The sequence below is a fragment of the Anolis sagrei genome, chromosome 1 (assembly GCF_037176765.1).
Source record: "Anolis sagrei isolate rAnoSag1 chromosome 1, rAnoSag1.mat, whole genome shotgun sequence".
Classification (NCBI taxonomy): Eukaryota; Metazoa; Chordata; class Lepidosauria; order Squamata; family Dactyloidae; genus Anolis; species Anolis sagrei.
Window position 1 is genome coordinate 109,422,239 of NC_090021.1, and position 144,179 is coordinate 109,566,417.

The window sequence follows — 144,179 nt, forward strand, 5'->3', positions numbered from 1 at the left end:
TATAGAAACAGTTTGGAAAGTTTACTGGAGTTTAAAGTATTGAGTTGTGGCAGCAGCAAAAATGATTTTAAGTGCAGACGGAATAGAAAGGGGATGGGAGAAAAGACTGATGAAAACTCCCTAGCAGTTGAAGTCCATCATTTTGTATAACTGCAAGAGAAAATATAAACTGTTAAAGGTTTAATACCATTGAATTTTGCTAATATTTCTACTTGCAATTTGGTCTTACTTTGCATGTCTCATTTTACATTCTTACATTTGGATTTGCGGGATAGGCCTGGTATAATTTCCCACACCTGACAAAGTATCTCCACTCTAGGTATTTTGTAGGTCCCCGAGCATGATTCCATGGTTTTCTTGAGCCAGATGTCCTTCATTTCAAGACGGTCCACTATCACTCACCGTTTTGCACATTCACTGTGTATGTATACCATTTGTGATTAATAGTGATTTGCAGATCAGGCTATTCCAGACGGAAGGGGAAATTAAACACATACTTTTTCTTTTACAGTTTAGTAAGGGGAACGTACTGCACTTTGTCAAACTTTACTTCTGCTCTGTATATCGTGTATGATTAATTACCATTGATATCCTACAATACTGATACTTCCCTCTCATTGATCTTTGTATAGCTGAAGGAATATCACAAGGAGTTTGTATATTAATAATTTCTCAATACTGGAACTGTTTAATAACATTTTAATTCAATTTACTTACAAACAGAAAATGTTATCTCTGCTGGTATGTTTTTGACTTAACAGAAATTAAAGGTGATTCTTATTCCATAATAAATCAATGTACCTTACATTAAGGTTTGATACGTACTCCCCATGCACACTGAGAAAAAATTATTACTGAACTCATATTGTGAGCTTATTTCTAAATAATCATATTTATAACTGCAGGCAAGTCTCATTGATATGCCATCCAGTTAAAGAATCACTAGCCAAACTTAAATAACAGATTTATGTAATTCAATTAAAAAGGAAATACTGCTCCCCACTTTGTAAGGGCTATGTCTTGACAGTAAAATTTGTATTCTTCTGTAAAATTGGGTTGCTCTCCAACTAAAATGGAAAGAAACATTAAAACAGAGAGAGTTCATTGTTAATAGTGCAGCATGTCACTACAATAGTGATTATGTCACTAAGACAGTGACAGAAGCATTTTCAGAATATCTTTGTGGGATGGAGTTGACAAGTTAGTTAGAAATTAGTTAGATGAGTAGAGAATGAAGAGGGGAGTAACTGCAACTATCAGGATAGAAACAAAGTGGACAAAGTAAGGAGTACAAGGACTGTGCACATAAAAAGAGAGTTAACTGAGGAAAGAAAACTGGTTATCAATTCAGGCATGGACTTTTATGTTGCAATATGTACATTTACTGTTTTCTGCAATGGAAAGCCTCAATAAGATTATGTTCTGCAAGTTTTATGTAATCGATCGTCAGAGATTTTATCAAGAATGTAATGTCACAGATGAACTGCTAAGTTTTCTCATAATACTGAAAAAGATTGTTTTACAAAGGTTGCATTCCTGTCTTTACATCATTTAAGAATGGGTGTCTGTTTGGCTTCCCTGGGCCACACTGGAAAAATTGTCTTGTGTCACACACAAAATACATTAACACTAATGAAAACTGATATCATGGCAACCCCCCCCCCCCTTTAACGAGCTAAAAAAGAAAAAAGCAAGAAAAAAAGCCCTCAAATTAAAAAAAATTATGTGCCACCCCATTCGGCGGGTCTTTTTAAAATTGTCAAGCAGGTCTTTGGGCCAAAAGGTTTGCAATTATGATGCATATTACATATAATATTCCAATATCTGTAGGCGTGACAAACTCTGAACATTCAGTACCATTCAGTTGTTGTCTACAAAGCTTGTGTTTGAGAACAACACAACTAAGTTACATTTTAAAAAAATGTTTTAAGTACATTTATGATTTTGTGTTGAGCTACATTCATAGAGGACACAGGTTGGACAAGCCTGTTTTAGAAAAAATCCTCGCCCATGTTTTCACAGTAGTAGACTTCTGCATTTGGACAACTTTTAGGACCGATATATTACACTGAATTTTAGCACTGACAACCCAATCCCAAATGTAAGTGTGGCAGGCTGTGTTAGAAGGTATGGCTACAGCACCATGAAATAATACAGTGGAACAGTTTGCCAATCACATGATGTGTCTAAGTATTTACTACTGTTATTTCTCACATTCACATATGTATATATAGAGGGAAAGAGAACTGATGCTGCAGCAGGATCTGTGATTTAAATGCCCTTGTGACGCTGAATTTAGACAGTGTATGGCCCTTACTTACGCTCACTCTCATTATTTTTCACCAAATGCACCACAGTACATCTGATGGTGCCATAGCAGCCCAGGCACATGCTGGTGTGATATCATCAGGCAGCATGGGACAAACATTTCATGCAGATTATCCCTTTTCAAACCTAACTATATATCTGCCAGTGAAGTGTCTTTTGGCACCTCCAGCAAGACATAATGGATAGTCCTTTCACCAACCCGACGTTTGCCCTCTAAAACAGATAATTCTAAAATGGCATTTTGCCTTAAAATAATGCTGTATTTCAGACTGTACTAGGTCTATATGAGAAAAAGACTGATTATACTTTTACCTTTAACAGTAACCACAGACGAAAAGGCACGCTCAGCAGGTTTCTTTACATTAAGTACATTCTGGACAGAAACCTGCAGTGCAGCTTGAAGAAACCCCATTAAAACATAATTTCAGCACTGATTTGAAGGCTCTCAACTTGGAAAACAGGACTTTCAAAACTGGATTATTTTACTCAGCAAGTGCTGAAATACAAAATGTTGGACAAGGATGGACACCTAAATTCAAATCCTAGTACAACAGTTAAGCAACCTGAATTAGCCAGTTTCTCTGTCTAATGCACCAAACTGGGCTGTTACAAAGATAAACATGGTGAGAAGGATTGTATACACCACCTTGAGCCCCTTGGCGAAAAGATAGGGCATAAATGGAAGAAATAAATGAAGTCTATAGCTAGGTATAAGTGAATGAGCTGCTCATCAAAATTAACCAATACTCCAACTAGTTCTTGAAAAAAAGAATCATGCAAGTATTTGTAATGTATTTTTTAAAGAGTACCTGTACCACTATTCTCTGGCACTCTTCTACAGGTGTGTGCAAAACAGAATCAAAGACTGTGAAAGTAGTGTAAACACAGCAATGGGTTGGCTGCAGACAGCCATCCTCCAAATCACTGGTATTTTAGTCATGACTAATTGAAGTCCTATTGATTTGGATGGGTCAACTGCCATACATTGACAGGCAACTGAAGGCACACACACACTGCAATTATGATCAAGCTGGATGAAACCCACAATGCAGTTTTCTTTAGTTGTAAATGTTCAGTGTTTGTTAGAGGGAGAAAGGAACACTTCTGAAACAATAGGGTGATAGCATTATACACAGAAAGGGCCAATTTATTTGATGGTAATTCCAAACATGATTGGATTAGCATGTAAATAAACATGAATATGGTGGCACTTATTTTCACATCTATAAATGCAGTATGTTTGATGACAATGGCTTGTATCTAGTGGGTTTTTTTTTATCATGTCAGAAACAACTTGAGAAACTGCAAGTTGTTTCTGGTGTGAGAGAATTGGCTGTTTGCAGAAACGTTGCCCAGGGGATGCCCGGATGTGTTACTATCCTGTGGGGCGCTTCTTTCATGTCCCCAAATGGGAAGCTGGAGCTGACAGATGGAAGCTTACCCCGTCTTGCACATTCGAACTGCCAGCCTTTGGGTCAGCACTTCAGCCGGCAGAAGGGTTTAACCCACTGCACCACTGCGGCTCCTATCTACTGGTGACTTGGCCTTTGCTGAAAGTGTTTCTACAGGTCAGGGCAAACAGCCTGACTTCAGAAACTGAGACCTCCATGCCACCTCCCATCCTGTTTTAGAGAGCCCTAATCTATAAATACTGTACCCCAAAGGCATCAGATCACATCTAATCTTGGAAGCTAAGCAGTTGGCCCTGGATAATACTTGGATGGGAGATTACCAATGAATATCAGGTGCTGTAAGCTATATTTCAAAGGAAGAAACTGGCAAAATCACCTCTAAGGATGATTTGCCTCAGAAAAGTCTATGAAATCCACGGGCTCACCAAAAGTTGATAATTGATTTGAAGGCTCATACACACAACCTCTCAAAGACTGCGGTTGATATTCCAAGTAAGGGTAAAGTGGGTGCAAAGGATCCACCCTTAATTGGGTAGTCTACATGCATAGGCCCCACTACATTCCGCTACAGAAAAACACCTGTGGATATAATCTGGAACAATCTGGCACATCATATAAATATTAAAAAATCATAAATACAAGCACTTATCTTAGAATCAAAATGAGATGTTTAAAACTACCAAATAGGTTTTTAGTTTAGATTCAGAACCATTCACTCATGGATACTTCATACATTAAATTTGTTATTGCCTATAACTGCTTATGGGATATGAAAGGTGAAGTGGTCAGTTAAGATGTTTGTCACATGGAACCATCTTAATATTTAAAATGGCCACTATTGAATTCAAAACTTGATTACTTTATTTTACTCAAACAACACTGTGAGACTAGTTGCTGTATGCTAGTTTGTCATTAAAACATTTGTGTTTGTTTTAATTACCATCACTTAAATACCTGGCAAATAAATATGCTAAAGCTTTAAGATTCATGTCCATGGAAATGTTAAACCTTGATGCTGTTAGAGACAGTTTTTTTTAAAAAAAACTTATTTTGATTATACTATATAGCAGTAGAGAAAGAAAAGGAAAATATTAAAATAATCTAAAATGGGGCCGTTTTCTTTAATATTAAACTATAAATTCTCAAATTGACTTAAATAATTCAATGGCCTCGGAGGCTGGTTTGGTTAATTAAATTCAGATTTAGTTAAAATTATTTGTTAAGAAGTCAGGTGACTGAACTGACAAAAAGCCCTTAATCAGCAGACAACCACTTATAATTCATTCTCTAAGAAAAACAGTTCAACAGCTGCAAGAGCTAAGTCACTAGAGACAAGAGAGTGAAATATGACAAAAGATTGTTCTGAGTGATACAAATAATGGATCCTTTTGCCATATTTTACTGTGAAAATGTACTGTTTGTCCAATTTGGTTTTTACATGTGTATTATACATTATACATATGACAGCAGGCATTTTGAAACAAACTGTATATGAATACATATTCTTTATATCAGAGAATGAGGACTTAATCAGTACATGATCTAAAGGCTTTCAGTTATTGGGGGATTTTTAATAAGCATGTCAGTTTCAGTTCATTTTAGTTCTATACAAATCTGATTCAGTATCAAATCTAAACAGCCAGAAAGAAAATCCAGACGGGAGTAGTTTTTCACTCTCCATTTCACTTGTATCTGAAATGTCATTTTCTTTGCATGTTTATGACTCAAGCTGCCTGTGATGCTCCAATGGAAGAATTGCTGATGTTGTAGTCACAATTCACATTTGCCAATGGAGACCCCTTTCCCAACCAGTCCTTCTCTCTACCCAATTTCTGGGTTTCCATTTTAGTTCAAGTGTGAGGAAAAACAGAGGGTGGAAGGAAATTAAAATACAACATCAAAATTGAAATTAAGAGTGGTCAATATGTAAAAATCACAGCTACTGGTGAGCAGAGGCTCCTTCTTTTGAAGCTTTCAAACAGAGGCTGGATGGCCATCTGTCAGGAATGAATGCAATTTTCCTGCTTCTCGGCAGTGGATTGGACTGGATGGCCCATAAGGTCTCTTCCAACTCTATGATTCTAAGTGTATAGCATATAGGTAACCATGGTTAGCAATCTTTGGAAAGGACCTCCAGGAAAAAAAAGTCCCAAAATGCCATTCCAGGATTGCAAATTTGCAGAGTGCCACATGGTGTGGAAGCCAACAATTCCAATAGTAGTGTGTAAGACCTGTATACATATATTTTCCCTGAAATCATTAAGTTAACATAATCACAAATGGAGAAGAAACCAAGTGAAATAAGCTTTCAGAAATCAAATTTGTCAATCTTAAAAGCATATTCTGTTCACTCCATATTATAATACATGGTGTTTTTATTTATTTTTTGCCCATACTTCTAATTAAGCTGCTTCCTAGAGATGTGACACTTCACAAAACAATCTTTTCACATCAGCCAGGGGAGATTCGTATGAGTCTATGTGTGTCTTTCTTGGTTTATGCATCTACATGTTAATTACAGCTTATGGTCTGAAAAGAGTGGCAGCTTTTTATTATGTTTCTGTCAACATATGTACATATAATTGGGAAATATACACAATTAGGACCCTCTAGCTTATTGTCAGTTAACAAAACATAGGCCAGAAACAGAATGCAGCATGCAAATGATAATACGAAGGCAGGAATTCTCATCTTCATAAACCACATTTTAGAATAGGAAGCAGGGCCAGGCCTGATCAGTGCTTGAATGGAAAACCATCAATACCAGGTGCTGCAGGTTGTATTTCAGAGGAAGGAACTAGCCAAACTACCTCTGAATATTTCTTTCCTAAAGAAAGCCCTATGAAATTCATGGGGTGGCCATAAGTACAACAGACAATCTGAAAACACATGCACACGGTTATGGGAAAGACATATATTGAAACATTGAAAGTCTGCATGCTGCTGTTCTGATCCACAGATCCCTCAATCTGTGGTGGAAGTTGCTTCCCGTGAGTGTTTTCCCAGGTAGATGGGAAACTATATATAGACATCAATGACTTCAAGAATTCAATTCTCCCAGACAAAATGCAGATCTTGCATGAGAGGAGTGTTTTAAAGAAGTCGAGAATGAGTTGTAGATCCCCAATTCAAAGACCCAGTTGGTGAGATTTTAATCTTTTCCTAAGAGCTTTCCAGACATATCTTTAATTTGATGCATTTTTAATTCTTAGAGATGGATATCAATTCTTAGCATTTGATCTCTTTGATGCTGCATTCTTGACCTCTTATAATCTTGAGGCAAGTTTAGGATGATACCAGAAATTTAAGATCTGGATTAAATTATAAGACTCTTTCTGGTGTCCCAGATTCTATTACTCTGGGAAAAAAATGTCTTTAGCTGTTGCCAAAAAAGTTATAATTTAACTAATTTTGCCCCCAGTTACCTGTACTTGTGAGTTAAAACCTTCTCTTCTAGAATAAAAAAAACATGGACTACTCAGTCTTCATTTTAGAAACATCCATGAGGAACTTGCCATAATAAATAAAAAATTCAGACAACTTCCTTTCCATATCCAAACCATGGAAAGATAGCACTCTGATGCCACATTGACTACCATGGTTCAATTCTGTGGAATCATAGGGTATAAAATACTATCCAAATGATAAAATGGTGTACTGTGGCTATAACCATACATAATACACCTATTTATAGTGTTATGACTTCATAGTGACAGACATGCTTCTTTTCTCAAAAACTGTTGTAAAGTTGGACAGACAAGTAATAGATAATTAACAGCTTAGTAACAAAACACAATTGAAAAGGTAACCTGAATGAAACAGGCTTTCCACAGCTATAACATGATTACTGTTTGTCCCCCCAATCTATAGATAATACTCTGGGTCATTCTCAAGCCTACATACTACAGTTCTGCAGATCACCAGTTTTCAGGAATGGAACAGCATGGAGCAAGTAAGAATAAATGTGCAAGTATATTACCAAATCATGCAGATTTCTGTAATCAGTTCTTCAGTTCTATAAGGTTATGTAAAAACCTTATAGATGACTTATCATGTAAAACACTGTAAGGGAACAAAATCTGGAGGTGAAATGAAAAATAACTGGGAAAGGCTATCTGCTTAAATATAAAGTTTTGTATTTGAAAAAACCCTCCCAATTACAGACTGTTATTTTTCTATTTCAGCATTTCAAGGATTTCTAACAATCTTCACTGAATAGAGTTTGTGCTGGTAAAAACTGATAAAATAAATTGATAATAACAACAACAACAACAACAACAACAACAACAACTTTATTTTTGTACCCCGCCTCCATTGCCCCGAAGGGACTCGGGGCAGCTTACATATGGCACTATGTGCCTAAAACAATGCGTAAAATAAACACACAATATAATACAAGATAAAACCAAAAGCATATAAAACATCATTTAAGCTCAAAACAGTGCTCAATAACTTATGAGAACCGCTGTAAAGCATGGCCAACTGTAACTATAATAGATGGAATTAGTATTGTTAACACTTGGCTATACAATGATTTTTACTAAAGAACCTTAATATCTTTAGCAATATACTGTTACTGAGATAAATTTATATTTCTAGTTTAAAAGAAATACTTGCTCCTTATCATATTTCTCTGTTGTGTATACTCCTTGCAAAACCACGTGTAAAAGCCACCTTCCTGTTTTTCTTTAATTCTCACTGCAGAAATCAGACATCCCAAGAAGAGAGTTCCATTCAGGGAAAGGAAACTCACACCTTTCCTAAGTAGAAGAAGATAGGTGTGCTTTCCCTAAAAATCTATTTATTAAGAAAGCTCAAATTAGAATTTTCCTCATTGGGAAGACCACTCTGGGATAAAGGTGGCATACAAATGCAACAAATAAAATAACAATGGCTGGTAACCAAATAGTTCTGTACGAACTTCCAACAAAGGCAACAGTTAGGGCTTACTTTGCAAAAAGGAACCTATTAAACCAGTAGCTTAGATTCCCAAACTACATTACATGTTGAAATGAAACATGCCTCCCAACCACTGCCAAAATCATGAATCTTGTATAGCATACTATAATCCACTTCCAGGTTCCTGATTCCATGAAACTTACAAAGAGTTCATAAAAGAACATTAAACAAGAGGACCTATTCTATTCATTTTTTGAATCTAACCCCTTGGAGCAATATTGATAATTTTCCAATTTATTTCAGCAACCAATAGTATATACTGTAGCTAATTATATCTCCTATTTCAAATAGACCATAAATATTAGTGAAAATTTATCTAAGTATAGCACATGTTATTGTTATAAGTGAATAACATTTCCAAAGAAGAAAGTTCTGAAAAGGACTACCAAACTCAATTTATCTGTAAAATATGCTGTTACATCAACCTTAGGACAGGAGAAAAATCTTTGTAAGTTTTATCGAACTCAACAGCTATACTTACATATATATATGTTTGTGTGTCAAACACTGGTCTTCAGGATGCCAGATTAAAATGGGGTGGGAGAAGCTAATTTTTGTAATACTGTACAACATGGTTTTATACAAGACCATAATGGTTTATATTTTGATCAGCCATTTTAATCTGAAAGGAAGGCATTTCATTTGTGTCAAGTAAGCCTCACTGTAACAGAAGCAGTTCACAAAGAACCATCACATGATAACGACACATCGAACTAAATTAAGGCTAATCTAAATTGACCAAATATAGACATTTCAAAATATATTTGTAAAGACTATGTAATTTTTAAAAAAATGTCCTTCTAGCATACAAACCAAGAATATCTTAAAGCTAAAATATCCCTGAAAATAAGACAATGGAACAATTAAATAAACCATACAACCCCAAATACTCTCAGTTCTAAATGTTTAATACTCAAATAATTCTATGCAGTCTGGAGGAGACAAAGCAACTTGAATGCAAAATGAAGCCAATGACCTTCTTGCAGAGCAGTAAATTTAAATGGAAAGGAATGATTCTTTTGCTTGTACAGTGGCTTCTGTATCTGATAACAAAAATGAAAGTGTCTGCATATGAATCTAATCAACAAAATTATGGTAATAGATATGAAACAACAAAGAGAAAGCCATTATATTCACAATAGGCTTTCTTCCAAGCAAAAACTTTTAATCTTTTCATAAAAAATTGAATTCTACATAAATATAGTGCCATAACTCGTAAGAAAATCCTTATCTATTGTATACACATATGGAATTGTAAAACCAGTTAAGATAAACTTGCAGACTTTATTAACATTGCTTACTAGGGTCATGTTCTGCATCTTAAAGAAAAAGGCTTCAGTGTAATTTAAAAGAGAGAATGCTTTATTTAAAAGATCAATGAGATTTAAATCTTTATACAGATATATCACATATAAATATTACAATATCAGGAAAACAATACAGTAGTGATCAATACAGCAAGGCTGAGCAAAAAAAAAAAATGTAAAAGAGAAACATAACATTCAAATTTGGATTGCTTAAGCCAGCTCTGTACTAATTTGTAAACCAGAGGTAGCACAGATGTTTTCAATTAAAGAATCCTTCTCTTTACTGATATAATCCATACTGATTGGCTAGTAGCAGACATTGTTTAATTTTCCAGAGAAAATTTGTGGTAAAAAAATGTGAAAACGATTGCTTACTAATACTCTTACTATATAAAACCTCTTCAGCTAAAATGCATTCGCACAGTCTTTTTTTCCTTTTGTGGTCCACGGCCAGGAAAAATTCTTCATACTGAACTATAACTTCATACTTAAAACAGTATAATCACCATTTGGATTTATGGTTTCAAAGAAGCAGTCTGGGCCATTCCAGACAGGCCCTATATCCCAGGATCTGATCACAGGTTTCCTGTTTATCCCAGATTATCCAGTAGTATGGACTCATATAATCCAGTATAAAACAGAAAACCTGGGATCAGATCCTGGGATATAGGGCCTGCCTAGAAGGGCCCTCAGTTACCTCAATTTAATGAAAGACAGCAGTATTTCTCACCAGAAAAGAAATCATTTTTACTTAGGTTCGTCATTGTTGAAAATCGATGAATGTGATTTTCCTGCTTCTTGGCAGGGGGTTGGACTGGATGGTCCATGAGATCTCTTCCAAATCTATGATTCTAACTATGAAATACAGGATTTTACTTCCTATCATTTTTATTAGAGAAACAGCATGTTTATTAATGTCTTACTTTCAAATCCAAAACATGGATACACTACAGAACTAAGACTTACCCTAGCAGAATACAAATAAAGTGCAATTACACCTTTCTTACAAGAAGGCAGCACAGGTCACCTTTAGGCAGCTGAACCCTGCTCATTCCCCACAATCAGCAGGAAAAGCAAAATGCAAATATCACCATTAATCGTGGTTTTGCTGGTCACCCTTCTGTCCCTCATCGATCCAGCTATAAATTACCTCCATTTCCATCATGTCTGCTTTGGCGTTTCCAGGTTTTTATAAAATCTATAGAATAAAACCTACCAATTGTGACAATCAACTCCATCCAGAAATAAGGCAGATTTTTTTAAAATAAAAAAAAATATTCCTACTGAGACAGTAACAAAGGAGAAAATTACATAGTCAGGGGGGGGGGGAGGGGGGATTATTTCTCTCACACATAGACATCCTTATATCCTGATCAGGCTGTAGCAGGGGTGGTGGTGGTGGTTTTTTCAGGTTACAAAAACGTGGTTTACTCATGAATTTTAACTGGTTAACCAAATCCCCATGCTAAGACTATGAGAAGCAAAAATTAAATTGATTTAATTAAGTCTACATAAAATATAGAATGAACCATACTATTTAAATTATTTTGTGTTATGGAACTACTTTTCATGATTCTCCAAAAGAAAGAAAAGAAAAGAAATTCAACCCCCCCCCCCCCACTACCCCTGATTTTTTTTTTGGCTACAATGCTGCTCCTAATGAATACAATGTCATGGTGGGAGGAAGGAAATGGTTATTTCTCTCTCCCACACAGGTGATTCTACGAATAACAGAGGAATCTCACTGAGAAGACTGAGGGCCCTTCCAAACAGCCATATAATCCAGAATATCAAGGCAGAAAATCCCACCATGTCTGATTTGAATTGAATTATCTGAGTCTACACTTTGAACTGCCATACAGCCCAGTTCAAAGGAGAAAATGTGGCATTTTTTCCAGCTGTGTGGATGGGGCCTAAGGGTCCTATATCCCTGGATCTGATCCCTGATTTTCTGTTTATCCCAGATTATCTGGCAGTGTAGACTGATATAATTCAGTTTGAAGTAGAAAACCTGGGATCAGATCCTGGGATAGAGGGCCTGCCTGGAAGGGCCCTTAGGAGGCATATTTATTTCCCTCACACTCCTTGGCTTCTCTTCCACTCCTAATGAGGAAAAAAGAAAAGAATGAGCACCCCTTCTTTCTCTCACACAGACACTCTTCTTTCTATCCATACTTATGAGAGAGGGGGAAAAACAAACCATGTAAACTTACAAGAAGATGGGAATCGGGAGCATTGAGGAGAGACATGGAAAGGAGAGACAGAGGGGGAAAGGAAGAAGGAAAGGAAGGAAGGACGGGGGAGGCAGCCTGCCTGCCTGCCTGGAGGCGGCTCCTTCCCGGCCTGCCTCTTTGCCTGGGGCCCTGCGCGGCCTCGCTCTCTCCCGCCGCCTCGCCTTGCCTCGCCCAGCGGGGGCCACCATCCCCGGGGGGCCTCCTCGGCCTCCTTCCTCTTTCGCCCACATTGAAACTCAGCCACCAACAGCGCCGTCGTTGTCTTCTTCTTCTTCTTCGCCGCCGCCACAGGGCCTTCTTCTCTTGCCTCCTCACCACCCCTCCTCCTCCTCCTCCCCCTCCTGTTCCTCTTCCTTTATGGTATCCCTCCGCCGAGGCCTGCTCTGGGAGTGAGTGAAGAGAGAGATTCCTCATCCAGCCCTGATACCCGCCCACCCCGGCGCCTTATTCCTCTTCTTTGTGTGTGTGTGTGTTTTCCACATTTTCAATATTTGAGGGCGAATCTGAAACCAGGCCTTCACAGGAGGGGTGCGCGCGCGCTTGTGTATGTGTGTGTGCGCGCGCACACCCGGGGGTGGGGGAAGGCAAGGAGGCGGAGGAGGGCCGGGACTCTTTGTCTCGGCGGAGGGATCTCGCGCGCGCTCCCTCGCTCTCTCTCTCTCGCGCTCTCGCTCTGGCTCGCGCCGAGGCTGTGGCTGAAGGAGCAGCAGCAGCGGCTGAGGCGAGTTGTTGTTCCTCCTCCTCGCATGGTGTCTCGCGGGCGGCGGTGACAAGCCTTTGCCGAGGCCTCCGCCCGGCCTCTCTCTCTCTCCCTCTCCTTCTTTTCAGCCATGGCTGGGGAAGGAGGCGGACAACACTCGGCGGAGCTGCGAGCGGGTGAGTCAGTGGGTCGGATTGTGGGCGAAGGGAAGGGAGGCCTCGTTCTCTTCTTCTTCCTTAGCCTGATTCCTCCTCCTTCTCCCCACAGAGCTCTATTTCCTCATCGCGCGCTTTCTGGAGAGCGGACCCTGCCAGGAAGCGGCTCAGGTGAGGCCGGGCCTATTCCGGCGCGTGCGCGTGCGTTGGGGAGGGCCCGCTCTGTCCCCCCCTGGTAACCCCTTCTCTATGATTCCAGGTCCTGATCCGAGAAGTGGCCGAGCGGGAGGTGAGTGCAGCCTCGGCGGGCGGAGGCGCCTTTCCCTCAGCCCCGGCGGAGGCCTCGCCCCTCCCTCTCCCTTCTCGGCGGGAGGGGAGGGGGCTCTTCCAGGGAGGGGGCGCCCCGACTCACGCGTCTCCCCTCTTCTTCCCCCCCCAAACCCTTCCTCCCTTCCCTCTCTCAGCTCCTGCCTAGGCGCACCGACTGGACCGGGAAGGAGCACCCGCGCAGCTACCAGAGCCTCGTAAGTCAGCCAAGGAGCGAGCAGGCCTTTCTGTGAGGCAAAGTTTGAGAGCAGCCCTTTACAAAATTGAATTTCCCGCAATTTTTTTGTAGCAGCTAAAGGGGGAAAGAAGGGAAAAAAATCTTTTGGGATCTCCCCTCTTTCTTTCCCATTTGAATAAGGTTAGGAAAGAGCCCACGCTTTCCCCCAAACTCCTTTCTGGTGAGACCCTGGAGTTGGGAGGAGATAATAATAACAATACTAATAACCATTCCTGCTAATGCGAGAGCCCGAGAGTGGCTGGGCTAGAAATAAAGGTACGTCATGGATGTTGTGCAGGCAGAGCAGGAGGGAGGAGCCAAGCCAGGCAAAGCAAGGCTGCTGGAGAGAGAGGCGGGCTTGGGAGGAGGAGGAGGAGGTGGGGGCGCTCTCGCCTCGCCACAAACACAATGGGCAGAAGCAGAGCCATCCGCGGCTAAACCCAGCCGCCTTTGAGACCCCCCCCCCCCAAACGGACCACTTCCTGAAATCTGTGCGGGCCCACCTCCCCATTCAAAACAAGACAGAAGGTAAAAGCTGGCCTCGATGGTAGACAGACTTTTTTGTTTTTGTTTTTTCAATTCTGGTAGAGTTTCAGAGAAGAACCTTAGGATGAGAACTTTGTGCTGTCTTTTGGAATAAGAATTATATATTTATATGTAGATTTCTTTAGTGCAGACCCCTCCTCCCCCTTTTCCTGTCCTTTACATGAGGATTCACCTTGTCAGTTGGTGGTCTTTGTATTTGATGGTTTTGTATTCTTTACAAGGATTTTGTTTGAAATGCCATATATACAGTAGACCGTAAGGACCCTTCCACACAGCCATATAACCCAGAATATCAAGGCAGAAAATCCCACAATATCTGCTTTGGACTGGGTTATCTGAGGGCCCTTCCACACAGCCTTATACCTCAGAATATCAAGGCAGAAAATCCCACAATATTTGCTTTGAACTCGGTTATCTGAGTCCATACTCAGATAATGTGGGATTTTCTGCCTTGATATTCTGGGATATAGGGCTGTGTGAAAGGGCCCTGAGTCTACACTGCCTTATATCCCAGTTCAAAGCAGATAATGTGGGATTTTATTCAGGGACCTAAGTCTACTGATTTTGGATTATGTGGTTCTTGTTGATAATTGGTTTTAATGTTTTTATGCTTTTTCACCTTATGTTTTAATGTAGCGTTATTTTATTATATGTGTTATGTTTTATGGCATTGAATTGTTGCCCCCAGTCTATTTGCCCCCAAGGAACTGGAGTACCAATGCTTCTGTTCAATGTTTGATGTTTTGTCTTTTGTCTTAATATAACAGGCTGCGGTTTTTTAGTTGTTAAGGCATAATTCGTTTGTATATGTTTGGTTGTCAATTTCTGTTATGGGTGTATTGTTGTGTTCGGGCATTGAATGATTGCGTTTTATGTTTGGAATCTGCCCTTAGTCCATCTGGGGAGATAGGGTGGAACATAAATAAAGTATGATGATGAAGATTATTATTATTATTATTATTATTATTATTATTACCACTTGTAAGAATGCTGAGTCTCCTTCGGGGTGATAAGGGTGGTATATAAATACAGTAAATAAATAATAAGTCAGGCATGGGCAAACTTTGGCTCTCCAGGTGTTTTGGATTTCAACTCCCACAATTCCTAACACAATTAGAAATTGTGGGAATTGAAGTCCAAAACATCTGCGAGGCCAAAGTTTGCCCATGCATGCTCGAAGTTAACCGGCACCCATGGGGATTGGTAGATGACAGTTACATTATTATTATTATTATTATTATTATTATTATTTATATGCTGCCTTTTCTCTTGTAACAGAGACTCAATGTGGCAGTGTATTTTTCTGGTTACTTGAGAGTTACTATTAAAAATATGTCTTAACACTATTATACCCCTTACTGTACAATACTATACACCAGGCATGGGCAAACTTCATCTCTGCAGGTGTTTTGGACTTCAACTCCCATAATTCCTAACACGGTTAGGCACCATGGGGATTGGTAGATTCCAGTTACATTATTATTATTATTATTATTATTATTGATATGCTTCCCTTTCTCTCTTAACAGACTCAAAGTGGCATTGTATTTTCCTGGTTGCTTGAGAATTACTATTAAAAATATGCGTTAACACTATCATACCCCATACTATATGATACTATAAATTCAGTATTGCCTTGATATTCGTATTGGAAGTACTATACAGGCAGTCCCCAAGAAGTGACTTGAGAATATATTGCTTCTGGTGTGAGAGAAATAGCTGTCTGCAAGGATGTTGCCCAGGGGATGCCCGGATGTGTTACCAGCCTGTGGGAGGCTTCTCTCATGCCATGCATGGGAAGCTGGAGCTGGCAGATGGGAGCTCACCCCATCTTGCAATGACCTTTGGGTCTTCAGGACAGCAGTTTAGCCAGCACAAGGGTTTAACCCATTGTGCGACTGCAGCTCCTAGTCCCTAAGTTGTAAACATCTGACTTCAAAACAGCTCACAGTTAAGAACGGGGAGAGACAACAAGAAGTGAGAGAAATCCATCTCCAGGATGGGAAATTCACTTTATCACGGGGGAAAAAGTGTCTCTGCTGGAGATTTATCACCAATCCTTGTCTTCACAACAAGCCAACTTTTTCAAAATCCAATTATCACAGGGACAGAAGGTGAGGTGAAATCTTTTGAACCAGAGCTACAGACAGCAAAACAAACACCATAGATGATTTAAGCCCTTCCCTATGCCATCCAAAGTTTGTGTGTGTGTGTATGACGAGTTGCACTTTAAAATGTACCAGTTCTGATTTACATACAAATTCAACTTAAAAAGCATACCTACAGAACCAATCTTCTCGTAAATTGAGGACTGTCTGTAATTAAAAGTGTAACAGGTTTGCGAATGCAGTATGCAATTTTAGTTAAATGGCAGCCAATACACTTGCTGGTTGTTTGAGAGTTTTGGTTAATAGTGTACTATGTATTGGAAATAAATTTATGTGTGAAAAATGAAATCTCATAGATGGCTTCCAAGACTGTCAAATCATAATAAGTGTTTTTGGGACCCTTTTGTGAGTTTTGGCCCACTCTGTATATGGCCATGGCTGCAGGTGTCCTGCATATGTGTGTCTATATGATTCACCTTGGTAGTTTTTATATTTTATTGTTCATATGTTTTACAATACTGTATATACTTGTGCTTAAGTCGAAGGTGGCTTTTGGGGCCAAAATTATGGGGCCCATAGATAAGTTTGTCAGTGAGGGGAAAGTGACAGTGTTGCCTCAGTGGCGACTGCTTATCCAGGGATTCCAAAAGTTCAGAAGCAGCACTGAGGCAGAATATAGAAGGAGGTCAGTGCATTTAAGTTCTCCTGGGATGGACTAACCTTTTAATGCTCTACCCAGAGATGGTTCCTTTTTTGATGAGAGTTAAGCTGTAGTGCTTCTACTGATAAATCCACCAAGTTTTTTTATTATTTGACTGTGATTTCTAGACTTATACATGAGTACATATAGTGTTTGGGAGACTGAAGATGAGACCATCTTTCATTTATGTGTACTTCAGCACTCAACTACCTATACATATTTTGTAGAACACAGGCCAAGAAATAGAGATTGAGAGGAATTTATATTACTCAGCACAAGGCAAGAGTTAAATGTATTCTTCTCCCCAGTAAGAGAAAAAGATCCAGTTCCTCCACTATCCTTAGGACTAACCAGGTTTCTGAAACAGGTTTTTATGGTTCAGAGTTGATAGGAAGGACAGAAAGGCAAATAAGCATTTTGCTCCCCTGTTTTGGCAGTGGAAAATTTCTCTGGCTCAAAAGCTTCCAGGCTTTTGCTATAAACTGATTTGTGTGTGTGTGTGTGTTGTTTTGTGGAGGGTTTTTTTTGAGTCCGTAATCTGCCTTTCCTCTTCAGTGGAAGAAAGTGGGCTCAGTGCAGTGACTCACACAGAGACAGCGAGCTGCCACCACTGAGGACAGATCTGTGTTTCTTTTTATTTCACATCCAGTCTGTACATGCATCAAAACTACTTTCTGAAAATGGGACTACTTAGTGAAGGCAGATTGCTGGAAAACTAGAGCAGTGAATCATGCAGAAATATGTTAGTCTCTGAGGACATACTTTTAATTTAGTGACACAGTAGTTAGTATTTGTGCCCAGATTGCATATTGTTGATCCTGAATATCTTTAGTGTGGTAATGGTAGAAATCTGTATCCCATATTTGGAGCTGTTTGTATATTATTTATTTCTACTCAAAGTGCTGATTGGTGGATGGTCTGCAAGTTATTGGCTATCACTCCTATTTTTATAGTCAATAGGGAAAACAGCCAGTCCCTATTTTTAGGAAAAGAAGTGCTGTGTTAACTTACAGTGATTTAAGTATATATCCAAGGGCATCTATGTTGACCCAGTAACAAAATACACAATACATATTTAGATTATACTGATATTAGGCTAACCAAACGGTGTAATATACATTATGCAAGCTTCCAAAGCTTGCAGGCTTCTTCATTAGGTGGAGATGTTAAAATCATTTTAATGGGCACAGGAGAGTTACCTAGCTGCGTCTTTCTTGGGATGTTGAAGATGCAGTTAAAGGTGCTCTCAGCTTTTGGTGCAGATATAGACCACACCCCTTGTTGGTCATGAAACAGCTAGGGACACAAACAGCCTGAGCAAAGAAATAATGTCCAGTGGTAGAAACAAGGAGACTTCCTTTGAGATCTGAGGTATAATTTGAATTTTCATATCCTTAGCACACTTTAACTTTTAGAGCAATTAAAACTTTTTTCACCTGTGTCAGTATTGAGGCTTCTTGAGATACTCATGTTTTGCTTTCAGAGTGACTTGCACAGAACAGGTATAGTCTAGATCTCAAAGAACGTTTCTTTATTTCTACCTCTGAAAATACTATTTTATCCCAATTGAAATCTTGGGTGTATAATTTTTCTATAGCATGTGAGTAATTTACGAGGCAAGTCAGCTCTCAAGTACTTCTGTTCATTTATGTAACACATTAAGTGAGTTAGAAAGTCATAAGGAAGGCATGGAAGAGCTAAAACTGTACAATTCTTTTAGGGATTTTAATATTTTGATGTAACTGCATTTTTACTGTGCTGTCAAAGGCTTTCATGGCCAGAATAACTAGGTTGTTGTGAATTTTTCAGGCTGTATGGCCTCTGATCAAACCTCTGAGGATTCCTGCCATTGATGCAAGCGAAATGTCAGGAAATAATGCTACTGGAATATGGCCATACAGCTCAAAAAACTCACAAAAGCCAACTGCATTTTTTACTTCTTTTTTATTTTACTTCTTTTTTCAGATGTTTCTTGTGTTGCTAGTTACCAGTACAGTAATAATCAAATCATTGATGTCATGTTGATATGGTTTAATAAATTAATAAAGACATCTCAAGTTTTCTCTGGAAGATAGATTCTTTTTGCGAAATACATTTACTACTGGATTGCTTGCTCCTGTGAACATTACTAAGATGGGACTTCCTTCCCTTTGGGGTGTGTGTGTCAGTTTTGTGACAAGATTAGTTTATCTTAAGCAGAGGAAAATTACAATATTCTTGCTAAGCCTCGGCTGATAAGAATTTTTGGAAATAATGGTTCAGAATATAGTTTATGTATATAAAATTATGAAAGTATTCAAAAAATTGCGCATATCTTCTCAGTATTCTTTATAGTGCCACTTTTATTTAGACAGTTGGTATATTTGTCTATATGTGTGTTCATACAGATATATATGCTTTTTAAAAAATTATGCATCCACGAAGTGAATTCATCCTGCAGTCATGTGTATAGTTTGCTGTGGGCTCAATAAGCCTCTGATTCTGATGCCTCCTTAGAACTGCAAGAAATAAGCTTTTAAAATACTTTTTAGTTTACATGCAAGGCTGAAAGTGTGCATTCTGATTGACATATACAGTGACATTTGTTGATACATTCCATGGGTTAGATCAAGTTCATGGGTGACTTGTCCTGTCTGTTTCAGTAGTCTTACTCTTAAATATAGTTTAGGCTGTAATCCTCTGGATGTTTTACGAATTCACAAGGTCCCCTGCATTTGTGGTTAGGTATTTTTGTACATTATGGAATATCAGCGTTTAGTTCAAAAGGCTGCTCAGGCAGTTCCTTTGTGTGGTAGCTTTGATTGTGTAATAAGGATCCTAGGATGTTGTCTTCAGCTGTGACCTTTCCCAGGGCTAGTGTCTTAGTTCAGTTGCTCAGAGCTGCATAGCACAGTGATATTCAAAGTCATCCCTGACTATTTGCAACTGCCCCCTGAAGAACTTATAGAAAACAAATGATTGTAGGCTGTTGGCACAAATATGACATTGATCTATTGGCATGTTGCGGGGTGGATTGCTGGTTCTCACATTAGATACGTAAAGAAGTACTCATATAGTACAATTAATATATAATTCTGCATGTGGATATTTATGCTATGCATCCCAAGTCCTGTTGGATAATAGCAGTCATGATTTAGGATGTGTCATAATCCATTAAAAATACAATATTTCAGCAATGTAGAAACAAGTAGAAGAGATAAAGGATCAGGACATGGAGTATTGAAAAAAAATGAAGAAAGCAAAGCTGATGTTGCTAGGTCTCAAGTATTATATGGACACTATTGTATCCATAACATTGTACCCATAATATTGTACTTTGATAGACATCTTAGTAGTTTGTGTTTATTTTTGTTTACTTGCGTGCTTGTATTTACTAATTATTTAGTGTTGTAGTAGGGGCTCAAAATAACAAATTCTTACTACAAATGCTTGCATACATATGCCCATGAAAGAGATTCTTATTTTCAACTGACAGGCAAATCTTGGACTAAAGGAAATCAGTTCAATTGAAAGTAGCATTCCAAGTCCAGTCTCGCATTTGAAGATCTGCCAAATTGATCAATGGGTTGCACAAGCAGCAGATATATTCACTGGATGACATCTTTAACCTCATGTTAGACCCAAAGTGTGATGTGACATTTCTTTTCCTCCTTTACTCTAAGCAAATTCCTGGGCCCATGAATCTTTTTGCATGTTCAGTTTCAATCCATAGCTTAGTGAGTAGAGTGCATGTAACCACTTCATGAGATGTTTACCCGTTTTTGTTGTAATTATGTATTTTATCATTTGGTTTAACCACTTTTAATTTGTCTACTTTAGACTTTTAAAATTCTTTCATATTCTTTTAAAATCACCCGTTTGTTCTTTTAGGTTTAAGCTTTATTCCATGTCAAACTAAGATCTTTAGACAGAGGGCAGATTATATTGTAAGCATTTTAATAAATAAATGAATAGAATTGCCAAGGGTGTCATGACTTTTGACTATCTGCTCATGTAGATTTTTATCCCTTTTTGGTTGATTTTTCTTCAGTTGATAAGAGCGCTTGGCTCCTTTTTGAGGTACTTAAAGATCAGTACTGGCTTTGGGTAGAAAAATTGTTATTCTGATTGTTGCTTTTATTTCCAATTGGAAGTTTTTCTGGTGTTTATATTAATTTTTCTTTATGAAACAATTTTAGCTTTTTATATTTACTTATAATGCAGTCATCTCTGTGTTTGCTGTGGGTAAGGGTGCAGGACTCCCCTGAGAGTGCAAACACTGGGAATAGACACTGTTGTTACCTGAGAATCTAAAGGTCCACTGGTGTGACTCTATGGTCAACTTCTGCTGGAGGTTGAGGACTTTGAAATACCTAGGGAAATTACACTAACTAAAGCTGTTAAAGTTAAATCAAATGTAGAGGGATAGTTTTTCTTGTCTCATAGCGGTAATTGTTTATATAGCCGTATCAGGTTGTATTTGTAGAGTTGCGTACCTGTTAGCTATAGATGCAGTTTAGCATTGTCCGTGGCTGCAAGATCAAAGGGTAGAACAAAACACTGGTCAAATCCCAACCAGTTTGTCTTCCATCCAACCAGTGTTTCTTGACTAGAACTCAGATATGGCTGTATATTGTTGACTTTATGTGCCTCCCAAGTAATTTCTAACTTACAGCAGCTCTAATGCCACACTATCACAGGGTTTTGCCCATACCTTCCACTGAGGTTGAGAGTATGACTCAGTGCGGATGCCTGTCCCACCAGGGATTTGAATTCTAGTCTGTCAGAGTCTTATTCCAACACTCAAACCACAACACCACACTGGTTCTCAGAACTGGCAAAATACCTTTGATTATTTCTTGCCTAATAAAAGTATATGAAGTTTGTGTGTTGTTATAAGTTGACAGGCACACAGATAGTATTACAGCCTGCTGCCGGCACTAGGATTTGGTTATGTTTTAGCATATGAGTAATTGTAATACTATATGTTTTCAGAGCAGAAGTTTTATAAGTTGCCTGTGATTCTTCATTTCAACTAGTAGTGGAGTTATACTTGAGCCTCATGTAGATTCTGTTATTAAACAAATAGTTCTGGTACTTCCCATTCATTTCAGTGGAGAACACATCTAATTATACAGTTTTTGGGGGCAATATCATTTGTTCTTTAAAAGTAAGGTTTCACTCGTGCAGTGGAGGTCCTATAAATAATTACTAGACTGGAAACTAATTTTTATGACTGCCAATTATCACAAAGAGCATGCTAGATTTTGGATCACCGATCAGAACGTCCAGAGACATGTACAGTTTTCTTTCTCTATTATATAGGAAATAATCAACTGCCTAAAATAGATAGTTTAGATGTATTGATTTAAGCTAGAGCTACATTGTGTCACGTGTTTTTGCCTATATGTTTTTAGTTTTAAAACAAAGGAATCCTGCAGCACTTTAGAAATTTAAATTGGGAAAGGGTCATTTTTAGCATAACGTTTTCTGGACACTGTTTATGGAAATTTGACCAGGTCTTCTTTCCAGTTAGTGTGAAAGATATTCCTAACTGTCTTTGAATAGTAGTGGATACTTTAATGTCTTTGATTGTGATTGGGACTTGTTACATTTTAGTATGTAGCACTGTTCCGCTTCCTATAAATAACTCACACAATCTTTAATGGTGTGAATAGTCAGGGAAATAAGCGTGAGAATACTTCTATTTTTTCTACTGAAGGCAAGAAAACAATGTTATACTTAGTTTCTCTTGCTGATGTGTCATAGTGGAGTGAGAGATGCTCCCTAAACGTTCTTCAAAAAGTATATATTTAGAAATGTTTAGATAGGATAAAATTCAGATATTTTATCAGTCAGCAGTGGTATATGATTATATTCTGATGTGGTCCTGGGTTCCATGTAAGATGCTGATACTGACTTTTGAAGTTGAGTTCAAATTGGAAAATGTACAGCCCTTTCCCTATGGCAATCTTCTTGCCCTCCTTGTTTGTCAAAACAGGTTCGCTTGCAATATCAATTACATCATACCTGTTCATTTATTATGAGCATCTCTTCCTAGAGGTAGCACATTTCTGTTTTATCCTTCCTCTTCTGGGGACATCCTTTCTTTGAAACTAAGGAATGTTTTCTTTTTCCTTGCAATCTGGAAGAGCTGTAGAATGGAACAATTGTAGAATTACAAGTTAGACTACTAACATAATGTTGCAGTGTGTAGTACCTATGTTGAGGGTTTCAGAAGCTCAGTTTCATGTTTTTTCCCAACCCGGCCAATTTTCTGGGTTTCCCCCATCCATCAGTAAACCAGCATTCTCTGCCTACTCAGTAAGGTCAGAACTAATTGGAATTGGGTTGTGTTTTTGTTCTTTACCCCCATTCAACTCTCTCTTTCAAATTGTATTGTACTTTATCAAAACATGGTGTTTCCTTGGCAGCTTGATACTTCCTTGTGCACTAGTGTAACCATTTTCACAACAAAAGGATTGTCCCTTGGAGAACTGAGATTGTTTGATATATATTATGATTCCCCAGAAGGGAGAAAACCAGGGATCCCAGTTTTGGGTTTATAGTCTTTCATTATTGTAGTAATGAACTTGAGGTTTCATTAAAATAACTGAAGAAATACTTTATTTACTGCGTATATATAGTTAATTAATACTTTGATTCTTTGTTACTTATTGCCTTTGCTTTAGTAGCGGCTTCCTTGTGATTGCTTTCAGATTTCAACATAGTTCTTAGCTTGTACTGCTTTTATTGCTTTCCATGGTTATGTTAAGAGATCGTAATAAATTATGGTATACTTCATTATTGGCATGGGTTATGAAGCTGGCTTGTTTCAACAAAGCATTATTTAGCATTTTAATATTATGTTTGCGGGGATGACAGCTTTCTTCAAATCACAGTCCTTGTGCTGCATGCAAAACTGCTTCCAAACCTTGCAAGATCCAGGAAATGGCAACTGTGGAAATCCTGGTGTAGGATCAGGACTATTGAAGAACATGCATTGGGATCTATGGACATTATTTGCTACTATATCACATCTCCTAGAAGTGTTTGATCTTTGAAGTGAACCTTGATTGAGAAACCCAGAATTAAAATAATCAGCTGTTTTTGTCTGAAAATCCATTGTAGTTTTTTTTATCAGTTGCAGTCATTCTATCATTTGTAATGTAATTTCTTATCTTGGAGAGATAATATCTAACTGGAATCTTAGGGAAGGAGTATAAATCCCAGAATGCTTTTGGTAACTGCTACAACCTGTCTTGTATGGGGTCTTTCTAGAAACCACATTGCCTCTCTAGAATTCCTTTCTTATTGTGTGAACACTTGACTACTGAGCTCCTCCTAAAGCAAACTAAATTTATGTTTCAAAAGAGGTTTTAGATAAATAAGGCATTTTGCATTTAGTTGTAATGTAATAACAATTCTGTTTGCAAGACTTAAATAAACGGTCAAAATACAGTTGTGTGACAATGTCACACTTTCACATCAAGTCTCTGTAGTTGTAGATTGAAGGTCTAGGAACACAGTTATTTTAAAAAATCCCTTTGAACCAGAAAAAATTGTGGTGGTTTTAGAGGAGGTATTGCCGAATATATATTCTTTTATAATGATTAATAATAATGATTTATAATAATTAATAATAAATTATTTAACACAAGGTGCTTATTTAACTAATCCACCAAAATTATTTCTAAAAAACTATTGGGAAAGCTTCTATGTACAGTGGTTTACTGCAATATCAGATCATTGCAGTTATAGCTGTTACTTTCCTTTCCTTAGGCTATGTATTAAAGTAGGAAAATAGTAAGAGAAGGATGTTAAGGTAGAGAAAAACAGTAATCAGTTGTTTAGAAAGCGAACATGTGTCAAAAAGCTAAAAAATATTTTGAAGATTGTGTGGTAGGTGCAGGGAAAAATACTTCATCGTCAAACTCATTGAGAATCTTTCATTGCTTCTAAAGCTGGGCAAAGAAAACACCTCTGTTCTCTTGGCTCCAGTGGCTGCTTTTTTATGGAGAGACATGGTGGGTAACCCACACATTTGTTTTAGGTAAACATCAGGAGAGTAGCATGAAGGATAACGCTATAACACCATTGTTGCAGCTTATCACAGTTTCTTAGCGATGAGGCTGCATTTCTTTTATGGAACAGATTACCTAAAAAAGTGAAATGACCTGGGTCTTTCTGGAAGACATACTGTCTTACTTTTATATCATTTTTCTGTACTGGGTACATGTGAAAATTGTTATTATTCATTAAGAGGGAGAATCCAAAACATTTCTATAGACTTCTATCCAAATCTCTACTGAACCATGAAAATCATAAAGTAGGAATACCAAGTGTCCCTGAAGCTGCTGCTTATTGTCAGGCTGGTAAATGAAAAAACAAAAAAACAAACAAAAACGAAACAAAACCAGCAATGATCCAGGGCCTGAGCATACTAGCCTGACATGTATTACAGAGGCTGTCTGAATGAAGTTTCTGCTGTGAAGGGCAGGCGGGGGAGTTGCACTGCTCTATCTTCATGAATTGTCTAAGTTATTCTCAATTTTAGTGTTGGAATTCCCCTGGATGATTAAATACTCTTTATCTCTCCGGGGGGACTCATAGTGGATTACAGTACACATATAAGGCAAACCTTCAATGCTTATTTACACGAACAATGATGTACAATATACAGATAAGGTAAAAAGGCCTTCTCCTTTTTTCCATCTCTGGCATCTGGAGGCGATGCTCAACTTCTGGCCATGGGCAGGTGCTGTTGTTCCATTTTCCATGCTGAAGGAGCCTTGCTGTCTGTAGACATCTTCAACCTTTTTGCCGGGATGTTGGGGTACGCTTTTACCTTCCCAGCGAACGGTATCTATTGAGCTACTCGCATTTCATGCTTTCGAATTGCTAGGTTGACAGAAGCTAGGACTGACAATCAGGAGCTCACTCTGACTCGCGGCTTTGAACTGTTGACCTTCTGGTCAGCAGCCTTTCCTGCAGCTGGCTGCTTTAACCACTTTGCTACTGTGGCTCTAGTTGTCTTGGGAGTCCCATTAACTTCTTGTACTAGCAGAGTTTATCATTCATTCTGTGGCTGTTCTTTTAGGATTGAATCAGGATTTCATGTCCTCTATGATAACTTTGTATCTGTCCCAAGTAGTATATGATGCCAGAGGACTCATTGAGTTAGTTTTCTGTGTTGGCAACATGATGGCAGTAGAATGTTTCATTGTTCTAGTTTTGTGGGCAGATCACTAAATGGCACACTTATACTTAGAACCTCTGAAGGGATGTGGGTACTTTTAAATATGTTGTCTGTCCCAGGAAATCTGTGAACCTGGATAAATTCCTTATGCCTCTTGGAAGAATTTCTTCTTGTCTTGGCAGCTGATTATCTTGAAATCCTTTTTTTCTGAATTAGGGAAATGGTTAGGAAGCGGAACACAAATTATTCCTGAGTGTCTATTCCTAGTTTGCAAGGAATCTGGCAGCAGTGCAGTTAATGGAATGGAGATTAGAGCATTGATGATGGAAAATGTGGAGCAGGTACAACTGCATACAAATTCTTTAAACTCAGCAGTTTATGTCAGCAAGTTCCTCTCAAATAAGCTGGAGCAAGTAGAAGAGCTGGCAGAAAAAAAGGCTGTACTCCAGGGGGAGGGGGGATCTTTGTTATCCTTTGGGGTTTGTTTTTCATACATATCATACAGATCCTTTAAAGATGCCAACCACACATGCAGGCAAAATGTCAGGAGAAAATGCTGCTAGAACACGGTCATACAGCCTGGAAACCACATATCACCTCAGTCATTCATGTTGTGAAAGCCTTCAACAAGACATCTTTTATGGGGGACAATCCATATTAAAATAATATGATTACAATTGATTTTGTGTTTATAAGCATTTGGTGTTTTTGTAATTGGGTTTCTAAACATTTGATAGCTGGGAAGAAAAACTGCAAAATTTCTCTTCTTACCAAGATGTTATAAAGAACTAGCGGTCCCCTGCCACGTGTTGCTGTGGCCCAGTCTGGTGATCTGGAAAATAAAGTAATGAGAAAGTGTTGGTTTCTAATATATGTAATGTCTTTATGCTTGTGGGTAAACAGTATTTCTTGCTGTTTCTTTGTCAGTGTTGATGTCTGGTTTGCCTACTCTGGAACATGCAACATATTGTCCTTCTTTAGGGGTCCCTTTCAGATCTTTGATACTGCATCTGTCATATACATATGTGTGTGTGTGTGTGTGTGAATGGCTGGATAGCCCTTTGTCAGGAGGTCTTTGATTATGTTTTCTTGCTTTGGTGAAGGGAATTGGACTGGGTGGCCTTAAAGCAGCATTTCTCAACCTGGGGTTTGGGACCCCTGAGGGGGTTGTGAGGAGGTGTCAGAACGGTTGCTAAAGACCACAAAGAACACAGTATTTCTGTTGGTCATGAGGGTTCTGTGTGGGAAGTTTGCCCCAATTCTGTCATTGGTGAGCTTCAGAATGTTCCTTGATTGTAGATGAACTATAAATCCCAGTAACTACAACTCCCAAATGTCAAGGTCTATTTCCCCCAAACTCCATATGTGTTTATATTTGGGCATATTGAGTATTCCTGCCAAGTTTGGTCCAGATCCATCATTGAGTCCACAGTGCTCTCTAGATGTAGGTGAATTACAACTCCAAAACTGAAGGTCAATGCCCACCAAACCCTTCTAGTGTTTTCTGTTGGTCAGGGGAGTCCTGTGTGCCAAGTTTGGTTCAATTCCATCGTTGCTGGAGTCCAGAATGCTCTTTGATTATAGGTGAACTATAAATCCTAGCAATTACAACTCCCAAATGACAAAATCTTTTTTTTTTTTTAGTGATGGTCACTCCTTGTGTTGTGAGACGTTTTGTTGCCAAATTTGGTGTGATTTCGTTCATTGGTTCTTTTGTTTTTAGGGTACTCATTACGCACAGAGCATTTATATATATATAGATACAGAACAGTTTCTGTACAACTAAATTTGAATGGATTGCCATTCTTACACGCTTGCAGCTCTTAGAGCCACAGGCAAACTAATTTTTGTGGGATTTTCTCAAATGGAAGACATAATTTTCCAGAAGTATGCAAGGCAGAAACAGTAAAGGAGAGAGATCCCTTCCTGCTTCTTTTGTTTTGTTAGATAAAGTCCAATGCTGGATACTACCCAAGGTTTCTAATGCTGTTACATAATGCTGAAATCTAAATAGGATCTTTTCTGACAGTAAAAGTTGCATTTTTGGGAGCTTAGTTTTTGCAACTTAACATACATAAAATATAGGAGCAAATTAATACCTGAGGTTGAAAAATAACTACTTCTGCATGAATGCTTAGACCAGTGGTTCTCAACCTGGGGTCCCCAGATGTTTTTGGCCTACAACTCCCAGAAATCCCAGCCAGTTTTCCAGCTGTTAGGATTTCTGGGAGTTGAAGGCCAAAAACATCTGGGGACCCCAGGTTGAGAACCACTGGCTTAGACAGATGTTTGTTGGAATTACATAGTGTTGTAAAGCTCATGGCAACTCTATGCATTTACTTATATGAGAATAGTGGATTGGCTTTAGGTTTAAGCATAATTTAAGCAGACCCACTGAAATCAGTGGGACAAGTTAATCATTTCTAATGTTTTCATCATTTCCACATTTTCCTGTAAGCTCATAATTTTACAGTTTTAAAAATATCTAAATGATAGAATCTATCATTCTTACAATAGATTAGAACCTTCACAAGGATAACAGAATGGGAACAGTTCAAGTGCTTGTGATCAGTTTCTACACCTTGCATCATATGCATGCACAACATTTTCAATTTAAATTTATGCATGAGGCCAACTTATACATAAATATATAAGTTATGTAGAAAGCTAGCTTACTGCTATTTGGAGATTAGTTTACAGGAAGCAGAGCACTTATTTTGACTTTGTGTCTGCTTTGAACTCACTAGGTTGCTGCCTTAGCTTGGGATCCTTATCTGTGATATGAACCTATCTGGCAGAGTTGTTAGATGAATTACTGAGAAAATGAATAGGAAAAAAATGGACATTTTAGAACACCCAAGTAATAAGACTTCTCAATATTAATACTGAATTATTTTAGTCAGTTTGGATTCAAATATTGACATGTTTAGGAATTACCAAATGTTGAATCATGATTTTTGTTGGCCATGGTTTGTTGCTTAAGCCACAGATTTCATGGTACTTAGCCAAATGACCCATAGCTTGTCTGCTCCACTTCTGGTTTGTTTTTCTCTCTCGAATTGTCAATTGCTGTTTCCGAATAGGTAGCATGCCATGAGTGTTCTTAAAGAAACAGTAAACTAAGGATTAGATATAATTTATGACTGTCTAGCATCCATATCTTGTTAGCAGAGACAGATTCAAATAACACAAAAAGCCAAATGCCAATAAAGTATGCACTGAATTTGCCATAACATTTGAATGCTTTCACATTGGTTTTGATTCTCTTACTATTCAAATTATAATTTTTGTTACGTTGAGGCAGGGTTAAAATATTGTGTTATGGTTCTTTGGAGTGAAGGTGGAACTATCATTCTGAATTCCCCTCCCCCCATGTGTAAAATGTTGCTAACTTTCTCAAAGTTGTTTTAATTGATTTTTCTTTAAAAATCATGGTTAAACATTGAATATTTCCCTTTTCATTTTTCAATAGGTAAAATATTATAGACATTTGGCACCTGATCACCTATTCCAGATATGCCATCGACTAGGACCACTTCTAGAACAAGAAATTCCACAGAGTGTTCCAGGAGTCCAAACATTGTTAGGAGCTGGAAGACAGTCTTTGCTTCGCACAAGCAAAAGTATGCCCATTATACAAAATGACTTGTATGTGAACTACATATATTTAGTTATCAAATATGTCTATACTTATATTTTTGTTTGATAATAAAACAGGCTGCAAGCATGTGGTGTGGAAAGGATCTGCTCTTGCTGCGTTGCACTGTGGAAGACCTCCAGAGTTGCCAATAAACTATGGCAATCCTGCTAGTATAGGTAAGAATATTATTACAGAAATGTGGATCATAGCATTTGTTCATAAATCTGTATTTAAAACCTGGATACTTCTATGAGTATTCGTAAGGTTCTTCCCCAGTGTCTTTGAAATAGCAGTACTGTTGTGTGAAAACTGCAAGAATTGTCCCCTTCCCACCATGGAATAGAAGATGTGAAAGAATTGGGATGATGGTGGTGGTGGTGGTGGTTTCTTGAATGCGTAAAAAGAGTCTAGAAAATAATTTGGCCATATACTAGCCTCCCTCCTCACTTTAACTATACTCCCTCCCTCCCTGATACCTTACTTATTATACCAGTTGGAAGAAGGTACCAGAACTTGATAACTTCTATGAGCACCTTGGACTTGATAAGTATATTTGTAGTATAGTAAATAGAGACCCCCCTTTCTGCCCTCTCACTTCCTTTTTCCTTTTAAAATTGTTATTAAATGGTTTATTGTTTTGTTTCCACTGAAGGGCAACAGCAGAGGATATGTATGGTTCTGGTACTCTAAATACATGTAGCTTTCTTTGAGCAGATTGTTCACATGAGCTTTCTGTGAAGACTTCTGCTGTTACCTTTCCAATCTTTTAAAACCTCTTTATATTTTTTTATTTACTTTATTTACTTATTTCAATAACATTTGTTCTTTTAAATTTCCCCTTCAACAAAATCACTGGAAATACGAATCTTTTGAAACAGAGACATTGTGTTTCCAGGTTGTATTCAACTGAAGTCCTAGACCTACATGGCAAGCTCTCCTGTCAGTTCTGTTTGGAAATTAGGTGTGTGTAGTGTGTGGCAAGGGGAAATTAGCATGGAAAAATTATTTATCTCTGCAGACTTATACTATGGATTTGAACTCCATGTTATGGGCTACTTATAAAGCTCTAAATAACTTAGTATTTTAAGAATTGCCTGTTCCATTCAGTACGAGGATCTTGGGAGCAGCTTCTTTAGAATCCAAGCTTTGTTAATGAATGTGGCTTAATATACATTGTTGTTTCAGCAAATTTAGTCATGGCTTTCCAAGTCTCCAGGCATTCTGAAATAAAATTCATGGAACACAAATAGGAATATGTGTATTGGTTGTGCCATCTTCCCTCTTTCTCCCAGATATTTCTAGAAATCTTCTAAGTTCAGCTTTGCCGAACTGCAGAACACAAAATGCCTTTTATTCTTCGTGTCCTCCGTAAAATGCGCACCTATGGGTTTTCCTGTGTGCCTGCGCAGCAATCTGGACATTCTAGAGATTTAATGAATATTTAAATGATTTTTTAAATGCAATATAGGCTCCGCCCATCCCCCGCCCCTTCTCTCTTGCGTTACTGGACTTTGGACTTGTTATTTCGGCTACCTACCTTCTCCAATCCTGACCACGGACCGACTGACGATTCTTCCAGACAGGCTAGAATGTCTTCCCTCTATTTTAAAAATTGCTCAGCTTGCGGAGTTAACCTCCCAGAAGCTGATAGGCATTCTAGATGCCTTCTTTTCTTAGGAGAGTCTCATAACTTGCAAACCTGTGAAATATGCCTGAGCTTCACCACCAGAGCTCGAAAAGGCAGAGAAGCGAGACTAAAAGCCCTCTTATACGAGCGCGCTTTAGCTCCCCAGCAGGTTCCCGCCCCCAAACAATCCTCCCCTTTACAACTCTCCTCTCAGCCTCCCTCCCCACGTGCTGGGGATAGGCGTAACTCCCCCTCGGTGAGCACTTCCCCAGCGGAGCCGCCGAAAAAGAAACAAAAAACTTCCAAACAGACCGCGAGGTCTAAATCTAAAGAAAAGCCAAATAAACAAAAAAAGGGACGGCAACTCACTGGCGATGAGCCCTTGAGCCCTCCCACGCTGGAACCGGCTCTCCAAATTCACGACTCCACGCTCCAACTTCAGGAGCCGCTGCCTTCCCTGCTTGAGATGGAGGATCCCCCTCACCTCCCCCCGCTTGAGCTCCTGGATCCACATAGTATGCTGGAACCGCGCTCCGCAGTTGATCCCTCAGTCTCTCCTCCTCCTCTTCCTCCCTCTCAGTCCCCCCCACCTCCTTCCCCGGAACCGCCGGAATCTCCGGTACCGCGGGAGACTCCGCCTCCCGCGCAACCCAGGCCTCTGACGCAGCCCGCCCGGCAGTGCCCCCGCTCTCCTTCTACTCAGCCAGAAGACTATCCAACTCCCTCCCCCCACCCTAAAAGGACCCGCTCCTTTTCCCCAGACCAATACTACCCTTACCAAGACTTCCCTTACTATCTATACCCTCCTCCTCCACCTTACCCTATGTACCCTTATTTCTACCCTCCTCCTCCTGAACATGCTAGAGGATTCAATGCCCCCCACCCACCCGATCCCAGGTACCCGCAACCACCGCGTGCACCACCCACTGCTACACTCTCTCAGCCTCCTCAACAACATATTGATCCAAATCCCCAACCATCCCCCTTGGATCCAACTCCTCTGCCTCAAACAGACTCAGAAACCATTGACCTAGAATCTACTGATGATACTCCTATTCCTCAGGACCCCCATCCAGACCCTGACCCCTCTCCTCAACAATTAGAGGACTTCAAAAAATTCTCAGCCCTCTTAATTCGACTCTCCAGAGCTCTGAATCTCTCTACTCCTGAGCCAACAGATACAGTTTCAGACCCCTGTTTTACATCAGTTGAACAACAAGTACCAGCATCCACTGTGTTGCCAACCCTACCATACTTAAGATCCTTAAAAATACAGGAGTGGCCCCAGCTATGGTTCCAGCAACTCCTAAAAGGGCAGAAAACTTGTACCGTATTGATCTTTCAACAGCTTCATGGCTTTCCAAAATGCCAAAAGCAAACTCTGTAGTAACTGATGCTCAACCTAAACCGGTGCAAAGAAACCAATCTTCCCCCTCTGACAAAGAAGGGAGAAAATTGGACGCCATGGCAAGAAAATTTTATTCCTCAGCGTGCCTTTTCGCACGGATGGCTCATTATGGAGTTTACATGAGTGTCTATCAGATGTTCTTATGGGACAAAATTTCCCCTTACTTGGATCTCTTGCCTCCATCAGACCAACCTTTGGCTAAAGCATTTAAACAAGAAGCTTTGCTCCTATCACGTCTCCAAAAAGACGTGGCAAAAAAATACAGCTGACGCCTCAGGCAAGCTTATTGCAGGCTCAGTAGCTTTACGCAGGCATGCGTGGCTCAGGGCTGCCATCCTTTCACAGTCCCAGAGAACCCTTATCGAGGACCTCCCTATGGATGAAGCAGGATTGTTTAATCCTGAAACGGACTCACAACTTGAACACTCTCACAAGATGAAACAAACAGTCTATAAGTATGACCAACAACCTTATACTTACCAGCGTCAACGTTGGGGCCCTTACTACTATCGCCCCCAGTACTACAATAGACCCTTCAACACCTCCTACTATAGAGGACGACAGAGACCATATGCTTCTTCTACAACTCCAAGACGCCCCCAACTTTCCTCTAGAGGTCAGTACCGTGGTACCAGACCCTCAAACAACAACAAACGCCGTTTTTAGCACGACCTCCCCTTCCATCCCCCCCCCTCTCACCACCACCCAACATCTCACTTATTTAGACAGACTTCATCACTTTCTGCCAGCTTGGGAATCTATCACTACAGACACCTGGGTGCTAGATATCATCGACAGGGAATACGCAATAGAATTTGACACCTACCCCCCAGTAGGACATGTCCTCCTCACTGAGCCCTCCCACACCATCTGGGAAGAAGTAAACTCTCTACTCCACAAGGGAGCTATTTCTCCCACCCCCTGCCAAGAAGCTAACTCCTGCTTCTTCTCCCGCTACTTTTTGATAGACAAAAGGGATGGGGGCCTACGCCCCATTCTCGATCTCCGTAAACTCAACACTTTCATCACTCCACGCAAATTCCGCATGGTCACTCTCCCTAACATACTCCCTTTCATCCCAAAGGGAGCATGGCTGGCAACGGTGGACTTGAGGGATGCCTACTTCCACATCTCAATTAGACAGTCACATCGTAGATTCCTCACCTTTGCAATACAACACAAATTCTTCTCGTTTACTTCCCTCCCTTTTGGCCTATCCACAGCCCCAAGGGTGTTTACAAAATGTATGGCGGTCATAGCCGCACATCTCCGCCAACAAGGCATAATGGTCTTTCCGTACCTGGATGACTGGTTATTGTGTTCTTCTTCCAAATCCCAGTTGAATAACGACACTCATTACACCTTATCTCTTTTACAGGACCTCGGTCTGGTCATAAACCAGGAAAAAAATCTCCTTCAACCCACACAGCGGATCCAGTTCATAGGAGCTATCATAGACTCTACGCTCCAGAGAGCCTTCCTTCCAGAAGACCGGTTCCTAAACCTCCAGCGAGCCATCTTCAACCTCCAACGGTCCCAACAAGCCTCAGCCTGGGCTATCCAATCTATCCTTGGCCACATCTCAAACGTCACACCTCACGCCCGTCTCAAGATGAGACCCCTCCAAAACTGGTTCATCAAGTCTTTCGATCCCCTCCACGACCCTCAGTCGCGGATCCTATACCCACCTCCCGATGTCCTTCAATCCCTCTCATGGTGGACAAATCGACACAATGTTCAATTGGGAATGCCATTCCATCAACCCCGTCCCTCCATGTCCCTAACGACAGTTGCCTCCAACACGGGTTGGGGCGCACACCTCAAGGGCTTCAGAGTCAGCGGCCATTGGTCCCATCAGGACCGCCGTTTTCACATCAATGCCTTCAAATTAATGGCAGTAGAGAAAGCCCTCCGGGCCTTTGTCTGCATCATATCCAACTGCATGATTCAAATTGTGACAGACAACACAGCAGTCAAATTTTACATCAACAAACAAGAGGGAACACGCTCACAAACACTCCTCACAATTTCAATGCGCATATGGGAGTGGTGCATTCAGAGGAATATTCTCCTCTCAGCCATACACCTCCCAGGACAAGACAACATTCTAGCCAACTCCCTCAGCAGGACGGCAAAAAACAACCACGAGTGGCACCTCCACTCAAACCAATTCAACTTCATCATATGCAAATGGGGCACGCCCAGAATAGACCTCTTTGCGTCACCTCTAAACAACCAGTGCCCACTCTATTGCACGAGACTCCACCCTCACGCATCCCAAGGTTGTTTCGGAGACGCGTTCCTTTTCCAGTGGTCCCCAGGTCTCCTATACATCTTCCCACCCCTTCCACTAATCTCCCCAGTCATAGCCAAAATAATTCAGGACAAGTCAGATTGTATCCTGATCACACCTTGGTGGCCCAGACAACACTGGTTTGCCTCTCTGCTTCAAATCTCCAACAAGGAGTTCCTCCATCTCAAGCAGACCCCAGACCTCCTCACTATAGAGAACGGTCTAGTGCTCCATCCAGACCTCCAATCCCTTCGCCTGACGGCATGGAGGATCAGACCACATTAAATCTATCTGAAGAGGTATCTCGTATACTTCTGGCAGCCCACAAACTGGCTACCAAAAAATCCTATGCCTATAAATGGTCCCTGTTTAAGTCATTTACTGAATCAGCTGGATGCGATCCATATTCAGCCCCTGTACCGGTGATACTGGACTTCCTGGTACACCTCTCCAACAAATGCTCTTCCCTGTCTTCGGTTAAATGTTACTTAGCAGCACTCTCCTCATACAGGAGATAACGGGGCTTGCCGTCCCTTTTTCAGAACTACTTTATTCAGTTGTTTCTTAAGGGTTATAAAAATACCCACCCCCCTTCCTCCCTCCCCTCCCCCCAGTGGAGCCTGGAGTTAGTGCTATCTCAATTTGAACCCATGGCCTCTAATGATATCTCCCACCTCTCGTGGAAGACGGCCTTCTTGGTGGCTGTCACTTCTGCTAGAAGAGTCAGTGAGCTCACGGCCCTTCGGTCGGACCCACCTTATATCAGATTCCATGATGATAAAGTTGTCCTCCGGACAGACGTTACTATAAAGAATTAAAGACTTATCGTGGCAGGGTGGACACCACAGATCCCACCTCTACCCTTAGAATTAGCGTGGAACAAAAGGCTGAGCCTGAGTGACCGATGCACTTGATAGTAGTAGCCGCCACCACCTCAGTAATATGGCCTGAGGAACCAAACAGGGTGTGAATGTATGCGAGGTAAATTTGGCTTAAGTATATTATAACTATGATGAGAGAATTAATTCTAAAAGAGGCGAAAGGATTGAGGTCCACTCTAATTAGCGATGGAACAATTAAGAGTTTATTTTGTATTAAAAATGAACAACTACTCGATGTAATGAGTGGTACAGTATCTTGTAGTAATCATAAAACTTTGGTTGCTGGAATCAAACACTTCACTCTGACATAAAAACTTTTATATCTGAGAATCTCTTTAAACCACTGTTCTACTATTAGACACAGTATTCCCTGGGATACAGACCCAAGACAAAAATGGCAATAAGGTATCTGTGAAACCTTTACAAGGCTCACTAAGGCACAGCCTTCCTTTACTAGTTCTTCTAACTCAGTAAAGCCCTGGCTTCATGCCTTCCCCTTATTCCAAAACCTTAGAGATTCCCTAAATGTTCTCTCACTTCTGTCAGCCCCTGCAGTAACTTCCACTTTCTAAAAATCCAACTCTCTCTCTCTAACTCTCAGACTCTTCTCCTCTCTGTCAGATAAGACAGTTCCTTTCCCTCCTTTCAGCTGACTCCACCCCTGATTGTTGCACCCAATCAGGAGTCAGGCTGACTCCTCCTCCTTCTCTATTCAACAACAAGGAGGCCAGCCACTGCCATGAAGGCTTCGGCCTAGCCAGCTAAAAGGTAGTTTTATTACAGTTACCTTCCTACCTAAGGTAGTTTCTCACTTCCATATGTCTCAAGACATCATTCTCCCGGCCTTTTTTCCTAACCCAACGTCTCAGTTGGAAATCACTCTCCACTCCCTGGATGTTAAAAGGGCCCTCTCCTTTTATCTACATAGGACTACTTCCTATAGGAAATCGCCCAAGCTCTTTTTAAAATATAGGAAAGACGTTCTGGGCCACCCTGTCACTTCTCAGGGGCTTGCCTCATGGATTGTCTCGGCGATCCACCTTGCTTACCAGTTGGCGGGAAAACAACCTCCGCCTCATCTGGTGGCTCATTCGACTCGCTCAGTTTCCACCTCCCAAGCCTTCTTACGAGGGGTGTCTTTGGAACAGATCTGCAGAGCAGCAACATGGTCCACGCCATTGACGTTTGCATCTCACTACAAGCTGGACATACTGTCAAAGCAAGATGCCGCTTTTGGCAGAGCTGTTCTTTTCTCCTGTGTGGCATGACCCACCTCCAGGTCAGTAGCTTGCTATTCACCCATAGGTGCGCATTTTACGGAGGACACGAAGAATAAATAAAGGTTGCTTACCTGTAACCGTATTTCTTCGAGTGTCCATCTGTAAAATTCGCACAACCCGCCCGTCCGCCCCACAGTCATGCCCCATATAGCTGCTATTTAGCGCTCGGGAACTACCGGCCAAGCCACGCCTCCGGCCCTTTATACCAGGGGGGCAGGGGATGGGCGGAGCCTATACTGCATTTAAAAATCATTTAAATATTCATTAAATCTCTAGAATGTCCGGATTGCTGTGCAGGTGCACAGGAAAACCCATAGGTGCGAATTTTACGGATGGACACTCGAAGAAATACGGTTACAGGTAAGCAACCTTTATTTCTTGTGGGGTCATCATCTTACCAATTTCTGATGCTAGGGGTTATTTGTGTGCAGGGAGAGGCATCTAAAGATAATAATTTGAAACTCTGCCCCATCTTTTCAGGTGCCAAGAGTTTCATTCGTGGGCGGTACATGGTTGTAGAGATATAGTGATTTCAAATAGGGTCCATCTTTTTGAAAAATCCTATATTTCACTCAGGTATGGAAAGAGTTGAATTTAGTAGGCCGGAGCACATAAACAGGCAAATTCCATTCAAAAAGTGTCAAAAATTGATTAAGCAATTAATTATAATATCGTTTTGTTATGACCTGAGTGTCATGCTAAGATACTAACAGTGTAGAGCTATGGGGTTTTTATATTTTACTTATTTATTTGTCAAAATACAAATACCAAATTTCCATCTTGCTTTCGCTGCTCAGTGTATTACAGTTTTTCCTTTTTTGAGACAGAAGGATAAACAATGATGTAATTACTTTTGATGTAGGCTATTTTTTTTAAAAAAAGTGGTACACTAGTTGGTAGGTATAGTATGTTAGTTTGCATAATGTTGAGAAGCAGGTATTTCAATAAAGCATAATTTGTCAAAAATGTGTAAGGTCTTGTTTTGACCTCTGATGAAAAGGCAATAGCAATTTAACATTACTATAAAACAAGGTGGGTAAAATAAAGGCCTCATGACACCCCCAGATTCTTGATATCTGGATCAAATTTAGCATACTACGATTAAGGTGCAAGTACTGGCATACTGTGCTTAGGATGACTAATATTCCCCTACAGCTTTTCAAAGGCTTTAAAGACATTGACTGAGATCCTGCATTGTCATACATAACTATGATGATGGAGATCTATCATTGTTATGTCTGACAATGTTGCCTTCTTAAAACCTGTGTCTTTCATGATGTCAGTGAGTCACTCAGATGGGTTTTGCACCAATTCTGTAGCCCATTCAGAACAACCTAAAGTTGAGCAGCTTTTGAGTAGTCTCCTTCCTCCAGTCTCTTACATGTGTGGCTTGGTGTGCTGCATTATTATCCTCAATTTCTTTTTGTCTGCTGCATAAGCAGCAGCATTCAGGACATTATACATGTTAGCTTTCACTTTGTCCTCGTGTAGCTTTTTCCTTTTTGGCTTCTGGATTATCTTTTTACTGTTCTTTATATGTTCCTTCTGTCTTTGGCCCCTAACAATTATGCTGCTTGTGAAGATAAAATAACTTGGTTAAACAGTTATCCCAAGTGTTTTTTCTGTCTCCAAACAAGTTCCAGGTCTCTTCCAGCTATTAAAAAATCCCCAAAACAGAGCTTGAAGAATAGAATTCCTTACTTCAGATTACATCCTTGGGATTCAACTTTGAATTAGCCAACAGTTTAGCATAGAACAAGACACTGGATATATCTTTGTAATTCTCCTCCATTGTCTTCGCATTGACATCATCCATCATCTTTGGCTATGACATCAAATTCTAACTTCGATTTCTAAGTCATTGTTATTATTACCAGGCCAATCAGTAGCAATAATATCTTCTTTGGTGTCTATACCAGGTGTGGGCAAACTTTTTATCTTGGATTGCCTTGTGGGCTAGGCTGGAAGGAGAGGTGGATGCTGGAAGGGGAGGGGCTGGAAGGGCTGAGGTGGGAGAGGGCGGGGCATGGTGTGGCCTAGGGGTGGGTGGGAAGAGACACACAGCATAGGCAAGAGCGTACTCACAACTACCAGGCTTCTCCCCTAGTTCTCGAGGTCTAGGGAAGGTGGGCCACCTTCCCAAGGCTCAGAGGAGAAGAAGAAACACACCGCTGGCAAGAGGGCCCTCACCAATGGTGTGTTCCCCCCCCCCCCAGCCCTCCCAGACTGGGGACACGGTGGGCCTCTTTGTCCACATGCTGAGAGGCAGTCCGAGGCAGGTGTGTGTGTGTGGGGGGGGGGGGGGGGAGTGGAGGTAAGAGGCCAAAGGACTGCATTTGGCTTGTGGGTCTAGGTTTGCCCATGCATGGTCTATACCAATAGAATCATAAATGTTGACACTGTTTTCCTTGACGTTGTATCCCCCAAGCAACACCTACTCCTGATCAATCAAATTTTCCTCAGTCAATAAAGGGCCATAAACACTCTTAAGTGCCAACCCTCAGAATTTTATATCATTCCAGAGAGGTTGTTGTCCAAGTTGTGTTTCCCTTCTTCTCTGAATGTACATCAAATGTCATTGCAATCAGTTTCCATAGAAGTTTCCTGTACCTTTATTCTGAGGGCTATCTTGCAACCTGGGTTTCTCATTGCCCTTGAGTTTCTTACTTTACTATCAATGGACCAATGAGCCCTAACTCCTATTTTGGAGAGAGTGGGGACTTACTTTGATCAAATGGGGTTCTTAGCATTGGTTCCTTTTATGAATATTAAATTTTAGAATAGACTGCCCACTCTCCCACCATGCACTTCATATGAAGGTACTAGATGGTCATGGCCTTGCCTTGCACTGCTCATCCAGTGACTGCTCCATTAATATCTTTCACCGGTTCTCCAGATTTGGTCACTACATGTCTCCGCCAATATTAGCCATATGCTCGGTTTCTGTGGTTGCTCATGGTTTGTTATTTTTTTGGGGGGGTGGGCCGGTGGGCATTCAGCTTTTGTGTTCCATTTGTCTTGAATATACTTGCTTTGGTGTTCCTTCACTATATGATTCATATAGTGAACAGCATGGTAAAAATTCCTTTTACCATTCTGTCCACTACTGTACCATTTTGCTCTATTAGTGTGCTACATTTGATTGCCTCTTCAGTACTGTTGTCAGTGTCAGGACCATTCGTGACACTTAGCATTTTATCTATTACAAATGTATCTGTTACACAGTATGCATCATCTTGCATGGGATTATGTCATATGTCTTCAGGGAATGACTGTGACTCATATTCAACATAGCCAGAGTTTCTAGCCCCCTTCTGATGTTGTCACCCAATTAGGAGGTGTTGATACCACCCTGTTGTCTCTAGCTAAAAACATTAGCCCATGTACAGATCAAAAGCTCCATATGACAAAGTTGTTCCATCACAACTTGAAGATATCTCCACAACCTATGTCAGAATGGTCTTCTAGCAAGGTGACACTAGGCAATTTATTATGCTTCTTTGAGGCCTTGTGGGATCTTGTTAGGAAATTGTGGAACAAACAAACATTTGTTCATATTGTGTATATCTAGCTAAATAGTGAATCTCTATCAAATTCGAGAGGAAGATGCACTTTCTTTTTTTCAACAACTTTCAAACATGACAGTAGTGGAGGTATCCAGACCCAGGAGGGGAGAAGACTTGATATTGTGAGCCATTGTATGCATTATTTTGTAGATTTGGCTGCAAGTATTAGTAACTATGAAGCATGTCTTTCTGCAGATCAGCAGCTGTTACGGGAGAAGTTAGTTCCCTGCCTTCCATACCTGCTAGAAGAATATAGAAAATTTTGCCGTATTGTTCCAATCTGAAATATACATGGTAGTTCAAGCATGGGCAAACTTATTAGGGCTGGGCTGGGAGGCGAGGAAGCTTACCGGGGTGACAAGTGGGTAGGGGAGGCTGTTATTTGGTGGAGTTTAACGTTAGAGCAGTATATTGCCTGAAACAAAACCTAAGCTTTGTCTGTGGTTCCTGAACTGTCTTCAGTGGAATCTTCACTTTACCTCAGGATAGTAAAAGAACCTTAGGGCTTTTTTGCAAAGGAAACTGTTAACATTGTACTGCCTCCTTCTCATTTCATTAAGAGTGTTAGACCTGTGTGGCTTTCACTTTTCAACATGAAATCTATTTAGTTGCTCACTACTGCTTCTCAGAATTAACTTTTGACTAGTGTGAATTATAGCTCTAATATATAGGTTTCTGAGAGGGTTTGTTATCTTTTGTGTTATGTGAACGCAACTGTTGTAGTTCGAATATGGTATTTTGTTGCCTTTAAGAGAATTTGGGAAGCTGAAATGTTTTCTTAGATTATGATGATGTGGTGTGTGTGTGTGTAAGAGAGTGAGTGAGTGCTTTGTAACTGTACATTGTGTGTTTATGCATGGCAGTGGGTTGGACTGGATGGCTCTTGTGGTCTTTTATGATTCTATGAAGAAAGATATTGCTCCAAGTTTTGTACAGAATTTTTTTGTATCCTTGCTAATAACTGATTTTTAAATTCTGTAGATCTATTTATAGACACAAATCTTCATGCAACATTAAATATATTTTTTCTTCCCATAGCTGAAACTCTCTTTTCAAGAAAAGTAAATGGAAAATACAGACTTGAACACTTAGTTCCAACCGCTGTTTATCAACATATGAAAATGCACAAGCGGATCCTGGGACACTTGTCTTCAGTATATTGCGTAACATTTGATCGAACAGGCAGACGAATATTCACTGTAAGTTCAAATTCATGAAAATGTTCAGTTATACCTTTGTATTATTAAAGAATATGTACTGCATAATTATGGCACTAAGAATATTGCAAGAGCTTAAACTGGCAGTGGTCCACCTAATTAAACACTCAAACATGTGTCTCATCATCTGCATTCTTTTTTTGGTGGGTCTGAAACTGTGGTTGTTAAATTCATGTGGGATCTCTGCAGCTGTGTTTCTAGAAAGAATTGTAATACATTCAGTTGTGGTACAGATCAGTCTCAGAGACTCTACTCCTTGGCAAGGAGAGGACAGGAAATACTCATATAGACACTTTTTCTGGCTATAAGTGGGGGGGGGGGATATCAGAATCAAGAAGTTTCATTCCTCTCTTATGAAATTCACCTAAGAAAGGGGGCTTCTTACTTTCATGCTATTGCTGCTTGCTCATACCTACATTGTTTTTACACTCTTATTTGTGCTTTTTTCTGCTAAGATAGAGGGACATTATGTATTTTTTGTTTGAGACTTTAGTTGTTTTTTCTTCTTCGGGGAGACTTTACTCAACGACTTTTGCCCATGGGAAAGCCTTTCTGCTATACTCTACAATGACATCTTTGAATTTGGCTTGCAGTTTCATTGCCTAGAAATGGCAATTCCTGGAGACTAATGAAAGGGAATGTTATGACCTTTATGGTTTTCTTCAGCTATATAGCTGTGTCCTTCGATATTTAATACAGCGATAACTGTTCAGATTCCTACTGGCGTGATTTCTGTGATATGTATTTGGGTTGCAGTCAGTTTAGTCTTCCAAAATAAAGAGGCTCTTTACATTTGGAGTAGGAAGAAAGTTGATCAGGGTCTATTGAGTGATAAATTATCAGATGGAGATTGGGAAACATTTCTGACTGCCACTTATTCAGTGAACAGGAAATAGAAGTACCTGTGTGTGTGTGTGCACACCTCTATGGTTCCCGTTGACTTATTTACTTAGGCAAAGAATTTTCAAAGGTACATAAATTATGTAGCTGAAAACAAAGTTTATTGAGGAAGAGTAGAGTTTTATTTTTCTTGAAGATATTCTAACAAAGCTTATTCCCATTCTGCAGATTTACAGTTCTCTGCTTGGATTGGTTGTTTGGATCTAATGGTTATAGTAAACAATAATATATAAAATGTTTAAAAAGAACACCCAAGAAATCTAAAGTCTGTCCACTCCTGCTTCGCATTACCAGATGACTTATTGCTGTTGTTTGCCTTCATATTGTTTCCAAATTATGGTGACCCTCAAGCTACTCTATCACGGGGTTCTTTGCAAGATTTGTTTTCAGGACTTTGCCTTTGCCTTCTTATTGTGACTTCCTCAAGATTACCCAGTGGGCTTCCATGGATGAGTGCAGATCAACACCACAGTCTCGAGAGCAATAGCCCATTGCTGAAACCACTACACCACGCTGGTTCTGTAGAGTCCTGAAAATAAGAAGTGTTTCATGGCCTGCTAAAACACTTCTTATTTTCTGAAGGACAGCAGCTAAAATAACTCCTTTTGCAGAAATAAGCATTTGCTTCTGTCTGACTTGTTGGCATCTATCTGCCTTTACTGACCCATGAAATTATCCATTTGAAACAGTTATGAGTTCTACCACTGTGGGAACTGAAACCTGCTATCTACATGAGAGGATCTAGGGAAAGAGCACAACTCATTCTATTCTTATAAACTTTCACAAAAAGAGAAGGCACATTCATCTGGCTTCTCTTCTTCTAAGTAACAGATAATAGTTTGGGAATTATACTTGTGCGATTTAGCAGTACTGGGTAAGAAAAAAAAACAGTTTATACGATTGAGAAGCACTGCATGTTTTATTCTATACTTATGGTCAGAATAATATATATATATATATATATATATATATATCACACACACACACACACACACACACAGCCATTTTCTGTAGTGTTATGTGGATTGCCTTGGATGTGCATTAATGATAGAACTCTAAAGTAGAGTTAAAGCAGAGGGATTGAAATTCTGATGTGCAGATTCTCTTGTGCTTGTTGAGAGAGAGAGATATGAAGCAATTCGAGGTATAATGCTTTGCTTTACTCAGATTAGTTTTAAGGCTATAGAGTGAAAAACTAAGTTACTGTAAGCCTGTCGCCACGAGTGGATGCCTGCCTGGATGGAATTTTTTACATCTATACCAGGGGCCCTCAAACTTTTAAACAGAGGGCCAGATCACAATCCCTCAAACTGTTGGAGGCCGGATTATAATTTGAAAAAAGCATGAATGACTTCCTATGCACACTGAACATATCTTATTTGTAGTGCATAAAAAAAAACACTTAAAAACAATACAATAATTAAAATTAAGAACAATTTTAACAAATATAAATTTATTCGTATTTCAGTGGGAAGTGTGGGCTGATGAGATAGGATTGCTGTTGTTGTTGTGTGCTTTCAAGTCATTTCAGGTTTTGGTTGACCCTGAGCGAGGGTCAGGTAAATGACCTTGGAGAGCAGTATCTGGCCCCCGGGCCTTAGTTTGAGAACCTGTGATATATACAGTAGGATGGCAAATTGCCTCAGGCCTGGGAAGCCATGATCCTGTAGGACCTGGGAGGATCACATTGTACCTAACCCCCCAATTTTTGGAAAAAAATAAGTAATTCAGAAAAGCTTTTCTGTTGTTCTTTCCAGGGGCTATGATTGTGTATTTCATTATGCTTTCAAGGCTGTCTGGCCTGTTTTAGGACCAACAGTGGCTTTAAGTTTTCTTTAGTGATGGCGGGGGGGGGGGGGGGGGCACATTCAATTTAAAGGTGCCTCAGCCCCATGTAGTGAAATTTCTCCCAATATCCTTGAACACACTAAGGTGGTTTGCCAGAACTATCTTGTTTCATTACATTTTACAGAGACCAGTATCTCACCCTTGGAGTTGTTGGTCCATAGAGAAGCTACCTGTCTATGCCCACATTCCTTCTGCAGTAGTGAAGTTTCTTTCAGAGCTAGTTGATTTTTATCACAGATTGGGGGAAGGAGTTGTGGGATATATTGAGTTCGGATTACTAAAAATAGTTTACTAATTTATTCCAATTAATTAAATTATGAATTAAGTTGAGAATTTGCCAATAAAAGGGGCAGTTTAATTAAATTCATTTTTATCTTACTTGATTTGAGCTAGATATTCAGCATTAATGTTTCTCGGATTTTCTCAAGATCTGATATATTTGAGCCCCAGTGAGAAAGATCCAATAAGTATTATGTCATCCAGTTAGTTCTTTATCCAAACTCTACTGCTAGTTGATTTCTGCTCTAGACTGACCCCACAGTAAGTAGCCAGTGTAGATGAATGCTCAGTCACGAGTCATCAGGGCAGTTTGAAATCAGGTGGCTCTCTTAGCATTTCTGTATATAAGTTCTGCATTGAGAACTGCAGAGAGGCTCAGAGAAAGAAAGAATGAACTAGACGAAGTAGAATAATAAGGAAGTTAGAAGAGAAGGAAAAAGGTAAAGCAAGACAAGGATTTCTAATGGTTTGTGTGAGAAATTGATTTTTCAAAAAAGTATGAAGCTCCTTACTTCAAAATCACAGAAAAGCGGTGAGGGATAATATTATGGTTGGATTTTCCAGCTTTGTTCAGATAAGGCTTTTAGTGCAATCATGCAATGACAGTTAAGGTACAAATTTAAAATGTACTTAATTGATAAAAATGTTCTTCCTTTGAATATAATGCCATTGGATTTATTTTTGAAGGTTATTTAGTTAGTGTGTATTTACATTTCCCATTCAACATTGATTTCTAATGAGGCATCTGATGGTGGAAATGATTCCACCAGCAGAAGGAGGCACACATTGCTTTCCCCACTGTAATCCCTTAGAGAGAAGCTAGGAAACCATCAGGAGCTGATTTTTGGAAGCTGCTGAAAGGTTCAGAGGTTTTGGATGGAAGGGGGAATGTGAGAGAGACTTTAAGCTGCAGCAAAAGCATGAGGAATACTGGTAATTGCAATGGAATGTGCTTGTTTTCCTCTCTGATGAATAAAAGCAAGTGCTTAAAGTTGCTTTATTATATGTTTCACCAGTAGGGATAAAGCTACTTTTTCCTTGGTAGAATACTATTTGTACTTATCTTCATACCTCTGATATATTCAGTTATAAACTGCTTTCTATTACCTGCTTGTCAAACACTAAAAATAATCTTATTTGCACAAGGATGATGTTAGCTATATGCCTTTCATAGACTCCTTTAAGTGCAGTTGATTTTAATTGGGCAATTCTTTTGATTTGTTTTTAGGGTTCTGATGATTGTCTTGTGAAAATCTGGGCAACGGATGATGGAAGGTTGCTTGCTACTTTAAGAGGACATGCAGCTGAAATATCGGACATGGCTGTTAATTTTGAAAACACAATGATTGCTGCTGGGAGTTGTGACAAAATGATAAGAGTATGGTGTCTCCGAACATGTGCTCCTTTGGCTGTTTTGCAAGGCCACAGTGCATCCATAACGTCGCTACAGGTAATGTTTTCTTCTGCAGTGGGATGGGATTTGTGTCACTCTCCAGATGTTTTGACCTGCAACTCTAACCATTCTTGATTGGAGGTTATGCTGTCTGAGGCTCTTGGGAGTTGAAGCTCAGAATCAGGAGAGTCCCCCAATTCCCACTCCTGCTCTGTAACATTACCCAGTGGGGTTGTTTTGTTATAGAACATTATGGAAAATTGATTGAGTGAACATTTTGAAGAGAAACTCTTTAAGAGAATGAATGGCTTGTGTTCTGTTTTCATTTTCAATAGAGTTACAGACAATGATAGGGCAATGTGACCTTGCCCTGGGAAGTTTGGGAGAGAGGTAAGTGATGGTGAAGATAGTTCCCTTCTCCTGCCAAAGGGTACGAGCTGCAGTGGGTATAAACAATTGGTAAACAAAATTTTAATTCCCTTTGAGAGAATGCATTTAATGAAGGCATGGTGCCATCGGACTAGTGAGAAGACTGCACTTTTCAGTGTGTCAGTTCTCTCATTGACCATGTGCACACAAAAGCAAAGGCTGATTGGTTCAGCTCATTGCTAATCAAATTGAAACAATCAAAAACTACTATTTAAAATGTTGTTGTGCAGGACTGCAGTCTTGAACTGCTGAAATGCTGCAGTAGCTTTCTTTGGCAGGAGAAATGCTTGCTACCACACAACAACAAAAAAGTGGCAGGAGAGGTTGGTTGGATGTGAGTGGATGCTTTGGAGAGTATCTTGTTCAGATCCATCAGTTTGGGAAGCACTTATGAAAGCTATAAGTAGCTGTAATTCATGATTGACAGGAAATGTATCATTTAGCTATTGATAAATTAATGTATAAATTATTTCTTGAATGTTTTCTTGTGTGAATCCCCTTCCCCCAAATTATATATACATAAAGGAAACGGTAGAAAAAGAAGGGAGAATGGTTTTGCTTCTATAAGAGTGATATTGAGTGGTTTGTGCCAGGGAGAATTAATTTGTGTCTGCCGCAAAAAACGTTTTGGTAGGCTTCTGCATGTTACTGATTAAGTGGTTTTAAAGAAATTGTAATTATGATAGAAATGTCTATTTTTCTGAACCCTTTGGATCATTGATTTCTACTGTTTGCTAAAGATCAAAGATTTATAAATAATTTTGTTTGTTTTGCAGTTTTCTCCACTATGCAGTGGTTCAAAAAGATACCTGTCTTCAACAGGGGCTGATGGAACAATATGCTTTTGGTTGTGGGATGCTGGAACCCTTAAAATAAAGTTAGTTTCTGTTTCATGATTGTAACCTCACATTCATATTTGGAGACATTGCAATTGCTTTGTGGGTGGTTTTAGAAATTAGTTGTTGATTTAGGTTTCTGTTTTTGTTGTTTTTGGTTTCCAATTAACCTTGATTTAAAAAATTTAATTAGATTTTGACACAAACAGTCTCATTTAGTCAAAGTCATATGCAGTCTAAATAAACACAAGAAAAAGAGAGGAGAAAAAGCATGTAGACCTCGATAATCTATCAACAGACTGTAATTTGAAAAAAGAGGGAAATATTCTTCCATGATAGATCCAAATAAATAATCCTCCTAAAATTATTAATAATACCCACAGATTGTTACCTCATTAGATTTCTTATTGCTTAAAAATGTACTCAGGAGTCAATCTAAGTTAATTTGATGAGATTTATTACCAGATAACAGGATATAAAATTAAACTTTATCAAACGCCTTCTCAGTGGATATTTATTGGGTTGTCTTATAAGTCTCTCCAGGGGACAGTCTCAGCACACATAATACTGTTTTGAGCCAGAATCTTTGTCTTTAAGTGATTTTGCTAAATGTCCTTATCAGTGAGCATAAACTAGTAAAGAGATATCATTCTTTCAAAAATTTATTATCCTAAATGTCTACAGTTTTTCTGGTGCAAAAGCAATGCCATAAGTTTTAGCTTGTTCTTTTAGGCAGTAGAAATAACCAATCTAATACATTTGAATCTTTTCAAAAATTATACATTAGTATTCATTCTTGTTCAGAAAATAAATGAATTTTGAAATAACTAAACCGCTAATTAAACCAAATACCATATTTTCTGCCATATAAGACTACTTTTAATCCCAACAAAATCTTCTCAAAAGTCAGGGGTCATCTTATACACAGGAATCATCTTATACGCTGGAGTAGCCTTATGCATGGGGGTCGTCTTATATGCGGCAGTAGTCTTATACGCTGGGAGTCGTCTTATAGAGCGGGTGCTGAAACTTCCTGTCCGGATTGGAGAATCTGTGGTTGCTGCATATTGTGAGGGGAACTCAAAAATGGCAGTGGCTGTATGAAAGCATTAAGGGCGACTGTGTACAAGTTCAATAGAAGAAAATCCATTCATCAGGATTCGTGGACTTAATGCGGTCCCGATGGTGAGGTGAAAGGGCGCCTCACTGGGAAGGTGTAAGTGAAGGGCGGAGGAAGCTGCAGGCGCCCAGCGTATGGAAAAAAGATATAGAGTGGCTCTGGGCCCAGAAAAACACACCTCTTTTACCTGTCTGGCCCGCCCTTGTATCCTATTACCATACCTCCTCCTCTGCCTCTCAGTTCTCGCTCCTGAAGACTGTAGTGAAGTGGTGCAGGTGTGCATCTGTGAGATCTGAGAGGCAGAAAAGGAGGTACAGTAATAGGAAAATTACTATATTGAAATCAAATCTAATGCTTTTAAATTTTTTATTTGGTGTGTGTTGGAAAAGGGGTAGTCTTATACGGCGAGTATATTATTATTATTATTATTATTAACTTTATTTGTACCCCGCTAGCATCTCCCAAACTATATTTTAACTGGAAAAGTTGGGGGTCTTATATGCTCAGTTGTCTTATATGCTGGAATATATGGTACTTTGTCAGTATTTCTCACATTTTTGGGAACCACCTCCAAGGTTGTTTACAGGATAATATTTAAAGACATTAAATAGTGAATTACAGCAACACTGAAAGCAAACACAACAATGAAATGTTTATAGTTATCTTTTTGAAAAAATCAAAAGCAGACTGAAACAAATAGTCATGAAATACTGAAAGACATATGAAAAGAAGTAAAGTAGTATATTTCTGTATGCTTAAGACTCAACACATGGCTTTTCCCCATTCCCATAAAGGAAGTTAGATATGATAATCATGAAATCATCTAATGCTTATGTAGTAGACCCTCCAGGTCAATGGATTTTAGATCTGTGATTTCCACTGACCCTGAATCATCATGCCCCATTATTAAATGGTGGTCACATAAATGTGCGCCCAATGAAGTGTGTGCATACACATTGCCCCTTTTTAATTATATAGGCCACAGCCATTCGTGTATCTGTATCTGAACTGAACCATCATAAATATGGCAGGCCCAGTGTATTTTACTTTTCTGTTATAGTGTATGTTGTAGTATTCTAAATTTCAGTGTAGAATATTATTCAGGGAATGTAACATGTATCTACAATATAAAATTAATGCAGTTGATACCACTTTAACAGTCATGGCTGAATGCTATAGAATCATGGGAGCTGTAGGGTCTTTAGCGTTCTCATTTGTTTTTGTGCCTTCTAGGCTACATTCTGGTCCCTATGCAATCTCCTCACAAAAAGCCAGTCAGTGAATCCAAGGAAATGGGTGATTCTTTACCAGTTCTGTCACAACAGATATGTTTTATTCTTATTTAGTGCTGTTGGAATATGCCCCAACTCATTTAGAGAACATTTGGCTCTTTCCAGTATAGAAAACTGTATTGTGACCTCTTTACTCCAACAAATGGATACTCCTATTGTACTCTTCCTATTTTGAAATGACTTTTGATCTGTGGGATTATATTAAACTATCTTGTAAATAAGTTTATTTCTTCATGTCTAATTTTTGGTTGGTTTGGTTGGCAACTTAAGTTACTTAAGTCAACAATGTAACTCTGTGCTGTGTATTTTAATCTTGCAGTCCAAGGCCAACAAAGTTTACAGAACGTCCGAGACCTGGAGTGCAAATGATCTGTTCTTCTTTTAGTGCTGGTAAAGTGTGCTTTCACTACAAAATCTGTACACACCAATAGTTATAGCATTTTTGAAATATAGTGAAAAATAGTGCTAGCAACTTAACTTATATATAATTTCATCTGAGTTACAATATTATTCTGACTCAGAGTCCTAGAAAACTTAATTGTATATAATAAGGGGAGGATTTCTTGAAGGGCATATTATAATGAAATCAGGGGCAGTGAAATTTTGTATTGACTGGTAGTGTTTCCAACTGATTCAACAGCAGCATACCTATATCTGTTGTCTTATAATTGCTAAAACATGTAGTTAAAATGTTTTATAGAAATTATAGATCTAAAGAGCTGTAAAATTATTAAAATATAATGTCCTAATATTAACAGTGAACATGGCATGTTGTTGGAAAAGATGATGGAAAGTTAGGTGTCAGATTGTCACATTTCTAAGCAAGCCACTGCCCTGGTGACATTGATTTTTTTTTTTTAGGTGGAATGTTTCTGGCCACTGGAAGTACAGATCACATCATTAGGGTTTATTTCTTTGGATCAGGTCAGCCAGAGAAGATATCAGAGTTGGAGTTTCATACTGTAAATACCTCCTCAAAATTTCTTAGATATTTGTTTAAAATAAATTAACATCTAGTAGTTATATTGTTAATTTTTTTTCTTGTTCACACAGGATAAAGTGGACAGCATTCAGTTTTCTAACACTAGCAGTCGGTAAGCAAGTTAACAGTTGGTGTTCAACTTACCATTTTTCTCCACTGTATTTGCATAAAACCCATCAGATTTTATTTTAGTTGACAGGTGAAGACTTTTGTATTGGGTGGTGTCTAATTATATCTGCATCTCTTCACACAGTTCCTTGTGTGCCTTCTCCAATTCCTCTTTAAAACTGTTAGTTTTGTTATCTGAAAGCATAAGGATATTACACCATGGGTGTTACTAGATTCCTGTTTTAGCTTTAGCATATTCTGTAGCACAAGCTTTCATGAGGAAATATCCTGCTTGTGAAGGATTTTAAAGAGCATTCCCTCCCCCTAGATTTGTAAGTGGGAGTCGTGATGGAACAGCACGCATTTGGATGTACAAGAAAAAGGAATGGAAGAGCATTTTGTTAGATATGGCTACTCGTCCTGCAGGGTAAGTTTGTATATTTCCCTCTACAACCAATTTTAAAAACCTTGGTCTTACTGATACTGAGTTGCAACTCTTCTCTGGGAAGTGACAGAGCCAGTGCTTTGCATAAGGGTGCCACGTTCTGTATCTAGTTTCTCCAGTAGGAAAATGTAGTTTTTGATGGTGGAAGAGGCTAAAGCTGAGACTTTTCAGCCAGTTGAGCACCTAAAATAGTCTTGTATATATCTTCTTCCTGTGCAATAGACATGCATTTGCTTTGTAACATTTTTAATGTTACAAAACAATTGATCTGGAAATGATTCCTAAGGTCTTCTGGATTCAGGTATTGGGCAGAAATATGTTGATGGTCCATGAGAACCGATTGGAGTTGGAGTTAAAAGTTGTGGCTTTTCTTTTGCATTGGGCCTCTGCGAGTTATAATTAAGAGGTGGCACCGAAAATAAAGAAACCAGAACTGTTTAAACAGTCTTAGTGGTTCAATGCACTCCTGGTGCTTTCTTATAGCTCTTGAACTGTGTTCTGACCATGTGATTTCTATTCATTAATTATAGTCAAAACGCACAAGGAGTAGAAGACAAAATCACAAAACTGAAAGTTACTATGGTAGCATGGGATCGCCACGACAATTCAGTTATCACTGCTGTTAATAACATGACCTTGAAGGTTTGGGACTCTTTTACTGGACAACTTATTCATGTCCTCATGGTAAGGAAACAGTATTAATGATACATCTTTATTATAGTCTTTCTCCAACACCATAATATTTAGTTAGGAAAATAATATTCTTTAATAGTCGTTCAAAGCACTTTTAAATACTGATAATCCTGATGCCCCTGAGAACCATTTTTAAATAAAGGACAGAATGTTGCTAAGGATCACTTTAGCCTAAAGAAAAATCCAATTTGTTTTTTTTTATCCACCAACCTTAAATCACATTTGCTAAATTGCACTTCTTATGGATAAACTTGTAGGATCAAAACTATGTCATACTTATTAATAAAGTAATTTTGATGTTCTTTACCTATTGAAGTTACAGCTGTAGAACTAAAGAATCCCCCACCCAAATCAATTTACAGGTATTTTCGTATAGCTGAAATTTCATTACAGTACATTGATTTTCTTGAAACAGTTTCTACAGCCAAAGAAACAAGTCACTAGTGAATGGAGCAGTACCTTTTTGTTTTGGAGTTGACAGGGATGCAGCTAAAATAGCTAACAAACATTGAGTGTTGGTCCATTTCCTACCATGTGCTTTATGCTTTCTTTTGTCCCTGCTCCAAGTGATGTTGCCTCATGTTCAGACCCATTAACCTATGTTTTGAAATATTTCAGGGCCATGAAGATGAAGTATTTGTACTTGAAAGTCACCCTTTTGACCCTAGAGTGCTCTTCTCTGCTGGCCATGATGGAAATGTAATCGTATGGGATTTAGCAAAAGGAGTAAAAATCAGATCTTATTTCAATATGGTAAATATCTTAGATTATTATATGAGAAAGTGATTTACTTTACATGTATTAATCTGAAACAATGTGATAGATTTTTATGTGTGTGGGTGTTTAAACCCTTGTATGATGTTTGTACTTAATACATATTTTATGCCAGTATTAATGTAATAAATTAAAAATTAATTTGTATATAATTATATAAATTCTGAGCCCCAAAATAAAATCACGTAAAATGTAATTCTAGTGCAGATGTAGTGTATTCATTTTACACTCTGCAAAATGGTATCTAGTCTAGAGGTCTGACTTAATGAATATATCTGATTATTATTTGAGATATTTCTTTAACTGATTTTGTTTCATGATGATGTGACAATCTATATTATATCTAATTAATCTTGAGACTGTCCAGTTTTGGTTCATGCCCTAGAACAAACGTGGACAAGGTTAAGCAGTGTGTCCAGAACAACCTCCTCTCACCCAAAGTCTTTGAAGCTGTTTCGACTTAGAAATATTGTTGCATTTTCTTTTTGAGTTTTGGATTAATATAATTTTTATTCTTACACTAAGGAACTGTTGATAAAATTCTAGGATGTGTGCTGTCACTGCTTTGAGATACCAGTTTAGTATAGATATAATGTTAATTCAATAAATAATATTTGTGCACAGATTTTCAAAATTACCAGCAAAGTATTTCATTTTTATGCTGGAATGCCCTATTTCCCAGAAGATAAGGGGATAACATCTGCTGTGTTTGGATTGGTCCCCTAATTCACTCCTATAGGCAAGAATTTATAAAAACAAAGGACCTTCCTGGCTTCTATGTGGGAGGATCCAACCCTCTAAAGACTAGTCTTGTTCCTGGTTTGTTTAGAACACAGTTTCCTGGTTAACTAAACAATCAGTTTTCCAGAAATTGAGGTAAGACTCAGAAGAGGAGAATAGAGCTTTCAGGTATTGAAGCTTTCCCCACCTTACTTTTCCAATAACTTTTCTTACAGACAATTGACTCTAATCTTGTAATTGAAAACCCATTTTACATGGAGATAATGTTGAAATGAGTTGATCAGTATACAGTGTTAGGTAATAAGTCCACAAAATTAGCTAGCCCTCAAAATGTTTCCTATCTTACCTAACTACATACAACAGCCTGAAAGAAAAAAATCCAGTGCTAATTTGGATATTGTATTGCAGAGTATTAAAATGAAATATGATTATAATCAGCCCCCACCTCTTTGCAGTCTATCTGAATGCACTGTTGATAAAACTGGTTAACTAAACTTCTTGGTTTAACTATTACTTGTGTAAAGGCTACATGCACAAGCAAAATGCTAATTGGTATGATATTAAGTGAAGTTTTGGTCATCCCAACAGAGTCACCATCTTGTCTGGAGCTATTACTGTTTGCTATATCAGCAAAACTGTCATTTAGAGACAATGGCATTATTTTAACTTTTGTGAAGTGCACATAAATAATTTGTATGCAATTGTTTGTGTGAATATATCATTAAAGGAACAGTGCTAATATTGAGGTTATCTATTTGAAAAAGCTACCTTTAAAAGGATGTATCAGTTGTATTGAAATGTTATATTCAAATTATTTGTGCCATGACTCTTCTGGAGAGGAAGATACTGTTTACTAATTCAGAACAAATGGGTTCTTGTAAAATTTGTTAATCAAGCAGAGGTTAAAGTTTACAATATTTATGATTATTCTGATTTTGTACTCTTTAAAAAAAGAGATTTTCTTCATTGTCTCCTGTTGGAAGATAGTGCTATAGAAAAGGGAGGAAAGGCAAAACCTCAAATGTTGTTTTTTGTGGTTTTTAAAAATCATAATATGGATCTATTAGGATATACAAGGGGAGGAACACAGCAAAATATTCTGGTAAATGTACTACAATAGCAAATTATGTATACATTTTTCATTATGGGTAGGTTAATCTAGAATTTAAACATTTTGTTGAATCCTGTACAGCACATTTGGCATATGGTTTAGCACCCTCTTTGTGGCTTTTATAATCTTAAACCACATCCTTTTAGATTGCTCTTAGAAGAAATCCTGTGTAATTTATAGTAGGGTGGAAAAGAATACCACAGTTAAAGAGAGATATTGACAAGCTAGAATGTGTCCAGAGGAGGACAACTAAAATGATCAAGGGTCTAGAGAACAAGCCCTATGAGGAGCGGCTTAAAGAGCTGGGCATGTTTAGCCTAAAGAAGAGAAGGCTGAGAGGAGATATGATAGCCATGTATAAATACGTGAGAGGAAGTCATAGGGAGGAGGAGCAAGCTTGTTTTCTGCTGCCCTGGAGACTAGGATACGGAACAATGACTTCAAACTACAAGAAAGGAGATTCCATCTGAACATTAGGAAGAACTTCCTGACTGTGAGAGCTGTTCAGCAGTGGAACTCTGGCCTGGAGTGTGGTGGAGGCTCCTCCTTTAGAGACTTTTTAAACAGGCTGGATGGCATCTGTCGGGGGTGCTTTGAATGCGATTTTCCTGCTTCTTGGCAGGGGTTTGGACTGGATGGCCCATGAGGTCTCTTCCAACTCTATGCTTCTATGATTCTAAGTGCATGTTACAAATAATAATGATGGTGATGATAATAATAATAATAATAATAATGTTTATAATTACAATTATATCTTTATTCTTATACCTTGTCACAATCTCCCTGAAGTGACTCAGGGCAGCTTAAATATGGGTCAACATGCCCATAAGACATAAAAGCAAAATACTCCATTAAAGCAAAAACACAATTAAAATAAGAAAATAGTAAAATGTAACAATTCAGATAAAAACACAATTAAATAAAACATAAGAATATAAAACAACAGCATCGAAGCTCAAAACAATGCTCAATAAAACCAGAGTAGTATTCATAGAGTTGGAAGAGACCACAAGGGCCATCATGTCCAACCCCCAGCAATGCAAGAATACACAAATCACTCCTGATAGATGGCCATCAGGTTTCTGTTTTAAAAACTTGAAAGAAGGATTCTTCACCAGACTTGGTGGCAGCATATTCCACTGTCAAATAGCTTTTACTGTCAGGAAGTTCTTAAAGTTTAAGTGGAATCTTTTTTCTTGCCCTTTCAAAAGCCTTGGTGGGAAAATGGCATGGGCAGCAGCCAGGGACAATTGGCCCCTGATATAGCATTGGTCTTTTCCCCTCCCTGTAGATAAAGCCATAATTTTGATCCCCAAAGCCACCCTCGACTTATACATGAGCAGCATGTATGGCCTAGGTATTGATACACAGTAATATGAGTACTTGGTGTCCACTATAGTTTGATTTCAGGATCCCTTATGGATATCAAAACCCATGGATGTTTAAGTTCCATTATATACCATGGTCTCCAAGTTTTGCTGCTTTTGGATTTTTAGAAAATACTTTCAAGTTACAGATTTATGAATCTGTGGATGCAGAATCTGTGCACATGGAGGGCTGACTGTCTGTTCTTAATTTCCTTTTCTTACCTCCAAAATCTTATTTCTGCCAAACATCAAATTGACAAAACATGTCAAAATAATTATGTTCCTGCTTTTTCACATATAGCAGATCTAAAGCTGTTTGAGGTTTCTGAAACAAATTATTTAAAGTAGCAAACTCGGTGGTTGTTATTCAGATAGAGCTGCCTAAGCTGTTTCCAGATTAGAGGTAGCTGTCATATTGCCTAAGGAGCTGTGTGAGAAAGCATGTCTAACCTTAGGAGCAATGTTTAGGAGGACAGGAGATGATCCAAGGAAAACTTTAAAAACAAAAATAAAACAATGTCATACTAGTGTTGGTCTACTATGGTCTTTAGGTTGCAATTTGTATTTTTTCTATAGATGTTTTGATGTAGTTTTATTTTTCTGGACACTGAGTTGGATTATATTATAATGCATATTATTTGGCAGTCATAAGTTGATGCAAAATATTAAGTAGCAGAATTTAACAAATGCAGTAGGCCTTCTATGTTCATTGGAGCTAAGCATAGAATCTGTTATACACCTTCTGAGGCAGAAATAGGACTACGTATCACTCTGTTTCCAAGGATTTTAATGTTTTGTTGCTTGGATTATTTGTGGAACATTTATTCCCTTACATACATATCTGCTTCATAGACTTAGTGTAGCCAGGAGGAAGGAAACGTTTTTTTTGTTTAGGTCTTCCAGAAAATATTTTGCAACCAGGAATATTGGTAGAGAACTTAGGGTATGAAAGTTCAGAGTGGTGATTGGTCACCTATGCTTGATTGACAGGTTACAGGGAAAAACAAAAACCCATTTGTTCTGGATTAATGGAAGTGGAAAACAGAAAATGAGTATCAGGTAAAATTATTTTTAAAACATTTGCGTTCCTTAGATGAGTTGCAGGCAGGCTAATATAGTGCTTGGCTTTTGCTCAGCATCTTTCTATGGGATCTATGTAGTTTATTTCTTGCCATAGCAAATGAATGCGACACCATTAGAGTAAACTGGAAAGGCCCAAGAACTATTATTAACTGGAATTTGTATGTATATTATTGTCTATGAGGAGAAACTAAATGTTACTGAGGAGAGACTAGAGGAAAGTGTCCTGCTGATATTTGGTGGAGTATTAATTTGCTTAAAATTTGAATTTTGACAGTTCAATTAATAGACCTACACATGTCTACTCATATATAAGTCAGTGAGACATGTTTCTTCGACAAACATCTTCAGAGTTACAATTAGTACCAAAAGTATAGTCGAGGGAAAATATTCTTAAACATAGTATAAACCTAATGGAATTACTTTTGAAAGGTCATGAGATAAAAAATGTAGCATGAATCCATGAACAATTTAACCGATGTTTTTTAAATGACATGAAAAAAATGACATGCTTTGCGAAAATCATTCCTATATAACGGTGTATTTCTTTTCTTAAAAATAGGTTCATTATGGACATGAAATTAATACTGCAGATCACTAGTATTCTGTTAATTTGTTTGCTGCTGTATTTCAGATTGAAGGACAAGGACATGGGGCAGTGTTTGACTGCAAGTGCTCTCCTGACGGCCAGCATTTTGCTTGTACAGACTCACATGGTCATCTTTTGATCTTTGGCTTTGGTTCCAGCAGTAAATATGATAAGGTATCTAAATTGGTTTAACTGGTAGTTTCTGAACCATGTTGAAGTCATGTTGGAATATTAGATTTTGGTTTTTTTTTTCTTTACAGTTTGCATCTAAAGCACCTGAGAGATATTTCTGTAGTTCATGGTTGCTTAATGCCTTCTCTAAAGTGGACACTTAAGAGATAAATACTATGAAAACAAAATGCTAAAGTAACAAAGCATACACATAAGTCTATTTTTTCTTTGTCCACCATAATAAAGTTTAATTGAAAAAAAATTGGGGATACTGTCACTCTTGGGGGAGTTTTGGAAGCTCATTATGTATGTGGAAACTGATTGCTGTCTGGATATCAGCGAATTACAGTCAGCCCTCTGCATTGTCTGAGATTACAGGTACAAGACTCTTCCAAAAGAAGAAAAACTGCCCAAAAAATCACTTTTTTACCTGAAATAACATCTTTCTAGGAATCCCTAGGTTCTCCAGTACCACTGTGTAGTCAGCCTTTGTTGGAAGATGACCAGAGGAGTCACACTGGAGGATCTAGGAATCCTTAGGGAGAACATATTAATTAAATTAGTGAATAATCAAATCCGCAAAAGTAATACCCACATATATGGAATGCCAACTATACTACTCTTATTACCAGCTGCTTTGGTTGGAATTGATAGCAAATGAAATTCCACACCACTTGGGAACTAATATTATTACATGGGAGATAAATAGTAAATATGATAATTGATGGGGATCCTTTGGCAACTAGAGATGTTTATGACTAACCACTTCATCTTTGTTAGTTTTAACCATTAAAGATAATTTCAGTTTTATAGTAAATAAATTGCTAACTGAAATTATATGCAGATGACACCCAACTCTACTATACTTTCCACCTAATGCCAAGGAAGCTGTTCTGACTCTAAATCAGTGCCTGCCATCAGTAATAGACTGGAAAAGGGCAAACAAATTGAAACATGACAGACTTGCTCCTGGTCAGTTGTAAGGCAGATCAAGGAATAGGGGTCCTTCTGGACTCAGCACTGAACCTGGAGGCCTAGCTATTGGCGGTGGCCAGGAGGGCCTCTACACATTAAAAACTTGTGAGTCAATTGCACCTGATCCTTGAAAAATCCATATCAGGCCACGGTGATAAATTCATCCCGTCTGGATTACGGTAATGCGTGGGGCTGCCTCTGAAGAGTGCTTGGAAACATCAGCTGGTCCAAAGAGCTGCAGCCAGGTTGCTCACTGGAGCTGACTACAGGGAGTGGGCAACCCCCTGTTGTAGCTGCTCCACTGGCTGCCAGTCTGTTTCTGGACACAATTCAAAGTGCTGTTTATGATCTTAAAGCCATAGACGGTTCAGGTCCAGACTATTTGGCCGACCGCGTCCTCTTGTACGAACCTACTTGGGCCCTGAGATCTTCACATGAGGCCTTTCTCTCAGTCCTACCTCCATCTCAAGCTCAGTTGATGGGAATAAGAGAGAAGGCCTTTTTGGTGGCTGCCCTCTGACTTTAGAACGCCCTTCTTCCTAGGGAAGCCAGAATGGCCCCCTCCCTGCAGTCCTTCTAGTGGCAAAAACTTTTTTGTTCGGGCAGGCTTTTAAAGATGGAGGTGTAAAAGATCACTTAAGGGTGTGCTATGGTTTTTAACTTTGAATGTGTTTTAATGGTTTTAACTGGGAATTTTTAATACTGTTTATATTTAATTCTGTTTTAATACTTGCATATTTGTATATTTTAAATTGTATGCTGTTACTTTTATATTAAGCCCCTTTGAGTCTCCTTCAGGATAAAGTCGGGTACAAATATAATAATAATAATAATAATAATAATAATAATGAATCTGATAGATATCATTTCTAATTTCTCCCATTCTGCAGCTATGTTTGCATTGTTATAAAATTGCATTGTTATAAAATTCTAAATACTAATCTATATACAGTTTTGGCTATAATCTTAAAATTGATTTTATTTGCAGATAGCAGATCAGATGTTCTTTCACAGTGATTATCGGCCTCTTATCCGTGATGCCAACAACTTTGTGCTGGATGAACAGACACAGCAAGCACCGCACCTCATGCCTCCCCCATTTTTGGTTGATGTTGATGGTAATCCTCATCCATCAAGATATCAAAGATTAGTTCCAGGACGTGAGAACTGTCGAGAGGAGCAACTTATCCCTCAAATGGGGGTAACTTCATCAGGTACTTCAACTTTACCTGGAATTTCTTTTCCTCCCTGCACTTTTGTATGTTTTTAAATAAAAGTGCGCAGTACTGCATTGTCAAAATAATATATATTGATCCATATAGTATATAACTTATTAGGGAATGCACATTTAGAATGCATACATTTATCTCTAGATGTGCTGAAGAACTAAACACAAGTACGTTTTTTCCATAGGACTGAACCAAGTTTTAAGTCAACAAGTTAGCCCTTTGGACAGCATGATACAAAGACTTCAACAAGAGCAAGACCAGAGGCGGTCTGGAGAGGCTGGAACTAGCAATATTAACAGAATTGGAAGAGGTAAAAACTTTTTATTATTTCTTCAGCCATGATACTGTTTTTGAATGTCTAATGTGAGTGTATGTTTCTTTTTGTTCTTTTTTTCCCCTTGATGTTGCAGCTGATTTTTACTTGTCTTATTTTATTTTATTGTGTGTGTTTTGATCTGTATTCCTGGGTTTGTCCACTTGTAAGATGCATTCAGCATATTGTATTTATCAAAAGACAGTATTTGCATACCACCTTATTCTCATTCACTCCTTTTACAGTTACTTTCCAGTAATAAAACATTTTGTATGTTTTAAATCCATTGATTTAACCAGTTATGAAAATGATCAAGGAAACAAAAAGGAGTTCTATCACAACACTTATTTTATAGTTACAAATTAATTGTTTAAATATTGTGGACTCATAACGTGTCCGCATATGGTTTAATTTCCATTCTGACCCCTGGGTGATATGGAGTTTGCATCTATGTGGGATCATATAGTCTTCAATCCTGAGATGCTTTTTATAAACAGAAGAACTTTTTCCACTTACGGAAGGAGCACTAACACAATAGTAATAGAAGTAGTAGAGTAATAGAGATGATTTTTGCATAGGACTGCTACTTTCAGTGCTGTTCCAGAAGGTTTTTCAACAATCTGAAGCCATCTTCAGTGGGTACAAGAGAAACAGTAGGTGCAAGAGAAACAGGAAAGTGGCATCTTTCCCTTTCTAAAGTTCTGTTAGTTAAATTTGGTCATGTGGTCCAAGCTATTAACTTTATACTTACTACTTATTTTCTCTCAGTTTCTCAGCATCATCAGTAAGAATGTTGGTTGATAATTTTTTAAATAGGCTCTGCAAACACCACTTCAGAGGTTCATTCACCACCAAATGTGGGATTAAGACGCAGTGGACAAATTGAGGGCGTACGGCAGATGCATAGCAATGCACCAAGAAGTGAAATAGCTACTGAAAGGGACCTAGTGGCATGGAGTCGAAGGGTTGTTGTGCCAGAGCTGACCGCAGGAGTAGCCAGGTAAATATAGCATTTATATCTTGAAATCTGTATATTTACGTTTCTGGACTTAGTGTTAAGTTATTTGATAAAAAACAAATGGGAGATTACATGGTTTTGGTTTGCAAGAATTTGAAACTTGTAATTCGCTTACACAGAAGTATCATGTGAGTTCATATTAATTTCTTTTGTAGTCGACAGGAAGAATGGCGAACAGCTAAGGGAGAAGAAGAAATAAAAATATACAGATCAGAAGAGAAAAAAAAGCATATTGTAAGCCACGTTGCAAGAGAGAACAAAACACCTCCTTTGCCTAAGGTATGCAGCACTCTATTCTCTTTAATCCAGTTTCATGAAGGCTGGAATCCTTAAGAGAGTTACGTAGAGGCAAACCTTATTAGCATTAGCAGGAATCAATCTGCAGTAGAACTGTATTGAGCCAGAGATTAAAGATAAAATATAGAGCAGCATTTTATGCACATCAAAGCAAATTTATGGAAAGCTTGAAACCGTAGCAATGTATCTCAAGCTAGATTATTATACTGCATCAGTATCAATTAGTGATGTGTGTTTTAAATATTAGGTGAGAATAGCTTTGGTACCTAAAAACAATGCTTCTTTGCATCACCTTATGTAAACATATTGGAACGCATTGAAAGACTTCTGAATTGCCTCTTCATCTCTGGCATTGTGCATTGAAGACAAAATTTTAAGAGTTACTGCAGTGATTTCATTGTATGTAATCTGTAATAATTATGCTGGGGAAAAAGGAAGGAAAAAGGAAGAGGGGCCGACCAAGGGCAAGATGGATGGATGGGATCCTTGAAGTGACTGGATTGACCTTGAAGGAGCTGGGGGTGGTGACGGCCGACAGGGAGCTCTGGCGTGGGCTGGTCCATGAGGTCACAAAGTGTCGGAAGCGACTGAACGAATGAACAACAATCTGTAATAATATTTTTCTGGTTGTTCTTATTCAATAGCCAAAAGATGAATCTTCCTTATAGGAAAATCAGGACAATGAAACAAAACATGATAGAATACAGTACTATAGTAATTCCAAACATGTTGGAGTGGGGGTCTGAAGCAATAAAGACAGAATCTTTGCAAGAGGCATACATACTTGTATAAACTAAAATTAAACTTGTGACCTTCAGATGTTATGAATTGCAGCACCCAGCATCACTTAGTGCTGCCTGTGCTAGCCAAGGCTTATGAGAATTTCAAGATAATAGTCTTCTACAAGTTGATTTGTTTGAATGATGTTATTGCACTGAAATATATGCTTCACAAATGCATCTAAATGGTTTTGGGAGGTTCTTGAGAATTTTGGAGTCTTGCTGAAGCACTGATGGATGTCTGCATTGGAGAATGACTCTGGTGATGCCTTTAACCTGCTGGAATGCCTTTTAACCTGCTTTCAGAGCTCAGATAGCTTATTGATAGTTTGAGGTGCTGGCAACAGTGAAATGGCATTGTTGACAACTAGAGTGTTATTGCTGGTGGAAGTATAATTAATTCAAGCTAGGGAACCTCTTAGAGTTGATTGTCTTGATGATCAGTCTGGTTGGAAAATTAATTTTTATTTTGGCTGATGGGAAGATAATCGTATACCATCACTAGCTTGCTTGTCATATTGTGGATAAGGTTACTTGAATCTATTCTGTTTTAGATGCCTTATGTTTGAGCAGTGTAGTAGCTGAACCTTCATCACTTCATGGTCTAGTTCTGGTGGATATATTGTACAGGATTCTTGGAGAAGCGGGACTGGATGTGTTGGTTGAACCTCCTTGCTTCTTCTAGCTAATCCAATCTAGTTCTATATTTTCATCTATGTTGTCATCATACAAATTATAACACACAATAAAAATATAATGTGCATATTAAAAAGTAGGATTGTTCATGAATTTATTTTAGAGTGGCTTGCATCAGATTCTGTTCACACAGATATTTATGTAACTATATTGCATTTCAGTCAGTGTGTAGCTATCTGGTGATTTCTCACTTTTGAATATTCAGACAGCAGCATTAATATAAAAGTATAGGAAACAGACCCTATTGAGCACATCTGATTCAGAAACACTTGCCCTGACTTGGCATTGTCTGCCCAGGATTCCTATATGTTTAGATAATGTGTTGTAGTTGGCTCATCCTGGTTTTCTTTATTACACAGAATGCAGCTGTACAGGAGTTGATTATAAATTGTATGATTTTAACTGTATTTGTGTTTAGATTGGCTGCAGTGGTGCTGGAGCAGCCTAAGTCAGAGGAGTTCTTCATGTGCGTTGCCATGGAGACCGATGCAGGAGAGAGAGAAGTGGGAGGAGCTTAGAGGGGAGAGTTTGAAAGAACGACAGTTAAAAATCAGTTAGGGTTTAGGTTCCGAGGAGTGAGGGTTTAGGTTTAGAGGAGTTGGTAGAGGAAAGGATTAGGAGGTTGTAGCTGAAAGAGAGTAAATTGTGAAGCAAAGTTTCGAGGCTTTGGAAAGCCAGATTAAGCTACTGGAAGTTTCTTAGCCTAGAGAGGCTGATAAGGGAAACGAAGCCAGTATTCCTTTAGTCTAAGGAAAGGCTAAAGAATAATCTTATTAAGTATCTGATCAAGGGAGGATCAGATAAGGGAGACATCCCTGTATTGAAACTTTGTTTTGTAATAAGTGCTTCACCTCAGGAAGATACTGTGTAACCTGAAAGAGTGTAACATTCTACTAACCAAGCATTGTTCTAAGTTCTATAACAAAAGTTATGTCTTGCAACCACACGCTGTGTACTTAATAAAATTGTTAACTTTTATTTGAAGATTGCCTCAACTCTGTCTATTCTGTGTACCAAGTGCCATTTCTCACAATATTACAACTTCCCTCACGTGGTGGCAGAAATGCAAGGAAAAGTAACCAAATAAAACTACATTCTTCTCTCCAGTCACGCTACAGTATATACAGTGTAATTACTACTAAGTTATTACTTTCTTAAGAAAGGAGGAGGTGCAGTTGAACAGCCTCCCTTCCAACTTGATGGTAAATTTGGTTCCTAATCGGCAACCTCCATTGCAAATTGGCCAGTTCTTTTTAAAATTGGGAACTGGGGTAAAATCTCCTGAATACTGGTTCCTATCAAATTGGTGGCAACAATAAATTATCCCTCAGCTCCCTTGCTTCTTTTCAGCAGCACATTATTATCATATTTAAAAATTAATTTACATGTTATCATTGAGAATAAAATTTAATGTCAAGATATGTCATGTGTTTCTCATAATAGTTATTTTATGTTTTTATAGAATCATACTAATGATCATATATTAGATGCTAGTGATTCGAAAAAACAACAGGCCAATCCACATAATTACCGTACTAGATATGCATTGGAAGAAACTGCAAGGCCAAATGAAGACATGGAAAATGGAAGCAGTTCATCAGAGGTAAGATGCTAAGCTATATTTCATTTAATCATTTTTGCAGGGGAAAGAGGGGGTGTAACAGAATGGGCCTACCTTGAAGGGCTGGTGTGTGAGGATTTCTAGGCCCTAGAAGGGAAGGCCTTGTCTATGCCAAAGGGAGGAGAGGAGGGAGCACCCACTCCTTATATGGTAATGATGCCTGATTGGTGGAGAGATTAGAGAGTTTTGCATAGCAATAGAAGGGAGAGGGGGCCAGTCAGGGAGGAGTCTGGTGAAAAGAAAGGAAGCGTTTTTAGGTAGGAGAGAGAAACCTCTTTGAGGGAGGATTTTAAAAATAAAAGACAGTCTTTGGGGAGAAGTGCTGAGTTTTTTAAAAAAAATAGCCTCTGAGAGACAGAGTGCTGGTGTTTTGTGATCCTCTAGTGGGAGAACTGAGAGTTCTGAAAAGCCATGTGAGTGAATATTGCTTTGTGAAGGAACCATTTACTGTAAACAACAGCCAACTCTTTGCATTGGAGTTTTTCCTCCAATTTTGAGTGGCTCTGAGGGCTGACTCCGGTAGTTGGTCGGTCTGACTGGTGGAAATTGGTGGCAGCAATATAGTTGGTGGTCAGAGATCGGATCGCCTGTTGTAGGGGTCTTCTGGTAATAACATTTCACCCCACTCCCGAATCTATGGATGGTACCATTCTGGCTAATGCCAATACTCAAAAACAAGTTTGCTGCTAATGTATACGATAGCAACTTAGCATTCCATAGCTCTTCATTTAGGTGATTTGTTTTCCCTTGAATTTTAAAATTGTTTCATATACAAAATATCTCATAGTATCTAAGTGCAATTTACAAATCTTCGGCAATATGTAAGTGCAATTACTTTATCTGTTACATGGTGGCATCAAGGTTTTGAGCTGTGAGGCTCGTTTGGGTGTATAAATCTTATTTTCCTGGAATAAGTACTGAGATTAATTTAATGTTCATTTCTGTGCTTGATCCATATTCTGCTTTTCCTGTATAAATGGAACTCAGAGCAACCTCAGTTAAATCATAAAACAAAGACATTACAGTGTTAAATTCCAGAACACACTAGTAACATAAAATACAGTATCTAGCGAGTTTACATCACTTTCCACAACAAGAAAAGTCTGTTGCCAAATAGAAAGGTCTTTCTTTGATAGAAAATCTAGGGACATCCTCCTCATTCACATCACAACCTGCAACCATTAGGAGAGGAACAGTCTGTCCCAAAGATCCCAAAAATTTAGAAGAATCTGGTAGAAGCATACAATACCTAAAACAGCCTAAATCAGGGCTGTACAGGATTATGATGACTGTAACTAATGCCTGGAAACATGCAGGAAGCCAGAGAGGCTGATTTAAACAAGGAATTTTACTATTTCCAGTAACCAGCTCGGGCCATCAGTTTGACCACATCATTTTAAAGTAGTATAATTTTCAAAGGCAGTATGATGTTGAATGTACTGTTTGAATCCAAAAGGAAACAACTAATACCTGTGTCAGCATAGCAAATTAGGCATCTCCGGGTATTAACTTTGCTCCAAAGAAGGTGCCCTTGACCCACAAGCCTTACTTCCTGGCTGTTATTAAAGCTTGGATATCTAAATTCAGGATTAAATCTGTAGGTGCACCCAAACCATGGATCTGACTCTCTAGGGATCCCAAGTGCAACTCACATTCATCATAGGGCATGATTTGCTATAGGAGAATGTGAGGTTGGGAGGTGGACTTTCAGAGTTTGGGAATGGGCAGAAATGATCCCCTGATGTCGAATGTTGTCCATCATGATTTCAATTGGATACCTTTGTATTTGAAGGAGCCTTGAAATAACTTTGGAATCAAGGCTTTCAGGCCTTCTTTGGAGCAAAAGAAATCTCTTTTATCAAATGCTATTATAGCAGGGAGATACTTATTTCCTTACCTTTAGGAGGGATTTGCATTTTGCCTTTGCTGCAGATTTGTGATAATGAATTAGGATATGTGTACTCTCACCTGTCAAAAATAATCTTGAATATTGTTCTCCTTGAGCAGGATCACATAATAACTTGATTCTTAATTTCTAATAAAGTTGTGTTCTATAAAGGTTAATGAAAAAGCTGAAAATGCATTGTGTTAGGAGATAACAACCTATGGACCCAGTTGCCAGTATTTGTTACTGCTAATGTAGGCAAAGTCCACCATAAAAACATATACTGTCTTGTTCTCAGGAGATAGAAGTAGTTGTTGCCAGTGGTGGAACATCTGAAGATGAAGGAAAGGCATGGAACAGTGATGGTAGTTCTAGGTAAGTGACTGAATGTGAAGACGCAAGTTGTCTATATTTAAATAAAGCAGAAAAATAATAAATTGAAAGATGTTTCTGGGGGTGAAAGTAAAAATAAGATTTAGATGGAAGAGGGAATGCTCCACAGAACTTATGCCAGGATCCAAGGGCTGCATAGAAATAGGAGAACACCTCTGTTTTTCAAGTGAATGTCCTAACCTCCCTTAAGAGTTCACTTTGAAGATAAGGAAATTATTAGGTGTAGTGTGTTCATGAGGCAGATATATTGCTGTCCTAAATTCTGTTCCTTGCATTAAATATTTAAAAATAGACAGTATAGAGATGGAGTTTTAATTCCAGTTAAAGAGCAGATCTGTAGCTTCTTGGATTGGTGGTGTCATTTGGGGTTGAGTTAACCTGAATGAATGGACATGCCTTTCACCATTTCTTAAATGGTTTGGAATGCAAATATCTACAGAGGCATATCTACACATCTACTTTTATGGGACTTAACCTCATAAAGGGAGGTTCTCTTCCAAGAGCCTTGGTCATACTAAGGGGAGACAGCCTTGTGTCACTTCTCTTCATGGAATGCCAATAAAAACTTTCTATTCGATAGAGCATTTTAAAATTAGTTGACAAGTTTTTTTCTGTTCTTACCTATATTTTAATGGTGTTACTTTTGATTATTGTATTGATTTAGATTGGTAAACCACTCTGATATTTCTCAAAATGAAGAGTAGTTTACAAATGTTTGAATAAATGACTGCTATTTGGAACAGAAAATGTTTAATATAATTAGATAAAGTTTGTTCCTGAAATCTGCTTCTATTCATTGTTTTATATACACAATTATATTATTGTATTTTCTCTTGCAGTGATTATTCTAGTGATTATTCTGATTGGACAGCAGATGCTGGAATTAATCTGCAGCCACCAAAGAAAGTTCCTAAAATCAAGACAAAGAAAGTAGAGAGCAGTTCAGAAGATGAAGAGGGTCCAGAAAAACAAAGGCAAAAGCAAATCAGAAAAGAAAGAAAAAAAGGTATTGAAGACAAAGATGGTCCAACATCACCAAAGAAAAAGAAACCCAAAGAGAGAAAACAAAAGGTTGTATTATGGTTACAAAACAACTAACTTTTAAAAATGTTTCTTAGTAATGTTGTGAGCTTTCAAGTCATTTCTGACGTATGACAACCCTAAGACGAACCTAACATCAGCATTTGTTCTTAATAATGATATTCTTTAATGTCTTCTTTGGCGTTAGCATTAAATTAATATGAATGATTACAGCTTAAAAACATCCATAAAAACTATGTGCTTATATTATTTACAAGCTGGAATTGCATGTAGGAGATTTTTAAGACGTGCTGCTTTAAATTTTGAGTGCTCATATGTAGTAAGGTCATAGGGTTGGATTAATATGTAGAACATATTTTGTCATTTTTGTTCATTAGTCCCATCACTTCCCTCTTTATTGTTTCAATTTAAAATAAAATCAATTTTTATTAAAAATTACTGAGGCATCACTATTAAGAACATTTAAACAAATTAATAGTTGGGTTGCTGTGAATTTTCCAGGCTGTATGGCCATATTTCAGAAGCATTCTCTCTTGACATTTTGCCCACATCTATGGCAGGCATCTTCAGAGGTTATGAGATGGTCTCTTGGAAACTAGGCAAGTGAGGTTTATATATCTGTGGAATGCTTGAGGCAGGTGTGAATGTTGAGGCAGGTGTGAATGTTGCAAATGGCCACCTTGATTAGCATTTAATTAATAGTTGCTAAAGATAATAGTTTGGCACCTACCCAGAAAGTTTTTTAAAAAAACCTCTTTGGAATAGCCTGGGAAGTGGTATGCAATGACTGGCGGATGTCTAATCAGAGTACAAATGAAATGTAGTTTTCTTTTTTTTTTTTTTATTAATATTTTTATTCAATTTATCATATAAAAAAAGGGGGTGAAACATGAAGTGTGATACATAGAAAAGACAAACATGAAGTATACCACATACATACAGATGTCATTCATACTAAAAGTGCAGGTTACAAAAGACTGAGCAGACATATCGTGTTCACATCTATCGACAATAACTCCAATAATCCCCCATCTCCTCCTCCCCCCTTCCCCCCCCCCTCCTAAAGGTTAAAACCGACTTCCCCTCATTTTCATTCATTCCTGTGTCATTACATATTGCTGTATTCCTATTACATCTATATCATCCTCCATTTTCAGACATGAATAGTTTTCTATTGCTGTATTTCCTTTTCCATATAAGTCTTAAACAGGCTCCAATTGGTCATCACGGATCCTTTTCCATTGTTCTGTCTTAGCCAGAACGTTAGCTCATCCATTTCCTGGATGTCCAGAACTTTGTTTCGCCATTGCGTGATGGTAGGTATCTTATCTTGCTTCCATAAGCTGGCAAATGACATCCTGGCCGCGGTTGCTAAGAAAGTAAACAACTTTTCTGAGTTAGTATCAGGAAAAACAGAGTTATCAAACATTCCTAATAAGTAAACTTCTGGGCGCAATGGATAATTTAGCTTAAGAATTTTTCTACATTCAATATGGATGGCCTTCCAAAACTCTCTCGCCTTTGGGCACTGCCACCATAGGTGGTAAAAGGACCCCTCATTGATTTTACATTTCCAACATTTGTTGTCAGCGTTATCATACATTCTCGCTATTTTTTGTGGGGTCAGATACCAGCGGTGGAGCATCTTCAGCCAGTTCTCTTTTAGGTCCGAGGCGTAAGTATATTTAAGTCTTTTATTCCAGATAATCTCCCACTCTTTTAAGTGGATGGTTCTTCCTATATTTTTTGCCCAAAGGACCATTGAGTTTTTGATGGTCTCCGTTTCGGTTGCCCACTCCAGTAGGTTTCGGTATATGGATGTTATAACTTTTTTGTTCTTTTTATGGAGCTTGTCCCACAAATCTGTTTCCTCCCCGAAGCCTAGCTTACTGTCCTCCTTGTAGCTTTCCTTAATCTGGGCATATTGCAGCCACGAGATGTTCTTAAAATTTTGAGTTATTTCTTTTTGGGTTTTGAGCACCCAGGAACCGTTCTTTTTAAGGAGAATATCTCTGTAGGAGGGCCAGGAAACCCATCCTAGGAGTCTACGGTGTTTCGCCTCTAGGGGAGAGATCCATAAGGGAGTTTTCTGGAAAAGGTATTTTTTGTGTCTTTCCCAAACTTTGATCAGGCCAGACCTCACGAAATGATTTCCGAAGTTTCCTTCTTTCTTGGTCCCCTCATACCACAGGTATTCATGCCAGCCCTTTCGGAGGTCGAACCCTTCAATGGTTAGAATCTTGATATTTTGTAACATGGTCCAGTCGCGGATCCAAGATAGCGCACTGGCTTCATAATATGCTTGCAGGTTCGGAAGGCCAAATCCTCCTTTATGGGTTGGCATTGTCATTATCTTATATTTAATCCTGGGCCTTTTATTTTTCCAGATGAACTTTGTGATCTCTTTGTTCCAATCCTTAAAGATCTTAAAATTCCGAATAATAGGGAGATTCTGGAAGATATAGAGCAGTTTGGGGAGGACATTCATTTTTATAGTTGCCACTCTACCTAGCAGCGATAGATTTAGTTTCTTCCATGTTTCCAACTCCTTTTTGATTTCCTTCCATTTTCCTATGAAGTTATTTTCTAGTAGATTTAAATTCCTCTGGGTGATCCAGATTCCTAGATACTTAATCTTATTAACTGTTTTAATTCCTGATAGGTCTTCTAGTTTCTTCTGATTAGTTTTTGAGATGTTTTTGGTTAGCAGCATTGTTTTCCTTCTATTTATTTTGAGACCCGCAACCTCCCCATATTTTTCGATTTTGTCCAGCCATAGTTGTATTGTTTCTCTTGGGTTCTCTACCACACATATGATGTCATCCGCGAATGCTCTAAGTTTTAGCTCTTGTTTGTCTATTTTCAGACCCCGTAGAGCTTTGTCCTCCCGTATTTCCTTAAGTAAAACTTCTAGAGCAAAGATGAAAATTAGGGGGGATAAAGGACAGCCCTGCCTAGTGCCTTTTTGGATTGGAAAGTCTTCTGATGTGATTCCATTTATAACTAGTTTAGCTTTTTGATCTCTATAAATGGCCTCAATGGCATTTCTAAATTGGAACCCAAAGTCCATTTCTTGAAATAGCATTTTGAAGAAATCCCAGCGGATGTTATCAAACGCTTTCTCAGCGTCAATGGCCAGCAATGCTACCTCTTTCTGGTGGTGGGTTTCATAGTACTCAACTGTATCAAGGATAGATCTTACATTATCCTTGATAGTTCTATTAGGCAGAAAGCCGTTTTGGTCCTCTCCTATCCAGTTTGATAAAAAGGTCTTAAATCTATTAGCCATGATGGTTGAAAAGATTTTATAGTCATTATTTAACAGGGAGATAGGGCGATAGTTCCTAATGTCATCTTTATCCGAACCCTCCTTGTGAATAAGAGTAATTTCCGCAGTTCTCCAAGACTCTGGAATATCTCCTTCCTGAAGTGCTTTATTCATCACTTCTTTAAGCGTGCTCACGATTTCTTCCTGGAGCGTCTTATAAAAACCCGCAGAGAAGCCGTCGGGGCCAGGAGCTTTATTGTTGCAGAGGCCTCTGATTGCATTCTTAATTTCTTCTATCGATATTTCTTGATTTAGTTCGGTTCTTTGTTCGTCTGTTATTTTTCCTAACTTTTGCTTACTTAAGTATTCAACAATCTTATCCATATTTATTTCTTCCTGATTATATAATTCCTGGAAGTAATTTTGAAATTCTTTTGTTATTTCATCTTCTTTTATCAGTATTCTGTCTCCCCTTTTTATTCTAGTTATTCGTTGTAGTTGGGTTTTCTTTCTTATTTTCCAAGCCAAAGCACTTCCTATTTTATTCGCATTTTCAAATTCTCTTTGATGAATAAATTTTAGTTGATTTGCCATTTTTTCTAAATCAATTCTATGTTTTTCTTTCTTTAATACTTCTAGTTTTTCATTTAGTCCTAGTCTTTCTGGGTTGTTTTTCAGCTCTTTTTCAGTCATGTCGATCTTTTTCTCTACAAGGGCCTTTTGGTTGTTCTTAAGTCTACTTCTGATAGAGGCATGTTGAATTAAGTGACCCCTTATTACTGCTTTGTAAGCGTCCCATATAATTTGGGTCTTAGTTTCATTTTTGGTATTTAATTCGAAATAGTCCCTTGTTTTTTCTTTGTATTTCTTTATGTCCTCCTCCTTTTTGAGGAGGTTGTCATCCAGTCTCCACTTTCTTCTTCCTTGTCTGTGATTTAGTGTCATAATAATTGGATTGTGGTCTGAGTGGTCCCTCGGTAATATTTTGATCTCTGTTACTTTAGATGTGATTGTTCTTGTGGACCAGATCATGTCGATTCTGGTCCAGACACGATGTCTATTAGAGAAGTGTGTATAGTCCTTTACTCCTATATTATGGGCCCTCCAGGTGTCGTCTAGAAATGTAGTTTTCTTTAAGGGTTTGGGTGTAAATGATACTCTCAAGACAGTTTCTTAAAGTGCTACATTTAACTTGGATTTATGTGGGATTTCTTTAGAGGTTGCCTGTGGGAGTTTTATCAGAAAATGGCTTGACATTGGAAGAATGGCTGCCTTCAGTATGGATTACGGATCCTTTCCCCCGCCGATGTCCATTTGTACCACAAATGGGAGACGAGGTATTTCATTTTCTGTATGACTTTCTAGGCTTGCTTAGTGACAGGTCACCCTGTCAAACTGTCTTTGAATCAAATGAGACCTGTTTTAAAATTTTTATGTTTCATATAAGGAGACGTTGAATGTTAGGCATATTTCCTATAATTCAGGATGTGTGTGTGTAATTATGTTTATTGGGTTCTTTTACTATTACCTCCTCCTGTTGGTTGTATTAGTTTACTTTTTCTTCTTCTTAACCAGTACTAGAAGTACACAATAAATATTTTATTTCTGAATTATCTGCCATTTATAGTAAAAGATACATTTTAATTATCTGACATTGTCAAATTCCATCAGCAAATCTCATCCAAATATGTGGAAAGAAAGAAAAAATGTAATTTGGTGTCAACAAAAGGCTGATATTGGGATATGTGCACATGTTCATGGTAGAAGAACTTGCTTGTCAAGTCCTGAGATATCCAAAGCAAGCCACATATGTTTATATGTATGCATGCCTGTATATATATATCCACCCATCCCAGTACTTCAAATTGGGCCTGGAAATATATCTACAGCTAGTGTTGCTAGGTCTGAATACATGTTGTAGCCTTTGTAGCACCACAGAATGTTACTGAGCAAGTGGTATAGGCTTTAGAAGGCTTTCATTTTAAGTGTGATCTTTTCTCATTTATCAGAACAAGCAGTGAAATGCACCGTAAGCTTCAAAATTGCACATGGTTGAATTCTCACTTTGTAGATTTGAGTTTGCGCCTTGCAAAGTTACTTCACTTTTTAAATATGTTCAACACAAAGTGCAGTTTAAGTGATATCTCATATGCCTATTTTATTGTCTTAGGAAAATCTTCTATCTCCCACTTGAAAATGGGTACTTGCATAAGATTATATAGAAATATGTAAGGGGTAGCTTTAACTGTGATATCATTTTTCAGTTGTTGACCATAAATAAATGTTTGGGAAGCTGACATGCATTTTAAATAATAAATCCACAGTTGCATGAGATAGTGGCAGACACTATCTCATTTCTTTTAAATACTGGCAGAGATTTTGTGTGGACAATGTAGCTACAATGGCGCAGCTACGATCTGTTTCCCAATCTGATCCCTAAAAACCTATCATAAAAACTGGGCAAACCCTACCAATTTCAGGAGTGCTGTGGTTTTAGCAACAGCGGTGCTGAAGGACGATCATCCTTCCTCCTCTTGCCAGTAAGCCATTATGTGACAAGATCATAATTGAAGTTGCAAGATTCTTTTGTATTTTTTTATACAGGCAGTCCCCAAGTTATGAAGAAGATAGATTCTGTAGGTTTGTTCTTAGGTTGAATTTTTATGTAAGTCAGAACAGGTATATTTTAAAGTATAACTTCAGCCCCCCCCCCTCCAATATATATATTGTTGTGGAAACAAGGATTGGTGATAAATGTTTTTGTTACATCCTTCAGGTTTACTATTTCCGCCAAGGCCATGAAGCATATGTTTCTATGGCAAAGAAGAACAAGATATATAGCATCAATCCAAAAAAACAACCGTGGCATAAGATGGAACTTCGGGTACGACTTTTTCTTATCCCTCTTTAATTTTTAAAGAAAGGTTGCTGAGTTATCCCAAAGTGCCAAATTAGCATGGGTTTTAAAGGATATACCAGCTGAAGTTTTTCTGTAAGACTTGAAACTCTTTATGGACTTTCTGAAGAGTAAGAAGAAGAAGAAAGTATTACAGTTGTTTGTAATTAGTAGAATTACTTAATTGGATGTGTAATGACAAGATATATAAAAATATATTTCTTCATTTCAGTTAGCCTTGGGAGAACACAGCTCCATTGTGTTTTAGTTCAATATTTCTTCTTCTTTTTGTGCATTTTATTGTGATTGTGTATATTATTGTGATTGTAAAGTAGATTGTGTTAAAATTACAACCCTCCCCCCCAAAAAACAAAAACAAAACCCTGAATACAAAACTGCAGAGCAAATCTAGCTGAACTCATGAAGTGAGAATAGCCATCTGAAAAGCAGGATATTTTTAAAATATGGTTTTGTTTTGTTTTGTTTTGTTAGGAACAAGAGCTGATGAAAATAGTTGGAATAAAATATGAAGTTGGGCTGCCTACACTTTGTTGCCTTAAACTGGCTTTTCTTGACCCAGATACTGGTAAACTGACTGGAGGATCTTTTACAATGAAGTAAGGAAAATAAAAGTTCAAATAGCTGTCATGCTGTTTACTCATAATACAGGGTGTTTGTTCTTTCATAGCACATTTATTGTAGAAAAATAAAATGTGCTTGTAAGATGAGCCTGGTTTAAAAGTAGCTTTCATGTGTCCATGCCTTTGAACTTCTGAAAAACAAGCTGCTGCTATTCTCTCTGTTGCAGGTGGTGCTATAACCAAAGGCTACATTAGTTATAGCACCAACTGCTTGATTTTTTTTTAAAAAGCTGTAACAAAATGTATTGAGTTGTATCCAATAGTGTCTATTTATCAGTAGAATGATGTCTTCACAAAATACAGGGTGTTTCAAAGAGATGGACTCGATCTGAAAATGCTGTCTTGGCAATCAGGAACTGCCCATGAATTACAAACTGGGTGGATGCAGGGAACGCCATAGATGTAGCATATCTGGATTTCAGTAAGGCCTTTGACAAGCTCCCCAATTACCTTCTGGCAAACAAACTAGTCAAATGTGGGCTAGGCAAAACTACAATTGGGTGGATCTGTAATTGGTTAAGTGAACGAACCCAGAGGGTGCTCACCAATGCTTCCTCTTCATTCTGGAAATAAGTGACGAGTGCCACAGGTTTCTGTCCTGGGCTCAGTCCTGTTCAATATCTTTATTAACAACTGAGATGAAGAGTTAGAAGCATGATCATCAAGTTTGCAGACGACACCAAATTGGGAGGAATAGCCAATACCACAGAAGACAGGAGCAGAATTCAAAACGATCTTAAGAGATTTGAGAGATGTGTCGAAACTAACAAAATGAAGTTCAACAGGGACAAATACTTAGACAGAAAAAATGAAATGCAAAGTTACAGAATGGGGGACGCCTGGCTCAATAGCAGTACGTATTGCATTCTCAAAATACACGTGCTGATTATGGGACATGTATCTTAATCTTCAGGGTGCCATAAGGAATTTAAACTTCTGCTGCAACAGGTTAGCACGTCGATTCCACTGAAAAGAGGTGACATTGTTTTGTCTACTGTAGACCTTGAGTCAAGGCGTGTGTATGGATTTGGGTGTGGACAACAACTTAAACATGAGCCAATAATGTCATGCTACAGTTAAAAAGCCAATGGGATATTGGCCTGCATAAATAGGAGTATTGTGTCTAGATCCAGGGAAGTCATGCTACCCCTCTATTCTGCCTTGGTTAAACCACACCTGGAATACTGTCCAATTCCAGGCGCTGCTATTAAAGGGAGATGTTGACAAACTGGAATATGCCCAGAGTAGGGTGACTAAAATGATCAGGGGTCTGGAGAACAAGCCCTGTGAGGAACACCTTAAAGAGCTGGGCATATTTAGCCTGCAGAAGAGAAGGCTGAGGAGATAAGATGGCCACGTATAAATATGTGAGGAGAAGTCATAGGGAGGAGGGAGCAGGTTTGTTTTCTGCTGCCCTGGAGACTAGGACATGGAACAATTTTGTTTGTTTGTTTATTTATTTATTTGATTTGTATACCGCTACTCCCAATTTTGCTCAGAGTGGTTTACAGAAGTAGATTAAAACAATACAATTAACTTTAAAATACAATAAAATAAGAACAGAGTTATTCACCCATCGAAAGCTTCTTGGAAGAGAAAGGTTTTACAGGCTTTCCGAAAAGCAATGACATCAAACTACAGGAAAGGAGATTCCACCTGAACATTAGGAAGAACTTTCTGACTGTGAGAGCTGTTCAACTGTGGAAGTCTTTGCGCTGTGGAAATATTTGCGCTGGAGTGTGGTGCCAGCTCCTTCTTTGGAGGCTTTTCAAGAGAGGCTGGATGGCTATTTGTCGGGGGTGCTTTGAATGTGATTTTCCTGCTTCTGAGCAGTGGGTTGGACTGGATGGCCCATGAGATTTCTTCTAACTCTATGATTGTATGAATGAAACTTACCACTGGAAATAGTGGGATATAGTTTCAAATGATTGTTGCTAGATGTCCCTCACACTGCAGAAGCAGCTCCTGACTGACCTCAGTGATTCACAAAATGAGTACCTTGAAACATAAGGCCTAATGAGATATTCTCTATTTGCAGGGTTATTTTCTTAGCTTTGTTTCTGGCTCAAAATGGTTAGTTAAAACTTGCTAACTTGTTAAGTTATAACTGAAGTCATTAAACTGTTGGTAACTTTCTTTGTAGTTATAACATGTTGCCATTATGAAACATACAGCTTTGAAATTGGGTCCATCATTTTGATACACACTGTAGACTTCCTGGGTACCATTTGGAGCAGATTGGGGAGAGTCTGTAGCAGGAAGAAGAGGAAGGAAAGATTTTGTTGTTAGAGTGACATTTTTATGTTTTTCATTGTTTTGAGGACAACCTGATGAATAATATGCTTGGTGACCACATTTTCAGTAATCAACTGAAGGAATGCATGTGGCATACACCCACACACACATATCTGGGATGAAATAGTGCACCTTTCTATCTTTGCTCTTTTCCCCTTACACTTAGATGGAGGCAAAGTGTAGGATTGCTGTAGGGAATGCCAAAGAGTCACATACAATGACCCCTCACCCACCCCCTCATCCTTTCATCCGTTTTTATTGGTCTTTTCTCTGCTAACATTCCTATACTGATCGTCTGAGTTAACCCATTATGTGTGCTAAATTCTTTCTTGGCATTTATGTATTCAAATATAATTGGCTATAAAGTGGTAAGCAGTGCTCTCATACCATATCATATTGGTTGTACGTAGGTATCATGATATGCCAGATGTTATCGATTTCCTGGTGTTAAGGCAGCAATTTGATGATGCAAAACACAGACGATGGAACATAGGTGGGTGTCTTAAGATACAGTCATATACCAGTGATTGGGGTCAGAGTTCTATTTGAGTGTAATAAAATTGGATTATTAGCATATTTCAAAGAATACATTCCAACGACATTTATAAAGTTAATGTAAAGTACAAAATTTGAATGGTTGGTTTCCATAAGAAGCAGTGGTCTGGTAATTTTGAAAGCAGTATAGCCTCTTTTTCTATGTACCGTATTCACAAAATGTATATGTTAAAATCTCTAGTTAATTTAATGCATTGATAAATAACAAACCTTGAAGTTGAAAAGTAACAAAATCATGATTGATAAACTGATGGTTAGTCATGTACTGACCCATTTCTTGTCTGTTATTTCCTTGTAGATTTAACATTTCTTCCACTCTATTTTGTGACTTTTAATGCTTATTTACTTTGTTGGGTTTTCTTTTTCTTTCAGTTTATACAAAAATAAAATGTTCCAACATAATACAATGTAAATATTATTTTAAGGGTTATATTATGAATGAATATATTTGTTTCTTTCTTATTTCAAATTGAATCGTGAGTCTTGAAGATTTTGTCAATGTCTTTAGAATGTCTATTGAACATATATTTGGTGTTGTCAATACTGTTCAATTTAAGGAAAGAGAGCGAGGTTAATATGGAAGAATTAAACTCTATCATATAAAAATCCTTAGATTAGATAATCATCTCACCAAGTCCTGGGTATGGGATTCAAGTCTTGTGATGCCAACCCTTTGTTCCACATTTAACGTAGAGGCCAATTTATCACCTCAAGACAGTTTTGTCTGCTGCATAGTGTCTCTCTGTCTGCTGCATATTGAAATATTTGCAGCAGTGTTCACTTATGTTATATTTATAGAATACCATACTACCATAGAATACCATACTATTATGGAAGACTTTAAAATATTACAGAAATGTACTTCTATATCATATATTATATATACCACTTTTCATGTCTGGAAGTATACTGCTTATGCCACAGTAGGTTTCAGCTTGAAGAAGAGCCCACTTTTAGCATATAACTTTATGTGGAAGTTATTCTTCACCTTCCTTGGCCAAATTCATCTATTCAATATCATTAGCTAATTGAAAGTTTCATTGGGTTGCAATTTTTGTTTGTTGTGTAGTTGGCAGTAGTTGAATTTAAAAATGCTGGTAACATTTATGAAAAACCAATTACTGAATTACTGTGGTGTTCTTGTCCAGGTGATAGATTTAGATCTGTAATTGATGATGCCTGGTGGTTTGGGACAATAGAAAGTCAAGAGCCCCTTCAGCCTGATTATCCTGACAGCTTGTTTCAGTGCTACAATGTCTGGTTAGTAACTTTGTTTATATATAATGTTTACCTTTCCTCTTTTATATCATGTGTTTTAACCATTAACTGCAAAATTATGCTCCTTCTTCTTTAAAATATGGAATTATGTGTTTTTCCTCAAAACAGTCAAGTCATTTCATTAATAACCTAAATGTGATTGTCTGATCTTATTTTTCCTTTTTTTTTGTCTTGGAAGTTGGGACAATGGAGACACTGAGAAAATGAGTCCTTGGGATATGGAGCCTATACCAAACAATGGTATGTGTCTACTTTCCCCTAGAAGTACAGAAAGGAGACAGAACTTACTATGTACGTATGTGATCAACTGTAAAGATGTTAAGCTTATTTTGCTGTAAAGAAAGGGAAACCTATTTTAACACATTAACAAAACTGTGAAATAATTGTTTGTTCAGAATTTCTAAACAGAAAGGTTCTTTTTTCCAGCACTGATAACAAGCCTTAATTTTCAAAGTCATCAGATCTTAATAATTGCTATATTTGGTCTATTTATTTATCATATCAAGGCCTGAATTTTCTTGGTAATCCCAGCTAAAGTAAGACCAAATGAAATAGATGGCAAATGGAAGACTTACATCACCATGTAGCTAATAAAATCAGATTTTCTGCGGTTTGCATGTTATCTAAATAGTATGATGAACCACGCCCATCAATAGGCATCCAGTTTTTGGCTGACCTTGCAAGAAAAGCCAGGAATTGTGGCAACTAGCATCTAAGGTTGATTCTTTCTGTATACCAGCTTTTCCCTCTATTTAGGAAAAATGGTAAGAAACAGTGTTGTCAACCTTAATAAAAGAGTAATCAAATAATATCATGCCTTATTTCCCAGCTCTAGTGTTGAAGAATGGGCAGGACAATCCTTACCTATATCTGCAGTTCCAAAAGTAGAATGAGGAGTGCCATATTGTGAATGTGGCAAAAGAAATTTAAACACTTTGCCACATGAATCAGTCTCTGTGTTTATATATTAAGAAGTTTCAACCAAAAGTGTGGAACTATGCACATTATATATTTTAATCTGTTTAATGTTTTAATGTGTTTATTGACTAATTAACTGTTTTAATGGAGGGCTATGTTGTTTTGTTTACTGTTAATTTAACTGATATTGAATTGTACTGCAGTTGTAAACTGACTTGAGTCCCCTAAGGGGGAGAAAGGTGGGGTATAAATGAATAGAATAAAACAAAACAAAACAAACAATTACCAAGGAATTTAATTCTATTCTAATGTTGGTAGAGAATTACATTCTTCTTTTTCACTCTGTGTTTTATTCTTCCCCTCTAATTCTATGCTTGAAAAAAGAGCATTAAGATGAATAATCAGAGTATGGTATTTCACCACGTAATAGTTGCTACCCTATAATGGTTACACTCCCCTTTTTTGCCTCCAAAAATTAGCTTCCAGCCTTTCATACCATTATTGTCACATGTATACTGTTTGGGGCCTGGATCCCACCCACCCCCCTCCTCTGAGGCACGGCAGTTAACTCCAAACTGAGCTGTTTGGGGCTTGGATCTTCCCTCCCCTCTTTTACAAGGCAAAATACACAGAAAAACAAAGCTGTTTGTTTGGGGTTCCATATCTTCCCACAGCCTCCTCTTCCTGTCTCAGAGGTAAGGCAGTTTAAAAACAAAACAAAAAACAAACATGCACACAGAAACCAGCGGATCAAAGGCACATCTTTTTCTGAAAAATAAAGGCATTGAAATGCGAACTTCATGTGATGAAATATGGTACTCTTAAGCCCCTCCCCCCCAGAAGTTTTGGCACCCTAGTGCAGGATTCCAGGCAGTTATTGAAGATTAGTCATGATTATTCTTGCATAATGTGGAGGTGAATTTTTTTTATCCTCATGTATTATATATAATGCTAAAAAAACCGTGCTAAGATCTAAAGTAACATATAGTCTTTCATTCAGTTTTAACTTGTAAGGATACAAAATTTTGTTTCATAATTGCCTTTGCTAATTTTGACTTAAGACAAGGATTGATTTCAAGGGGATGGTTATTTTAGTCTGTTTTAGCTGGATTTGATGAAATAGACAACAGTGTGTGCAAGCTAATGTCAAATAAAACTTATGCATGAAAGAATAACAGATGCCTAGTTAATAGAGATTCTATGATGTTTTGCTATAAACATCATTTATAGCAAAGCATATGGTATTTACTTTAAAGATTTTGTTTTGTCGTGTCAGAAGCGACTTGAGAAACTGCAAGTCGCTTCTGGTGTGAGAGAATTGGCTGTCCGCAAAGACATTGCCCAGGGGATGCCCGGATGATTTGATGTTTTATCATCCTTGTGGGAGGCTTCTCTCATGTCCCCTCATGAGGAGCTGGAGCTGATAGAGGGAGCTCATCCGCCTCTCCCCGGATTCAAACCTGCGACCTGTCGGTCTTCAGTCCTGCCGGCACAGGGGTTTAACCCACTGCGCCACCCGGGGCTCCGTACTTTAAAGATGAATTAATTGTATTAAATGTATTAATTAATGAGAAATACTGAGTAATGTGTATGTTCCCACAAGTCTAATGTTATATTTATAATATCAATCAATATCTGCTCCGAAATAGCAGTGGGCCATGGATTATTCATATCATTGTGTCTTTATAGACATGTAGCTCTTCTACTTGCAAGTATTACTGTATCAGCTGTTATGTTAGTTTTGTTCTTGCTTTCAGCTGTCTTTCCAGAGGAGCTTGGAACTAGTGTTCCTTTAACTAGTGCTGAGAGCAGATCACTGATCTATAAGCCCCTGGATGGAGAATGGGGTTCCCGGAGTCGCGATGATGAATGTGAAAGAATAATTTCAGGGATAAACCAACTGATGACTCTAGGTATTTTACTGTGAATGAATATAGTGACATATATTGATGCTCACTAAGTGTTCCTTTTGTTTATATCTAATGGATACAATTTTTAAATTTTTTTTTCATTGCTTTTCTTATTGGGGTTAGTTAAATTTATGCTTACTAACATTCTAAGGATTTTCACTAAATGGGTGTCAAACTGAGAGCATATATCCACCGGACAGAGAATGCAAAGCCCTTCAATTAGATAAAATAGATTGTCTGTAGTTTGTAGTTATTGTAGTTAGTTTTTGATGTTTAGGATTTAGTAGTCTATAAAAAGTATTTAATTCTTTGTTGTTGATGATGTTGATTTATTTTTTGTTTGTATGTATGTTTTCTTTTACTCTGTCTTAATAAAAAGATAATCATAAGTATTCAGAGGAGAAAAATAACATTGATGTCATGGACTTTGGAGAATATTTTTTATTAGGACTTAAATACAAATACACGATCAAGCAACACTGCTTAGTGTTTTTTTATACATTTATAAAAATAATACCTATCTTTAACTATCCAGGCTGTTTTTTAAAATACCTTTACAACTTTAAAAATGCTATTCTTTGATTCAGTTATTACATCTTTGTTGTTTTCATATTTAGATATTGCGTCTGCTTTTGTGGCTCCTGTGGATTTCCTAGCTTATCCAATGTACTGTACTGTTGTTGCATATCCTACTGATCTCAGCACAATTAAACAAAGACTGGAAAATAGATTTTACAGGTGTGTTCCTTGTGAAATTACTTGAAATGCACTTTTGACTTCTATGGCATCTTACATTTTTTGCGTGATCATGTCTAGAGTATGGCAGTATTACATAAGGCTGTATTTGAAGTGTAATCAGAAACTTCCTTTTTTCTTTATGTAGCAGCCTTGTTGTTAACACAACTATGTACAAAGAGAATGTAACTCCATGTTGAGACAGCTGCACCTCATTTCTAATGTGTTTCCAGGGATAGTTGGAAGTGATTATGATGACTGTTGAAACCCTGCATGCTTTAGTACTATGATATCTGAAGAATTCTTTCCTCTGAAATGAACCTGACTCACCGATTAAGATAACCTTCAGAGAGCTCCTCAATTTCCCAGTGACTCTAGTGCAGTGGTTCTCAACCTGTGAGTCCCCAGATGTTTTGGCCTTCAATTCCCATAAATCCTAACAGCTGGTAAACTGGCTGGGGTTTCTGGGAGTTGTAGGCCAAAACACCTGGGGACCCACAAGTTGAGAACCACTGCTCTAGAGATATACTTAATCTAGAGAGTTAAGATTTTTCTGTGGCTTAGGTTCCAATAGAGTCTTCTAAAGGTGGCTAGCCTCATTTCCCTCAGTAATATCCTTTTCAAGGAAAAGAATGTCATATGTATTTTTATATAGTGTTTTAATCTATCAAATATTTTGACTTTTTCAGTTTTATTTTTAGCTGTTGTTTTTATGTTTTAATTTTAAGACCATCTTGAGTTCTACACATTAAATAAATTGATAAATCAAATTTATCATATTAAATAAATAATACTGTGCCTTTTTCTTGTTCTTTCTATTAGATATCTTATGTTCCACACGGGAATATAGAGAGAGGAGATTAAGATACTTATTTTAAAAGGTTTTTTTTTTAATTTGCTGTAGTTTCTTTTGAGCCTCACAGTATCCATGTACCATGTTAGTGGTGGTGCAAATAAAAACAAAGGATGATAATCATTTATTTAGAACCAGGGCATCATCACAGAGTATCTGTTTTTAGTTCCAGATCAACCATGGAAGATGTGAAGTAGTAACACAGAGAAGCAAAAAAGTGCACTTTTTTGCTTCTAAGCAAATACAGGGTTTCTATAAAATCTTATTACTATTTAAAGATACACATTGTGCCATTTAGTGGTTAATTCCATTTAACAGTACTTTTTTCATCAACAGGGTTCCTGAAATACACAAATGCAATGTGATTAAAAACTTTGATAACCATTAAGTACATAGAAAAAATCTGATTAAGATATCTCATCATTTGCCTTTGTAATATTTTTAAATGGTAAAGAAGACTTTATTGACACACTGTATAACTAGCCATAAGTTTCTACTATGTAATTATACTTCTGAATTAAAATATTTTCTATTAAGTTTGATGTAAGTTTCAAATTAAGCACTGATAGCTACTCCCCCGTACTGTAATTCGTTCACAAAATCTTTTTACATGTTAGATTTTTTTTTAATTACAGATGTATTTTTTCACAATTTGTTTTTGTGTTTTCCCCAATTTTTTAAAGGCGTCTTTCTTCACTCATGTGGGAAGTTCGGTATATAGAATACAATACTCGGACATTCAATGAACCAGGAAGTCCCATTGTCAAATTGGCGAAGTTTGTCACAGACCTCCTCCTGCAGTTCATGAAGTAAGCTTCTATATAGAGATCTGCAATGAACATGACATAAGAAGGGTTGTTTATTTATTTCATTTATACCCAACCTTTCTCCCCATGGGGACCCAAGGTGGCTAACAACCACACTCTTTAGTCATAGTTTAAAACAAAAGAAAATACAAAAATTGAAAAAATAGTATGCAGGCGAAACATCAGGAGAAATGCCTCTAGAACATGGCCATATAGCCCGAAAAAACCCACAAGAACCGAGTGATTCCAGCCATGAAAGCCTTCGACAATACATTGAAAAAATAGTACTGTGTAGTCATAATTTCCTTCAGTAAAAGTTGCTTGAAAGTTTCTACCAGGAGAGTTGGTCAGGAAGCCTGTTTTTCTCTGTGTCCTTGTTCTGATTTTCATCCTTGAGGGCCTTATTATGTTACTAGAAATCAGAGACAGGAAAACGTGGGGTTATGGGCCCTCACTAACCCCCCAGGAGTCTTTGGAGGACCACACTTTCCTCTGCAGATCTCCTGCAAAAATAAAAAGAAAGAAAGAAATGTACCCCAAATGCCATTTGAGGGACATGCTTTTTGCCCCTTTCTTGGCCTCCTGGAAGGATTTTGAAACAAAACATTTGGAATTTTGTTTTTGCACAAGTTTGTTTTGGCCCTGAGGGTTGGGATGGCTTAATGGACCCTCCAGACAGGATAGAACCCCCTCCAAATGCTCTAGAGGTCATTTTGTGGCTTTTGTGGTGTTTTTTAAATCCTGGGGGTTGCATTCAGCCTATGAGCTGCACTTTTCTCACTCCTGTTATAAACATTTTAACAACAAATGTATTCTTTGGATGACATGGTGGAGCAACCTATTATGATTTGGTGTCAATCTCCTCTTACCGAGTGATAGGAATATGATGGGAATAAGTTTTCAGTATTAAGGAATGTACCGATAATGCTTTTTTGAAAGCAATGTTTTGATCATAAGGTCCAGCTTTTGTGGATACTGTAGACTAAGTGATAGGATACAAACAGAACCCCATTTTTGGTAAACATTTTATACTGTACTAGAAGCATTTTCCCTGTTTAGAGAAGAAACAGTTGTTGAATCTGTTTGTTGAGATAGACAGTTTTAATTGTTGAAATTTTGCACACACTAATACAATTTTTGCATTGAACAGAGATCAGACTTGCTATGACATAATCCCACTTTATAATGCAATGAAGAAAAAAGTCTTGTCTGACTCAGAGGAGGTAAGTTGACTTAGTGTGCCATAATTTGTGGTTTAGGAGGCATACATTTTCTGAATATTATAAAATATTATAAAATATTTTGCATCTTCCACAGTACCAAATATTACTGCATGTAGATCTTTGATGGTGCTTGTATATATACCTTTGAAAAATATGTAGCATTAATGAGTCACCCTAGAAATAATGCTCAATACTTGAGGATGGCTCCAGATTCCATGGAAAGCCTTCCAAAATTAGTCTCTCGGCTCTCCAGAATTCCAAGAAATTATATCTATCTGCTACATGTGGTTATGTGACATTTCAATAGTCTTGCTACCAGAGATGTTATGGGCCAAAGAAAAAATCAACAATTTGGACAAATTGTTCATGTTCTCTCAGACTGTTGAGGGGGGTGGACTATAGTTGTTTTTTTTTTAAAAAAACCAACATATTATTTGTAGTACAAAAAACAATACAAAAAGCAATGCAATATTTAAAATAAAAAACAATTTTAACCAACATAAACTGACCAGTATTTCAATGGGAAGTCTGGGTGTGCTTTTGGCTGATGACAGAGGCAAGTTAATTAGGGTTGTTGTTGGGTACCTACAAATCATTTCAGACTAGGGGCAACCCTAAGACTAAAATATAGGATGGAGGGGGAGTAAATGACCCTGGAGGGCCACACCTGGCCAGTAGGCCTTCGTTTGAGGAGCCCTGTTCTAGAGACCTAATAGAAACAAAATATTTTCTTTTTTCACTAATGTCAACAGTTTCTTGCTTTTTTTATTTTTTACTTCTCAGATTTATAAACCTAGAGAGGTTCCTTATAATCCAAGTGTTATATTCAGAAATGCTCCACTTTTAATACATCAAACAAGACACCTTTCTGCCAAACCAAATTATATAAAATGCATTTTCTGTATATATAAAGTAAGATAACTAAAATCATAAAGTGACTTTTAATCTGTAAAAGGATGTTAATATTGCATAATATGTTCTACAGATAGGCAAGTGAAGCTTTGGATCCTGCAAGGGAGGGAGAAAATGTCAGCTAGACCAAGTACAAAAAGTCAGATGAGCCATTTTAAGTCTCCAGCCAACCTCACTGGAATTAAATTGTGGTTTCTAAAAATTTTGTTTATGAATTAAAATAAGATGTTGGGTTTGGAGGATACTAATGTCCCCTGGAGACTTACAAAGGCATGATTCTTCTTTCTGTTCTTTTTTAAAGGATGTGTTTTGTTTTATGATCCCAGGGCCACAAGTTTCCCACCTTCATCTCATTGGACGTGGGAAGGAGCTATGATTAAATAAACAATTTTGATATTTATTGAATTTAAGTATTTTTCAAATGTTTAGTATATTTACACCATATAATTAATATTTTATTGCTCAAAGGAAGAAGAGAAAGACATTAACTTGCCAGGCACTTCCACTAGAAAGAGGAAGGTAAGATTTCTTGCTTGATTTCTGCTTTTGATTACGTGTGAAGATAGATGTAAGCAAGGAATCTTTTTGAGATTAGTTAGATGAAATGTACCTTTGTTTTCAATAAGATTACTGTTTGCTTTAGCAACTGTTAACATTAGCATTAATAATAGTTGCTACCCCAGTTTCACACATGGAAACAAAAAGTTTGCCATTAGCAGATGTCACCAAAACAGAGATGTTTACTTTAGTGTTTTTGGGGTAAAACTGCCAAATAGATCCCACACAAACACAAAACTGTGTCTCAAGTGCATAGTGCAAGATGGCTAGTAAAGAGAAAATTAAATGATGATTATGAGAGTGATAGCATCTTCATCATTTGTTTTTATAGTATTATTGCATTATGTAGCATTGTACAAAAATAAAATAGCCCTGCCAAAGATAAACAGTTTCATCCAAAAAAAAAGGGGGTAATGTGTGGTCTAAAACAAATATAAAGACCACTGCAGTGAAATTACAGAAACAGACAGTTCAACAAGTGATGAAAAGTAATGAAGCCTGAAAAATATGGAGGAGTTACATTAAATGAGGATACTAAAAGTTAATTCCAAAAGATTTGTCTTTATTTTGTCTCAGTGGCTACTTTTTAAAATAAAGCGTAATCAATATTGCTATTCCAGGATCATCAGCCAAAGCGGAGGCTGCGTAATAGAGCACAATCCTATGATATTCAGGCCTGGAAAAGGCAGTGTCAGGAATTGTTGAATCTGATTTTTCAGTGTGAAGATTCTGAACCATTTCGTCAGCCAGTGGATCTCCTTGAATATCCAGTGAGTATTTGATAATGTTACATTTCAGTTGAAGTATCCACATTAATAAAATAAATCAGAATAATAGCTTAAAATAAATGAACAAAATGTAGTTTTCATCAGGAGATAATTATTTTTCTATCTTGTACTATCATTAAATACTTGTATTGGGATTCATCAATGTGAAGCATGATTTCTTGTACGCTGTTTAACATTTTCCTAGAAGAAGATATTCTTCTGGGCTTAAAGTATATTTGAATTACAATTTGTCGTTTTATTAAAAGTTTATCTAGAAATATTGTTCATAAAGTTGTAATTTAATCTTCCTTCTTTAAAATGAACAAATTAAAATGTATGATTTTTTTTTAAAAAAACAAGGATTACAGAGACATCATTGACACACCAATGGATTTTGCTACAGTTCGAGAAACACTAGAAGCAGGGAATTATGAATCTCCAATGGAGTTGTGTAAAGATGTGAGACTAATCTTCAGCAACTCCAAAGTTTATACACCATGTAAAAGATCAAGAGTAAGTCTTCATAATTTGTACATATTGGCTTGATTTTTATTTGCTGTGCTTATTCTGAGTGTGCAGCTGCTACTGATATGCACTTCTGAGATTCTAAAGCCTTAGAAAGACCTTGTTTAGTTAAATTTACCTGAAAATGCTATATTTTATAAATTAAAGGAATCTAAAAGCATTTGATAAATGAAAGACCTCTTATTTTCAGTCACTGCTACAGCAGTGTATGATTTGAGCAGTTCATAACTCTTTTGTGGTTTGATATTAAATTAATAAATATCTGAAAGCATGTTTCTAGAGTTAAGCTATGGTCAGATGAATGAAATAGCTGATGTACTGGAACCAGCTTTAACCTTTATCTAGCTGTCTTTCACAGAGTCTCTGTTACTGAGATGATGATAATGGTTTAAACATTGGAACTGAAAGACAGGACAAGAATGATTTCAGTCTTTTATTTTGTAATGTGTTGTTTTATATTAATTGATATTGTTACTGTTTAACATGTTGATATAATTTTACCTGTATTTTTATGTGTTTTATGGTACTATTATGTGCTGCTGTAAGCCGCCCTGAGTCCTTTTTGGGAGATGGTGGTGGGGTACAAATAAAGTTATTATTATTAATGAGGAAGATAGTTCACAATAGTACATTGAAGTTCAAGCACCTTCTTTTAGGAACGCATTAATTCCATTTTATCCGATTACCAATTTGCTTTGCATTTTCATAAAGGAAGGGCATGTAAGTGAAGGAAAAAGCACTACAAGCAGTTTCACCTCAAAGTATTATACAGTGGCTTGTCCTGATCCACATGCTCCCTATTTGTGATTTCAACTAACTGAATTGTTTTGATTCATGTCTAAAATGGCAGTGATATGCATGTACTCATTTAATAATGTGGTTCCATCTTCATTTTCTGCCATCTGAAACTGAACCTCTGCGTATTCTTATAATTCTTTAGGGGTGCTGCATTTTATCCACAAACATTTGTGGAGATTCTTTATAGGACTAAAACCTTATGTTTCCAGTCATCATTCCTGCACACCCAGATACAGCCACCATAGTAAGGATATAGGGCATAATTAATTGCACCTCTGTTATCACTATCCAGCTTGGATCTTGCTTTCTTCCCCATGTAACTTGTAAAACATGGAAAGTGTCCAGAGCCCTCCACTATCCACCTCCTCATTGCCACTCTTCTGTCTCTATGTGTTCAGGATGGGAGCAGGTAGAGATTTTGGATTCAGAAGTGCCATGCCAGCAATATAGATTAAGTGCCATTGATGTATTCATCTGTTTAGGTTACTGTAAAGGATTTCTTAGGATGAAATAAACTCCTCAAGATGTACTGTTATACTGATTGTTTAAAATCTTCCATAGATTTACAGCATGAGCCTACGCCTGTCTGCCTTCTTTGAGGAACACATTAGTTCTATTTTATCAGATTACAAGTCTGCTTTGCGTTTTCATAAAAGAAGCACCGTTAAAAAAAGAAGGAAGAAAAGAAGTAGAAGCAGTTCTGTTTCTAGTAGTGTTGCATCAAGGTATGGTATACCACCCTGCTCTTCTAAATGCAGTGGCCTGAATCCAAAATTACTCTTCGGTAGAATACATCAGTTTAATGAGTGGAATGTTGACTTAATTTCCCATGGATTCACTGGGTCCTTTCTAATTGGAGATATGAATTGGATTTGACCCAATATCTGCCTTGTTTTTACTGCTGTGAGAGTTCTTGATACCTGCTTCTATTGCTCCTATACTTAGTATAGAAAGGGTTTTACCATCTTGATTCTAAGAGTGATCTGAGGGTAACTGTTAATATTTCCTCTTCATTTGTGCCTTACCACAACCTATTGAGAATTCTCACCCCCATTTGAGAATCAGACTAATCAATTATTATTATTTCATTCTTTCACCACTGGAAAGAATAAAAATGGAGAAGCAATGATTGGAATCTTATTGACTCCAGAAACCTGAGTTGGATTATCCACAGGTCAATGTAAATACTATACCTTAACTCATATAAAAAAGACAATTCCCTTCTTTGGTTAGAGTGGGGAAAGGTAAGAGCTTTGTCCATTCTGGGAGAATCTAAATGAAGCAGTAACCCCTAGTTCTAAAGCATTTTATCGCTCTGTCCTGCCAAAAAACATCACAGTGGGGTCCCTGGAAATTGCTGAAGAAACGCTGAGAGTGAGAGTTGGTTGAAACGGATTACATTTGCATATCCAGTTGATGGAGAAAATTGAAACTGTGAGAAGCTTTAATTGAAGATCAGAAGGTGTACCGTCATTTTAATCTGAAGTAACCCAATTGTTATTGCCATCTGTTTGTAGTCCAGAAAGGAAACGGCGACTAATAAAGCCGCAGCTGAAAGCTGAACCCACATCTGCCGCTGTCTCCTCTGCACCTGCCCGGGGAACATCCCTGAGAAACATTGCTGCTCAGATGAATGGGAAAGCGGTTGACTCTGCAACTTTGGTCCGAAAAAGGAGTACAAGGGCAGTAACAGAAATAGCTAATCATGAGCAGCCATCTACTTCAGCAGGAAAACCTTTAGCTGTGAAACCTAGTATTGTTGCACAAGGAGTGCCAGGTGAGTGAATTCGTTGATACCCTTTTCAGCTTTTAAATCTGTGATAGTTCCCATTTTAACATTATCGGCTGCTCAAGTACGTGTTTCTTTTTCAGTGTTGGCAACCTGATTTTAGGATATTACATGTCTCCTCTTTATTGGAGGCTTTTTCATTCTCTCAGACCTCTTAAAGAATTTCATTCTCTCAGACCTCTTAATAACTAATCTGTAATATGTTGCATATTTGTGCTGCTAAACTAGTTTCACCTCTTTCTCTTGTTTTATTATTTTATTTTAATATTATTTTACCTTGTGAACAGCCCTGATAATATACATTAATGTTCCGTAAAGTTCAGAAGGCTAAATTTCATTTTATTCTAAACCAGAGTTATCTGTTAAGGTATACATGAAGTGCATCCATTCTGTTTAATAATTCTATAGAGTTTGAAATTAAATTGGATTTAGTTCTTAAATTAAGGTCTAATTATGTAAATGGTGGTGTGGGAAGACATAAAGAAGATGAATGGACTCATTTTAATTAAAAGGCGTATAACAAACATTTGATACAAATTTATTTACTTAATGAGTGGGACTAGTAGAAAATCTTGGATTTCAATGCTCTTTTGTTGTAATTTTGCTTCCACAGTGCCAGAAAATTCTGCCAAACTCTCCAAGAATCAGAATATGTTACCAGTCCCTAATCAAACCAATTACACTCACAACACTAGAAATAATACTGGAAGAGAAAATGTGGAAAAAGATAAACCAATTAAACGTAAAATCAAACCAAAATCTTCCACCAGCAATCCACAAGGTGAGCTTGGGGTTTTATAAAATTATTTTAGAGTGCGTAATAACAAGACTTAAGCTTTAGGAAGTAAGAAAAAATCCTAACTGGAGAGTGGAAGGGAGCTTGACATGAGAGCCATCACATCCCTTCATTTTCACCTGCTACATCTTCCGAGTGTAAAATGACAAGCCTTCAGTCCAATGAGAAAACTTGCTGTGGTTTCAGGTTTCCCATATTAACTCTTTACAATATGTGCAGTACCATCTCCTTCTATCAGATGAACACAACATTCCTCTCTGAGAAGTAAGAAGGAATCAATTATTTTGTAGCACCTTTGGGAAATAATAAGCTTCATAATCCATAACAAAACCTTCATCTCCATGAGAGGTGGTAAGTTTCAGAAAGTGAGATATTCTTCCTATTCCTAGATAATCCCCATGCACTGAAGATAACTTCTCTTAGTCCTGTTCTGTGAATTTTGAATATAGCCTACTTCTGTGGTTTACAACAAATGGTTATACTGCTGTGAAGAGAATTCCCCCCCCCCCTCTGAATTTTCTGGCTGTGTGATTTGAATATGCCAACTCTTTGAAAGTTGACAAACTCACTTTCCATAACTCCCATAATATATTGTAAATGTCCAATCACATTTGACTGTTCTCCCAGGTTGAACAGGTAGATTATGTGAAAGAAGGAAGATGTATTACTGTGTCCTCAATGGATGCATATTACAAAGAAGGTAACGGTTGGGAAATTCTTTGTTCATTCCAATTTTGTTTTACATTTTTAAATAGAATTGAGGTTTGTGTGGTATGTTGTTGAAAACGGTTGTTGCAAGCCTCTGACATGTAGTTCTGCCTTTTAGCAGATTGCAAGAAGAGCGCTGTGGCTTTGGCATCAGGAAGCATCCAGTTGAATGGACACGGAGGACAGCCCTCAAAGCCCGTGTTTAAGAGGGGTCCTGGACGGAAACCCAAGAATGAGACTAACAACGGCTGTGAAGTGGTACCCAAAAAAAGAGGAAGAAAACCAAAAAGCCTGTTACTTGCTCAGCAGCAGAGTTTGGAGAAGAATGCAAACCAAGTCACTAAAGGCTTGCCAACAGAGGAAGCCTCTGCTTCTACTGCTTGCAATTCTGTCCCAGAAAATAATGTGAAAAAAGACCTATTACCAAGGAAAGGACGTGTAGGTAGAAAACCAAAAAGAAAGCCACAGGCAGAGCAACCAGGATTGGAACAAAAGTTTTCTGCAGATCCTAAGATTCAGACAAGAAGCAGGAGAAAAAAAACAGATGGACCTGTTGAAGAAGGGGATGCAGAGCCTGAGGAGTGTAAAGACTCTGAGCCTCACATGAGAACTAGAAACCAGGGGAGAAGGACAGCTTTTTACAATGAAGATGACTCAGAGGAGGAGCAAAGGCAGCTGTTGTTTGAAGACACCTCTTTGACTTTTGGGACATCTAGCAGAGGCAGAGTCCGAAAATTGACTGAAAAAGCAAAGGCTAATCTGATTGGTTGGTAACTTCAGCATTTTAAAAATGCTCATAAATAGGTACAACTGAGGAATTAGAAGACCTATGGATACTGCTTTTGGCTGCTATTCACAAGTTAGATTGGTTTTTGATTTGGAGAAATAGAGCAAAAACAAACTGAACGTTTCTTTGGAAGAAGTATGTATTTTAGACATTTGCTATTTATTGCCCTCCAAGTAGGTTATGCATTTCAATTTACTTCAGTTGGAATCAAAGATTGTATAAATGAAACTTGATTTGGAGAGATGCTACTGTAATTTTGAACAGTACAACCTCTAATTGATTAAAATGAGAGAATTTTTAATGTAACAGACTGAGAACAGAACTATTTTTGAATGAGCAAGGTACAGTACATTTGTATAGAGTGTAGTATCTGTGTTTTTCAGGATATTAGCAGAGTATGGCAGTAGACACTATTGAGAACAAATGCAAAATTGCCAAACTTTGCCGATTCGGTAGCATTTAATTCGGTAGTGATTGGGCACACTTTTTGGAAAAACCAATGTAGTGCAGGTTGTTTTATCTATGTTCTGCCAGAGAGAGAAATCACAGTGTGTAAATCTATATATTTATATATAGATATGTAGATATATATGCATACATATATATATCCACATTGGAAAAAGTTTGACTAATATGTCTAATTTTTCAGACCTACATTCTCGTATCAATCAAATCTCTGTTTATCGTGCCAAAGACTGAAAACCGGTACAGTGGAATAGTTTTGAGTGTCAGTGCAGCCTACAGTTTCAATTATGTTTATGATTCCATGTTCAAAGTATAGATTGTTCTGAAAAATTATCTCTACTGATACTTTGTAATAAAAAATACACAGTAATGCACTGGTGGGATCCTTTAAAAGAACTTGAGGAAAAGTTATAAATTGTGTTAAAGGGATCAAGGAACATGCAGGAAAATATGAGATTCTGGTGTTTATGTTATTATCATATTAGCAATTACTACAAATTGTGTTAAACGGACTAAAATTACTTTCTGAAGAAGTATGTGCATATACATATTGAATATGTACACTGGCACATCAGTACACAATATTACCCAGGTATAATTGTTTCAGGACTTTTTAGATAGTGCTAGAATATTATTAATTTTTAAAATGTCATACTATAATTTTACGGGGAATAATTGGTTATTTTCAGTCATTAAAGATAAAAAGGCCAAATCACGTATGCAATCATGTTTTATACAGTATTCGCATTGCACATTGTTTTCTGCACTTTTTACAGTATACTTATCAAGCTGACATGAGACAATATAAACACCCTAAAGGAAAAATCCCACTTTATGATTGTGCCTTGTATTCTGTTATTTCGTGCATCTTTAGTAAGCTTAAGTTGTCTATTGTAAATGATGACTATATGACTTAGGAGAATGTATTGTTGTATGTACTGCAATGGAAAAAGACAGTTATTTATTTATGGTACATTTACTTATTTTATACTTTAAATTTTTAATACAATTTTATTGTTTAAAAGCATAGTCCAATTTAAAAAAAATACAAAGTCAATCTGTAGCATGGTACAAAAATGTAACTACACTTTTCATAGAACATTGGGGAAAGGAAGAGATAATTAAAAACAAAGGTTTCCATATTTGTGAAAACTGCCTGGTCTTGAGCAAGAAATGAAAAGTTGCAACAGTGGGCTCCTCATGCATATATCCACAAAAGGGGTGTGGTGCTGTCAACTTGTAGGAATGCAGTGTGAAGGGCGAGGATCTGAGTCAATCACTTGTGATTCCACTATTATAGTGGTTCTCAACCTGTGGGTCCCCAGGTGTTTTGGCCTACAACTCTCAGAAATCCTAACCAGTTTACCAGCTGTTAGGATTTCTGGGAGTTGAAGGCCAAAACATCTGGGGACCCACAGGTTGAGAACCACTGCTCTAGTGGAAAGGGGAGGGTAGTCACATTGCCCAGCATTCTGAATAGATTTTTAACTCCACCAAAAACTGGCATTGGCTTTCTGTTTTGATCCATATTCAGTTTTCAAGCCAGTTTTGAGAACAACAGATAAATCTAGCCCCAGAAGCCAAGAAGGCTGCACAACCATCTTCACCTTCTGCACATGTAGATAACATATGACCTGTTTTCAACCGCACACAGTGGAAAACAGTTGAATTAAAATGCACTTCTGATGTTACTACCAACATCGTGCACAGTAGTGTCATTCAATCTCTTCTGAGATAGTTAACCATGATATGAGTTGCATCACTTTATAGAAAATTGGAGAACAGAGCTTTAATTCCAGTTGCCTGGTTAACTGTCATTATTTTCCTAAGGCAAAACAAAGATTACAGTCTGGGTGAACCCCCTTTCATAAGCCTTGAGTCCCTATATCAGAAGAAATGCAAGATAAAAGAAAGTAAATAAATAATAAGGCTAAGATCATGACATGGAAAACAATCTCAGAATGCTACATAGTACATGTGATATGGCATAATGATTTATGTGAGCTTGGTTTTTGATTGGCTTTTAAAATACATATTTATTTCTAATATTGCAAGCATTAAACATGAAAACATTTCATAAATACTGTGTATCATGGTAGAATATTTCATATTTCAGAGTTGTAGTTTTGTATTGCTCAGTTTTAACAATCTCATTTAAGATTCTCTGATGTTGCCTGTGTCATCATACAAAAGATTTATATTTATATAAATCAATTAATAGGTGTATAGATGCATGTGTTTGTGTATATGTGCATACAGATGTACACATATACACATTCAGTGTGTCTTGTGTAATACTGGGAAATGAAATAAAACGCATAGTCATCAGAGTCTGAAAATTATACATTTCAAAACTACAAAATTCAGAAGTCTTACATGCAAAGCAGAAATGTTCATGAACAACACTAAACATTTACATTCACTTTAATTCTTCAAAAGAAAATTCAGTAGTTGATTGAGTAGAAATTACACATAAAATACTAGATTTTCTTGTGATTTCAGTTTCCTTGATTTGACTTCATGTTGCTGGATTTGAGTGATCTGCAAAATTCTCATTATATCAACACATTGAACTTCTCATCTAGCACATTTTAAAGCGAGCAATAATTATTGGTTCAGTAGCTTTGGATGGGTAGGGAATATAGAAGATGTGCTATGGATAATCCTATCTCAAGCATAATCTAATGTGTATTTTATGAAATAGTTACAGGGATAGGTGCAGTTTATGTTGACACTTACAGTTATAGAAATTGTTATCTCGAACTTGGAAGTTATGAAAACAAATGGTAAATGCTGGTACTGGTTCTGATGGAAGGCCATCAATTAATCTGTAATGTTGGCTGTTAAATCCTTTGAGAAGCAACTAGTTGACTCACTTCAGTAATTATAAACCCCAATGCTGGCTTCATTTAAAACTGGTACCAACTCTTAATCCTAATTGTTTCCCAGGATCATATTGGATGTTGAACAAATAAGGTTTTTTATCTGCACATTTTGATGAAAACTTCCAAGAACGGATTTTCAATAGCAATGGGCTGCTGTGAGTTAAAATTGTCCAGTTAGATGTACCATCCCTCCCACTTTATACATATTCAGTTGCTTCTGCAGTATTATTTTGGATTAATCTGTGTAACATACTGTTCAAAAAGTACTGTCAAGTTTTAAACATAAAAGGCACATACCTGTATTTGACACACATAAGTCATGTACTGTGTTACATCTACACTGACTTTTAAATGTTAAAGGCCCCAACCAGTGGTGCCCTGGGAAGCTCATTGTTGCTTTCTATGAATAGAATAAGTCCCAATGTGCTGATACATCTGCAATATCAGCTTTGCTACAAAATAATCATTTTGGATGACCTGGCCCACAATCTCTGCATGGAGCAGCACATGTAGATGTTTCTTGCCTCTGATTTTCCCTCTCCACCAGTGGACTTCCTCACAAGTGGAAAGCTGCACTGGTGAGCCAGTTGTGTGTGTGCCCAGCATTGGTATGTTAGAGACCGACTGGATCGGATTTTACTGTATGTTTCATGTATCGCTTAATCTTGCACTTCATTTAATTGGACCTAAGCATTCACCTGATAAAAGGGCTGTCAGTTTTTGCTGTAAATAATGTGTACATATATATATATATGTTTATACTTTTTAAAAAAATGGTGTACATTTCATATATAGTGAACAAGTCTGAAAATAATTTCTAATATAAAAAAATCTGGTATGGCATTTTTAATATGTTAACTTTACATAATTTGTATTTTAATCAGGATTTACAAGTACTATGGAAAAATCGTGACACATTTAAAAAAAACTTTGGAAGCACTCCTATTTTTGTTTTTCAGTTCAGAGTCGTTTTAGAATAGAAGGTACTTTGTGTTTCAGGAAGGCTACAGTTATTGGATGAAATCTAGTGCGATGTTCGCATGAAAAATCCTAGTGCTGGTGTTTTTTCTTTAGTGTATTTTATTGCCAACGCATAAAGTCCTGAGAACAGGATTTCTGCTAGTGGAAATATTTTTGTATCAGCTGACACATACCATTTGCTTATAAACCTTTGTACATTTTTGTGTTTTAAAAAGTACCACAGAGGAGAGAGAACATTTTGAAGATGTTAAAAAGACTGAATCTGCCTCTTTAAAATATAAATGATTTGTGAGTGTTTATGTCACACATTTTTCCTTTTGATACAGAAATTAGCAAATGCTAAATATTGGCTTAAAAAAATAAAATGTGGATAATTGCATCAGGAAACCTTAAACTATGTTTTTAAAAATGATTTTTATGTTGATAAAATACCAAACTTTTAAAGAAAAAATATCAGCACCAAATCCATACACTTGCACAGGGGGCATTTAACACGGTATATGTATCAAACACAGGTTTAATAAGCTGTTGACACACTTTTCAAAGTTACATTTTTGGACCATTAACACTGAAAAAACCTGACATGTGGGTCCTTGAGTGATTTATTTATACTTTGTCACTTAATGTTGAGGCATATATTGTAAAGCAATTTAGGAAAATTATCTGGAATAGAGTTTTGAAACTGACACGTTATAAACCGATGCCTATTTTGTATAGTATGTAAATCCAAAACATAGCATACAGTTTTTAAAAAATCTTAATTTTTGTCAATGTTAATTTCTTTTAGAAATCTGCTTTATCATGTTATAAAGTGCAGTCTCTCACCTGGATGAACAGTGCCCTTCTTGTACATACTGATTAAAACTTTTATTGTTATGTGAAACACGTTGGTTTTGATGAATACTACTTGGAATCCTTTTATACAAACTAGAATGTATGTGTAAGAATTACTGTCACTGCAATGTAGTAACTACAAAACTATTTTTAAATAAATAAGAAAACTCGTTTTTCTAAGCAGGCTGTGTCATTGCTGTAAATGCTTAGGTTACGTAGGCAGTGGGTTAGATCTAGGCTTTAGCTCAACAAGAGTTTCCTTTGTCTCTTGTTCCCATTTTTCCATGCAATTCTGTAGTTTTAAAACCTTGGGAAGTGCAGCTAGGCCTCAAGGAGGAAGAGAAAATGGGGGAAAATCATAGTTGTCTGTTTCCTGCAATAATAAATTCCTACTAGATTTTAGGTCTAGCTGAACAGTAGAGACTACCCTGAACCCAGTATATTTCAAATCATTTGATTTTTAGAGGACATCCATGTTATCAGTCATAAAACTTTCATACAGAATGTGAATAAAAAACCCTGGGTTAAATCTGAATGCCATCCATATGTGCAAGTATAATACCACTGTAGAGATTTGGTTTTTTGCAGATTTTATTGAAGTAGGGGGAAGTTCCTGTAAATTTACAGACAAGTCTGAAAAAAGTAATACAGAATGGTTGTCAAGTTGGGCCTAAAGATACCTGGGACCAGTGCCAAAGTTGACAATAGGAACACCTACCCTCTGAAGTTCTGAGCATAAATTTTAATAGATTTATGCAACTTGAAGAGAAACCAGGGTATTATTTTAACGTTCTTTTAACTTGCACAAAATCTTTATGAAATTGTCTACAAAGGCTGTCAGTTCCATTTTGGTACAATTGTTGTATGTCTTCAAAGCCTTTGAAAAAACCTAAGACATAGTTTTCATAAGTGGAATGCACTGTATTGAAAACTTGAACTCTGGTTTTAAATCGGCAATGTGTGTGTTTTTTGTGGAAGTAACTTATAGCCATCCAGCTGTCAGGATAGAAATACGTATCAGGCCTAGCAAGCGATGGATGATGAGAGTTGCTATCCAACTCTTAGAGATACAGTTGCACACAACTGTATCTTTAAGCAGCTACACTTAACAGAAAATGGCCTTGGGCTGTAAAGATATGACTATGCTGCCAGGGATCACACAGCATGTCAGTCTTGTAGTTGTTTTTTTTTTTTTTAGTGTGAATATTGAAGTGCAACCCCCCCCCCCCTTATTTTGATTGTTTGCTTGATTATAAAAGTCTATGAAGGAACAAATAGGCTACGTTGAGAAAGCATCAGATAAAACTAAAATAAGAGCTTTATGCAATATTAAATATTATAGCTTAAATTTTACAGAACTCTAGTCCACTTCATGAGATGTCACACTGAACTGTTAACATTTTATTTCCTGTAGCAGACTTAAGAAGCTATCCCACTCACCTCAGTTAAATCTCTATTGCTTTGCTACATGTATTTGGTACCCTAGATGGAACACGGAAACTTACAAATGAGCCATTCCATCAATGTATGTACAGAGAGAACTGTTAATGTGATTCTCCAAGAGTACAGACTAGCCACAGAACTCAAATAGACAACTATTACGCAAATCTGATCTTTCATACTTGGGAGGGGAAAAAATGAAGTGGGAACTTTCGTTTCCTATATACTTTTGTCATACAACTCTTACAAGCAAACTAGAATTAACCCTCTGAAAAATGCAATTGGCAAAATAAAATATGTAAAATCTTGTAGGTCATAGAGTTGCAGCTTTCAAAAAGTCTAATTGTATGTAGCTCCAACAATAGCTGTGCTTAATATTTCCTTTCATCCCGATTCAACAAATTCTATGCAGACTGTACTCTGGCAATACATTGAAGTTAACATCACGTTTGATCCACCATTATCCCACTGCTTTTTAAAAAACATACGTTTTTTACTTTTAGCATTTTTCCCAGTGTGACAGTTTCAGTATTTCCAGCCCATATTTTATTATTTTTGAGCATATCAAAGCTGTGCTTGGGACATTTGCTGTTTCTGACAGTGACCATTCTGTTATGTTTCTGACTTCCAATATTTAACCAGCATATTCCAGACTATGCTAACGTATTCAGCTAGGGAAACTATTATAGTCCATTATCAATGTAAAGTCCTCTATAGCAGGGGAGCAAATTGTCTGTGTGACTTAAAGTTGCCTATTGATTTATGGCAACTCTACGAACTTCATCATCTTCTTGGGCAAGGAATACTGGTTTTGCCATTTCTTTCCTCTCAAATATATCAGCAGTCTTCCATCCAAGTACTGACCCTGCTTAGTTTAATGTGTCTACCCTAGAGGGGATCTGGTGCCTTCAAGTTATCATGCAACCTGCTATATATTGTTGGATTGGATCTCCCAGCAGCCCAACATCTGGAACTTTCAATGATAACCACCTTTGTTAAAATAGGATATATTTTTGATATCCTAACATCCACTCACTGCTTGTACAAAGATTGGAGCAGATCCCACACATGAAGTCAAATGTTAGAGAGGGTTGTGTACACTTGCAGAATAACTTCATACCAGAAGATTACGTTTACCAAACCCTAGAGCAAGTGCAACCACTTCTACCCCTATCTGAATGCTAGCACAGTACTTCAGTAAGATTATGATCACTAGTAATCCATCAGGTAAATTAATAAGACCTTGCATAATAACATGGTGGATTATATCCAGATTATTTTTCCATTTAGAAAACAAATTGGACTACAGTGGAGGCTTCCTTTTCCCATACAAAGCTGGTCTGGAGTCCCCCACTCTTTCAGCCCACTATGGAAGGTAGTTCTATGGCCGAGTGGATAGAGCAAATAGATATTCTGTGTCGTGCCAGGTCTAGAGGAGTTCAACAGAAAATTTATCAAGCCTTTTATTATATATATAGTTCAGCTGTTGGAATACTTTTTAAAAGTGAAAACTGTTTTGTATTATTTGAAGGTAATTGGTATAATGCTTAAAAAAACTTAGGAGTGTAGATCTTATAAGACTTAAGCAACAATTCTTGATTCCTTCAAGTTTCATCCAGGCAAGAAAAGTGAGAAATAGTTTGAATAAATGAATACATTTTCTAATAAATAGCTTATTGTTAGTTAACAATTTTATCCTCCTTAAGTTTTCTTGAACACATAAGGTGTTGGATTCAACATTAGAAAAAAAGTATTTGTGGACACAAGAGACTCTTCCCCTTGTGATAAAGGCATACTCAAGTCTGGCTTCAATCTGAAGATTGAAGCCAGACTTATGTATGTCTTTATCACAACAGAAAGATTCTCTTCTATCACATGTGATGCCCAGCGCATAAAATTAAAGTTGGATACAATGTTATTCGATGACCAAGATAATAACTGTTGTCCTCGTTTTAATTTCTGCTCATGGAAATACAAGCTGATCCTCTTAAAGGCTCCCCCCCCCCTCATAGGACAGCAAAACCAATTACAAATCAGTTCAAATTTAGAAGAGCTGCTTTTTTCCTCTTCCTGTCTCCCTTTATTTCAAAAACAGCAAATATCCTTGAGGAAGCATAGATGGTGGCACTCTGGAGTCTTTGTTGCAAACTTGGTGAGTCTGAGAAACTGGCTGTGTGATTTTCTGGATGCCCTTCCCATTCCTTTACTTCTTCTTCCCTTATTAGCAAAGGCTTCCCCAAGGACTGGCCAAACAATTGGCAGACTTCTTGTGCTTTTTGCTGAGCACTTCCTACAGCTGCAAGGCATACCTGACGGCTGGAAAAAAACAAATAGGAAGATTCCATTAATGGAGTCACAGGAAGTAGTTTGTCCATTCAAGCCATTATTTATCTTCCTTTTATTCTACTTTGCCCAAAATTACAGAACAAAACTGCCAATTTACTCAAATGAGTAGGAGTTGCTTTCAGGTAAGTGTATGCAGGACAGAGGCTTCAAGATTATGTCATGATGCACATCTGAACCAATATTTTCTGTGAGGGGAAGTCACAGGGAGGAGGGAGCAAGCTTGTTTTCTGCTGTCCTGGAGACTAGGACGTAGAGCAATGGCTTCACATTACAGGGAAGATGATTCCACCTGAACATTACGAAGAACTTTCTGACTGAGAGCTGTTCAGCAGTGGAACTCTCTTCCCCCAAGTGTGGTGGAGACTCCTTCTATGGAGGCTTTTAAACAGGCTGGATGGCCATCTATTGGTGGTGCTTTGAATGCAATTTTCCTGCTTCTTGGCAGGGGATGGACTGGCTGGCCCATGAGGTCTCTTCCAACTCTACAATTCTAAGTACTGACAATTTTTTCTTGTATGTCATAGACTAGGTCCAATATCTTGTCTCTGCTAGAGTAGATCCACTAACTAATCAGAAATAACATAAACACTGACTTGCAACTGAACAGTTGAGTCAATTCTCCTGCTTTAGTTCAGATTAGCATATGGATGTAGACATTTTTTAAAAGTATAAACCTATAAGCAGAGTTTCTATCACTATTCTGTGTAAGATATTCTTGAGAGCTTAGAAAATAAAATAAAGATGCTTTAAATAGATATAGGTTGAACTTCATCCTCACCCTATCATGCTCTCATTCTAGAGGCAGAGAACATACAGCCAAGCAAGTAAGAGAACTGGTTAAGCAAGAGAACAGCAATTTAAGCAACTTTCAGGGAACAATGACAAACCTAACGGAAGAAACTTAACTTTTTTCAGAGGAGAAAAATAACTTACCGAAGAGCATTGGCAGCCTCTGCTGTGTGATAAAAGTGAGGTGGGCTGATGATAACAGAGCTGTCTAGCTTTTCAACCAGGAAGTTACAAACATCTTGCATTTTCCCAAAATCACTGAATGTAATGCACACCTACACATGAAAAAACAAGTTTTTCAGTACCTCAATTCCAAATTTACAGTTTAATAGTAGTTCGAACTGTTCTTACTTCATTTTTTATTAATATAATTTAAATAATATCAATTAAAATGACAAATATATAAATAATAGTGCAAGATCTATTAAAATACAAATCTTCACAAAATTCAAAATAGTTTTAGAAGTTATCGTGTCAGTAAGAGTGCAATGCTTTCAGCTTTTCTAATTTCATCCTAATTTTTTTAAATGAAAGCTAAATTCCAATGTTTCAGAAGCAGGATGGGAAACGTATGTGCACACACTATTACTCTTAATGAAATAAACCTCTCTTGGAACACTGATAAGCTTAAAATCTGTAAAATCTCTGCAAAGTGCTTGAGATGACGCACTGTTCCAGTTATACAACTCTCCCAACACCAGTGTTGGTGGATTTACTCTTAACTGCATAACCTAAACAAGTAAAGTGCCTTTTTTATTTTATTAAAATATACCCTAAAAAAAAAAAGCTGTTTCAGGATATCACAACTGAGAGATATTGGTTTAAACCCAATGTGTTTTCCAAGAATGTAGCCACAATTGACATTTTCAACAGTTTAATAGCCATTTTCACTACTATATTCCATCCACTGGACTCCTGAGATTTGTTGTTTGAAAGGGGTACTTAAAATCCTGTTGTAGAGTTCCAACGCTACAGTTCAATGTTAAGAGTCGTGACAGTTAAAGTGGCATCAAAGATGTTTACAGCAACACCATAGGCAATCAAAGTGGACAGCTTCTGGTCAAAGGAAATTTAGTATAATGCCAAGTTTTTAACTTTGTTTCTGTTTTTTATACATTATAACTGTATTCTCAAATCCCTTCTGACATGATAAATAAAGAAAAGTAGTTAAGAAAGCTAGAAAAAGAAATTATTTTGAAATATTCACATTGGACTGGCTACTTTTTCTTACAAAAATTAACACGGTTTTATTGTCACAGCTCATACATAAATACTTGCCTCTGCTTCCATCTTGTAAACATTGTCTATTCTACTGAAGTTTTTTGTCACGGTCAAGTTGTTTTCCTAGGACAAAAAAACCCCAGCAATTTTAATTACAATATTCACATTTAATATCATTAATTTGCTTAACCTGTATTAAAGAACAAAAAAGTGGCCATGTCTTTTGAGAAAACCTAAAACAGCTTTAATAAAAATGAGAATGTACTGCATCTAATTTTCATCATTTTTAAGAGTCATTGATAGCAAGATAGCTTTAGTTAGGTAAAAATCACTTATTTTATACTGATTCCAGTGAGGCTGCTCTAAAAATGGAACCAATCATAAATCAGGCTTGGGACAAATCTTTTCCCAATGGAATGGAATTCCATTCTATATTGTGGGAATGTGAGCATAATTTGAAGATGAAATAATCAAATCTATCATAAGCCAAAGTCAATGTTATCTTGCTCACATTGAACAAAGGAGGAAATTTAAAAATGATGAGTAACTGTCATAAGAAATCTGTAGTAATAACTTAAAGAAACTTACACAAACTTTCTTTAGGCGAAATCAAGATTCCAAACAATAAAGAACTGGGTTAATCTTTCCCCCAGTGCTTTCAGTTTCAAAACACCATTCAAAAAAATGTAAGTACTGTCCTCGTGTGGTCCTATGTATTATTGCAATGGCATGCGATAGCTAATACATGAAATATTACTATGAACCATCTTAAAGATTCTGCCAATTTTTCCACCTCCTTACTTCGTCCTTTTCAAAAATTCTTCATTTGATTCTCCATCTTTCTTAGCATCAGGAGAAGGCTTCTAAGGGCTGTATAAGAACTTATCCAGAGCTTATTTCTCACCAAATCAGATAACGTGTGACATCTGCTGACATCCCATCTTCCACACAACCTTTAAAGGTTTGGAAATTACCTCCAGTTTTGATTTGGGCAGCCAAGGAATACCAGGTGTTGTAGGCTACATTTCAGAGGAAGGAAATGGCATAAGTATCTCTTGAATAGTCTGTCTTAAAATAAACCCCTAAGAAAAGCATGCAAAAAGCAATTTGATGATCCATAAACACACAATGATTCCCTATCTGGAGGTGCTCTCAAATGTGAGGAAAACTTTTCTACTGCAGGTTGTGGGCTCTTTGGAATACTGATGATTATTCGATGAAGTACAAATTTTGGATACTGGCTATGTAAGCCTCAGCACGGTTTACCAACACTAAAAAAGTGTTCTAGTTGCAACTGCAGCATTAAAAATCATGTAGCATTATCTGAAGCCTTGAGCCCAAGATTTGGATATAGTTTAGGGTGTGCCTACACTGTAGAAGTGGCACAGCAGGTTAAACCACTGAGCTGCTGAACTTGCTGACCAAAAGGTTGGTGGTTTGAATCCAGGGAATATGTTGAGCTCCTGTTAGCCTCAGCTTCTGCCAATCTAGCAGTTTGAAAACATGCAAATGTGAGTAGATCAATAGGTACCTTTCCGGTGAGAAGTTAACGGTGCTCCATGCAATCATGCTGGCCACATGACCTAGGACAACACTGGATCTTCAGTTTAAAAATGGAGATGAGCACCCCCCCCCCCCCCGAGTAAATCACAACTAGATTTAATGTCGGGGAAACCTTTACCTTTACCCTGTAGAATGGATGCAGTTTGAAACCACTTTAACTAACATGACTCAGCGCTATGGAATCATGACAGGCATAATTTAAGAAAGCAGAGAAAGCTAAAGACCTAACAAACTGCCTCATATACAAAGCACAAAATTGGATTACATGGCAACACAGACCCAGCCTTAGTCGTTTCTGTCGAGGAGGGTTGATGCCTTTTTGTTTTTAAAAGTTTTAAAGGATTTTAACTGTTTATTTTTAATACCATTTAATACATTTAATTCTGTTTTAATGTTTGTATATTTTTAGATTTTAAATTGTATTCCATTTGGGTTTTACTGTAAGTCACTCTGAATATCTTTTGTAGAGAGATAAAGCGGGGAAGAGATATTTATTTATTTACAGTATTTATATTCCAGCCTTCTCACCTCACAGGGGCTCAGGGCAGATTACAACGTACACATATATGGCAAACATTCAATGCCAAGACACACAACATAGACAAGACAGTCAGAGGCTATTTAACTTTTTCTGGCTGCCAGGGGAGCTGTCGCTTTCATCGTCCATCTGCGACACTGATGAAGTGCTTCCGCATTCCCCACATGCTTTTTGCTGGAGTGCATTGCTAGAGTCTTAATGGTTAAATTAGCCTCCCACACATAGGTGGTACCTAAATTTCCTACTTGACAGATGCAACTGTCATTCGGGTTGCAAAGGTCGACAACGAGCTACACAATTGGTCGGACACTCACTACGACCCGGGCTGGCTTCGAACTCATGACCTTTTGGTCAGCAGTGATCTTAATGCAGCTGACACTCAGCCAGCTGCGCCACAATCCCACATGATGATGATGCCTCACCAAACTACAAAGCCCAGGATTCCATAGCAATGAAGCATGGCAGTGAAAGTGTCAGATTTCATTCATTCTGTAGTATAGACCAGGCCTGGCAAAATTTGCCCCTTCCTCCAGGTGTGTTGAACTTCAGCTCCGACAATTCCTAACTGCTTCATCTTATGCGGCTGAGGGGGAAAAGGAAAGGGCCCGAGGCTGTCAGGAATTGTGGGAGTTGAAGTCCGAAATACCTGGAGGGAGGGCCCAAGTTGGACCAGGCCTGGCCGAGACGCAGGTGAAGAAGCTGAACTCAACTGCGCATCCGTCATCACTCAATGAAGCTCTCATTAGCCTGGAGGGAAAAGGTTTTGTGGGAAACGCGAGGCCTCCGTGTTTTGGACTTCACTTCCCAGAAGCCTCTGTTGCCCTGCCCGACTATCAGGGATTCTGGGAGCTGAAGTCCACAGCAGCCAGAGGACCAGATCTGGGAATCCCTGCTTCAAAGGCCCGGGACTACTTCTCCAGAGGCCTGGGCCACGCACCAAAGCCTCTCCGCGCTGCCGGGCCGCCTGGGTGATGTAGTCCAGCCTCCGGGAGACGCTGCTTCTCGCCGCCGCGGCCTCCGCTTTCCGGCTGCTCAACCGGATCGTCACTTGGGCCCGGTCCGGCCGGGCACTGAGCTCCGCGCTGCCGCTGACGTGAACCTCCCGGGTCCCGGGCGGCAACAAAGCTCCCTTCGCCTCGCCCGGCTGGTTCTCATTGTCAACGACGGGATGCGGGGCCAACTCCGCAAAGACCCGCGCCGGAGAAAGAGCAGGCCGCGGCATCACCCACGCCGAGGAAGGGGGCCCGGAGCGAACTAGGCCGCGAGTCAGGCGGGCGCCATGGCAACGGGCGCGCGCCTCCTCGCAAAGCATCGCGGGCACAAACAGAGCCAAGAGCGGCGGGGGAGGGGGGAGGTCACGTGGCCTCGCCTGAGCTGGGAACGTCCCCTTCCAGCCTGCCGTGGCTATCTATCCCATGATCCCTTGCGCCGTCTTCCATTGGTTTCTGGCTGTGCCCTCAAGATGCACGTCTGCTAATGGCGCCATCACAGGGTTTGCTTAATTGAGGAATACTCGGAGGTGCTTTTGCCAGTCCCTTCCTCTGAAATAGAGCACATGTTGGCCATACCTTTCAGGGCAAACTCCAAGAAGAAGAAGAACTTTATTTTTCTACCCCGCCTCCATCTCCCTGAAGGGACTCGGGAGGCTTACATGGGGCCCAAGCCCAAGGCAGAATACAATTAAAAACAAAGCAATAACAATGAAGACAGCGTAAAACAACATAACAATAATAGCTAGCAACAACAATAACAGCAGACTAATTTTGGAGTGGGGGGAAGGAAAACCATTACGTGAACTGGTTAAAGGATAAGGTGGTTTAGTAAGGTGGATAACTATGTATAACGGCATAGGAAATACCATGGAAGCAGAGCAAATTAACAGGATCAGTTAATATAATATAGGACATCAGATTGAATGACAATTCAAGTCATGATACAGGCCATTTGTCATAGGAGTCGTTAATCGAAAGCACGACAAAGCATCCATATCTTTAATTCCTTACGGAATGTGGCTAGGGAGGGTGCCCGCCTAATCTCCCTGGGGAGGGAGTTCCAGAGACGGGGGCCACCACCGAGAATGCCCTCTCTCTCGTCCCCATCAACCATGCCTGAGACAGGGGTGGGAGAGAGAGAAGAGCATCCCTGGAAGATCTTATAGACCATGTGGGCTCGTAAGTGTCTAGGACTGTGTGATGTATCGTTGAATAATGTGTTCAGATCCCAGTAGGGTAGCCTTTTGCAGCTGACAGATGATAATTTTGTTCGCGCCAATTGTGTTTAAGTGCAGGCCAAGGTCTTTAGACACTGTACCCAATGTGCCAGTTACCAGCGGGGTCACCTTTACTGGCTTATGCCAGAGTCTGTGCTTTATTATTATTATTATTATTATTATTATTATTATTATGTTTATATCCTGCTTTTTTCTCCATATGGAGACTCAAAGGCACAGCTGAATAAAACCCCACATTATATTCTTTGAACTGTGGACTCAGATAACCCAGTTCAAAGCAGTTATGGTAAGATTTTCTGCCTTGATATTATGGGTTATATGGCGGTATGGAAGGGCCCAAGGCAACTCACAAGTAAAGCGTTGCAATACAAATTAAAATGTACAAATATATAAGTATTAAAACAGTATTGAACATCATTAAAAGCATATAAAACCACAGCACACCCTGACATGATCTTATAAATATTCTTTAAGAGCCTGTTTGAATAGAAAGGTTTTAACCTGCCACCTGAAGGACAGCAGAGAAGGGCCATTCAGGCTTCCCTGGGAAGAAGGGAGTTCTAGAGTCAAGGTGCAGCCGCCAAGAAGGAAGGCCCTCTCTCTTGTTTCCACCAGCCAAGCTTGAGATGGAGGTGGGACAGAGAGAAGAGCCTCCCCTGAAGATCTCACGGCCCAGGCAGGTATGAGTCTATACATTATGTAGTATTTTAAAGGTGCATCTTGCCATCGATATATGTAGCATTTTAATGATTTATAGGATTTTATTGTGTATTTTACATCGTATTTAATAATGTGGTGTTCATGTATTTATTTATTTGCCTTGCCTTGTATGTGAAAGACCTATGGTCTAAGCATCGAATAAACTACTACAAGGGAATGCAGTTGACGAAATAGCCTGGAACTGAACCATCTAGGGCTTTAAAGGTCATAACCAGCACTTTGAATTGTGCCCGGAAATAGACTGTCAGCCAGTGGAGCTGCCGCAACAGGGGGGTTGTCTGTTCTCTGTAGCCATCCCCAGTCAGCAACCTGGCTGCAGCTCTTTGAACCAGCTGAAGTTTCCGTAGAATGAGTTACAGTAATCCAGGCGGGATGTAACTGAGGCATATACCACCATGGCCAGATCTGGCTTCTCAAGGAACGGGTGCAGTTTATTTATTTATTATTTATTTACTTTGCTTATATACCGCTGTATCTCAAGCCCGAAGGCGACTCACAGCGGTTCACAAACAGTAGAAACAGTAGAAACGGCAGTGGTTCCATACAACATATAACAATTGACTTAACACATTATCCATAAATTACCAATAAGCAATTACAATGCACAATTATTACAAAAAACAACCGTACCCAATCTTCTCATCATCCAAGCGTAGTCCAGGTTCGTCGTCCAGTTGGCACACAAGTTTTAATTGTGCAAAGGCGCTCCTGGCCACCATCAATACCTGGGCCTCCAGGTTCAGTGCTGAGTCCAGGAGAACCCCTAAACCACGGACTTGTGTCTTCAGAGGGAGTGTAACCCCATCCAGCACAGGCTGGATCCCTATTCCTAGAACATAGGTTCTGTGGTTTTGTTCTTCAGTTCAATTTGTATGTAAGTTGAAACATATACAGCCAAATACTGTATATCTAAAAGCTTTGGATACCACAGGGAAGGGTGTTTTGTCTCAGTTCAGAAGATTTCTCTTCACTTTCTGTCCCTTTTGGGAACAAGGATTGGTGACAAAACTTCAGTGGAGACAACTTTTCCCCATAATAACTTTTTCAAGGGGTGAATTTCCTTTGTATGGGGAGATTTCTCTCACTTCATGTTGTCTCATCCCTGTTCTAAACTATGAATTGTTTGTAAGTTGGATGTTTGTAACTCAGGGACTGCATGTATTCAGGTGTTTCAAGCTTTACTAGTTTATTCACTTGAGAAACAGTTTCTTGCTTTACAGTGATGTTTAAGTAGGGAATATATGACTGGCAAGAAGTTATCAACCTTCCACTCATGAGGGAACTGTGTTGGCTTGGTCAACCTTTGGACATTTGTAGATCCTTCAGTATGATTCTGTGGTCAGCCTTGGGCAAAGGTTGACCATAGAATTGTGCATGACTTACAAAAATATTTTTATCAATGGTTTCCTCACTTCAGTGGGGTTCCTACATCCCTTTTCCTCTCAAAAATAGAGCTGTAGTTTTCCTCGTTGCTTACAACTCTGTCTTCTTTTTTCCTTTATTAAAACTTCAACGGGAGAACAGTACTTCTCACCATGATTTCCTACTGTTGACAGGAACACAGCAGGGTTTTGAACGCATTAGAAATCTTGACATTGGAATATTCTGGACATTATGAGTAGAACTGTCATTTTACAGAGATTCAAGTTGTTCAGTCTGTTGCTTTGTAATTCTAGTTTATGATGTGGTGATGATTAGCCATTTCACAAATGATAGCTGTGAAAATATCTATGATACAAAGGAAAGAAAGAAGCTGCAAATAATGTTATTTGTAATTTGAGCATTGACAGTTCTTTCTAAGACAAAAAGGAATATTATAACAGGTTGAAGTCATCAATAACTGAACAGTGAGATGATGATTTTCTTGGCTTTAAGAACATATTGTTCCATGGCTCATTTATTTTTTAAAAATGAAGCTTTGTTGTGCTCCATCCTAGTAAGAAAGGTGTAACTAAATTATGTTTCAGTTGTGATTTATCAAGCTGTAAGTTTACTCCTTTGTGTCACAAGTGTGAGTTTTTGTATCTCTTGCCAAGTCTCATGGTCGTTGCTGCATTCGTACACACATATATGCACAATCCTTGAAATCACTAGAACATGTAGATATCATTGAAAGTTTGGAAACTTTCAATGATATCTAAATGCCTGATCTAGACACATTGGTCTAAATCAGGCATGGGCAAACTTTGGCCCTCTGGGTGTTTTGGACTTAAACTCCCACAATTCCTAACAGCCTAACGGCTGTAAAGAATTACAAGAGTTGAAGTCAAAAACAACTGGAGGGCCAAAGTTTGCCCATACCTGGTCTAAATCCTATTGCTAGTCCTGACTAGAGTAGAACTGTAGAATCAATTGAATTTACCTTCTGTAATTGCTGATTCACAATTTTAAGAATGTATTCAAAAATGCCCTAATGAGGACTAACAACCATGCATGATTAATTTTAACAATTCTGGTTTAATTGCATTTTAATATCTATGTGTTGTAGGCTTTAAAATTGCATTGCTTTTAATGTTGTGAACGATGTTGGGTCTCAGTTAACAGAGGAAAGTGGAGTAACATGTACCTATGAAAGAGTGAACATGGATTGGCCTAGACAATGCTACTGGAAAATGAGATTAATAGGAAGGCATTGGTGATTATTATGGCATTAAATTGCTGCCAATTTGTAAGCCGCCTTGAGTCGCCTTCGGGCTGAGAAAGGCAGGATAGAAATATTGTAAATAAATAAATAATAGCAACAATAATAGCAACAACAAACAGAATATTGAGCATTTTTAAGAAATCTGATTAAAGAATTAATTGTAAATAAAAACATTTATTCTGCATGTACAACCAACACCAGCAATAATGTACTATAGTAATGAAGTATTAAATGATGGTACTATCAATTACTGTGAAATTATCAAAGGGTCATTTTATGTGTCTTTCTGTAATTTACGAAGTACTAATATTCTGACTCCTTTAGTTAGCATAACTCATTTCAGTGTAAGCCAAATTTTGTAAACTCTTCTATTAAAATATTTGAAGTGATATGTTGATTTCCAGATATGAGTCCATCATAAAATAATTGTTTGTTTCTTGTTCTTTCTAAATGGCGTTAATCTCTATGAAAACTGCTGTTAATAGAAAAGTCACTGTAGGTTTTGTTGTACCTCAATTTCCATGTTGATACAGGTGCTGTGGGCACCGCAGGAGGAAAAATTGATCCTTCTCTGGTACAGTTCCCTTCTCTGCTGTAAACAGACAAGAATGCTTATATGATGCTGTATGCTTGTTTGATTGCTTTGTCATTTAGCGTGATCACTGAAGCGTGTTTTAAAAGACGTTATTATAGAACCTTTCAGAATATCAATACCAACATTAGTTATTTGGTCTATGTTTTGCTTTTGCTTAAGATGTGGCTGGGGGAATGCTTAAAGCTAGTGCATTAAAGAAAAAATGAAAGTAGCTTTTGATTGCTTGGAAATTACAGCAAGATAGCAATTGCAGAGTGTTCGCTGAATGCGAAAGATGGTTGATTTTTGTTGTACCGGGAAGCTGTGTTCTGTTGTGCTTTTTCAACTTTAATTATTCTATGATCCACTGCAGCTGAAAGCAAGAGTAAAATTGATTTTATTTTCACTTTATTCTTATTGAAAGAAAGCATGCTGACATCTTCTTTCTAAATATGCTGTTTGGTTGGGTTACTCGATAATAATTTGTGATTCTTATTACTTTCATAGCCTAGTCTTAAGGGCACAGTTTAGTTGCTCTCTAATGAAGTCTATCCTTTTCCCAAGGGCGAATGACAGGTAATAGCAAATACAAATTATATATATATACACACACACACATATACATAGAGAAAGAAGAAAGATCAACATGGTGCACTTAAGAGATTTTTCGACTTTAAAAAATCAGTACATTCATACACATGTTGAAGCAAATGTCAATATTATATATACAGCTTTGGTTTGGTATTTTTACTTAACCAGTTTGCCCCTCTAAATCTATGAGTCTCTAAATCTCCAAAAAAAAAAAAAAAAAAAGGGAAGATGGTAAAAATATGGCCAGAATAGCACCATATATGTGTGTGTGTGTGTGTGTGTGTATATATATATATATATATATAGAGAGAGAGAGAGAGAGAGAGAGAGAGAGCATAACAACCTTAGATATGCAGATGATACCACTTTGATGGCCGAAAGCAAGGAGGAGCTGAGAAGCCTTCTAATCAAGGTGAAAGAAGAAAGTGTTGGGTTGCAGTTAAACATTAAAAAAAACCAAGATAATGGCAACCAGACTGACTGATAACTGACAAATAGAGGGAGAAAACGTGGAGGCAGTGACAGACTTTGTATTTCTAGGAACAAAGTGACCGGCTTGACTTTGAAGGAACTTGAAGTGGCCACGGCTGACAGGGAGCTCTGGTTTGGGCTAGTCTATGATGTCACAAAGAATTGGAAGCATATATTCATTTGGGAATATATTTCAATAAAGTTTTAATGTTTTAATTGCTGGATATTTGAAGGGGCTTATACGGGGCAGGTGGTAATGGGTTATGAAGGTTTGATTTTAATAATGTTTTAACTTTGTACTGTATGTTTTATTTTGTTGTAAGCTGCCTTTGGTCTGCTTGCGGAGAAAAGCGAGGTAAAAATAAATAAATAAGGAGCATTGCATAGGAGGAATCTACGCCAGCTCTTTGGCTTAGAAATGGAGATGAGCACCACCCTCCAGAGTTGGACTCAGCTAGACTTAATGTCAGGGGGAAACCTTTACCTTTAGATATTTATAAGTGCACATCTAAACTACAGAATTAATGCAGTTTGACCCCACTTTAGTTGGCATCGCTCAAGGCTATAAAATTGTGGGAGTTGAAGTTTGGTAAGGCCCTAGCACTCTTTGGCTGAGAAGGCTAAAGGCCTTGTAATATTACAAGTCCCATGACTCCATTGCATTGAGCCATGGCAGTTAAAGTGATGTCAGACTGCATTATTTTAACAGATGCACTTTAGGATTGCACTTATGAGACTGAAAAATCCCTGCCCACATTATTAGAAAGAAAGCTCACCATTTAAGGCAGTAGTTCCCAACCTGTGGTTTGTGGACTACCAGCGGTCCACAAGAACTAAAATGTGGTCCACAGCCTTCCTGTTACTACACCATTGCAACAAGAGTGACTGGTCTCGCAAAACCCTCTTATGGTACTGAGGCTTTATTAAATACGTTTTTTTGGGCAAGCAGATGGCAACTTCTGGATGGCATACGTTCTGTATCAGAAACTAGAGCTGATGTGGTCTATCCAATGCAATTCTCTGAATCGGCACCCCAACTAAGCAGACCAAATATAAAGTTGGCCAAAAACTGATTCGTAACCCTTTTGGTAATAAAGTTGGAGAGTAATCCTTGGTCAAAGTGGTCCCTGTTCAAGTGGTCTCTAGTCAAATGGTCCCTGGTCAAAAAAATGTTGGGAGCCACTGATTTAAGGCAATACTTTTCAAGAGTTCTGATTTTGCTTGCTGCTCAGTACCCTTGTTTACCTTCCCAATTATCTGCTGAAAGCAAATGAGTCAGCACTCTATGTGTTGCTTTACTAATCTTAATCAAATTCTCCCACAGTTGCACTAATAAGGAAAGAAATGTTTTCAAAAGTCAAATGCTAAACAGATGTTCTGTGCATCAATGCTGTACTGTTTTTCTAAATAATCTTGTACATAATGCTCTAATATCTGAAAGAAATGTTTTTGAAATCTACGTGCTAGACAGATAATTCTGTGTATCCGTGCTATGCCATTAAAAAAAAAAAAGATTTGGTACACATTGCTCTGTAATTGTGGTTCCTATATGTCTAGATGCTTTGAAAGAAAATATATTTATGGTTGCTAGATCATGGTTCACAAGATCACAGCCATGGGATAATGTTGTGTTGGATTGTGACTATCCTTTTATATCATATATTCTTTAAACAAGACTTGTTTTGAGGAAGAGTCCAAGGGGACACCTTGCAATAAGTACACTCTCTTGTATATTTAACAACAGAGGGGTGGGTAAAGTATAAGGCTATGGGGCCAGAAAAGAAAAGAAATGACTTATTTTCTCTTTTATAGATTTATTATAGTTGCAAGAAGCTTTACTTTCTCTTAAGTATGAACGCATGATAATGACCCACTAGCATGAGCTAACAGCATGCAATCCAAAGTGCAATAGCAAGAAATCACATAAGGTGGCAGTACAAGACTGCAAAACATCCCACCTTACAAACTGGTAAATTGTGTGAGTCATTCACTTAGTACAACTAAGCTTATGTAACTGATGTCAAAATGGAATTGTTCAACTGCATGTTTGCATTGTTACTTTCACTCTCTTTTTCAAAAGAAAAAAACATTTCCTTTGCCTTCTGTATTCTTAAAGAATAGTTGCTTCCTTAGCATTGCATCTTACGGTTAAATCTGTCAGAGGCAAATTTGTACAATTAAAGAACCATCCATCAGTTTTGAACCTATTCATCAAAGTCCAAATTCTTTATTTCCCACAGAGCTTCTTAAAACATTTCCATTCATGACCCCTTTCAGTCCAAGGTATTTTTATGTGACCCCTGGTATAAAGGTATATAAAATAGGTGTAAAAATTAAAGATTTACTGATAACAAATCAGCATTTGCAAGGATTGCTAAACAGACTGGTTTTCATTTTTATGAAGTACATCTGAAGCATCTTCTTCAGAGTATACTGCAAACACTGCACAACAGATTTTTCTAAATGTCTAAAACAGCCACTAGGTGATTTTCAGAAAACATTTACTGTTGACAAGCTTTTGGAAGAGACCCCAACATTGAGCTAAGGGAACACCATTTGGGGTTGAGACCGACAATTTAAGAAACTGTGATCTAGAGCTACTGTAGCATAGTGGCTAAAACAAGAATCCTATACCGTCTCTGGAACATTGCTCAACTGAATTTGATGTGACTTTCTTCTCAGTACATATGCATAAGATTGTAATGAACTCTGGCTATGCCATCTCTATTGGGATGTGTCTTAGCACAAACAATATATTGAGATGGCAATAGTTTTTTAAAAAACAAAACAAAACAACTGCATGTCTATATTTATTTATTTATTTATTTATTTATTTATTATTCAAACTTATATGCCGCCACTCCCCTGGGGCTCGGAGCGGCTTACAAGAATAGGCTAAAATCTAAAACAATTTAAAAACAGTTTAAAACAATTTAAAAACAATTTTAAAACAGCAATATCAAAGATCAAAGGCCTGTCAAAACAGATATATACTGTAGATCCACTTTTTCCTTTCATCCCCTTTGCTGCAGACTGACCTTTCCCCTTTACAACTCAGTGTTATATGAACTAGGCACTTGTAGGAATCATCTTGTCACACTATCAACTCTTCCTGAACTACTGAGTAGTCAGGTTAAATTTTTCTAGATATGTGCAGATCCCCTTTATGAAAAAAAAGTTCCTTTATCTCAGAGTGATTGTGTGTGTCAGGAGCTACTTGAGAAACTGCAAGTCACTTCTGGTGTGAGAGAATTGGTCATCTGCAAGGACGTTGCCCAGGGGACGCCCGGGTGTTTGATGTTTTACCATACTTGTGGGAGGCTTCTCTCATGTCCCTGCATGGGAAGCTGGAGCTGACAGAGGGAGTTCAACCTGCTCTCCCCAGATTCGAACCACTGACCTATTCGTCAGCAGTCCTGCCGGCACAAGGGTTTAACCCATTGTGCCACCGGGAGCTCCATCTCAAAGTGATGAAATGTGAAGATAGGACTAAGCCACACTGTGAATTCCCCTTTCCCCACTTGCTATGTGTTTTGAGAAGCAATGTATTGGACTAGGATATTGAGAGACCAGGGTTTTAATCCCTGCATAGCCATGGAAATCCATTGGGTGACCTTGGATGAGTCACACCCTTCATAAGGCAAGGGCAAACTTCTGAGCAAATTCTGTCAAGAAAACCAAGGCTTAAATGACTTGAAGAAACACAACAACAAACAACATTAGGAAGTCCCCTTTCCCCACGTGCAATTTTTTTTTGTGAGTATGAAAAATGATAATTCTTTTAGTGTGTGTGTAATTATTTGAACACTATATGCATTTCTGCATACTTGCAAAAATGATTGCCTTTCCTTGAAAATTCACAAGGAATTAATTATGTTCCTTAGGCTTCTGTTTCACAGGGACAGCGTGACTAATAAAGATTACTGTGACATCAGAAGTGATCAACCGGTGCCACCAGAAAAGGCAAGGAAGGTGCATCCAAAGAATAGACAGAAATTGCAAATGAGTGCAGTTATAGATGATCATGTTGCAATTCCATTCTTTAGTTAATGATGAGCATTTATATGAAAACATTTGCCTGTTTAAATGATGAAGATCCTACTTGTATAAGCCTTGCAAAAAAAAGCAATTTTATTTAGGAGATAACTCTGTATGAGGGTATTCTTCTCTGCATTTTTCTGCCTTGCTGCACTAACTGTCATCTAACATTAGTGAATAGTGTTCCCTCAGGAAAAGATATGTTTGGAGGCATTAAACTAATGGTGATATTGGCTGAAATAATTGATTTCTTTCTGCTTCTACATCTGTGTAACCAGCTGTGAGGCAGCCAAGAATTCTGTGGTTCCCCCACTGGCTCTGCCATAAATGAAAATGTAAAACCTAGACTGTAAAACATAGTATTTGGAGAAACAGGGCAAAGATTTCTGACATGAGTAATATCTTAATGTCAAAGGATTTTTCCTCCAAAGCTTATTTCATCATGTAGTTGCTGTAACTGTCTATATTATATTTAAAAATGCCATTTTAGGAAATAAGACATATAAATGCACTAAGAACTAACTTTCCAATTCCTTGCTTCTTAAACTGAATTTTTAACTTCTGATGGGAGTGTATCTGTATACATTTTATAAGACAGAGTAATGCTCCCCTCTAACCCCATCCTACACATGTCCTTTAATTTACCATTTCTATGGCCTAAGGCTACTGCTGTTATTAAATACAGTATTGTGTGTGTCTATTTGGAATTAATTTCTCACTTGATATTTAATCCCAATTAACTGTGTGGAATTATGGGTCTATTTAACATGCTGAATATGATTTAAGTTACAGGTTTTACTAAATAGGTGGCAGTCTTTTTAAAAAAAGAAACATGCACAAACTATTAATCTATTTTTCCACAATATGGTAGAGAAAAAACATACTCCACCAAGTGGTAGAAACATTGCAAATGTATGAGGAAATTTCCATTATTCAACTTTCATTTGCATAAAACCAAGATTCTGGCAACTAGACTGATTGATAACTGGCAAAACATGGAGACAGTGACAGACTTTGTATTTCTAGTTGCGAAGATTACTGCAGATGCAGACTGCAGCTAGGAAATCAGAAAACATTTACTTCTTAGGAAGAGAGCAATGACCGATCTCAATAAAATAGTGAAGAGTAGAGACATCTCACTGGAAGTGAAGATCTGCATAGTTAAAACAATTATATTCCCCTTGATAGTGAGAGTTGGACCATAAGGAAGACTGAGTGAAATAAGATAGAAATTTTTGAATTGTGGTGCTGGAGGAAAATTCTGAGAGTGCCTTGAACTGCGAGAAGATCCAACTAGTGAATACTCCAGGAAATAAAAACCTGCTCACTGGAGGGAAGGATATTGGAGCCAAAGATGAAGTACTTTGGCCACATAATGAGAAGACAGGAAAGCTTAGAGAAGACAATGATGTTGGGGAAAATGGAAGAAGAAAGGAAGAGGGGTCGACCAATGGCAAGATGGATGGTATCCTTGAAGTGACTGCCTTGACTTTGAAGGACCTGAGAGTGGCCATGGCCGACAGGGAGTTCTGGTGTGGGCTGGTCCATGAGGTCACAAAGAGTTGGAAGCAACTGATTGAATAAACAACAAATGACATACAGTCATACAATATAATTCCTGTAATTCTAAGGAATGAAAAAGATGCTTAGGATATTTGTGTCTTTGAGCTAACTACTCTTGTTGAAAGACTCCCAATGAGCCAAAATTATGGATTCTGAAATGATCAGTGGATAAATTTAGGGTAAGCTATTCCATGCAGAGGAGGAAAGTCAGTGCCATTTCAAGGAGCCAATTGCACTGGTTGATGCCGCCACTTTCCCACCCAAGCAAAAAGCCCTTTGCCACCCTATTCAGAGAAAGGGATGGATCCTTTTAAAAAAAAACAAACCTTAAGGCACAGTATTAATTCATATATATAGTCTGGATGCACAACCCGGGGGACAAAGGAGGAAGCAACTGAAGAAGTAGCAGGTAGGAAGCGTTATGACCTGCCCTCCTCTTCCTGCCCACTTCCCCTCCCTTTAATCACATTTGCCTGGCACACCTGTCCTCCCATCCTTCCCAATGTCCTGTGAAATCTTCTGGGGAAGGGGAGAAATCTGTAGCCATCATTGCCACTTCCTTTTCCTAAATTGAGAAGGGAATGCGGGGCAGCAGTGTCCTACTTCCAACAATGGCTGGACAGCATAGATATCTTGGCTGGCAGAGAGAGGCCAGGGGTGATGAACAACCGCCCCTTTGACAGTTTCATCCGGTGTAGTGCATACTCCCTATTGATGCCCCAGATCCCCTCACTCTCTTGGCACCCTTTTAAGGGGAAGCAACAAAGAGCAGCTGCCACCGCTGCCTTTTTCTCACCCAGGCATTCAGAAAGCCCAGAGGTAATTTCATAGGGGGAGGTGGTGGTGGTGGGGATTGGTGCTTTTAAGTTCTCCCAGGATGAACCTAACTTTCCTTTTGCCACTCTACTCAGAGAAAGCAGTGCCTCCTTATTTTGATAAGATTTAAAGTACAGTACTTACAACAACCAGGTTTTTTTTTGCATTGATTTTTTTGACCAAAATTCCTCAACTTATATATAAGTATGTATGGTAAATTTTCATAATGCTAAGGTTAGTTAATTTGGAGGGGGTGAGTATTATTCAGGCAGCACTTTGGCTGCAGCGTCATTGTTATTTTTCATTCAGTGACATGGAAACAATACAATCTGGGTGAACTAGCTGAATATGGAATGCACTAACTCAATTTACATCTCGGATATCAGCGCAGCAAGGTGGTAGATCAATTATTTATATATGCAGGCATTTATTATAGCATTTTGTGTACACAAGACACTGGGAACGACTTCAATTTGATCCAATAGGGAAATGGCTGAACAAGTAGTCAGGAGAAGTGTATGCTATGCTCCACAGAAAACAGCAACTTAATTGATTTCCAGGAGTTCTCTTCATGCTGGGTTTTAACAAGACTGAACCTGCTACCACACAGTGAACTCTTTGCATGAAATGTGTCAAATAAAGATTGCATTAAGTGGCCACATACTGATTTTGTTAAATCTCAGGGCATAGATGTCACTTTCCAGGAAGCAGGTTTTTCCAAGAGGCAAAAAACTTCAGCATGATATTCCTGTGTTCCATATAAACTACTCTTATACAGGGATATTAATACTGATTTCAAAAGCCTTGTGCTTGTCTGCCTGAAGTCATAATATGACTAAGCAAAGTCCAAAAATGTGATATTCAAGAAATATGCTATCTACTCCCAGCTCCTGCACAATTTTCCTGTCTTCCTTCTTTCTTTCTGGTTTTATCTTCATCTTCCCCTTCCACCAACATTTCTCTGTCCAGCTCAATAAGCCTTAACTCTCCAAAGGTTTTTTGCTCCTAGAAACAACGTTGCCCATTTCCCTTTGCTGTTGCTTATATCTGGAACTGCCTTCTGTGACAGCTTCCCTTATTTATATATATAAAATGCTCTGTTCGTTTTGAGTGACATCGTAACTCAAAACCTGCTGGATGAATTGCTGCCAAATTTGGCCACAAGACACCTACTAACCCAAGGAGCGACCATCACTAAAAAAAAATTGATTTTGTCATTTCGGAGTTGTGGTTACTGGGATTTATAGTTCACCTACAATCAAACATCATTCTGAACCCCACCAACAATAGAATTGGGCCAAACTTCCCACACAGAACTCCCATGACCAACAGAAAATACTGTGTTTTCTGATGGTCTTTGGTGACCCTTCTGACATCCCCTCATGACCCCGCCAGGGGTCCTGACCCCGCCTTAAGACCATCCAGTCCAATTCCTTTCACCAGGACAAGAAAACCTAATCAAAGTCCTCCTGACAAAGAGCCATCCAGCCATCCAGCCATAGATATAGGTACATATATATGATTCATACACACACACACACACGTATATGACAGATATAGTAGTATAGATTTGAAAGGGACCCCTAAAGATGGACAATTATGTATATGTTGCATGTTCCAGAGTAGTCAAACCAGACAATCTCTACATCAACACTGACGAAGAAACAACAAGAAATACTGTTTACCCACAAAGATAAAGAAATTACATATATTAGAAACCAACACTTTCTCATTACTTTATTTTCCAGATCACCAGACTGGGCCACAGCAACACATGGCAGGGGACGGCTAGTATTTTATATGCTTGCCCTGAAAACAGTATTTTTAGAAACACTAACCTTGGAGCAATCACATTGTTTCCTGGTTTAACATATCTTTGTTGTCTCCCTACTTCCATCTTCAGTCTGGACCTATTTTAGAGTGTAGGTCTCTTGGAGTTATGTCATATCTTTTCTTTGTAAAGCACCATGTGCACTGATGGTACTAAATGAAGATCAGAACCAGTGTGTTGAATTTAATCTCATTACAGGTTACATTTTTAAAATGAAAGAGAGGCTTATGCCAGAAAGTGAATTGCACTTGTCAATGTAATTTTGAAGGTTTCTTTTTAAAGAGATGTGGATAATAAATGGATTCATGTGTTAGATTCCTCCTCTCATTGACTGCCGACTTCCTTGAAATCATTGCCCGAGGCTTTAACTCAGTAGTAGGTTGTGAACAGTCTAACATGTGATGGGCAACAAAGAACTGGAGGAAGGCAGGGAGGAGCAGAAAGAGGAAGCCCATGTTACAATGTCTTGCAAGAGATATATATGGAAGGAGGCACAGAAAATGATGAAGGGTTAGGGTTAGGGTTAGATGGGCACACAAAGAGGTGTGTGGAAGAGAGAAGGAGCGGAAGGGAGGGGGAGGAGATGAAGAAAGAGAATAGAGAGAGGGAACCAGGTAGAGACCCCTGGAAGAATAGAGAATTGGGAAAGAAGGCACGGAAGAGGGAGGGAGGAAGGTCTGACTGTATGGAAAATAAGAGGGAATAATAGTTGCAGAATACATGAGGTGACAAAAATGAGAATATAGAATGTTAGAGAAGAATAACAAAAACATATGACCAAGGTATTAATCATACATCCTCAGTGATGCTGTGGGTTAAACCGCTGAGCTGCTGAACTTGCTGACCGAAAGGTCGGTGGTTCAAATCTGGGGAGCGGGGGGAAGCTCCTGCTGTTAGTTCCAGCTTCTGCCAACCTAGCAGTTTGAAAGCATGCAAATGTGAGCAGATCAATAGGTACCACTTTTATAGGAAGATAACAGCGCTCCATGCAGTCATGCTGGCCACATGACCTTGGAGGCGTCTATGGACAACGCCGGCTCTTCGGCTTAGGAATGGCGATGAGCACCAAACCCCAGAGTTGGACACAACTGGACTTAATGTCAGGGGAAAACCTTTAACTTTACCTTTGACATGAAATAAATAAATAAACCTTTTCAATTTCCATGGTGTAATCATAGCAAATATTGGGATTTGTACTTTGATCAGATGCTAAAATATTCTCAGTCAGAAAACTCTAGTACAGTGTTTCTCAGCCTGGAGGTTGGGACTCTGGGGGGGGGGGGGTTGTGAGGGGGTGTCAGAGAGTTTGCCAAAGACCATCAGAATACGCAGTATTTTCTGTTGGTCATGGGGATTCTGCGTGGGAAGTTTGGCCCAGTTCTCTTGTTGGTGGGGTTCAAAATGCCATTTGTTGTAAGAACTATCCCAGCAACTACTCACATGCAAATGTAGGTACCGCTTCTGCAGGAAGGTAACAGCGCTCCATGCAGTCATGCAGGCCACATGACCTTGGAAACGTCTATGGACAATGCCGGCTCTTCAGCTGAGAAATGGAAATGAGCACCAACTGCTAGAGTCGAACACAACTAGACTTAATATCGGGGGGAAACCTTTACCTTTTTAAGGTATGAATAAGTGGAGATGAATAGTTTGAAATAGGTAAAAGAGAGAATGCTTGAAGCCAGGAAGGATGAGCGTTTTGGAGGTGGGAGGAGATGAAGACATCAGTGAGAAAGTGGTAGAAGGAGTATGTTTGAAAAGTGGCTTGATCAAAAAATAAAGAAAGAAAGATCAAACCATAAAATTTAGATAATTTTGTATGTTACAAGATTAATTGCCAATATTTCAGCAAGTATATTTTGGGCCAGAAATAGAGAATGCTATGATAAAATGTTTTGGTTTGTTTCTTGGCAATCTTGGAAATATTGGCAATTAATCTTTGGCTGACAGCGATGCCTAATTTGCTTGTTTTAAAAAAAGATTTTTAAAAACCACCCAAGGATGAGAATTTATTAGACCATCATTCAATTAAATCTTATTTTCTGTTGAAGCTAGGGAGGATTTCAGTGCAGTGTTAACTATTCCAGATCTGGCTTTCTTTCCAAATAGGAATTTAAAATATTAAATCCATTTTAGAGACGTACATGCGGCAGATGTTTCAATAAGGGAAAATGAATGCAGGAACCTGCCACTTTAAGTCATAATTGAGTTTTTACTGTTCATTATTAATTTTTAAACATCCATTGAAATTGAAAAAATAACTGTTTTATATTGTTGTGTTGTTGCAGACATCACCACTGAATGAAAACGAAGAGCAGTCTCGGGACATTTGAAACAATGTATTTGTGTTCAGAACCACCAATTCCAAAGGTGGTCAGTTCAGCAAGAACATCCCACATCTAATCACTTCAAACACAAAAAGGGATATGTTACATTTTAATGCAAGCAGTAGTACAGGACAAGGCATCAGATTTGCTAGATGTGCTCTTTTGTGTGTGAGTTTAAGATTGTTAGGTGTTCCTTTCATAAGGAATGCCTCTTTTCCTAAGGCCAGACAGCTTGTTCCTTATGTGGCCAGTGCCTCTTATTAGAGAGGATGCTCCCTTAGAGGATCAGAAAACCTTTTCTTTCATATGGATTGAACAAGATGGCAAAAAATGCCTGCATTTTGTGGTTTAGATCCTTTATGAATACAGGAATGTATGTACTATATAATGTATAAATTTGGGCAATATGGTAATTTTACAGAGGAATACATAATTCAGTATTTTTACTGGGTATTTAGACAGAGTGTCAGCTTGTAGTGGTTTGAGCGTTGGACTAGGGACCTCTTCACACGGGCTTTTTTTTTTTTTGGCAGCTGTAGTGGGGTTTGAAAGTTTGGCCAGGGAGCCCAATGGCCCCGATAACACCCAGTCAAACTACTTCTAGGGTGGCTCCATGACTGAACTGGAAAAAAAACCCTGCCACTGGTGAAAAGAAGCTGGCAATGGATAACGGGAGGCTCCCCAAATAAACCAAACAATTAACATGACATGGTTAAACAAGGAAAACAATAACAAATCGGTCTTCCTGTGGCTGTGTCCTGTTTGGGCTCAACACATGCATATGCACACGCGTCATACACGCTTATGCACATAGAGTCTCTCTGGCTCACAGTTGTCCTGTTGGCTGTGATGGCGGGAGGCTCCATTAGGAAAGATGGTCTAGCTGGATTTAGGAGGCTAATTCCGACAGCACGTGTGACAAGGTGGTGGGACTCTAGGAGGCAGAATTCAAATCCCTCCTGAGCTACTGGGTGACCCTGGGCAATTTGCGTTCTCATTTTCAGAGAAGAGGAATGGCAAACTCCCTCTGAACATATCTTGCCAATGAAACCACATGATAGGTTCACCTTGAATGCAATATTCCTGCTTCTTGGCAGGGGGTTGGACTGGATGGCCCATGAGGTCTCTTCCAACTCTTTGATTCTATGTTTCTATGATTCTAGGGTACCCGTAAACCAGAAATGACTTGAATACACAACAATTTCGGCAGACAGCAATCTTCCAAAGCGGACAAGAGCATGAGGCATGAAGGCCGCTCTCTTGAAGATCCCTTGAAGCCCTAAAGCTCTGTACTCTGGCACAAGCATTTAGCTCAAAACACTGCTCGTATGTCAAAGCCGAGCAATGGCTCTTAACTCAAAATGCCCTTAAGTTTGTTTGTTTGTTTATTTATTTATTATTAAGTTGGGATGTTCTTAAGTAGAGATTCCACTGTATATGCATATTTCCAGAAAGATGCCACTCCTGCTCTGCAACAGCATGTTGGAAAGCTGGGCATCAGGATTGCCCAGTCATAAGCCAGCCCAATGTTGACAAAAGAATTGTTAAATTCATTATGACAGGTACATTGAATGTTCAACTTGTGGGAAAAGGATATAAGCCTTGACCACAGCCAGCATGCATGAAAAAATAGTAGAATGAATTGATGCTGCATTATATTTTAAACAACTGTAGATTATAGGATCAAGGGCAAGGGGAGGTTTTTGTTTTTTTTAGGAAAAAGGGTCTTCTTATTACATCAAACCTCCCAGCCTCTATCATAAGCTTGCAACATTAATTTCTATTTGTCATAAGAGTATAATACAGGACATCCAGGCAAAGGCACTGCATAGTATGCATGTCCAATTTCAAACCAAACAAGTTGAGTTATTGACATGTGATGCACATGGGCCCTTCTGCATTGCATCACAAATGTGGGTGAAATCATGGGTCTACTTCACTTGTATACCGCTTTTCTCACTCCAGCAGGGGACTCAAAGTGGTTCCCAACACAATTATGGCAAAATTCAATGCCTCATACAGAAACCTAACATAATGATAATAGCATACAATTAATTATCAATTAAATCATAAAACACGACATCATTTAACTTTAAAACTTGGAATTAAAAACATCAATATAAACAATTAAAATCACACAACTACTGTTGACTGTTTCTTGGGCAGGATCTTCCTGGAAAACAAAGACACTGCAAAATACATTTGAACCTTGCAAGTTGTCTTTTCCACACATTGTTAAAGTGTTTCTGATAGCAAGAGATGTTTGACACTGGAAGAAACTGCCTTAGAAAGTTGTGGATGACCATCTCTCAAGTGCTGTTTGGTATTTGCATGGCCCTGGGTTGGATTAGATTGCCCTTTTAGTCCCATCCAGTTCCCTGGTTCTATAAATGAAAAAAACAAAACAAAACGAAGTTCCCAAAAGGGCACCCTGTAAGCTTGAGGCTGCAATGTATTTGAAGACTTCCTACAATTCCAAATCATGATACTGAAAGAAGAATTTATGAGCTGAATGCTTTGTGTGAATTTGTTCCCATGAAGTGGAGACATATATCAAAAAGTAAAAAACCATAGGTTTGTTGAGTGCATAGGGACACTTTCTGTGGAAGAACAAACCCACAATGTCCTTTGGTATATCAAGTGAATTTGGAGAAAAGTTGGATTCTTTTGCTTTGAGGAAAGCCAAATCAACTGGGTATGCATTTCCATTTTGACCTTTCCTCCTTACACAACAACCCTTCTGAAAGCTAAACTTTCAACTGACATTTACACTTGGAATGATTAACTAGTCTCCTCTTTGTTCCTCTTCAATAGGATTTTTTAAAAAGTGCATTCTGAGTCTGGAACAATATTGCCAGCATGGTAATGTTCAGACAAATTTGAAAAAGAAGCAGAAGGAAAATGACAATTTCGGAAAGATGCCGTGGAAACACCAACTGGATAAACATCCATGGGTGACAACTGTTCACTGAGCAGATGTAGTCATTCAGCTCATGACTCTCTGGATTGATGTACATAATGATTTACAAATGGAAACACCTGCTCATTTGTGGCTGGCATGTTCATTGGCAATACTTTGGGCACAACTGGCACAGCGGAGTGCTGATGGCTAGGATGTTCAGGTCAATCTTGCTATTGCTGAGTTCTGCGTTAAAGAGATGCAGCTGCATTATGTTGGATTGCCACAGATAATTGGTAAACAAGAAATGTGAAATGTCCAGCAGCATCTGGTAATAGTTATTTGTTGATGGAACTATTGACCAACAGACTGGGCATGATGACTTGCTGCTTATCATAAAGATAACTTTGAATTGTTCATGGTAGGAGTATTCTTCAGGATATTTAGGCTGCTGTAGATAATTTTCCAATCCAGCCATCCCACACTGTAAATTAAAAGCAAATTATCTGGAGCTATTGTACTTTTTTATGACTCACTAGAAAGGACAATAATGTTAGATAACGTTGAATGCAATCGGAAGAGAAGAGGACCACAACATGGATAGATAGCCTCAGTCAAGATGTTTAGGGCCCCGAGACTGACAAATCTGAGCAGGACTCTTCATAGGTGGGTGTTTTTGGCACTGACTCATTCATGGTGTTGTTTTAAGTCAAAGCTGACTTGACAGCACAAAAATACAAAAGCAGCCTCCAATGAGAGCTGAACAACGAATGGTAGAATCTTCTCCATTTCAGGCACTTAGTCTGAAATATGCTGCTTTTAAAAGTAGGAATGTTTGACAGAACCACTTCCAAAATTAAATACATAATACATATCTTTGATTTATAGACCTAGTGTAAAACTCCAGTAGGACTCACAAGATTATTAAAATGGGGAAATTATGAAATATTGGTAAAATATTCATAACCAGACTCTTTCTAACCGCATTTTCTAATACACTTTGCAAGCAACTGAGTTATTCTGGAGCTTATTATTTGCACACACAAAAAAAGCCAGTTACTTGCAAATAGCCAGTAATATATCTACACAACATAGTTATAGCTGTTCAGTAGTGCATTAACCACCACTGCTCCACCTTCTTGAATCCTGGGATTTGTTGTTTGGTGAAGTATTCAGAATTATCTGCCTGAGAGCTCTAGCTCACTCTGATGAACAATAATACTAGAGCAGTGGTTCTCAACTTTCCTAATGCTACGACCCCTTAATACAGTTCCTCATGTTGTTGTGATCCCAAACATAACATTAGTTTCGTTGCTACTTTATAACTGTAATTTTGCTACTGTTATGAATCATATTGTAAATACCTGAAATGCAGGATGTATTTTCATTCACTGGACCAAATTTGGCACAAATACCAGATACACCCAAATTTTAATGCTGGTAGGGTTTTGGGAGGGGGGGGGAGTGGAGGATTTGTCATTTGGGAGTTGGAGTTGCTGGGATTTATAGTTCACCTACAGTCAAAGAGCATTCTGAACTCCATCAATGATGGAATAACCAAACTTGGCACTCCCGTGACAACAAAAAATACTGGAATGATCTGGTGGGCATTGACCTTGAGTTTGGGAGTTGTAGTTCACCTACATCCAGAGAGCACTGTGGATTCAAACAATGATGGATTTGGACCAAACTTGGCACGAATACCCAATATGCCCAAATTTTTACACTGGTGGAGTTTGGGGAAAATAGACCATGACATTTAGGAGTTGTAGTTGCTGGGATTTATAGTTCACCTACAATCAAAGAGCATTTTGAACCCCACCAATGATAGAATTGGGCCAAACTTCCTACACAGAAGCTCCATGACCAACAGAAAAGACTGTGTTTTCTGATGGTCTTTGATGACCCCTCTGACACCCCCTCGTGACCCTCCCAACCACGGGGGAGGGTTAGGGTTAGGGACAGAGAGCACTGTACTAGAGCTCTCTGACAGAATATTTTAGCATCTGACCAAAGTAGAAATCCCAAGATTTGCTAGGATGACACCATGGAAATTGGAGAGGTTTATTTATTTATTTCATGTCAAAAGCATTGCCTAAAATAGTTTATCTAAAACTGATAGATTAAAGGGATGACAAGCTGCTAGATAGTTTTAGACCAAAAACAGGCAACAGCAGCTGTGTTGTCTGTAGCTTTATCAATTCTTCCTCTAGGCATGAGACAGGGCATCGTGGACAAGCATACAGATGCAGAGTTGTTTGTTCTGCTCCACAGTTGCACAAGGTAGAGGATTCTTTTAGGTAGTAACCTTTTCCAGGTTGTCTTTTGATCTGCCAACTCCGGTTCTGAGTCTGTTCAGGGACTTGCCCATTCTTGGTTTGCCCCTGGAGGAAAACCCTTGTGGGGTTCCTAAATGTTAGCATTCAGTCTAAGGTGATGCTGAGATATTTAGGGTGGAAACAGTGTTCAAGCTCTTGGACACATTCCCAGGTAACCTTCAGTTTCCTGTTGGTTTCACAAATACGTAGATGGATAGCATACCTTTGTGTCTTGGCAGGGTTAGGCTTCAGGGGGTTATCTTTGCAGTTGCTGCAGATATCTTTCAGGACATTAGTAAGTTAGTTTTCAACTGTTTCAAAATCTTTTGCTTGTGTTGTTAGACCAAGGTCATCAGCACATATAGAGCTCTTTGTGAGTGTTGGTTGTGGCTGATCATTAGTAAAGATGTTAAACAAGGTCGGTGCAAGAACGCTGCCTTTTGCCTCCTCCCATCTACTTTTCCTTCCCTGAAACTCCACATAGAAGCAATGGAAAAGGTAATATACTGTTATCTACGTATATTACTGAAATCTTTTTCAAAAGGATATTTTCCCAAGAAACTTAATGAAAATTGTAGGTAGAGTTAGTGACAGACAGAGATTAGAATTTTAAAAGAGTGTTTCAAAAGAAAAGAAATGTCAGGAGGTTTTCTTGAAATTAATTGACAATTTAAATGTTAAGGTGGAAGAAAATCTGCTTTTGGGTAGAGACGAAATTTGTATCAATATTCTGTGTTTTCAACAGATTAATTGTTAATAAATATTTAAAGAATGGTCCAACTGGATTTAACTACTTGTAAAGCAGGTATGCTTGGTTGAGTGATATTCCTATCATCTACTGTTGACCTCTTTCCCAGTTTTTTCTTTCTCTTTTTCTTAGATGACGGTTTTGGAGGCTGTTGACAAGCCTTTTTACAAGCACATAAAAATTCATGCACATCCCTTATGCAAATGCAGGGATACCAGTGTAAAACTACTTAATGCTTAAACCAGATTTAGCTATTTTCTCTCACAGTAATGTAATGTGACATTGAATAATAATAAATCCCTTCTCTTTCTTTCTTTGCCTTCACAAGCCTTTTAAAACAAAGTAATAGACCCCAGAAGTCTAATACTTGGTAATGCAAATGTCAGTTAAAATAATTGAGCTTGTGTTTCCATTGGGTTCCTCTTCATAAAAGATTTGTACACTTGAATTTTCCCTCCGTGGCAGAATAGATGCATGCATAAGTAAAGCCTTGACTAGACAAATGGTTCATCTATTCATGAAATTGTTCCCATACTGTACAATTTCAAACTATTATGTACAGAGTTGCAAATATTCCTGCATCTGAAAAATAACATCCTCTACACAAAGAAAACTAATATCTCAAGGAAAGGGGCCTGTTAGATGGTCTTTTCAGGTCCAGGAAAGTGGGTGTTTGCTTTTTAGAAGGTGGAAGCTAAGAAGCTGGCAGATAGCTGGAAGAGACCCCAAGGACCATCCAAATTCATTCTCCTCCCATGCAAGAAAGCATAATCAAAGCACTCCTGACAGATAGCTATCCAGCCTCTGCTTAAAAACCTCCAGAGAAGGAGACTCTACCACCCACCAAGGCAGCATATTCCACGGTTGAACATCTCTTACTATCTAAAACAGTGGTTCTCAACCTGTGGGTTCCCAGATGTTTTGGCTTCAACTCCCAGAAATCCTAACAGCTGTTAAACTGGCTGGGATTTCTGGGAGTTGTAGGCCAAAACACCTGGAGACCCACAGTTGAGAACCACTGATCTAAAAGTTTTTCCTAATGTTCAGGTGAAATCTCGTTTCCTGTACAGGCAGTCCCCAAGTTACGGATAAGGTAGGTTCTGTAAGTTTGTTCTGAAGTCAGAAGAGGTACATTTTAAAACGTGTTTTACACACACACACACACACATACACATACACATGCATGCATGCTTTGGATAGCATAGGGAAGGGTTAACACCCCTGTGGTGTTTGTTTAGCCCTTGTTCAGAGGATTTCCCTTCACTTTTTGTCCCTGTAATAATTGGATTTTGAAAAAATCGGAGTAAAGATTCGTGATAAAGCTTCAGTGAAGACACCTTTTACCTAAGATAATAGCTCTTTCAGGAGTGAATTTCCCTTCGGAGGGGTAGATTTCCTTCACTTCATGTTGTCTCAGCTCCAAATGTTTCCATGAAACATTTGTAAGTCGGATGTTTGTGACTCGGGGACTTTTTTTTCATGTCAGGAGCTCAAGTTGCCTCTGGTGTGAGAGAATTGGCAGTCTGCAAGGACGTTGCCCAGGTGACACCTGAATGTTTCACCATCCTGTGGGAGTCTTCTCTCATGTCTCCACATGGGAAGCTGGAGCTGACAGATGGGAGCTCACCCCACTCCCCGGATTCGAACCACCAACCTTTTGGTTAGCAGTCCTGCCAGCACAAGAATTTAACCCATTGCGTCACCAGGAGCTTCTAACTTGGGGACTGCCTGTCCTGTACACTGAACTAATTTCTTGAAGAGAGAGGTAGTGACCTCTGCAGGTAAGAAGGAAGGAAGCAAAATGCTTGAGTACACAGATGAAAGAAAGATGCAGAGAGGTGAAACAAAAAGCAGATCTATCTCTCACAAATCACTTTGTACAAACGTTGATGCCTCTTCGCTTCCAACCTAAACCACTGTACTACACTGACTCTTTATGTGTTGACTTGACATTGGATAACAGAGTGAGCACTCCTATTCTAGTTTGAACTAACCAATGGGATTCAAGCTTATATCAAAACTTTTTAAAGTTCTGCTATTTAACTCAAATTCTAATGATTCATTCTATTGAGTCATTCCAGTACCTAAATTGCAATGTGGGAAGGCTAAATGAAACTTATAAAGAGGTTGCAAGTTGGATTTTGGGCAGAGTGTGTGGTTCTCTTTGGTTTAAGTACACATACTCACCCTGCTTGCATTACACATTTGAGAAGTGGAAAGTAATTACATGAGCCACCTTTGTGTTAAATCATAATGTGGGCAGCAGTGCTCAAATGTGCCTCATTCCAAAAACAAATGTTCCTGAACTAAAACATTGTTATTTGGATCTGCTGTCCTATGGAAGTTAGAAAAAGCAATGCAAGAAAAAGTGGAAGAATATGTTCTCATTAAACTGAGAGGATGAGCGATTACATTGGCTTCTCTGTCACAAATCTTCCCTGTACAATGTCCTCTTTTTTCACTTGGCATGTTGTTAGGTCACAGGCACTCATCTGAAACAGAAATCCCACTTGCATCTTTCCTTGTCTCTTCCAGCAATGTTTGATGCCTTAAATGGCAAGACAGAGAAATTCAATAATAATAATAACACTTTATTTATAACCCGCCCTCTATCCCCGAAGGGGCTCAGTTCAAGAAAACATCATGTTTCAAATGTTATATTATTTTGTTCCCACTTTATTCCTACACCAGAAAAATGCTGTCAGACAATGGCCAAAGCATAACTACTATTGCTGTTTGTGTTAGAGTATGTGCTTTGAAGTCTCCTGTCAATTTCTGGTTTTGGGAGTAAGGCAGGATATGAATTAATATAATATCATCACACGCACAATACATCAACCCACAGGATTTCTCAGTCTTTCTAGCAAATACAATAATTGGTTATGTCCTAATCTAAACCAACTTCGTTCACCCTGGGGCATCTACACAGTATAATTAATGCAGTTTGACACCGCTTTAACTATCATGGTTTGATGCTATGGAATCATGGGATTTATAATTTGGGGAGCACCAGCCTTATTTGGCAGAGAAGGTAAAAGATCTTGTAAAACTACAACTCCCACAAGCCCTTAGAATTGAGCCATGGCAGTTAAAGCAGTGTCAGACTGCATTATTTCTGCACTGTAGATACACCCACTGTAGCCAAGTATGTAAAACAGTCCTGTGTTTAGTAAAGGGCAGAGACAATGTAAGAACAAAAAAATCTGTTGCTACTACTGGTGAAATGGCTGACTGTATTTGTGTTATTTTGTAAGATGTTCAACCTATTTATTTGTAAACATGCCAGGGAAAAGCATGTTTACAAATAAACATTGATGTTGACATGTTTACAAATAAACATTTACATTGATGATGATATTTGTGAAAGTCCTGTGCTACATTAATATAAATTATTTACATTAATTCATAGAAAAAAAAAAGAACTAAAGTCTGTTCTTCATCCAAATCAGAGAATACTAGTGTGGCTACAAACCTATACCCACTTCAGTTCAATCCACGGAACAGTTTCCACTCACGAATCCCTAAATCAAACCTTCATTTCTTGCAGACCTCAGGACTTAAATTCAGAGTACAAAAAATACAATACAAAATACAGAGTACAATACAAAAAATTGGATTGTATTCTGACTGTTGCATCCCAGACCATGAACACCTCTGTCCTTAAGCGCCACACCAGTATAGTAAAATCAGCAAGCAGTTTATTGAAGGATATATGTAAGCAAAGCAATAAAAATGATAGAAACAGTATAGTCTGAAACAGTACCAGTACTCATGAAATTCAGGGTACAAAGGTAAAAACACAAAATCCAATGATACAAAACCCAAAGGAACAAGACAGAATGGAGATCCAATGCCCAGAACAAGAACGTGGCAAAAAACTTGAAACATGAAACTAGAAACCCATTTGGAAACAAGACCGTCATGAACTCTATCATTGACGAGACTGAGCTAGAATCCTTTCCTTGTATTATATAAAGCTTTTCCCATGAACTGAAAAGAAAGCATTTCATTTTCCCTTACAACCAGATAAGGATTTCTTATCTATCCTTTCTAACAGAGAGACTGACCTCCACTGATCTTGGGAACTTTGCTTTCATTTATAAAAGTCTTGTTTTCTATCTTCAAACTCATTAAAATCTGCACCTGACAAATCATCCTCAGAAGACAGTTTCTCAGAGAAAGACGGTTGTGGGCTCTCCCAGGAATTTGACCTTGGGAATCTACAGGAGAAACACTCTGTTCATGAGAAACCTCAGGCCTCTCAGCAAGGCCTGGTCTTGACACAGGCCCAGGAAAACCCTCATCCCCATTGACATCAGAGACAGGCCAAGGAAAACCATCATTCCCATTGACCTCAAACACAATCACAGGATGAACTACAACACTGTTTTTTACCTGGAACTTTTTTTCTTCTTGCATTCTTAATGAGTGATTCTTTACTTGGTCTGACCATGGCTTGGATCCTATAACGGGGGCAGGCAGAAGCCTTATTTGGATGTTACAAGATCACCTAGGCTGCTGTTTGTGGTATTTTTTAAACAGGAACTACATTTTTTTCCTTTCCAGCCTGGAGCCCTGAGCATCTCTAGATAACTCCATATTAACCTTTACAGTATTGTAGCAGCTTAAATATAAGCGGTATAGGAACTTTTGCATAAGCCTCAAGCCTATTGACTCACTTACCACCTAGGAGTAAACCCTATTGAACACAATAGGATTTACTTCTGACTAGGCATATAGGATTACTTGGTAATTACAGCAAGATTTTTGCCATAAACAGCACGGCACGAAGTATGGGAGTTTATCTAGCTACAGGCAGGCTAGCAAATATAGCTAGTTTTTCTTGATACTCATCTTGTCATAAAGTGCTGGAGGCCTGCTAATATGGATAAAAGCATGACATTTAACATATTAATAGGACTCCCTCATATTAATGAGATTGGAATAGTTATAGGAGACCATCTTACATGATGTTTAATAGGATTTGCAAGGGCAACCCTTGAATCCTCAGCAAGATGTTTAGTATGTAAATCTCGGCTCAAGGTGAATGAAAGATCATGTACTCTCTTCTTGCTCCTTCAGAACTCTGTGGTAAGTTTTTCTTTTTCCGTATAAGGCTAGGGAGCTACAACATAACACCACTTGGCACTGACCAATCCTTGGAGTTGGTATGATGTGAACAGCCTTTTTGGTGATATACTGGCCAAAACTCATCTTGCAAGGAATGCTCTTACAATTTTTTTTTAAAAAAAGAAGATTCCCATTTCTAATTTCCCCACATCCTCCTAGTTTTGCATTTATAGAGAAAGGCAGGGAAGATAATTTGGCAGTTTCTGACTAAAAGCGAAACACCTGTCAGCAGATAAGTCAGATGTTTCCTGATCTCCCCCACTTTATATACAACAGTATGGCCATGAGAAGAGGACTTAGTGATTTGGGAGTCTCAGATTTTTCAAATTTCTGTATGCTTTACTCAACAAGCTAGGATCTCATGCAGTTAATAGAATCATAGCATCAAAGAGTTGGAAGAAACCTTGTGGGCCATCCAGTCCAACCCTCTGCCAAGAAACAGTAAAATCATATTCAAAGCACCCCCGACAGATGGCCATCCAGCCTCTGTTTAACATCTTTCATAGAAGGAGCCTCCACCACACACCAGGGCAGAGAGTTCCACTGCTGAACAGCTCTTGCACTCAGAAAGTTCTTCCTCATGATCAGGTGGAATCTCCTTTCCTGTAGTTTGAAGCCATTGTTCTGCATCCTAGTCTCCAGGGCAGCAGAAAACAAGTTTGCTCCCTCCTCCCTATGACGTCCCCTCACATATTTATACATGGCCCTCATCATGTCTAGCCTGCAGAAGAGAAGACTGAGAGGAGACCTGATAGACATGTATAAATATGTGAGGGGAAGTCATAGGGAGGAGGGAGCAAACTTGTTTTCTGCTGCCCTGGAGACTAGGACGTGGAACAATGTTTTCAAACTACAGGAAAGGAGATTCCACCTGAACATTAGGAAGACATTCCTGACTGTTCAGCAGAGGAACTATCTACCCTGAAGTGTGGAGGAGGCTCCTTCTATGGAGGCTTTTAAACAGAGGCTGGATGGCCATCTGTTGGGGGTGCTTTGAACATGAAGTGAAGTATGCCACTGCCATAGCAACATAAGAGGCTTCCTGTGTTGCACTAGGAACAATGGGAGGAAATTTGACGGCCGATACTTCCCCCCATGGGATGAGGACTCTGGTGAGTTGGGTGACAGGAACCATCAGAATCGCCTTGTATCATGGCGATTCCAGCGGCCTTTGTTCTGAGATTGTAATCATGCAGAGACAACCAGAAGTTCACCAGCTCTGTTATGCCCATGGTTGGCCTTGAATCCTGTCCCATTCTTTAAACTTAGCTCAGCTACCCAGTAAGTTGGGCATCTCACTTTCTTTTAGACAGTAATTTTGCATAGGAATCAGCCCTCCTCAATTAGCAAAGCCTCAAAACTAAGAAGCAAAATCTCTTCTAATGCTGTTCTTGTGCCATAGCTGAGAACTTTCACGAAGGCTGGCAGTTAAGAATGAGACATTTTGTAAATGCTCTTCACATCGCTCCAAATATGCAAATAAGCAATCAATTTGTATCTTGGAAACTGCTGTGTCTTGTGCTGCAATAATAGCCAGACACAAGGAACAATTCACTGATACTTGAACACAGCTCTCCATTTGTTGGTGGGCTGAATTTCCCATGATCCCCCACTATAGGCTATGCTGGCTGGAGTTGATAAGGAGTTGAAGTCCAGTAACATCTGGCAGGCTCCAAGATGTCCACCCATGTAATTTATAAACAGAAGACATCTCACATAAATATTTTAAAATAAATTATAGTCATGCAGCCATTGTTTTATGCTAATGCAAACGATAGATGGGTTTCTGACCAGAGAGAAAGATTTAATAAGTGGAAATGCAAGTAACCTCGAGAAAAAGTTGTCCTTCAAGTATGTTTATTTCTGATTACACTCATTACTGAAGGAAAGGGAAATAAAGCTTTTCAGCATGTGTAATTAATAAATGAATTCTATTTCAGATGATAAAATATGCAAGGAATCTAACAGAGTAATTCGTTTAGAGAAAATGTTTACCCAGTAGATTCCATTTTTATTAGGATTTATTTTTTAATTAAAGTTGTTATACCCACTACAAATCTTAAGTGCTTTTTAGATTTTGAAGAAGTAATGAAAACCATCCAATTTTTGTCTTCACATGAGATTTGCTTTGTGAAAAACTTCTTATCTTCACATAATACCATCATCTCTGTACATCAGTCTATTATTACGCTGCATTGATAAATTTGATTTTTGCCTATTATCTAAATTAAATACTTTTAAGAGTGCATGTTTTAAAGCAGGGCAGGCAAAATTCTTGTCCTGCAGCCTTAAGAAAGCTCAGAGCATCCTTAAGGATCCATCTCACCTAGCATATTCTTTTTTTTATTATTATTACTAGCTTGGGGACCCGGCGCTGCCCGGGTTATTAGAGAAAGTGGGTAATGGCGGTTCTGTATGCCAAAATTGGTCTTTATTGGTCATTGGATAACGGCTGCATTGTTTTCAGGAAGTGAGTGAAGATACTGCAAGTCCCATCATCCAAAGTCCATCCTCCTTCAACCTGCATCAGGATGAAGAGTGGGTCATGGGGGCTCTGTATGCCAAATTTGGTCTTTATTGGTCATTGGATAATGGCTGCATTGTTTTCAGGAAGTGAGTGAAGGAACTTGAAGTCCCATCATCCATGGTCCACCCTCCTCCAAACAGCAGCAGGATATAGAGTGGGTCGTGGGGGCTCTGTGTGCCAAATTTGGTCTTTATCAGTCATTGGATGAGGGTCGCAGTGGTTTCAGGAAGTGAGTGAAGGTACTGCAAGTCCCATCATCCATCTCCAAATTTTTCCAAACGACACCAGGGCATAAAGTGGGTTATGAGAGGTCTATGTGCCAAGTTTGGTGTTGTTCAGTCATTGTTGAGGGTCGCAGCAGTCTTGGAAAGCGAGTAGAGGTACTTCAAGTCCCATCATCCATGGCATGCCCTACTCCAAACCATATTAGGATGTAGAGTGGGTCATGGGGGCTCTGTGTGCCAAGTTTGGTTTTGTTTGGACATTAGATGAGGGTTGCAGCAGTCTTGGGAAGGGAGTGGAGGTCCCATCATCCATGGTCTGTCCTCCTCGAAAGTGCACCAGGATGGAGAGTGGGTCATGGGGACTCTGTTTGCCAAGTTTGGTCTTGATCAGTCATTGGCGAGGGTCGCAGTGATCTCTGGAAGTGAGTGAAATGATTGCAAGTCCCATCATCCATTGCCAAATTCTTCCAAACCGCACCAGGATGTAGAGTGGGTCATGCAGGCTCTCAGTGTAAATTGTGGTCCTGATCCATCATTGTTGGCAGTTGTAATGGTCTTAGGAAGGAGTTTAGGTATTGTAAGTCCCATCGTTCATGGTGCATCCTCCTTCAAACTGCACCTGGATGTAGAGTGCGTCATGGAGACTCAGTGTGCCAAGTTTGGTATTTATTGGTAATTGGATGAGGGTTGCAGTGGTCTGAAGAATTGAGCAATGGTACTGCAAGTCCCATAATCCACGGTCCATCCCCGGCCAAACCACACCAGGATGTACAGTGGGTCATGAGAGGTCTCTGTGTGAAGTTTGGTCCTGATCAGTCATTGGATGAGGTTAACAGCGGTCTCAGAATGTGAGTGGTGGTACTGCAAGTCCCATCATCCATGGTTCATCCTCCCCCAAACTGCAGTAGGATGTAGAGTGGGTGATGGGGGCTCTGTGTGCCTATTTCGGTCTGTATTGGGAGTGTTCTGACCCAGCCCCCTTTGGCCTTTCCTTTCCTCTCTTTCTCATCTCGGAATGTTGGATTTGAGGCTGGCCAATCAGAGTCCATATGCAAATTTCCTTCTGTCATGCCCCGTTTCTGCCATGAACCCTCTTCTCCACCAGGGGCTCCTATTGAAGCTGGCCAATCAGAGACCATATGCAAATAGCACCACAGCGGCAGCCAATCAGAACGCTGCCACATATTCCTCCCGCCGCATTTCCTCTGTCCGATACAAACAAACACTCTTCTTTATTATATACTAGCTTGGGGACCCGGCGTTGCCCGGGTTATTAGAGAAAATGGGTAATGGTAGTTCTGTATGCCAAGTTTGGTCTTTATTGGTCTTTGGATAACGGCTGCATTATTTTCAGGAAGTGAGTGAAGGTACTTGAAGTCCCATCATCCATGGCCCATCCTCCTACAACAGCAGCAGGATATAGAGTGGGTCATGGGGTCTCTGTGTGCCAAGTTTGGTCTTTATCAGTCATTAGATGAGGGTGGCAGTGGTGTCAGTAAGTGAGTGAAGGTATTGCAAGTCCCATCATCCAGAGTCCATCCCCTTTCAAATTGCAGCAGGATGTAGAGTGGATCATGGGGGCTCTGTGTGCCAAGTGTGGTCTTGATTGGTCATTAGAAGAGGGTTGCAGCAATCTTTGGAAGGGAGTGGAGGTACTTGAAGTCCCATCATCCATGGTCTGTCCTCCTCCAAACTGCACCAGGATGTAGCGTGGGTCATTGGTGCTCCATGTGCCAAGTTTAGTCTTGATTAGTCATTGGCGAGGGTCTCAGTGGTCTCAGGAAGTGAGCAAAGGTACTGTAAGTCCCATCATCCATCTCCAAAGTTTTCCAAATAACACCAGGACGTAAAGTGGGTCATGAGAGGTCTATGTGCCAAGTTTGGTGTTGATCCGTCATTGGATGAGGTTTGCAGAGGTCTCAGAATGTGAGTGAAGGTACTGGAAGTTCCACCATCCATGGTCCACCCTTCTCCAAAACTGCAGCAGGAGGTAGAGTGGGTCATGGGGGCTCTGTGTGCCAACTTTGGTCTTGATTGGTCATTAGATGAGTTTTGCAGCAGTCTTGGGTAGTGGAGGTACTTGAAGTCCCATCATCCATGGTCTGTCGTCCTCCAAACTGCTCCAGGATGTAGAGTGGGTTATTGAAGCTCCATGTGCCAAGTTTAGTCTTGATGAGTCATTGGCGAGGGTCTCAGTGGTCTCAGGAAGTGAGTGAAGTGACTGCAAGTCCCATCATCCATTGTCAAATTCTTCCAAACCACACCAGGATGTAGAGTGAGTTATGCGGGCTCTCTGTGTAAATTGTGGTCCTGATCCATCATTGTTGGCAGTTGTAATGGTCTTAGGAAGGGAGTGCAGGTATTGCAAGTCCCATCGTCCATGGTGCATCCTCCTTCAAACTGCACCTGGATGTAGAGTGCGTCATGGAGACTCAGTGTGCCAAGTTTGGTATTTATTGGTAATTGGATGAGGGTTGCAGTGGTCTGAAGAATGAGCAATGGTACTGCAAGTCCCATAATCCACGGTCCATCCCTGGCCAAACCACACCAGGACGTAAAGTGGGTCATGAGAGGTCTCTGTGCGAAGTTTGGTCCTGATCAGTCATTGGATAAGGTTAACAGCGGTCTCAGAATGTGAGTGGTGGTACTGCAAGTCCCATCATCCATGGTTCATAGTCCTCCAAACTGCAATAGGATGTCAAGTGGGTGATGGGGGCTCTGTGTGCCTATTTCGGTCTGTATTGGTAGTGTTCTGACCCAGCCCCCGGCCTTTCCTTTCCTCTCTTTCTCATCTCGGAATGTTGGATTTGAGGCTGGCCAATCAGAGACCATATGCAAATTTCCTTCTGTCATGCCCCGTTTCTGCCATGAACCCTCTTCTCCACCAGGGGCTCCTATTGAAGCTGGCCAATCAGAGACCATATGCAAATAGCACCACAGCGGCAGCCAATCAGAACGCTGCCACATACACCGTCCGCCCTTCCTCTGTCCGATACAAACAAACACTCTTCTTTATTATATATATAGATATAGATACAGATTACCATCTGGCAGATGGTACAGGGGGACAAAGGCAAGGACAAGCAAACTGAGAGATAGCTTATATCCAAGAGCTGTAACTACATTGAACTCCATGGCCTTGCAAGGATGTGGTATTGGGGTCTGTGCAGTGATGGTGGGAGTGTGGTGGGATGGGTGTGTTATTTTGTGATGTGTTCTGGGGAAAGCATTTAATTTTGTTGTACAATGTACAGTGACAATAAAGTTAGTCCATTCCATTCTGATGCCCACATCTAAGATCAGGGCATGTGTAGACTCCTCAGCCTTAACTCACAGGCATATACTCCTCACACTCACTAAAACATTCACACATATTTATAGATGTATATATGTGTGTGCTCACCGATAGGTCCAAACAGCTACGGAGTGGAGGGAAATGCATAACAAGACAGCTACAGTCACGTTGTCTATTTCCTTCTCACTTCTCACCCCAATTACCCAAATGTCTTGATGATAACAACTGAGAACCACATTCATTGGGTTTCTTCTTAGTTATTCCCAGTACCAGCTTGTCAGCAAAGAGGGGTAGGGGACTTACTATTTTACCAGCCTGAAATGGAGCCTCCCGTGGCATAGTGGGTTAAACCCTTGTGCCAGCAGGACTAAAGACCGACAGGTCGCAGGTTCAAATCCAGAGAGAGTGTGGATGAGCTCCCTCTGTCTGCTCTGACTCCCCATGTGGGGACATGAGAGAAACCTCCCACAAGAATGGTAAAAACATCAAAACATCCTGGCATCCCCTGGCAACGTCCCTGCAGATGGCCAATTCTCTCACACCAGAAGCAACTTGCAGTTTTTCAAGTCGCTCCTGACATGGAAAAAAAACTGGCCTAAACACTTCTAATCTGTCAAAAGCTAATCTGGGAGGGGTCCTATGGACAACACAATAGTTGGCTGAGAACCACATCTGAACCATGCACAGACCATGGGTTATCTATGATTGCTATTAAGAAATGCAAACAATCTGACCAATATCAGGACATTTATATTTGAGGTTCTAAAATGGTGCACAAAAATAAAATCACAACCAAAAAAGTCAGAAAATTATAATGGACTCTCATACAGTTATATCTAAATCTGTTTTTCAGTTACTCTCAGCATTAGCTTCACAGCAAAGAGAGAGAAATCAATGTACAGGTATATCTAATTTGCTGAATTCAATACCATGACCCGGAACTTCCCAGCCCCATTTCTGCTTAGGTCTACATTCAGTCTATTCTAAATCTATTCAGGAGATGCACAATTTAAACTCTGGAGCAAACGCAGCATAAAATGTCATTCATGTTTTTGGCACAGCTGAAGTGACAGAAGATGACTGAGTAGAAGCAAGCCTGGGACCTGTTAGCAGATCTCTATTGATCGTAGGAATCATGAAGTTTTCCAGATGCTGTTGAACTGTAACTCCAAGCAGCCCTAAATACTGTGGTCAGTGGTAAAGAATGCAGGGAGGTGCAGTCCAACATGTTCTCAGCCACATGATTCCAAAACAACTGAAGACCAACATTTGGGAATGACTAGATCAGTAGTTCCCAACTTTCTTTTGACCAGGGACCACTTTGACCAGGGACCACTCTCTAACATTCATACCAAAAAGGTTACAAATCAGTTTTTGGTCAACTCCAGATTCGGTTTGGTTATTTGGAGTGCTGAATTAGAAAATTGCATTGGATAGACCACATCAGCTCTAGTTTCTGATACAGAACATATGCCATCCAGTAGTTGCCTTCTGTTCACCCACAGAAAACCATATTTAATAATTTCGACCTTATTTTAGATTTTGCGGCCCACCAGTGGGCCGTGACCCATGGATTGGGAACCACTGGACTAGATCAACCATCCTATACAAGAGGCTGAGACTGAGTGCCATCCCCATTGTAAGACTCTAACTACCCACCCCCTTATACAGTTGTCAAATGGAGCATCTGTTAGAGTAGGGGTGGGCTAATTGTGGCCCATGGGCCGATTCTGATCCCATTAGACCCTCACAGAAGCCCCCAGACCTGTTTTTGAAAATGTGTCAATTCTCAGATAATTTTGGTCCAAAAGTCAGCCCAAACCACCCAAAACATATTGCAGATAAAGCAAGTTACTTCCCCCACTTTCAGAGCCCCCTGCTGCTTAAAACAAAATATCTGGAGCAGGGAGTTGAAAAACAGGGGAAACAGCTTCCTCTTCCTCCAGTTATCCATCTCTCTTTTAGAATATAACTGAGAACTACATTTTGCACGTTACAGCTCTGAGGGATCACAACACTTTCTCTAACTTTTATGACCAAAAATCCATTTAACTTATGACCACCTACTCTTTCATGGTAGATTTATGACTATCTTCTCCTTCATGGTAGATTTTCTGAAACGTGTTACCTAGCACAGACGCAAGAGAAACAGCTTTACAATGTTTGTCTCAGGTGCCAGAAAGGGTAAGTTGGCATATTCTGAGCAGCTGAGTGAAGCCAATGTTGATTTATTAATAAAAGGAATTATCAACATGAACAGGTGCCGAGGATTTAAAGTATTTTCTGGAATGAAAAATGTGATCACTGTATCGAGATAATTCACGCTTACAACTATTGCCATCTGTCTTTTCTTAGGCACCTATTCATCATTTGGACTATACAAGCCAAGGCTAATTGGGAGATAGTCCCTATCAATTTTACACCATAGAGCTACTGAAATCCAAACATGCATAGGACTTTTATGGCACTAACAGTTTGAAATGCGGTCAATTTTTCCATCCATGCAGAATCAAGCATCCTTTGGGGATGTTGGGACGGGGACGGTCTGCAACAAACGTGCTTAAGCTTAGCAAGAATTCCACCTCATACATACAGTCTTGTGAGTCATGAAATCAACATTTATACTTCAGTTCAAAAGTTAGATTGTTCTACACTGCTGACATTA

At 38.6% G+C, this 144,179-nt stretch overlaps 2 protein-coding genes across 5 annotated transcripts; one reads left to right on the top strand and one right to left on the bottom strand.

Moving 5' to 3' along the window:
• Nucleotides 1-12,859: 12,859 nt before the first annotated feature.
• On the top strand, nt 12,860-95,123 carry PHIP (pleckstrin homology domain interacting protein). Of its 4 annotated transcripts, none has more exons than XM_060752946.2 (40): nt 12,860-13,116; nt 13,208-13,266; nt 13,355-13,384; nt 13,560-13,619; nt 29,644-29,794; nt 29,889-29,987; nt 41,905-42,065; nt 46,339-46,560; nt 47,709-47,809; nt 50,500-50,570; nt 51,042-51,142; nt 51,234-51,274; nt 51,599-51,697; nt 52,246-52,399; nt 53,027-53,161; nt 58,116-58,244; nt 60,205-60,430; nt 60,630-60,755; nt 61,575-61,758; nt 61,932-62,055; nt 65,011-65,151; nt 67,353-67,429; nt 68,287-68,518; nt 72,974-73,093; nt 74,533-74,640; nt 75,145-75,269; nt 77,999-78,081; nt 79,292-79,403; nt 79,600-79,712; nt 82,097-82,252; nt 82,867-82,987; nt 84,521-84,646; nt 85,794-85,866; nt 87,247-87,297; nt 87,957-88,106; nt 88,464-88,616; nt 89,988-90,151; nt 90,944-91,203; nt 91,829-91,996; nt 92,838-95,123. In XM_060752946.2, the coding sequence occupies exons 1-40, from the start codon at nt 13,071-13,073 to the stop codon at nt 93,491-93,493; spliced, it is 5,508 nt and encodes a 1,835-aa protein (XP_060608929.2). In that variant the 5' UTR covers nt 12,860-13,070; the 3' UTR covers nt 93,494-95,123. The 4 variants fall into 4 exon arrangements, with proteins under 4 accessions (XP_060608929.2, XP_060608930.2, XP_060608931.2 ...); XM_060752947.2 differs by having other exon boundaries at nt 92,841-95,123; XM_060752948.2 differs by having other exon boundaries at nt 79,600-79,661.
• Nucleotides 95,124-99,244: 4,121 nt separating this feature from the next.
• On the bottom strand, nt 99,245-107,893 carry IRAK1BP1 (interleukin 1 receptor associated kinase 1 binding protein 1). Its single transcript, XM_060752949.2, has 4 exons — nt 107,506-107,893; nt 104,525-104,590; nt 103,391-103,521; nt 99,245-102,427 (listed from the first exon to the last, which is right to left on the bottom strand). The coding sequence occupies exons 1-4, from the start codon at nt 107,878-107,880 to the stop codon at nt 102,145-102,147; spliced, it is 855 nt and encodes a 284-aa protein (XP_060608932.1). The 5' UTR covers nt 107,881-107,893; the 3' UTR covers nt 99,245-102,144.
• Between the last annotated feature and the right edge of the window lie 36,286 nt (nt 107,894-144,179).

Excerpts from the sequence above, each read along its gene's own strand:
- PHIP (XM_060752946.2), top strand. The coding sequence starts at position 13,071 with ATGGCTGGGGAAGGAGGCGGACAACACTCGGCGGAGCTGCGAGCGG. Across the intron at positions 47,810-50,499 it reads GCTGGAACCCTTAAAATAAA|TCCAAGGCCAACAAAGTTTA; the intron begins GTTAGTTTCTGT and ends TTAATCTTGCAG. Across the intron at positions 51,275-51,598 it reads TTTTCTAACACTAGCAGTCG|ATTTGTAAGTGGGAGTCGTG; the intron begins GTAAGCAAGTTA and ends CCCTCCCCCTAG.
- IRAK1BP1 (XM_060752949.2), bottom strand. The coding sequence starts at position 107,880 with ATGCTTTGCGAGGAGGCGCGCGCCCGTTGCCATGGCGCCCGCCTGACT. Across the intron at positions 104,591-107,505 it reads GGCAGCGCGGAGAGGCTTTG|GAAAACAACTTGACCGTGAC; the intron begins GTGCGTGGCCCA and ends TTTTTGTCCTAG. Across the intron at positions 103,522-104,524 it reads TTTACAAGATGGAAGCAGAG|GTGTGCATTACATTCAGTGA; the intron begins GCAAGTATTTAT and ends TTTCATGTGTAG.